Below are 126,517 nucleotides of genomic sequence, written 5' to 3' on the forward strand. Positions count from 1 at the left end.
TTCAGACAATCCCCTGTAAAAAGATTATGATTTCCGGGGTATGTACGACCCGAGGATTTTGTCACAGCCTAACTTGTTCATAAAATAAAAGCAGACGGCTGAATTCATTAAAAACTTTTGTTTCCGATTATTTTTAAATATAGTCAGAACATTTAAGGTATGCATTACAAATTATTCTGTCTAAATCACCCAGCCCTAAGAATTATTTTTGAATCGTTGCGAGCTCAGGATATTCGAATGAAACATAGAATAGCTACCTAAAACTTTAATTTTGAGGTGGGGGCGATTCGTAAAAGAATCGTTAAGAGGTTGGGGCATGTTCTTTTACATATGTTTAATGTTCCCTGTGTTAGAACTTCTTCTCGAGATTTCACTTTTTGTATTGCACAATTAATCTTAAAAATTTAAAAATTGCCATATTTCCGATGTGTTTTAATTAACTAAATTGGTCTATGTTTAAAAGTAGTAAAATAAGACTGGGAATACTTCCACACTTTTGATCTTATGTAAGAAGTGACACAAAAACTGTCAACACGTCATCCGTTTTTTATCGACAGCTAATCAATTTGCTTCATCTTAATTGCGCTAATTAAAATTTATGTAATAAAAATCAAAAAATTGATTTTAAATTCTCCTTCTCAAATAATAAAAAGAGATTTTGTTTAAAAACACCAACAATTATAACATGAAAGCACGAATAGGATTTTAAATTTAAAAATGTTTGCGCGGGTAATCAGTTGATTGCTGTTCCAACAAGATTTGAAACATTTCGCTTATTTTAAATGCAGATATAACATCCACATCAAGTTAACCAATTTCGCAATGACCAATGTTTCTGCTTTGTATTGTCTAATTTTGGCGTATAACAAGGATTTCAACTTTGGAAAATGTACAAACCAAAAAAACGGTAAATAGTTCTCCTGATACAGATAGCCATCCTCGTTCCCAAGGTTTCTTGCCTAAGTCAAAGCAGCTAGCGCTTACTTGACGGCTAAACAAGAACAAGCTTTTTCGCCGCCGGCCTCGATGCTTAAAAGGCAGAAGCCCCTGGGGACGAGGATGTCAGATTATTCGCCTGATATAATGCGTAAACCGGGTTCTTGAACAGCTGTGTAACCTACATGGATTTTCACTATTTGCTGTCAGTGAAAATTAAAATCAATATAATGGGGTTGAAAATCCTAAATAACCATAGAATCGTTTCCATAATGGATGATATTAGATCTGTAATAGCTATCTCGTTACGAGGCCTTTTTGTCTCTTTATTCCTACCCGATAGAAATAAAGACACTTGGGGACCAAATTGAGTCGTTAGGTGAATATATTGTTTTTTATTAATTACTTATTATTTTCAGGTTTGCGTTCGCAACGAGATGTCATTGAAACCGCGTTCGATAGTATCGAAAATAGGTTGTACAACGATGTTGGAGAACCACCAACAACAGAGGAGGAATGGAAACGCTTTCTCGATGCCGGCATTTTAATCGAAAAAGCTGTGGAATTACTAAGGTGAATTTTAAACTTTCTCATTTTTTTAAACAATGTTGTTAAAACGCATATTATGCTATTACAACTTTTTGCTTCCCCACGTTGTTTCATTGTCTGTTTTAAGTTAAATTAAATTTAAAAACGTAATTCCAAAGATGTTGGATTGTTTCGCGTTGACAGTAAATTGTCTTATTTTAGAAATCGTTATAAGCACCCAAAACCAGTATTTGAATACTCTCCGGAGGATCGCTCACCATACTCATACGATGTTTCTCCATCCACTGTACTTGTTCCAAATCCGCACTCACCCACAGATGCTGAAGGAAATCGAATTCGTGACATCGGGAGTGAACTCCGTCCATTAACGATTCCTTCTCTAGCAAATAACATGAAAAACGGAATATCAAAACGAGGGCATAACAAGATTGAAAAACCCTTATCGCCTTTATCGGAAGAAATTATTGAACCGACAGAAACTGAACTCGTTGTTCGAAGGTGGGAAAAAAAAGAAAAAAATGACGACAAATCAAACGAAAAAAATGCAAACGAATTCCGTTCCTCAAGTTTGTTTAAGGACGAAACTAAAGTGAGTAATTTTAAATTTGAAAATGCCGACACAGCCATAAAAGATGTCATTCCTGGCAACGCACGACGTCCGTCGTTCTTAAAAACCTTACGAAATGCCGCCAACAAGAAAAAAACGCGACCTTTAACGATGTACGAGACATCAAGCGCTGAATTTACAGAAAATGAGATAAACAAAGAGATGAACAGAAGAAGGAGAGAAAAAGAAAAAATAGAAACGGAAAGTGAATTCTACGAACGAACGAATTCTATGCAATCCAATTTGGACGACGTAGCTAAGAGTATAACATCGTCATTTCAATCTAGCGCAAGCTCCAGTCTAAGCACTAGCCTGAATCTATGTCGAGACGACGACTCACCAATCTCGACATTTAAAAAACGTAGTAGTAGCAGCAGTTTTCATGAATACAATCCAGGAAATAGAATACCGCTAAAAGAAAGACTAAGACGAAAGCAAGAGGCCGAAGAAAAGGCTAACGAGAATAAGTCCGCCGAAACAAAAGTTACGAGAATTTCTTCTTCACCGCAAAAAACATCCAAGCTAGTTAAAAACAAAAGTAAAGACGAAAATAAGGACGAAAACAATAGCAGCTTTACGTCGCGTTTTTTAAGGCGCTTCCGCTCGAGTAAAAACAACATTTCGTATGAATCAGAAGAAACGACAACGCGCCGACGTCGTACACGAAAAAGAAGCGAGGAGGAGGAAAATCCGCCGAGTGTTAGCGAGTCTGAATTAACGACAATGCTACAACGGCGTCGGAAAAGCGAATCAGAGGACATAAAACGTAAAAACAGTGAAACTAGTGAAGAAAAGAAATCGAGCGATAAGCTAATAAATAAAGAGAAAGAATCATTTCTGCATAATTCAAGTGACCTGCTCAATGTGCAGAAAGAAGATGTTGAATCCCATTGTCCGAAAGAAAGTCGATCTATAGCCAACGACTTCAACGACGAATTTTTAAACTCCACACCGACGAAAACGCCTCCTGATATCACGTGTAGTGTTAGACCCATTACAAGTACTCCGAATAATATATTTGGAAAAGATGAAAATAATAATAAAAATGATAAAGTTAATCTCGCACGGCGTCAGGGAGAAGTACGACACGCAAGTAACGATAAAAACGAAACCATAACTAAAGCCATAGACCTTTTAAACGTTGAAAAATTGAACGTTGTTAAAAATAAGGTTTCCACCGACGTAACGGAAACAGCACGTACTGACGTGGTACGTCGGCGACGAGTACAAGAAGACCCGACAGATGACGTTATGTTGAAAAATTTAAATCGAGAATCGGTTTTGATTTTTGAAGAAAACATTGTGCCTAAAGTTAAGACAAGAGAAGAAAAAATATTACTTTTTCAAACACCTAAAGTATCGATAGAAGAGGTATGCGAAGAAGAAATTCAAGTTGCTGACATCAGCAAAGAAGGATACTTTTCGGTAGATGTATTTGAAATACTTAAGACCTCACAACACCCAGTATCTGAAGAAGAAGTTCCTTTGGTGACTCTACCAACTAAATGTACGGTAGACGAAGAAGCGCTTGAAAGAGTTTATCAAATAACACCGCCTGAGAAAACAGGGAGATTTTTTGCAGATGTTCACATACCTAGGAAACAAAATGATGAAGAGAGGCAAAAACTCCATCGCAGTAGTTCAAACAGCTGCGAAGAATCGTTAACAGGGAAAATGCATCAGGAGATAATTGACACAAAAACAGCTGTGGAGGAGAAAGATATTGTTAACTCGCCCTTAGAAAAAAACTCTTTCGCGTACAAATCGGAAAATGAGTTTGATTGGATTAACGGTGAACATTATCTAGAATCAACGGATTTAACAGGAGAAAACACGGTTACAGAAGACAACAAATCGAAAGTAAAAGAACAAACTATGAAAATTATATTCACAAGGGAAGACGTGACTGAAAGCAGAAGCGTTACCAAACAAAGAAACGATATAGGAATTGATGGCGATAGTAGTTATAATTTGCAATGGAATGAAGAAGGTTGTGAATCAGATTCGAAATATATTACCCAGAATAGCATGATTTCAAAGATATCAGCTGATAAAAATTCGACTAAGTTGGAAGAAGCGCTACACAATCTAAACATCGACGAGTTGTCTACGAATGACTTGAACGGTGGCGATTTAAAACTTGCTGATGTAAGCATAAGAAAAGAACTTGTAGGACAGACAGGAGAAGGTCTTGATTCTGCAGTATGTAAAACACGCATTGGCAATATGTCGTTTACTTGCGACAGCATTGAACGAATTGCGGACAGTAATTTAAATGTTACCGAGCAAGTAAAAACCAGGTCAGAAACAACAGAATATAGCGACATGGTTTCTACGCTTGATTGTCACAACTTTGTCTTGGGTGACAATGAAAACTTTACAGAAATTAATTTAAAATCAGAGGATATGGCAACAACCACAGGAGTGCAAGCAGGCTCAGAAACCAGCCTCTGGTATACGGAGCAAAGACCATTCACCGAAAAAATGGTGCAACATAACCGTAACAATTGTTCCGAGATAAAAACCGATAATAAACCAGGTGGAGAGAATAATCAAATTTTGAATAACGAAGATCTAGAGGCTCGACCACTAACACCGCAATTGAGTGAGGTAGGCCGTAGTAGTTTGATGGGGTCGTCTAAGAAGCGACTGAGTTATCGAGAACAACGTGGGGCCCACATGAAGCTTTTGTTGGGTTCAACCGACTTGAACGGGAGTGTAACGTCGCTACTAGAAAAAATTGATAATGACGTAACTGATGAACAAATTGACGATATTCCATCACTAAATACAACACCGCAACGTATACAAGCAGGAAATACGATGCCATATCGCGACTGTACCGGTTCAATGAGCTCATTTATCCCGGCGACGAATAGTGATACGACAGAAATTAAATGTACAAACAATGAAAACAACAAACCATCTTCACCCGACATCGACTCTGACGTAAAGCAAGCTTCACTATTCGACGTAGAGAAGGCGCCATTATCCGACATAAAGCAGGCATCACTATCCGACACAATGGAGGCGTCACTACTAGACGAAAGACAATGCACTGGACAAGCAATAGCACCACAAAAAAACAATGAACTTGTCTCATCACTTGTAAAAGACAAAACGACGACACGTCAAGCTATTTCAGCTCCGATAAGTCCAACAAATGATACCGTGTTCACATCCCTTGGCAATAGAGGCTCCGAAATTACAGGAAACAAGAAAAGCGTTGTTAAACCGAGGTCGGCATCGGAACCGTCAGTTCGACCATTGTTGGAAAAACAAATGAGTATAAAAGAGTACCGACGTCGTAAATTAGAAAGCCAGGAGACGTCGTCATCATGTAGTGACGAAAGTATATTTGAAAAATCTGATGTGGATAAATCTACGATGTCATCATTAGCTGACGAAAGCGATGTCAGTAACGGTAACCAATATCGTAACAAGCGATACAGCCATAGTAAGAAAGATTTGCGAGATACCGAAAGAACTTCAAGTAGTTCAGAAAGTGACGCTTATCCTCCAAATGACGTAAAGAATGAAAATAAAATGTTTCACCGCCATTACGCGTATAACGGAATGCAAAGCGATACTAGCGAATACAGATATGGCGAAAATAAAAGAAAACATCACGACGAGGCTGTATCGAGAACAGATCATCGAAAAAATTACTCACAGTTGTCACATAGGTCACTGGATTCATGAATACTTATTTTAATCTTAGTAAAATTAGTTATAATTTTCAAGACATTTTCTATCAAAATTTCGATTTTTCACACGAAGTATTCCAAAAATTTATTTAACATAAGGAGGGTTCGTTTTTCGTAGGATAACAAGTCTCGTTAGTTGGGGAAGCTTCTTCTTTTGAAATTGTCATTGAAGGAGTCTGCATACTAAGTTGCATTTTACTTTTACCATTACCCCAAATAAATAAATTTACTGTAAGTTTATATGTTAAAATACCGACTATTTTACCTATTAAATTGTTTTGGCTCTTCCCCAGTAATTTTTTTAAACCTGGTTTCAAAATATTCCTCTATTAAGCGCCCTCCTTCTAATGATCTCCTCCCATCAAAAAAGATTCTTTTTAACAGAAATTGGGGTCGAACAACGAGCCCGAGATGGACCCTTTGACATCTCAATGCCAATTCCACCGAAAGAATATATGGAATATAGTGTTTTTTAGCGGTAAAAAGTTAACTGCACGATTGCTGTTTTCATTAACATTTTAATTAATGCCCTCTTAATAAGCGCCCTTATCTAGTAAGCGCCCCATTAAAATCATTGTTGAAGGAAATACGGTTACTACGAAGAAACACGATGTCATCTTTGGTCCCGGAAAAGAAGAATCACCTAAGTTTTTTTTCGATTTCAAACAAAATATATTTCTTCCTTAAATTTTAACATTCAAAATGTCAAAAAAAAACGCTCTGCAAAAATTGAACGCCTTCTTTTAACGCCCTATTTAATAGTTAATAAGTTACTAAACACCCCGGCGAAAAGCTTCAGGATGAAAATATGGCTAACGAAACAAGTTTCCGGTAAATACAAGCGTTTTTAAGAAAAGGAATATAATTTCTGAGAATGTCAACATGGGAATACAGATTAAAAACAATAGGTTCATTGTTTAAAACAATAGTGAAGTAAGAATAATGACAAAGCTGGTTGTAAATTTTGCTAAGCATTACAGATAAGTTTGCTTCAAGTAGTGTTCTGTTTTGCAGACTAAGAAGCACTGAATCAACTTCGTCCCCAGGGATTCCTTAGTCACGACAATGTTAGATACCTCGTTATCGAAAGAAAATGAAAGCTCTCAGAACACGATTGGGACTGCGCTTGAGGTTGATTTACTTCTTAGAAGTGAGCTATCAAACTATAGCCATGTTTTCCTATTTCGACGTAAAGCAAAACCAATATCCAAAATAAACAAAATAATATTTTGACCCTAAAAACATTTTCTACATACAATACCTATTTTCTCGTTGTCTTTATTTAACGTTTAATAAATAAAACGTAAACAGAATGGCTAATCGAGTCCATTTTTTTTTCTTCGTTCTCGATTGAACCTACTAAGGCTTCCCATCCCTCATTGGATGAGCACATCTTCCTGTTCTAAAAATATCACTTTTCTTTGTCGTTACGGGATAACAAGGAAAATAAATTCGCTACTACCAAACAGGCGAAGCTTATCCAGCCGGTTACCATAGAATAACCATATACATAACGAGCTGATCCGAACGTTTCGTATTTATCGACAAACACGGATAATCCTGACGTCAGCAAAATATCTAAAAAATAATTTTATGTGTTACTTTAATGTTTTTCCACCGTGATACAATGTCTTCTCCAGGGTTTATTAAGTTTCTTTATGCTCCATCCCACAAAAAAATAACAAGCCCTGGAGACGAGTTTGTGTTATAACCACTCCACGGTGCACATTTCTTTCGCGTTTTGTGTGTTTGGGTGGCCTGCAACTTCGTTTCTAGGGATTTTTTTCTCCCGCTGTTAATATTACAATAACGCATGCGCACTAAGATCTTGAAATAATAGTAACAAATCTTATCCCCAGTTCGTCTGCGGCTCATAGTTCTGGGGACCGTGGATCGAATCCCGCTCTCTGTCAGGCAGTATGTTAGTGATGAACAAAGTAGTTCTTCTACATTATGACTTACACGCGTTATACTCGCCCGTCATGATCAGAGGTCTGATCGGGGTGAAGCATTTTCTGTTGAGAATGAAATACGGATGTGCTATGATAAATATTCATCTATGTTATCCCCAGAGCACGGCACAAACAGAAAGCGAAAAAGAGGGGAGGAGATAATAAATCAATGAACTTTCTTTTCGAACAGAATTAATATAGATTCTATAAAATTTCGTGTAAGTGGTAAACTTGATTTGTGATGAGAATTTTCAAGAAACTTTAAAAAATGCTGCTTCACGTAAGTTGTACAGTTGAATAAATATTGACACGAATAGAAGCAAATAGAAGTATAATTTAGCTACTACCTCTGGTTAACTCGCAAGCTGAATTCCCACTCAACGGCAAAACAGAACAGAACGGAACAAGAGGAATACTTAATGTTGATTGGCTATCTGCTAATTGTTCTTTTGTTTTTATATTTGTTTTTTGTTCCTGTCCGCAAAAAAGTTGAAATGATTTTAACTTTCAATTTGGAACGGAACGGATCCGAACGGAAAAGTTCATCAACCAATCAGATTTTCTGTTCTGATTCATTTCATTTTACTATTGAATGGAAATTCAGATTTAATAAGATACCCTTATGATGGAATTTGAATTTTATGCAACCTCATTTCCAGGGCTTTTTCATCTCTTGCCGATACAAGAGCATAAAGAGCCAAATGAGCAAAAAATATTTTATACTTACTAGATATTAAAATCATTACAGATAAAACATCCATCATAAGTTTTCTTTTGAATATTTTCATTAGTATTGCTACCACATTAACCAAACAATTTATAACGAGACTTGTTGAAAGTAATATTCTTGCCGCTTTAATTGTACCTGAAACAATTGAAAATGTAGATTTCACAGCAACAACCAATCATCCACCTTTAATTAACGGACACTGCAAGAAGCTGACACCTCTAATTAACAGATATTCCAAAAGGGGATATCTCTAATTACCAGATATTCCAAAGGGGGATATCTCTAATAAACGGACACTCCAAAAGGGGATATCTCTAATTAACGGACACTTCAAAAAGTGATATCTCTAATTAACGGATATTCCAAAAGAGGATATTTGTAATTAACGGACACAGTTCAAAAGAAGATATCTTTAATTAACAGACACTCCAAAAAATAGGGAACTTTATTGAACAGGCAAATAAAAAAACGGACTAATTAATGGAAAAGCAATTAAACTGTAGCAAAACCAATGATTAAATCTTTACAGGTACTTCTTTCTAAGTAGTAGGACAGGAAAGAAAATTGAAATCTTTTACTCAAAAATTTATTTTTCACGTGACTTGTTGCAAGAACATCGCACTTTACAATTTTTTCAGTACTTTTTGGTGTCCCTAAAAATATATTTTAAAAATATTTCCAATCCATTTCCTGCTTTTTTTTCATCCCTAAAGTCTAGTGAATCGACAATGGTTTCTTGATTGTGAATTAACACTTCTAGAAACCCGTTTTCTATCGATTTGAAGCGGGAAATAAAAACCTCCAAAGAAGGGATACCTCTAATTAGCAGACAAAAACATGATTGCTAATCAGAGTCCACAGTATAGTTTATAGGAAAGATTTTCGCGATTAAGAATTAGATAAATTAATCGCAAAAATTAATCTTCGTAAAAAATTAGGAATAGACAATAGCAGACTTTTTATAGTCGCTAATTGTACCTCTAAAACGAAAAGAAAAGTAGATAGACCCCCGGTGTTAAAATGATATTTAAGAGGATTGCAGTAAAAGAGGAGGATGGATGACATATAAAATATTAAGAATATACAAACAAAAATATATGGTTATTTTTCGCAAAATGTTGGTGTAGATATGTTTTCCCAAATGGTGCCCGTTTTCATTTTTGAACTTTTTTGCGACAAAGCCACAATGTCGCTAAATGTGGCAAAATTAAAATAGCGAATAACCAATCCACTAGACTAAAATGAGAAACAATTTATTAAATCCAACCACGATGTATTAAGACGGGGGTCTATCCCTAACTTTTGACTCTACCATCTTATTAACAGTAGCATCTAGAAGGAAAGATATAGAGTTTGTTTGCTCTCAAAAATAAATTATTTTTACCTGTGATTTCATCTTCATTTAGCTTTCGACACAACATAACCCTCGTAAAATTCTGATTTGTACGTTCAGAGCAAATCCTCCACAGTCCATTCCATCTCCAAACGTTGAGAGAAATGTTTCTTTCTTGAAACCATCGGTCCGTGAAAATTGTAATAGCCGTTAAAATTACAGAAAAGGTGACGAAAAGAAGAGTCAAGAAACGAAAAATTGCTCGTCGTTCAAACTTTGTTGAAATCGAAAACATCGCTGATAAACAAACACAAAAGCCAGCTGAAATATATAGATTTTTACTGTTTATTGCACACTAGTTTTTTTTGTTTAGAAATACTTTTATCCTTTTTTTTCATATAAGTTAGTAAAGAATTTAATTATCACCGATGTGAAAGAAGCCCAATTTCGTTCTCAGACCTTCTTTTTGTATCTCTCTATATAGACAAAAAAGGATACAATCTTTGTTGTCCTGTTTTGCCACACTAGCGCTTAAAAAGTTTCTTCTTTCATAAAAGAGAAAGAAGGATAATACTTTATTCAACAGAGAAGAAAAAAGACACCATTCTTACGATTTTTACTTTCTTTTGCTAATAGAAAGAAAGGTGGGCGTTATTCTAAGTTGATAAGTTTTCCTTTATTGAATAAGGGCGCTAATTCCAGGGTGGGAAGTCCATTGTTTATATTCTCACAAATTTTGCAATGGGTCGAGTGTACTTATAAATTGTGTAATGCGAGTTTTTTATGATTTCAGGACGGTGAAACACGATTAGTTTAAAATAAGCTTTTTATATAGCACAGTTCACTGGTGACCTTATCTCTTAAAAACTGATCGTCAATCTGCGGAAAAATACAACGATATTGATTGCCACTACTCGCAGCTACCATATTTGAATCACAGACGTAAACTTATGTAAATGTTAGGCTTGTGTCTATCTAATATATATCGCATTTACTATTTGCTATTTCGTGTATCCGTGACACAGTTATAAAATTGACACAGACAAACAATGTGCACACTAGTCGTTAGCCTGTGAAAAATTCGTCCGCCGTACATCTAGACGCAGCTACCATTTTTAAATCAGAGACGTAAAATGGGATATTATAATATGGACTAGTTGGTAGTCCGGGGAATAATTCACGGTGTCTCCCCTACTTCATAAATCGTTTATTTCGTATTTCCGTAACACGACGTTTTTCTTGCGACAAAATGTATATAGAGACTAAGTATTAGGTTGTATGTCTATTACATATCGCATTCACTGTTTGATATTTCGTGTGTCTGTAACACGGCTATAAAATCGTGTCAACAAACAACGGGTATTAGTAATGTTCACACTAGTCGTTAGTCCGTTGAAAATTCACAGGAATTCGACTGTTGTAGACACTTCCCGCATTGCTCAACGCTCTTCCACAACTTAGGACTTTGGAGTAATATTCTTATGTAGGTTCAGCAGCCTTAATTATGCACGCGTAAGAATTTTTGAGTTTTTACAGATATGATTTTTTTCTACTACTACTTTCTACTACATAAGTGTTAATGTCTAGTAAAATGTTTCGTCACACCTTTTATTTCAAGCTCCATACTAACTCTCAATTTTGCCTTAGTTTATCTCGACAGCCGTTTGAAATGATTTGCTGTTTTATTTTGTAGCACAAAAACGCATGCATTCTTTATTGGGGAAGGTAGGGAGCTAAAACCAATACGAAAAGATTGAAAATGAGTTTTAACTAGCTACATCTGTGACGGACACTACTATAAGATAGCCAGTTTGATTTGTACCAGGTGAATTCTTTAAGTAACTCTCACATTGCGGACACTTTTCCGTTCCACGTGTACTGTCTGGCTAAAATTGACTGCCATGAAGTTACTATTAGCAAATATTGACAACACAATCTGTTTTCATTTCTGACCATTCAAAGATGTACCTATGATCATATCAGTAGTAGTTCTAAGAAATATGTGCATTTTGTAATCTTTCTTTGGGGAACAGCTTAGTTTTAAAAAGTTCATAAAAAGAGGACAAAGACATTTGTGTTTTAAGTGTTTATTTAAGGAAGATCTTTTGCACTTCATGCACTGTACTTTTTCTTTAATGATATTTTTTTGTGATTGCTAAAATGTGGACAGAAAATGTCAAAAAAAGATAAATACTGGAAGAAAGGATAAAACTGTAATAATATATGCATTCGCAAACATCAGCGGACACCATTTTAAAATGGACCGTTTTTGAGGAATTCTTTAAGTAACTCTTACGGTGCAACTTCACCAAAGTGCACACTCAATGGTTCACAGTATTTCAAATCGTCATTGTACTTTATTTATTGGTATATGGCAAGGGTCTTTTTAAAACAGTTTTGGTTCTTGTCCTTGTATGGTTTTGCACCAACAACAGTTAGCTACAACTTATTTGCTCCCATCATTTCGTTGCACCTTGTCAAAAAGATACAAGATACTCTGCGGTCGAGACTGTGCTTAAAAGGGACCCTACTGACAACAAAGTAAAAACTATCATGACACGGATGTAAACAATTATAACCAACATGTATTTTTTACGCGCCATGTTGTAGCATGATCTATATTATAATACCCGTATAAGTCTGTCTGCTATGCAAAATGATAACCGCAGTAGCGAGACACACGAAATGCGGTAAATAAAGGACAGTGAACCCGTGGATTTATCTACGGGTCACCGGCTAGTGTTTAAGAATTTCCAGCTGCACCAACACATGTGTTGTTATCACGCGAGGCTGTAAAGTGGATGTGAGAAAAATAGTTTGTAATCTGAGACGTATATTGAGTTTAAGATTGAAATGAATACATGCGTGGGATGGAAAACTATTTTGATACGTAACACAGATCTTGAAGATAATCTTATTGTTTCAGCCCACCTAGTAACAAATCATACAGAGAAATAGCAACAAACCTATAAACTGTGGCTTTTATCCTATCAAAACTTCCTGTTTTGAGTAAAAAGGTCTACGCTTTGCTTTCCCAGCTTCGTTTCCAGACTCTTTAATCTAGAGCTAACAAAATACTCTAGGAGTAAAACATTCCTGAGGTTAAAAGATGCGAATGTATTGTTCGACAGTGTGCATGATTGGTTAATATCTAAGGTTGCCTTTAGGACTGTGACCTATTCTTTCTTATCACAAGATAATAGAAACAAAAAAAATTCCTGGGAACGAGATTGTTAATGGTGTTAAAACGGCAAAAGTAAACAAACAAAATTCCTCGTAGGAGTTATTTGCATAACGGATTTTTTTCGACTTTGCGAATGCGTGGAAAGAAATATGAACTGTTGATAAACGCCCTATTTTGTAGGAGGAATAACACAAGGAACATATTTATGATATTTCTGGTAAAAAATATTTTCAAACAAACCACTCCTATTATTAATTTAAAGTTCTGACTTTTTTTGGCGCCATGACACTACAGTGAGGAGGGATTGGTAAGATCTCATACTTCACGTGTACTCTTGTTCTGAGGGACATTTGTGCAGCTTACTACTCACCTAAAATTTAACAAAGTTTTGAAAAACGTAAAGTTTTTAGTAAAAGAAGAATAAAGACAGGAGATTTGAAACGTTTGCTTTGTAAAGGGACATAAGCAGAAACATAACATTGTACACTTAACAATTTTAACCTCGTGATTAGAAACCTCAGTTTACTGAACAAATAAAAAAGTCATGTGACAAGTCACTTGACAAAATAACAAATTCATTCCCAGCCCGTTCTTCGCTTCCACTTGATTTAACCTTGCCTTTTGCTTTAAAAAAGCATGGGACGAAATTGTTCGTGTGTTTTCAAGGAACACTATTATTGTCAAATTTATTAATAAAAATCACAAGTGTTAAAAATCTCTCACAGGACAGAAGAGAAGATAGATAGATTGACAAAAAGACAAAAAGTCGCAAGCACATCATGAAGTCCTTACATGTGTTTTTGTGGCTGCAACAAGTTGTAAGGACATTCGATTTCGAAAATGCGGAGGTAAGGTGAATTTGTAACATACCAATATAAAATATAGAAAAGAAGAATAAAAGCATAGAAAGAATAGGCAAAGAACAAAATGCGGTACACTCATTCGAATAAAAATATGTGGGGTATCTTGCCCAGTGTTTTTTATTGTAAAAATCAGCTCTGCATATTATAAAAATTAATGAATAATGTAGTTTATATAAAAACCTACTCTGGTGCGCTTTCCCCATAGTGGACCCTCCTTTATTACGTAAAAATCACTTGCAACTTTTTTTACTGTATCGACAATAGACGAGAAAATTATAAAAATGTGGAAAGATGGGTTATATTATGTTAGCCTTGAAAAGTGTTTTTCAATTCATATATCTTAAAGTTGAAGGATCGGTGAAAGAAATAATCTATATTATAATACCCGTGTACGTCTGTCCGTCTGTCTGTCACGCAAAATGGTAGCTTAGCTGCGCAAGTAGCAAGACGCACACAATGCGGTATAAAAAGCACGGGCGAGCCTGTGGATTTTTCTACGGGCAAACAACTAGTAATATACATTGCTGCTCCATTTCTCATAAAAATAGTGGCTTATTATTTCTCTATATTTCTAAACAACGCCCCCCCCCTCCCCCCGCCTAACAGAAATAATCTCTAGCCACGCCCTTCTTAAACATGTCTTCTTATCACAATTTGACGTCCGGGTCTATTTGTAACTAATTAAAACAATCGGCAACCGAATAAATAGTATTTGCATTTCTAAATTATAAGCAATATTTCCCAACCCAAGGATTGTTAGGTTTTTTATATTGGGATGGATTTTTTCATAGTTTCTTATTTCCTATCACGTGCAAGCGACGGTTGTGAAAGTAATGTGGCATAGCCAGAGACTCGAGCCTTGCGTGTTTGTATATCTTTTCAAAATAGTAGCATACGCTTCTGTTTTTTTCAATAAACCATATTTCTTCTCGTAAACACATTAGTTCATATTATTACTTGTTTTGCATTTTAGGATCCGCAGATATTTCAAGTGTATCTATTGAACCTTGTGAAAAGGAACCCTGTATTTTACACAAGGAAAATTCAACCAAAATAACAATCAAGTTCACACCAAAACAGAAAATTACATCTTTAACAACATCTATACATGGTTACCTTTGGTTCGTTCCAGTACCGTTTCATCTGGATAAACCTTACCCATGCAAGGGAGTCATGAAATGTCCACTGGAAGCTAAAAAAGAACAAACGTACTCTTTATCGCTTCCAATAAAACGTAATTACCCCAGCGTAAGTATCTCAATTATACACACGTATTATTTTATAAGAAATTAAGAGAAAGGCCTATGAATCTACAACCTCTGACCTAGTATTTGTCTTATAACCTTATAGGTAAAGACAATGTAGACAAAATGCGCTAGCTGCACTTTCCAAAATTTTCTAAAATTAACAACCTTTTACATTTTTCATCTAACTTAATTAATAAAAAAACGACAAAAAAAACTTAGTTGGCAGAAAATAAGGTTGATAAAAACAGGTTAACCGTACAAAGGTGATACAACAAACTAGTTATTAAGCCAAATTTGGGGCGCAAGTCTAACTGAGCAAGCAAAAATGTGATATTATTCTTCCCAAGTAGATATTGAACAGCCAAAAAGTAAGCATAGTTTCTTTTAAAGTTTTAGGTTTTGTTGTGCTCGTCCCCGGGGGCTTTTTCCTTTTTGACATCGCGGTACCGTCAAGTAAGCGTTAGCGGCATTGAAATAGGCAACAAACCCTGGAGACAAAGATGTTGTGTTGGTTATAAAAAAAGCTGATGTAATTATATATCGTTTTAGATGGGCATAGTTGTGAGGTGGAGGTTTACAGACCAAGACAGCAACACCGTTTTGTGCATAAAGATACCAACAAAACTGCAATAATTAATTTCCAATCCGGTAAATGATCCGGTAATCTTCTAGTTGATCCGGTGAAATTTCCGGTAACTTTCTAGTTCACCCGGTGATTTATTCGATAGTTTTTTAGTTAATCTGGTGAATCATCCGGTAATTTTCTAGTTGATCCGGTGAATTATCCGGTAATTTTCTAGTTGATCCGGTGAATTGTCCGGTAGTTTTTTAGTTAATCCGGAGAATTATCCGGTTTATATTTTATTTTTATACATAACTTGTAATTTTATCAATCTGTTCTTTCTCTAAATAATTGTGCAGATTGCATATGGATGATAATTGTTGTGCTAAATCTGAAAATGAATTCGCCACAAAGCTTGCAACTAGTATTTCCAACCTCAATCCCAGGACCTGTTGTCTCTTTTTACATATCGGGACATTGACCTATCAAGAAGCGCAGAGCTGAGAGACAAAAAGCCCTTGGAACGAGATTGTAGTAATTCATTTATATACGAAGTATTCCTACAATAATAACCGTATTTTGCGTGGTAAAAATAAGCGACTCCGTGGATTTTTTTTGATATTTTGTGAGAGTTTATCGTGGTGTCAAATATCTTGTTAAAGTAAATATTTGCGACACTTCTCGTTACGACGTGTTATTTTATTTATACGATGAATCATAGCGCAGCGGAAACTCCCTAAAACGGGGATTTGCGGGACAAAATCATTGTCCTCTTTAGAAAACAAGAGGTGAGGTGTTAGCAATTGGTAAGTTTGATATAGATCTGTCGTGTCTCTCTCAATGTCAAGCAGAAGAAGTCTTTCTTGGCAGTTTTAAGATAAGGTATGAATATACAGGTTTGCGGTGAAAAGTTGGAGAGAAGCAAATAAAAATTTATCTGCTTTAGGAAGTTTAATTTCTCTCGAAATTTTTACCTGCGACCAAATAATTTGTCCGTATGATAGAGGTATCCGCTTCAAAAAGTTCGCTATAGGAAGGCAGCAATATCGTTTTCCCAACTCAGAAATCCCAAGTTTGTAAGTTCCGTTTATCGTCATGCGAAAAAAAGAACGACATGCCTAAGTTATGTATTACATCACAACTCTCTGAAATTAATTTAAATGGTACGCCACCGCATTCCATGTAGAGCTGCACTATACAAAACTGTGTTGTAAATCAGACTTACAACATTTTTTTATATATGGCAACTATTACTGAAAAAATATTGCTTTTTTAACAAGCAGCAGGTGTTGTAGTAACTCTGACACCGACGCTGTGAAAACCTTGTTACAGCAGCGTATATGCCAGCCATTCGAGACTTAAATTTGCAGCGAAAACAAGTTCAAGTCCATTCCTGGTTAAATGAAACATTTTAAATACATTCCGTTTAACCCTATACTGACCACCGAAGAAGAGTCCGCGGACTCTTTGACTAGGCATAACTTTGGATACAGCTGTGAATAAGTGCTAAAACTTTGTGACTATTCCTAACTTTTAATAAGGCTTCTGACAAGCCGTCGACATTCAAGTAAGAATGTCATAAGATGTTGTATTGGGTATATAAATATTTATTACATGTATGTTGGTTATTAAGTGGTAACCAAGGTGTTGCTGGTAACCAAGGTGTTACTAGGGACAAAAAACAGACCAGATTTGCAGGAAATATTGATCCAGCAAACTGACGTCATTAATTGTTTTCCTTGCCTCGATTATCTTTAAATGCCCTGTTCTACCTATATGCCAAGTTTAATGACATGAGCATCAATATTTCTGGTAGAACGGGTCTTTTTAACTTCATTGTTCAAATAAGAAATTTTCTTGCCGAAATGACGTCAATAAAATTACTTTTTTTCATGTGAAACACATATTTTGGTATTCGTTCCACAAATCCACCAAGAATCATTAGTAACACGCGAGAAATTAAACGTACTGAAAAATTGGAAAAATGACCATTTTTCACATGTGTGACGTCAATTATAATCCCTATGACGTCATCAAATTACTTTTTTTACATTGATTGAGTTTGTATTAAGACATTCTCCAACTGAGCCAAGTTTCATCACTTAAGCACAAGTGGTTCAGGATTTATGCCGCGGGCACTTTGTGCCCCCTCTAGGGTTACAAGGGTCAAAAAAGCTCAGGTAATAGGGTTAAAGTCCGCATTTTCAAACAGCCTCTAAATAAACGGCTTATAAAATTATTGCAGTTTTTTTTATCTTTTTTTGTTTTCTTACAATTAACTCACTTTGTTGCTTTTATACTGTTTCGTTTGTTGAAGGGGTTTTTTGAAACTTTACCAATATTCCATTTTTTAAATTTTATACATTGATGTTGTCTGCAATAAGATAAATAAAAAAATCACCAAAAAAATAAGAACAATGTTCCGTTAATATTGGATGTGTCCGGTCTACCGAATTGCGGGAAGTTGTCGACTATTTCGGATTTTATTTAATTTCTTCGTTGTAATATTAGTTTAATTAACTTAAAGATATTGTTCGCTTCCACTGTTTATGACTTTTAATGAATATTTTACGATGCAGTAGTAGATATAAAACAACGAACAAAGTTAGAGTAGAAAAATAGAATAAAGAAACTTAATAATTATACAAAAAATAGCTGACCGTTTAGTAATCAACATCGTGACATCACGCGCTCTTGAAAGATGAAGAAATGCGTTATCAGCATTGTATTTTTTATATTCATCCTGTTGCCTGAAAATATAACTTCCAGCGTAAGTTGCTTTCAATTTGTACTTTGTTTATAAACAATCCACTATTTCTCACTTCATTTACAAACCGAATTTCCTCTGTTGTTGTTTCTTGAATCTTTGACGAACCTTTCTTTCAAACTGGAACTTCGCGACTCAAACAAAAGTTGAGCTAATGGCGGAAAAAAATTTTAGAACGGGAAGATAAATACAGAATCTTGAATAAACTTAAGCAAAGCAGAGCTCTTTTTTTATGTAACAGAGAATTATTATGTATTACGAATATTAGATTTTGGTACCATAGGAAATGAATAGAGGAGGTCTTAAGATTCGGAAAACAACGTAACAAGGGTTGGTGTGGCTTAGTGAATAGTACTAGATTCGTTACGATGCGTTACAAAGGCTGGTAGGAGGGGGGGAAATAGCGAACTTGGGTGTTACGTTATTATTGAATTGCCCCTTGGTAAACTTACACATTAGCTCTCCAAACCCAATACCCAAGATCATCCGCTTGCTAGGCGATTGCTCTAATGTCTGCGCAATCGATGGGTATATAAAAATATAAATGACTTGTCGGTGGCCCTGGATAAATCCACGGTTCGCCCGTCCTTTATTTGAAACATTTCGTTAGTCTCACAACAGCAGTTACAATTTTGCGTGACAGGCAGGTGTATACCGGTAATATAAGATAGATAATTACAACGGTGTGATTGTATTGGAAGAGTAAGTGTCGCTTACCATTGAGGCCTTCAAGACCACAATTCCCGGCCTAAAGTAAAAAGGGGAATGCGCCATAGAATTATTTTCTGGTTCAGCGCAAATATTTTTGACAGTTTTAGATGTTACACAGAGCTTACTTACAAAAGTTTTTAGATGCTACAATATTTGATGTAATAAAACATTAAGCTTATTAAGCTGAAAACTGCGGGAATGATGGACATTGTGAGTGGTAAAGAAACCTTACGTATAGGAGAAAGACAAAAATTTAAAATCGTTTTTCTTCTTTTTGGTAAAACTGAAATCACTCTCTCATAAGCGCCTCTTTGGTATCTTATCACACTTTCATTGAGTATTTTGTTTTCGTCGAATTTCGACCAGTTATTATGACCGTGTGACGGCTAGGAGTCATTGTAATCCAGGAGAGCAGGCTAAGGGAGAAAATTTTGCTGACAACAAAGTTGTTTGCTTGTAACGAGAGGAAAGGATTTTAAATAAACAATTAAATAAATAAAGCAGTATGTTATTAACATTCAGAATTAATACTATCAAGTTATTTTCATTTCTTTAAGTGTCCGCCAAAATGTGAAGGAGATTTGTGCTGGAGTGATATGGATTGTGGGAAAGGATCTGGATGTCAAGATGATAAAGGCTATTGCGTCAAGCACATGTGTACTAAACAGGGGTGTGCACCAATGACTCCCCTTGCTGCTCCTTCGGGCGGTGACGCTTAAATAATAAAACTATTTGATTATTGTAATTTGAACCTTTAGATTTTACAGAATCAGCACTACCAACATGCAGCGTGGCAAGAAATTTCCGGAACCAAATAAAAAATATATCTAGCTAGATAATTTCATTTGAAACTTTGAACACGCGCTATGGCACTTGTATTGTACTAACAAAATTCATTTCTTTTTCTTGGTTTCAAAATATTAAATTGTGCTAAAATGTGGGGAAAATACATGCTCCTTCCGTTCCCGCGCTTTTGTTGGTGCTGTGAATATGGATTATTTATTACTAACTACATTATTTATATTTCATTTATTTTATTATGTATATATGATGTCTTCCGTGGTGATTATATATACGAACAAATATATTCACTTCACTTAGAATGAACCTCTACAGTAAATTCAATAACAAATATAGTTACAAATAGAATATATATCTGGTTACGCCTTATGGAATAATTAATTCCAATCATATATCAGTGATGAAGTGTTTCTGCATCACCATTCTCCTCCATAAGTGTCTGTGTCTTTGTTGACTAAGGAGGTCTTGCAAAAAACACAACTTTTCGATTTGCCTCACTGTACCTGAAACTTATCCATTTTTAAGGAGAGTGTGCTTCCCCTGACTGTCTGTAACTTTTGATTGCCTCAAAAAATTCACTTTACATGTAGTGTTTCCAGCCCATTTGGTGCCATCTACTGACTGCTAACTGGCTTGTGTGACAAAAAAGAAATGTAGTTACAGTCAAAGGGGAGAAAAAGACAGCCATTAGGATGGAATCCCCAAAGAAATTAAAACATCCCGTTACTTACTTTAAACTTGTAGTAGCTGAAATCTACGGGATGTTAACTAATGGAAAAAGATAAATTAAAATGTAAGGTGATAAAATTGAAAAACCTAGAATTTCTATTTCTTTTTGCTACGATGGTCAAAATTATAGTCATGTCGTCACAAAATTATCCTTATATATTATTCCTTTTAATTTGAGCCCTCTTCATAGAATCTTTACGCCCATGTAACATTACCCCATGAGGGCGTACGTTTATTGTTTGAGCTTGTGTTGGGATACATATTGTGAAAAACATTTTTGTTTTAAATCCAATTTTGATGTAACAAAGCGACAAACTTAAGCAGAAATTAGTTTATTTCGGCGCCCTATTATACCTCTAAATGGCATCAAAACAAGTCAAAGTCTTATATTCTGATTATATTTTGTCTATGGAGTATATGGTAGTTTGGTCGGAGAAGTCGTATTAATTAAAGGTCCAAATGTGCCAAAAATGCGATGGAAAAAGCGAAAGTAATAAATGTTATTAAGAACAAGGTTGTATTAATAAGAAGAGTTAAAAGTAGAAATTTTCATCCAAACTCTGGTACATGCGTAGTTATTGATCGCCCGTTAGCAACACGATAAAGAGTATGCATCTCCACCACGTCGACGAAGAGAATCGCAGAGAATGCAAACGCTATAAGAAAGTTATTAGAACAGTGACAACGACTGTCACGGGGGGGAGTGCGGAGAACAGTGTATATGAAACAATAGGGTTGTTATTCTTATTTACCGCAATTTAATTGGTTAGCCAATTAGGCGTGTATGTTTTTGAACATGTGCTCACAGTTGAAAAAACATACCTTGAAGGAACTCGCACGTTTTCTTATAAGGGTATACTTACTTTATTTGCTTACTGCGTAGCGTACAATGAAAGTAGAAATTTTTTTCTTGTTTGACCAACTGCTTTACTCCATTATGTCTCGGTACGTTTATCATTATGTCTCTTCCAAAAGAACAATTTAGGTTTTTGTTTACGGTGTTTGACATGCTTTATAACGAGCACTGTGATGGAGAGTGATTGGAATCGGATTGGATATAATACATCAGTAATTATATAAGAAACCGGGCGACAGGTACAGCTTCACTGCAGTTTTTCGCAAATCGTTTTCAATTTGTTTGATAACAGAACTAACAAAATTGTAGGCCTGTCTACGCATTTAAAGTATATGCGTCAACATCGCTTACTGGAGCATACACAAAAGATTTCTCTTGTCACAATGGCTGTATATTTGTTGGTGGTTTTAAAAGTTGGGACGAGTCAACAATCAATCGCTTGTAAACTGAAAAACACCCACAATGAATATGAAATATATCGAATTAGAATCATGAAATTCAAAAAAAACTGATTGGACTGGTGGCAAAAACTTAGCCAAAAAGGTTTCAATTAAAAAAGTTTTGAGCAATATCTTATAAGTGGTGACGCTATCAACAAACTTTTTGAAAAAATGTTAATCATACAAATAATAATAATATACAAGTTTCATAACAACAGAGGAGGTATTTCAAAAGACATTAAAACTTTAATTTGTAGCGAACCATCCCCCTACCTCTCCCCTATAAGCGGTCCTAATGAATCGATAAAGCACCATCTTTTTTTAACGCCTGCACATGTAAACGAAATAAATCTCTTATTTATATCGTACCAACCGTGTTTTGGTGTGCCAGCGATCCTTTAATTAACGACTCCTCTTTTTAACACCCTCTTCTACTAAACGCCCCCTAACATAATCCTGTTTTAATGGCATATCGGAAAAGTGGGATGCAGGATGTGAGATGTTGACCAGGACACGGGATGCAGGAAGCAAAAAAATTTCGAAATAAAATAGTGACATTTTTTTCTCGCCATGGATTCAACGCACGAAAAACTCGATAGTGAATAAATACCTTTTTGTTTATTTTTAACAGATTTAACAAAGTATAACGAAAAATAACAGAACTTTAACAAATTTAAAAAAAATATGAATTATGAAAAACACGAAGGATAAGAAAAGGCGACTTTGTTTACTTTTTGCTGGTCAATTAGTACAAATAATAACCAAAGATTAATTTCCATCCTTCTAAAAGCATTTGTAAACTTCAAGAAATATCGCAAAAACCTAATTTCGCGACAAATTTAATTCTCACGAAAATTATTTTCTATATTTCCTTTTGTTTACTTGGTTGTTTGATGGGAAGTCAACCAATAACACCAATGGAAATCCGTACTAACCAATATTAACGAAACAAAAATTAATTTTCTTGATCATTTCGATCGGTAGTTTGTAATTTGTAGCGTGGATAGTTGTGTTTAGATACGAGAAAACGAGACAGAGTTGCGTCTACTCTTTCTATGCTTTAACCTTTGAAAACCTGGTTTCTACTCCTGTTTTTTATTAAAAAGAAAAAGGGCAATTCGTATTAAACACTCACACGTAGACTGGTTTCTGCAATATCAACTATTTCAATCTCTCTTCAGAGTGTTATTTTATTTATTCATTCCTTCTTTAAAGTCGATATACAATATACAAAACATGCTAGATACATTAAAAAAATAAAAATATATAGTTTAAATTTGTTAGCCTTGGGCTAATTAAATTCGACTGTCCTAAAACAAAGTTTTAAAAAAAATAAGAGATTCATATTATAAAAATAAGAAGCTAATTCATATATCCCACGTTACAAATATATGTGGCACAGACACGACAACTGCACTAAATAAACGGAATAATGTTTAGCTCGTGATGGAATAAGGACAATGAAGGGGCATTTCGGACAGAGTTTGGAAGCTTCTCCCATAATTTAGACACTTAATACACCATGCTTTGTGGTGCGAATTCTCGAAAGCACTACTTTTTAGATCGGCATTTACATTTGTTGCTTGATATCTCAACCTCGCTAAAGAATACATAGAAGTTCAATGTCAAGCAAATCATTTCGTATCACATTAATTTCACAAGCGAAAAAAAAATCAAGTCACACATTTCTAACTGTTGTATTCTTTTTAGAAAAATGCCGGCGTAGTTTATTTTAATGTCTACGCGATGTTCGGTAACGGCATGGTCAGTATTTTATTTCGATGATTATTTTGCATCCCGCATCCCGCGTCCCGCATCCCGCATCCCGATTGGGCATCCCGATAGGTCATCCCGCATCCCAATTTTCCGATATGCCGTTTTAATTATACATAGCGACTCTTCATCTTTTATGTTTTTGTAAACTAAAATCTTCACCGTAGAGGTTTTTTATTAGTATGTTAACTAGGAAAAGCATTCTTTTGTGCCGTTGTGAATTGGTATTTATTAGATATAAATCGATATTAAAATGATTCTTTACTCGTGGCAATTATCTGTTTTTTTACCTAAACATAATCAAAATAAGTTACACAACATTTCCTAGATGACGAATTATTGAACTCTTAACGATGAGACGGACAAAGTGAAATTTGACTTTGATTTTGGAAATTATGAAGTGTGTTGGTATATTCCTGTTGTTAACAAGCTATTTGGTGGTAGCGACAGCAGGTATGTGAAGAGATGTAATATCAGTGGTGCAAATATTGAGAAGTCTGTCTAGGCAAAAAAGATTGATTTCAGTACATTTTGGGAGCTTAAACTTTTTTATGCAAGCCACTATCTCATGTACATTTAACCTACCAAAAAAAAAATATATATATGTTAAAATGGGCCTTTTCAACCTTGGTTTTCGACTTTAGTGACTTACACGAAAATCGAGCTAATGGCGGTGAAAAAGTTTATGATCACAAAAAAGCCATTTAAGTATTAAAATACTTAAAAGATATCATTTGTGCTTTCATATATAACAGAAAATGGCAGAAAAGTAGCTATGTCCTTCGAAATTTTACATGGAAACATATAAGTATATTGTATTTTGAGGTATTAATTACCATCTTAAAGCTAGTAACATTTTCACAAATACAGCTCCCCGTGTTGTTTCTGTTCCTTCGTCAAACCTTCTTTCGATTTTCTGATATATTTCACAGACCGTGGCTTATTTTACCGCCAATAAAATTACTAAAGAAAAATGATTCTTTTTTTCGTCTTCACGTCTATGTGGTTCTAAAGTGTGTATAATTTCTTGCACCTTGACCTTGGTCCGTTTATAACACGCTATTCTTCGGAAATTGAGGGGATCGAGCTTACTGAATCGTTTCCTAGCCCCTTTGAACAGTGTTTATCTGAGCCCAGGTTTTTTTTTCACTTGTCTTTTTTTATACTTAAAAATAAATGCTTTGAATAATTATTTGTATGCAAGTTTTTTTTTATAAAAACTTCAAATTTTAGTCTGAATGTCCTTTTTCCAAAGAATAGGAAAATCTATGTTTAAATATACGGCTGAAATATTATTGTAAATAATGAGTGATAATTCAACAGTTCGTGATTCTAGAATTACTATTTTTTGTTATTAATATTATCATGTTATATATATCTAAAAGAATATAGGTTGAGTATTTTCCTAATGTGTCTTTAATTTTTAAGGAGGTATATTTTAGGCCATGGAGGTGTATCTTAGGCTAAACGTTCTTATATACTAGCTAGCCTTCTATAAATGACAATGTATGCTGTTTTATAAAAATCAACCTTTATTGATGTAAAATAAATAAATAAATAATAAAATAGTTTTATTTAAAGTAGAAGATTTTATTTTAATTGAGAAAAACAAAACAAAAAAAAGCACAAAAACACAACGGCCATCATCTGACACAATGAAGGACATCAGCAAACTCATTACATTGAGATGACCAGACTTCGATGAATGTTATTGAAGGCTATTAACCGTATTGTAAAAAGATTTTGCTCAAACGAATTACTTTACTTCTGTTTTAATAGATTTTTAATACCGTCTTTAGTTTTTATAAACCTCTACCACCCACTAATATCAATATAGTATTATGACATGTCCCTTCAGGTTATCAACGGTTTCTTTTGAAGCATAGCTATACATATTTTCCCACACATATTTTCACAAGCTACACGGTTTACAAAGCGTCCAATGAAAAAAAATGAAAAAACGTGAGCTTCTTTCGTATTATCAAAAACATTTTAAAAGTATTTTGAGGACTTTAAGGAAAGGCTAAGCGTCTAAGATCGGTTAAGTGAGTCGTTCTTGCAAGAAAATGTAAATGTTAATTCTAACCTTCTCCCTAGGTTCTTTACCCCGGTTTTTCTCCAATATTTGAAAACAGGTCTAATGTAAACACTTAAAAAGAGCATGGGATGATGAAGTAAAGAAACAAAAATTTACAAATTTATTACCCGATGCTTTATTGAAACGTCTATATAAGTCTATTTTGTACTAAGCTGTTTAATTTTTTGATAATTTTTATTCTGGAAGATGTGTAGGATAAAAAATTATGGCTTTTATTTATTTTTCCATTACGAGAAGATGTGAAAAGTTTTAATTCCGTAACTAAAAAAGTAAAAAAGTTATCGCCTTGGACCTAGTTGTTGTAAATTATTTTCTTTCATTTCAATACAATTCCAAGTTTTATAATCATACCATTTGCCTTTTTTAGAGTTCTATGAAAGTGATAAAATTTCTCCCTCCTTCCCGCAAATCTACATAGACGTCTAGACAACCTTACCTTAGACAAGCTTACAAATAATTATTTTTATAATGAATTTGCTACTTTTTTATATTCATTCTCTAAAACATGAAAAAATTTCTTTAATTTTTTTTTTGCGGTAAAATAAGCTCCTGTGTGTAAAATATACTAAATATCTGTAAATCAAAAGTTTGTTTGGGCGACGGAACGAAGACAACACGTATTTGTTAAAAAAACATATGTTCATAGCTAGGTAATTAATGCCTCTAATAAGATTTTAAAACCATTGTTGTTGCTTCGACTGATTTTATACAATAAACTTTGTGTTTCTATGCAAAATTTCGAAGGTTATAGCTAGCTAGCTAGTTCCAAAAATTTAAAGTTTATCTTATTAGAAAACTTGAGTTAAAAGCAAGGTGAATGTTTAATCAAATAAATTATGGTTATCATGTCATTTGCAGTTATATTTGCATACCCAATATTATATTTCAGTTGATTTGAGATGTTATTTTGTCCGCAGTGATCATAAACTTTTCACTGCCATTAGCTCGACTTTCGTGTAAGTCGCTAAAGTCAAAACCCAACAGCCGTTTCGTAACCCCTTAAGGATAGCTAGATACGTTGTTACTAGCTATATACGAAATAAATGCAAGATATCTGCATAATTTGTGTTGCGTCCTAAATGGAGTTATTTAACCTTTCAGATGCTCACTGTATTGGAAAAAATAGAAATAAATGAAGATAACATTTAAACTACATATAAAAATTTATTTTACCAGTTTGAAAACTGGGGCAGGATTAGGATGGAAAATTACCCTTGCTAAAATATGCCTTGTATCAATGTTTCAGTACTACTTGCAAAAAGAAAACTACATGGAAACTTTCTTTTAGACCAATGCGTACAGCCATGCTTGTTTTTTATCAATGACACAGACATTGTTCGTCAAAGCAACATATTTAAGCCTGAAGTTTCATCCTTCACAAGCTTTCCCCTACCATTTAATCTATCAAGGAATATAAAAGCTTTTGATTTCCACGCTAAATCGAAAAGATTGTTTTGGTCTGACACAAAACAAATCTACTCATCCGGCTACGAAAAGGATAGCGATCTATTCTCATTTGATTTACAAGTCGGCGAAATAGCAGGACTAGCAGTTGATTGGATCTTTGATCTTGTTTTCTGGGCAGACATGGTATATCGATCTGTTGGTGTTTCAGATTTGTACGGTCGATATCAATCGATACTTTATGTAACTTCCACGGTTGGAATATGGCCGACTCAAATTGCGGCAACTGGAAAGAAAGGGTAGGTGGAAAAATAACGATATTTTTACTTGGCTTTTTTTGGGCAGCTTCACTTGAATTTTTTTCGCACAAATGTCTCAAAAGAAAACAATTCTGTTATTCTGAAGCAAACTTTGCACCGATGAAGGTGCGGGTATAAAAAATGGCTGAAAGTGCATTCCTAAAGTTGAATTAATACAACTTGTATTGTGAGTTAAATTTGGATTTCAGAATTACGCCCTAAAATTGTTTAAATAGATCTGTGACAAAGGATAGAAAGGATGATGAAGAAAAAAAGGATTTGACATAAATTTAGCTCTTTTCTCCTGACTTCGATTTTAGTTTAATCTTTACTGTCTGGCGTGGCAAGAATGTTGGATACCATGTCCGAAGTACAAATGTAGTTGAAGGATTAACGGAGACGAAATATACAGGATACACAGATCACGTGTTAAGCTTAGCTGTTGACACGAAAAATGAAAGAGTATACGTTGCAACAAGTGGAGGTTCGTTCACATGTTTTTAATTTCCATGGGGAATTACTTAGAGGCAGAGACCTGTTTTTTTGGCAATTCTATGACACTATAGTGTTTTCGTAGCTTGTTTGTGAGACACATGTGTTAGTTGCGAGTATCTAATAATCGCAGCTTAGAATGATTGCCATTTAAAGGTAAATAAACATTAGCAAAAATTCAACAGAAACACGAGGGAACAACTGAATACGACGGACGAAAACCTGGAGAACCTTTGGATTTTCCACGGACTCTCATTATTATTAATTTCCGTTGTCATCTGTCTGTCACATGGACCACTTTTGCGTTAAGAGTGCACAAAATAATTTTTGCCAAAACCGTAAATAATGCAACATATTTCTAATGATTCCCGTGGATTTGCCTTAGGGTTAAGAACTAGTCTATATTGCAATACCCGCCATTTGTCTATGAGTCAGTATGAAAACCGAGGGGCTTTTGTACTTAAAACGCCATGCGTTAAAATCGGTCAAAAATACCTGGTATTGCACTCGTCCGCTACGTAAAATCTTTGCAATTCCAAAACAAGCAGGTGATGCAAGAAGACTGTGATAATTCATCGTTTGCTCTTCCGTGTCCAATTTATGTAATCATGAAACATATGAAATTTTGCTATTCTTTTAGATACAAAGCAAATCGTCATTGACATTATTATAATTTTTAGGTCAACTTCGCAGTTTTAGCTACTTTGGTTCCAATGTAAAGGTCCAAAGCTTTCCTGGTATTAAAGGTGTAGCAGTTGGTTACAACAAATTGTTCCAACCTTATATTTACATCCTCAAATCTGATAAAAAGATATACAATGTGACGAGAACTGCAGAGAGAGTTTTAACAATGAATGTTCAAGCAATTGGTGACGCAGATATCCTGATGATATATCAAGATGCAATTCAACCAGTAACTACAGGTAGGGATTGTATTTCTATAAACTTCAGGGTTCACCAGCTTTACGTTGTAAAACACTTATTATTAACAATCTTATAGCCTTCATTAGTGACCTAGAGTTCAAGCTAGCAGGCTTTACTGTAAAGAAAATAACATTATACTTTTTGGTTAACTTGCAGTACCCTGCTGGTTATAAAAAAAAAGTTAATTAGCTACAATCCAAGCTTTAATGGTATGGAGGAATATTTTTGAATAACCATGGCGTATTACAGGCTTTCTCAGGACAAAACCATTCTGCTTATTTGTTCTGCAGTTGCAGATTCAAGTGCCAAAAAAAGCAAAGCAAGTACTTACTGAAAAATTTATATTTATTTACATTTACTAGACAACAAATGCTCAACTGCAGGCTGCTCACATTTATGCTTGCATGCTGCTTCATATACATCATTTGTTTGTGCGTGCCCAATTGGGTACAAATTAAATCCAGATAAACGAACATGCAGAACTGTAAAAGCAACTGGATCATTGGTAACTAAAACTGGAGATAATTTAGAGATTACAGAGTTTTATTCAAGTATTGGAGAATACAATAAAACGAAACTGCTTGCCTCCAAAAGCATGAATGAGTTTAACGTAACAGTAGATGAAATGGTTGCAACAAATGCAGATGTTTATTTTTTTAACAAGGAACGCAGTTGGGTAGGTGACTGATTAAAGCACTTTATTTAATACTGCCTTACCTTAAAGATGTTCTTCTTATCACGTGCGCAAGAAAAAGAAAAATAAGTGGTTGTCAATTATGCTTTAAAAAAAATTTTAGTCGAAGTTTAAAATTGCATTGTTAAGCAAGCATACACGATGTTAATTTTGCGCAGCAAATTCAAATGCTTTTATCTTTACCGCGCTTAGCAAGCAAAGACTTCTCTAAATTAAAGCTTTCTGGATGACTGAACACAAAACAAGAGAAGCATAAGTAAAAAAAGACATATTTGCGTAATATTTTAATCTCAAAGGCACAGTATTTGCAGAGCTGCTCTTTTTTAAGGAAATATAATACTGCAAATTACACCACTGATTTTTAGCTAGAAAAAGAGAAATGTGCGCATTCTCTCAGAAAAATGGATTTGTGTTTTATATTAGCTAAATTTATGCTTATCTACATATGCTATATTTAATTATAGCTATGTCAAATCAACTTAAAAACAGGAAGATTGCACCTTTTAAATCGAAATTTTGAGCACACAGCAGGAAAGCATCTGCAGTACGAATTTACTTCAAAGCTATTATATTTTGTGTGCTGCAGTAATAAAAAGATAATGGCGTCAATGTTAACTGGAGAAACAAAAACGATCTTAACCGCGGTAGATTTTGTCATATTGGACATGACAATTTCATCTAAAGACGGGTTAGCAATTACTTAACTTTTTATTGATGCACGTATTCTGAATGTTAGTGCACGAGAATAAAGGCGTGCTATAAAATCACGAAATTTATCCAAGGGCTACCGACTAGTCTTTTATAATAAATAGCAGTTGTCTGTTTTCGCGGTAGCTTTACGTCGAATTCTGGCAGGGTAATTTTATTATTTTGTGCTATTAAGGGGGATTTTCACAAAGCGAATTTAACGGCGAATTCGACGGCGAATTCGATGGCGAATTCGCTTTTTAATTTTTACGACAAAATAAATAAGGCGCCAAATTCATTGTTTACATTAGTTAACCGCGTTCTGATTGGTCAAAAACTAGCAGAGAAACCTTTAGCCGCTAAAAATTAGGAAATTCTACGTTGTAGCTAAAATATAAACATGTAATGTTAACACTTTATGATATATAACTCAGATAATAATACATATAATAACTGTTTTTTTATGGCAATACCTTCGAATATTGACCTCCGCCACGTATTTTTGACGTCGGTCAATATTCTTCGATATTGCCCTTTTAACAGTTATTATATGGTTATTAACAGACGGACCAAAATGCACGAAACATCGATGCGTCTGAAACGTTTGATGAGCGAGAAGACTCCAACCCGTGGATTATTTTCCTCACAAACGCCTTATGTTTAAGACTCAATATTTTCTTTTTTCATGTCGCATTTTAGTTTTATCGCCACAATAGAGAAGAGACAAACAATATATCGTTGTAGTTTCTACAAATTTGATGGTGGTAAAATAAAAACCTACTCGGTCGGTGCAAATCCTATATCTCATATTTCTTATGAAGAGAAATCTAAGAGGATATTTTGGTATGATAGTCACGCAAAAACAATTACCTCTTATATTCGATCTACAAACGTGAACAATGTTTATGTTAATAACGTGAACAGTGTTACAATGATGGCTATCAATGCAGGAACACTTTTCTGGATGACAAAATATAGAGACGTGTTCTCTGTTAGCCTTACCAATGCAAACCCCAATCGTCTGGAAGCGTTTGTGATGTTTTACAACAAACCAATAGAATTGGCAACTTCTCCTTTTATCCCAGAACCAGGTTTGTTTATTTTAACTTTTATTACAATCAAATATGGTAAATAAATACGTTTTAACTTATTTGAGCCCTTTCGATTTATTAAAAAGAATAAGAACAGAACATAACTACCAATGGATTGATCAAATCTCTAGGCAACAAACTTCCATCACTTGGTTTGTAATGGTGGCCAGTTCCAAATTTTGATAAGGATTTCCTGCGGTGTTGCAACTTTAAACCTCAACCATGTTAGCCCTTACTGGAGAAAAACTCGGTGTATTTTTGCACAAAAATATCATTTTCAGCAACATATTGCGCATTGTGTTTAGCTTCGAGTCCTTGTAATGTCAGTAACGGTGGCTGCAGTCATATGTGTTTAAGAGGAAGCAACCAAGTTTACAAGTGTTCATGTCCTGATGATATGGATATAGATAGTGTGAATAGCAAACTCTGTGTTTACAAAACTGCCACTAAAACAGGTAGGATGTAATTTTTGATACTAGTGTGAATACATTTACATCATTGACATATTAGGATCAAACTTAGCATATTTTCTCATTGTCAACAGTAACAAGGCACATGTCTCACTTTGTATTGCAGAAACTGTTTGTGAGCATTCCCAGTCGAAGCAACTGACGTGCCAGCCAGGATATTACATTCACATCTCTCATGCTATGTATGGTCGTCTCACTTCAACTATTTGCGCCAAAGTCTCGCGAAATAATTGCATTTCCTCAAAATCTTTATCTGTGACACAAGCAAAATGCCAATATAAACAAACATGCACTGTGACAGCTACAAATAACTGGTATGGGGATCCTTGTACAAACATACAAAAGTATTTACAAGTTCGTTATCAATGTGTTAGAAATATGGGAAAAGGTACTGTTAAGATTTTCACTGCAAATAAACATTCACATAGACAAACACAAACACATACAAACGAACCAATACAGGCACGCATATGCACTCCATTATAGATCCATACACCCCACCTTTTAATACCATGCATTCCTAAAGGTCACCAAATCATTTTAAAAGGGATGATCGTAAAAGTGAATCTAGACAAATCAGAAAATATTTATTTCGTTAACTTTTCAATTTTTGTGAGAACAAATTGTCTTGTTCCTCTGGACAATGGTAAAATAATAGCTGGTATTAGTGATTACTGCTATAGGAATTATTCTTCTTTTTTATTACCTTTATAGCTTCCATTTGTCGTCCACCTTGTTTGTACTACTCGCAAGAAACAAAAATCAGCAGAGTTCCTTTAAGTGAAGATGGAACGAAACGCAATAGTGAACCTGTCGTTATATTTGACATTGGTCGTAAAATCAATTCATTCGCTGTTCACCACAAGAAAAATATTCTCTTCTGGTCAGGGCAAAATAAAATATATCGCTCGAAATCTAACGGCCAAGATATGCAAATTCTAAATGACAAAGGTGCGTCACATCGAATAGTAAATATGTACTATATATAGACAAACTTCTAGAAAAGACTAGAGTTAGTGAAAATTTTGACTTGCATATGGTCTTGATTATTGTCTTAAATGAAATTTCTCTTCCTGCAATGTCATCAGTAATAAGTATTATCATTTGAAACGGTGTTCTAAAAATTTAAGTCTTTTGCCATTTCAACAGTCAGGATAGATTTGAATTATGTAAATATATTGGTCGCAGATGTATCTCAACTGATCATACTGTACACAACTGCTAACAAAAAATACATAGTTAAGTATTATTTTTGCAGATGTGTTTAATCCAAGTGGTATTGTTGTTGACGATGTCAATGATGTGATCTATTGGACAGACAGTGTGCAGCATACAATATCGGTAATGTCATTAGATGGATTGCACTCCACAAGATTGATAACCGACAAAATGAATGTAGTTAATTCACCAACATCCATTGTGATAGAACTTGCTTACTCTGGAGGGTACGTGTGCAGTTTCATGTTGTGATTAACTAAAGTTGAATTGTTTTTTTTGTTCTTTTAACCTACTTTTGCCACAAATTCGTCAATGTGAAGTAGCTGAATCGAAACACTGCACAATACCCTTCTCCACCCTTTTTAACCTTAATCTAAAAGGTAGCATTATGCCCGTATATTATTTAAGCTAAATAATTTTTTTGCGGTAACGTTGCGTAACAATGCCAATTCAGTACGCATATTTTAGTCACTTTTAACTTGCAAGTGGGTGAAACTGTGAAGTGTCTTTTTATTTTTTAAGTGTCGAATTTTTGCAGATAATAAAGAATAATTGACTTCTCCCGTACGTTATCAGGTTGAATGAAAAATACATCGTGGTTCAATATTTTATATACGAGTGGGTAATCCCGATTAAACTTCTAATTTTAATCAATAAAAAATCATATTAGCTATATTAAAAGTTACATTTAATTGTATTGATTTTTCTAGAAAAAGTTACCTTGCGTGCAATATTGAAAGGAAACTTCTTTCTAATTTTATTGTTCCACGTGCTAACTATTCGCGCAACCTGTCTCATGGCGATGAAGTTTTTTTGGATATTTGCGTAAAAACTGTACTGCAGAACCATTTGAAGACTTCAACGCTGATAAAAAATTACAATTACATGATGTAAGTTTTTGCTTACTTAGGTTACTTTTCTGGATTAACAACAAAACACCGACACCTTCGATTGGTTCATCGACGCTGACAGGAGCAAATATTAAAGTATATAAAATTGCCACCTCGTCACAACCAAGAGATTTGAACATCGACACTACACAGAGGATGCTCTACTGGCTGAGCAACAAAGGAGTGGAACGCATGTCCTATTTTGGAACATCTAAAAAAACCTTTGTTAATCCAACAGGAATGTCTTTTGCAAATAGTCTCACAGTTTCAGCCACTAAGGGTATGTTATGATCCCATACGCAGTTATAAACGTGTTTTAGATTTTTTCAGCCGGGGATTTTAAGAAGCTTCAGAATGTCCATTGATAATTAACACTTCGTATTGCCTCAAAATAAGCACAAATACTTTTTAGCACATTGGAGGATAACTTGGATAAAATAATTGGATCATGACCTTCAGATTAAAGAGGCTAAACAGGTGTAACAAACTCAGGAGTAATTCTTAAAAACGTAAAATTACTTCATGAGTACAAAAAGGCTAAAATATTACTTTGAAATAGTTGCTGAAGGTATCTGCAGAAAAAAAGCTGTCTATTTTTTTTTTTTTTGCTCATTAATTTTTTTTCAAACATAAGATCCTTATATTTTAGAGATAAAAACGGAACTGAAATTAGAAACTTCAATTACCTAAGGGGTCCGAGTAAAAAACTTGTACAGACGACAAAGAATTACTTCTCTGTATAACATAAAATACTTTACTTTCTTTAGGAAAGTTTTATTAACGCTCTGTTACGCCATAATAAATTATCACCCACTTCTTCATCATTTGTTTCACAAACACATTAAAAAACTTTAGCTTTGAAATATCTACAATTTGGAGAAACATCAGCTTTTGTTCGACTATGTTTTTTTCTATACAAACGTTCAAGCTGCAGGCATGTTATTACAGTAATAGCGTTGTTATTTTCTCTGCAGGATTATTCTACCGTGCAAGAAGAAATGGTTTAGCAATAGAGAGATTTAAACCAAGTTTTGCCAAGCTGAATGATACTACAGTTCCTGGAATGACTGCTGGAACAAGGATAAGACTAATCGTCAATACACCAACGCGTATGTTAACTAGCCTTATCCATTTGTTTTGAGTGTCATGTTTATTTCGCATGCCTTAAATTTATGATAGAAGGGAAATCATAAAGAATTGGAATTGTTTATGTTAAAACGCCAAATTCAAAACATTCGCTGTTTTTTTTTCTAACTTTTTGGCAAATTTATTAAATACTCTTTTTCTAAACATTCTCTGCTCAGCATGCTAACTGAGATAATACTTTCACTGTTCATTTAAGTAGATCGTACTTGATAACACTTACACAGGTTTTAGATAAAATATACTGTGTAGGAATGTTGGAAATGAAATTAAAGAAAAAGTTAAAAACATTAAAAAAATATACTCATCTTGAAGTTTTGCTGGAATGGATTCATTTCTTTGTTAACTCATATAAATTTCTATTCTATCATGTAAAATGTCTTTTCTCAGATTTTATTTAAAGAGTATATTTTTAGGATGTTTTAACTTTTTTTCTAATTTCATATTGAATATTCTTATACAGTATATTCTATAAGATATATTATAATAAGGTATATTATAATAGGTAATATTTTTAGTTCTAGCTGTCTCTTTGTCAGGTAAATTAGGCTGCTTGACAACAGCATCTTGGGGGTGATTTTTTTGAGATTGTGCAAAGAATATATCAGATGATTTTTACCCAAACGTTAAAAATAATCATGGTTAAACGAAAAAACACGTGTAAGTGATTCAAATTAAAAACAGCTGATCAGGAAGCCAGGGAAGAAATCTGATGAAGTGAATGTTCGTTGACATTCTTAACATTCATGAATTTATTAAGCTGCAACGACGCAGTATAATCTAATTATAATCTGATCAAGTATTACCTTTAGTTCCTTCATATTGCTCGTCATCAAAATGTCCAAATGGAGTATGTCTTAATGGAGGGGCATGCAAATGCGATATTGGCTTTCAATTGGTTAACCGCGTATGTAAGCCATCTGTAGCTACCAATGAAGCACTTATTCTTAAAGGAGAGAGGTTCTATCACCATATATATTTCCAGAACGGTATAAAAAGAAAGACATTGCTAAATAATGGTTTTCTTGGAAAGTTTAATCCTAAAACATTTGACGTGGATTGGAGAAATGACAGGATATATTGGTATGATGGAAATGCTCATGCTGTAAGACTTACTGTTCTTCTAGCAGCTTTCTTATTTTGACTGTTTCGTGCTTTCTTCTGCTTTCTTCCTGATACCACGCAAGTCATAGAGCAAGTTTTATTTATATTTTGCAGTGAATATTTTTTTCTTCCTTTATATAAATGCTATAGATAATTTGTTTTCAATCTGATTTTTTTGGATTAGTAGTGTTTTAAAACAAAGTGTAAACACGGATACACTAGAGTATTAAATGCTACCCCCATTTTTCATTTTTGTTTTTCTCTCAATCCTTGCCGTGTTTATTTACCCCCTCCATTTCTAGCGATATAGGGTCGAGCAAAGTATTTAGTTCTTCCGGAACGTTTAGAATATTCACTTTTGCCTGTAACCAAACTGAAACAGCATATTAGTGAAAAGTTCTGAAGACCTCGCATTTCTATCCAAGATTTTATACTTCAGTACAACTTTCACCCTATTTGTTTGGCACTCTGGAGCACGGAGATTTTTTACAAAAATTTTGAGCAATAACTTTTTTATTCTCTTTTGTAGCATGCAAAAAATCATTTGTTTGTTTATTCTTTTCCTTTTTTTTTCTATTTACTCACTTCAAGGTAATATTTCCTTCAAGTTGCTTTGTTTTAGAAGGATTTTTCGCCTCATGCTGCTCAAAATGAAAAGCGTGTAGCTTGTTGTCGCTTTGAAGTAGCAGGTTAAAAAGCAGAACCTGGGTATGAGTTTTGGAAATTCAATTCTTTTTTCTAGATCATGACAATGTTTTTTAATGCTAGCAATACAAAAGTACTTATAAAAGTTCCCAGCTACATACATAACATCAACAGCGTTCAGTATGAGTATAAAAGGAATGAGATATACTGGATAGAAGATGGTGCAATCTATAAATGTTTGGCAAATAATGGATCAAACATAATTGCATTATATTCTTCAGTGAACATAAATCAATTACGCCTGGCTTCTAAAAAAAGGTGAGAATTCTTTGATTAGAGTTTGTAAACAATTCTTTTAAACCCTTAGACTTCCAACTCCTTACAACAAGGCCGAAGTACCAACATGCCGTCTAATAGCTATAATTCGTAGTCACCTCACTTTGAAATATCAAATAAGGGGGTACAGGAAAGACAATTTATTTCCCATACGATAGTGCTGAATTTCACGAACGTTGAAGTAGTAGGTGGCCAGAAAGCGGGTTCAGAAAATCAAGAGTGTTTTTAAAAAATACTGCAGTGTGTAAGGCTCACGAATAAAAGGTATTCCTCTATATTGCTTTGAGCAGGCCACGCCTGATACGCATTTTAATTTACCTTGCATTTAGCAGACAGATAAGATGATGTATTAGCTAGAAAGCCTTCACTGTAATAGCAATTTGTCGACGCTAATCTTTTTACTTAGATATGTATTCTATGTGCACGTAAACAAAACGACCAACGCGAACTCAATATATCGTGGGACATTCACACAGGCTATAGAAATTGTTATCCATAAATCCGAAGCGTCAATTAAAGAATTAACAGTGGATGAATACGGTGAACGTTTGTATTGGTTATCGAGCGACAAGTTGAAATCTTCTAACTACGATGGTTCAGACACCATTATAATTTTGTCTCAAACTCGATATATATCTGCTTCTAAGCAGTTCGTAAAGAACGGAAACTTATTGGATGAGGCTTTTGGGTTGCAAGTCGTCAAGCATGATATTTATTGGTACGCTAGAAATGAGAAAAGAATGTACAAAACAAATAAACAGATAGCTAATATTTTCTCTGTTGTCGATGGCATCTCTGCTGATGATACTGAGAGATTTGAAATGGTAATGAAGAAACCGGATGTTATAAATGCAAACAGTGAGTCTCTATAGTAATAGCTGTATTCTGTGCGTTCAAAATGGCTGCCCGCAACTACATTCCAAGTTACCTGTCGAGCAAATAAAATGCTGACGGGCGACCCTTAAGATTTATCACAGGTTTTACTAAAGTAAAGTAAAGATTACGGAACACTTTCTGCTTTTAGGGGGCTCCCTTGCACAGCTTTATCCGGACAAAATCCTAAGCCTTTTGTGAATGTAAGCTCGCATGTCCCTTGTGCTTATGTTTTTTCTTGTCCATGGTAGTGTCTATTATTAACATTGCATAGTGAGGAAGAACACAACCTATATGAAAAAACTACCTATATTAAAACACACCCTATATGAAAACACAACCCATATGAAAACACTACCTATATGAAAACACAACCTATATGAAAACACATCCTATATAAAAAGCACTACCTATGTGAGAACACTACCTATATAAAACGCACTACCTATGTGAGAACACTACCTATATAAAAAGCACTACCTATGTGAGAACACTACCTATATAAAAAGCACTACCTATGTGAGAAAACTACCTATATAAAAAGCACTACCTATGTGAGAACACTACCTATATAAAAAGCACTACCTATGTGAGAACACTACCTGTATAAAAAGCACTACCTATATGAGAACACTACCTATATGAAAATACTACCTATATGAAAACACAACCTATATGAAAACTCTACTTTTTTCCGTAAAAACGCAAGAGACGTTTTTACGGAAAGTTGTCATTTAATGTTAGTCATTTGTGAACGTTATAAAGTTTTACACGTTACGAAAACTATTCAAACTATTTTTTTTTAACGCCATTGCGATGATGCTGCCCGAGGGTAACACGGAACCCCTTTTGAACTGTTTTGATGCCAATGTGACGTCAGTCAACGGTTTCGTCTCTCATCAAATTTGGGCTGCCGGATATATTTAATTGAAAATATATTTTAGTAGAATATTAACTTTAAAGTGTTTTTTCATTGATTTTATAGTTAACTTCATTAAATACACCTATTCGTACGCCTCCCCAACTTCAACGAATCGTTGTTCTACCTCAAATACTTGCAACTATGGAAGATCGCCACCCTCACCACCACCTTGTGCCCCCGGTTACGTTTCACAACAGCGAACAGGTAGAATAGTATGTTCCAGTCATTGTAAAAGACATAGTTTTGTCAAGTGAACACAAAATATCAAAATAAACGTTTTAAGGCCACTACAGGTGGCTTAAAACTGATCTGTTATACTTCGCGATTGGACTTAAAATGTCTTTTCAAGATCATGATGTCGGTCATTTTTCAAAAAAAATAATATTATTTTAAAACAAAACGTGAAAGATCTGTAGGTGTATTAGCGCCCTCATTATATGAGAAATTAGGTGATTAACAAATGGGATACTTGAGCAAAATAATAAGAGGTAGCTATATTGTAAAACATGTTTTTTATTACTTTAGAGGTGTGTGCCAAATGTGACATCCCTTTGGGTGAATCCTTTGTATGTCAATGCGAAAACTGGGCATCATGTAATCACCGGTGGTCATCTGATGTCACATGTCCTTATGGTACACCATTTTTAAGAATGAAGTCAAGAGAATGTTCAACAAGTAAGTCAACTCCATATACAGTGGCTCCATTTTTAATATCATATATAAGCAAGTTATCATAAAAAATTAACCTTCCTTAACGTTGTCAAAATTTCAGCGCAAATTCTTTTAGTTAAGCGAGATACAAAGCCATCATTGTCTATTTCGGTACAGTAACGAGCAATTGGGATCAATTATTTCAACATTGAGGGTTTGCCTAACGAATAATGAAGTACGATATCGTGATTGCCTACGAAATTTCGGAATGGCCCTTTGTCTACAGTCGTTATTAGAAATGCAGTATATTTATTTTAACCTTGTAGGAGTTTTTTAAGGAAAGGTTAGCCGTGACTTTTATAAATGGGTAGCTTGGACAACAGATTTCTTCAGTTCTGTATCTTTTACAACCTATGAGTAATTTAAAGTAACGCGTGGCGCGTGGCCTAGAGGTTATGGAGTTTGATAATCCCAATGTCTGTGGTTCAGTCCACAGCGCGGGCAAGTTTAGCAAGTGCCTTTACTACAGCTAGGTTAACCCATGCCATCTGGGGTAAAATGGGTAGGCAACGTCGGTGTATGCTTAATATATACATTCAGAACACGCGACCCACGTTGACAACGTGTTTCCAACACTGAAATGGCTATATCCTTTCGCAATAATAATAATTGGCATTCTATTTTTTAGTTTTGAATATTTTTCTTCTCATTTTATAGCAATACGGTCTGGCTATTGTCCCGCTTACGACTGTGGCTTGGACTTGTATGACGATAACTGTGTTCTGGATAATGATTGTGCTATGACGTCGCACAAATGCTGTCCAACAAAGTGCGGAAGAAAATGTTTGAAAAAGACAAGTATTGGTATGCAAATATACTTCTAAACGGTTTTATTGAAAATCTAGATCCAATGTTTTATAACATTTGACATTCTAAATTAAAAAAGGTTGATCCATGCTCTCTCTGTAGCCTTTTATGCCGACGGGGTGTCATATTATAAATGTGTACCTGTTTTCAATGATCTTGTGAGTATTAATGCTTTAGACTTTACAAAAATCTTCAAATGGTGACGTGTGTTCTATAATAAAGGATATCTTAAAAACAATTGCGGCAAAAAAAATTATAAATTGGATTAATGTTTTATTCCTGTTAGATAAATCACCCTGTAATGTAAACAACGGAGGCTGCAGCCACACCTGTGTCACGACGGAGTACAATACCGGTATGTGTCAGTGCCCATATGACATGTATCTGAACCAAGATGGATTGACATGTCGATATGAGACAGGTAGGTCATGGCAACTCCACAACAACTTTGTTTGGAATGTTATTAGTTGTTTGCCAACAAGCCTTGTTTGATCTTTCATTGATCCTTATAAATTAACGCTTGGGATGTTATTTTAATGGGGATATACCTGTAGTTGGTCTTCAATCAACAGTTACATGACAAACATGAACCTCTTGGGTACATAAAAATTATAGGAATTAAGTTACTGAAAAGACGATCAGTTCCTCGTTTGAAAAAAATTATTTTGTAAAAATTTCGTTTATTTAGGTTACTGCGACAACAATCCGTGTTTTAGTTCGACATGTGTAGATCATGTTGATCACTACAGCTGCATATGCAACAATACCTTCAATGAAGATCATTGTCAATATGGTTTCTGTAACAGCAACCCTTGTCAAAACGGTGGGAGTTGTGAAGAGCTTCTCGAAGGAGGTGGATATAATTGTTATTGCTTTCCTCCTTATCAAGGCAAAAATTGTGAAAGTGAAGATGTTTGCTACAGTAACGTGTGTGTTGGCAATTCAACATGTCTTCCTAAATCTAACGGAGTTGACTCTTACACATGTCAATGTGAGTCATTTCGTACGGGTACATACTGTGAGAAAGTAGCGTACTGTGGTAATTCTCCTTGTTTAAACGGAGGTAGTTGCTCGGAAGATACCAATGGTTTTAATTGTCAGTGCGCAAGAGATTTTGTTGGGAAAACATGCTCGGATCTGCATCCATGTTTCAAATCTCCTTGTTTAAATGGTGGTAAATGCGCTTTTAAAGGGGAAAGTTACCAATGTTTATGTGAAGGTTATTATGCTGGTGAAAATTGTCAAGTTTATTATGGTAAGTACGCACTAACGTATAAAAGACAATTTTCTTTGAGGACTACAATTTTGTAAAAACCATGCTTCCTTCGTTAAGCTAGGCAATATATTTACATTGTTAAACCAAATGAAGTTCTTTTATCTCGTAATGGCAATTGTGTTTCCTACTAAAAAAGCTACAAGTTCATAAAAAATAATGGATTAAAATGTATGCGTGTGTTTTAACTAATCGTGTTGCTAAGGATTGGGGCTAAGATTTGATTAAAAACCTAAAAAATTGGTAACAACCGGTCAAAGTAAAGATTTAGAAAGTTAAGCAATGAAAGGCGTAAATCTAGATAATCTAAGTCTTCGAGTACGCAATAACACTAAATGCAAAAAACAGAATAATCTTTAAAACCTAAATATTATGTATAGCAACTTTTATAGCAACGAGACTTAACTCAAGGTTTGCCTTATCAACCGAGACTGAAAAGCAGTTTAATTATGAAAACATTCTGTCTATACCAAAGCAGTAACTAGGTTGATGGTCTTCTTATGACAATCTGAAAACAGATGGTGGTATATGCGGAACGAAACGTACATACCAATGCAGAAAGAAAATTAATTTCTAAAAACCTTTCTTATTTAGGAGATAACATTGCTGCAACTACAATGAAAGAAAAATCAGGAAAACAGGTAACAGGAAGATTTTTTATCAACAAAATATATGAAACGAGCTGTGAATTTGTAGCCGAAAAATGGTAGCGAATCGGTTCGCAGAAAATACTCTTATCAAAAGATTTAAATACTTTTTGTCAACCTATTTTTTAGCTCGTGGAGTTATTGTTCTGTTTACAAAATAAAAATTCTAACACATCTGAACTTTAGGTTTTTGCATTTTGCGTCAGTTGAGTCTTATGCACAGACTACGTTCTTTCTCTTACGTAAGACTTACCGCAGTATTTTTTGCAGCCGCTTATTTATTTTGCTTTTTATTTATAATGACTGCAAAATGTTTTACAAATGAAGAAGCTATCGATATATTATTTTATATTTGCAGATTACTGCAAGGAGTTTTAAAGAAACAATGGCGGAGTCTTATACGCAATATTGCTCGACCAACGACTGTGCTACTGGCGCAGTTCTGCCATCAGCAAGGTAAATGTTTGAAATTATAAAGTATCAAATCAACTAACGGCTCTCACTAAACTGTCACGCTATTTATGTACAGACCAAAGCTATACAATAATAATAATATAAATAATAAGCAGTTGAGTAAAAAATATTGTAAATACAGTCTGAATGGCAAGGATATTTTTGTCTTTGATGTAAAAGCCCTAAAGAAACTTAGATTAGCCAAGCCACTATCTATCAACACAAATAGCAGTATACGTTGTTTTTATAGGAAACTATTCTTATATCAAATTAATAGCTAGCTCTTAAAGTTTCTTTAATCTTTGGACTAGTTAGCATTTTTCTTTTCAAAGTCTTTCCCTAGGGATGATTATAACATCTTCCTCAACTAATTGTAAGAATTAGTTAGAAACAAGTTTCCTATTTCAGAAATAGACATAGAATGTAGTAGTAAAAGTTTCTTAATTTTAAAGATTCTACATGTAGGTTTCTTATAAACATGTTTCTTATTAAAAAAAACATGTAAATTACAACTTCAACTTCAACCTTTCTATCTTTTAGAAAACGGCGAGCTACTGAGAATTTAGTATTTAAACCAAAACACATTATTGTAGTGGTAGGCTACCCAAAGGTTGTTGGTCAAGGAGAAGTTCAAATCCTGTATTCAGTTCTAATGCCGGTTGAAGAAGCGTTAGAATCTAAACTAATCAACGTTGAGGATTTAGTAAAGGGTATGGATTCATCAAGTTCCATTGTGCAATCCAGATTAGGAGCTGACGTTGTTAAAACATCGAAGTACATCCAACCAACTGCTAAACCAGATTCTGATAACAACCAGGTGGTCATTATTGGTGCTGCTGTGGGAGGTGGAGTTGTGACCTTAGTGGTGTTGATTATAACCATTGGTTGTTGCGTTGTTAAGAGGTAAAAAATTTACAATAGAGAATTCCTCAATGAATTTATGATTGTAGTATGAATAACAGTGAGAGCATGTCATTATCTTCTTTTATTTTGAAGACGGGAATGAGAGGAACTAAATAAATTGAGGATAATGATTGCCTACGTCTTTCCAATATCTTTTGGGGTTGGGAGTTTTTAACAAAAGATACGTGACTACAAACCTTGCAGATTTTTTCCCACTTTAGTATTCGTAAAAGTTTTGTCCCACTGCTATTAATCGATTAGTGTCTAAAATGCACCTTTAAGAATTAACTGCTGGATAGATAAGAATTATCGAATTGGAAGTATCCTTTTTTATAGAGATTTAAAAGAATAAAATATTAAATGATAAATTTTCCTTTTCCGAATTTATTAAAACTGTATTATCTAAAATACTGAATAATCGTCTCCTTGTTAACAATTGGCAACCCCTCTCCCCTTCTCATAAGTAGTTTTTAATCTAGTTTCCACACCTTTATCTTCAGATTTACTTTACTTGCTTCCTTTTAGGATGCCAAAATTGATAGTTCATGTAAGAATTTCCCAACATGAGTTAGCTCTGATCAAATTATGTTTCTTTATGCTTTATGTTTATCGTAAAATTATTGTAATAACTTTAAACAAGGAATTTAGATCTGATATGTATTCTATGCCTGTAAAAATGTATCGTGGTTTAACATAATTAACATATATTTTTAGAAGACAGAGTACGAACAAGGATGTTCATATCACGATGACGAACCCACTGGGTGGCACCTCTGTGTATCACGGAAAACTACACAGCAAACAACGAACATCAATAGACTCCCGATACACGCAGTCAACACATTTTGGGTTTCCATCGGCTACTAGATCCACAATAGGTGCCGCACCACCGCCACCAGATTATCCCAGAGGAGCAGGAGCTACCGGAGAGGTTCTTTATGAAGGCATAGATAACTATAACGCGAAATATAACGAAGTTTTTTACTTGGAATCTCAAGATTTCAAAGCTGCAAGTGAGAGTAACAACAACAGCAATCCGTACGCAGGGCTGGCACAAAAAAGGGAAGGAAATTATGCAGGTTTAAATTCAACAGAGGAGAGCTATATGGGATTACAGCCAACTTATATCACACCGAACTTAAATGAACGCGATGGGAACGGTAGATTAAAGGAAGATTTTTTAGCAGCTGAAAGAGAGAAGTCCCGCAAATCAAGTACTAATTATACCACTGAGGATTACACTACATTTGAAGAACAATGTGGAACAGATAATTACATGACATTAGAGAATAGCTAAATAACCTCCAGCGTCTCTTTCACTTATAAACTTTAGACTTAAGCATTGCCCAAGCGCACTACACCCCAATCCAAGGGTTAATTGTAAGAAGTTTTGAACGGATTGAGCGCACATAGTGGCATTTCAGTTCATGTAATTTTGTAAATAACTTTACCTTATGTTATGCTTTACTTTTAAATTTGTGTACTTTCTTCCCAGTACTAAAATCGCTCTTTGCTTATTTTGCGGGCGAAAGCTCTCGCAGTTAATTAACGGAGGGTGTTCTTTACGGAAGAAACTTCTACAGATATCAAGGTTAAATTACAGCTGAGATATTTTTTACGCGAACGTTTTTGGGGAAGCTTCTCCCGCTTCATTAGTTCACGGCAATATGCCATACAACTAACGGAATGAATTTGTTATCATGCAAACGAAAAGAAGAATTTTTGAAATTTGAAATCTAACTACTGAGAGCACGTTTATTCAGAATGTAAAATTCAGAATGCGCGTGCGCAAAGTATTTTGTAATTTTAACAAGATAGTAGACAACGTCGCATGCCTGACAAATATTGTTTTACAAATTGTATGCTCTACTGATTTTGAACAAAGGCTGACTGAATTTCCCGCGTACAGGCGGAACTGAATAACCGTGAGAGGTAACAGAGTATTATGAGGAACATTCGAACATCTACAAAAAGAAAATTCACAAATTTTGCAATTATTTGAAAAATTTCCGCAAGAATAGTTTTCTCTTTTCATCCGCGAAATTTAATTAAAAAAAAAAAACGATGAAGAGACTTATTTATTTACTTATTTGAACGCCGGGAATGATCATCCTATAGTTTTTGATTTGCGAAATGCTTCACCACCATTCTTTATTTCTAGATTTATTTATGCGTAATAAGTTTCAATATTACAATGTGCAAAAGTTATGAAAACATAAATTAAATTCGTCATGAAACAACCGCCAATAAATCAACTCGTGATATAAGGGGGAGCCAATCAAATTCAAACTTTCGCATAGTACCAGAGCTACTTCTTTCGCGGAAGCACGTATATATCGGAAAGCAAAAAAAAGAAATTTGCGCCGGAGAACATTAATTTGTGCCGAGTTACAGGCAATTAAACAGGGTGTCCAAATATAAAGACCTAACAAGCCCTGGGGACGAGGTTGAAGCAATTTGTTGTGAATAGGTGTTTTTCGTGCTAAGCGTTATACTTTGTAACAACAAAACAAAGATGGCAGCAAGAATGCACATGTTTTAAAAATTAAATCTGCTCAGGAAGGAAAGAGGTTCGTTATTTTGTTGTTGTTATTATTATTAGTTTTGTGCATTACTGTTCAACTTTAGCTACAGATAAAAATGTGGGTTGCTGAGCGGTGAAAGTCCCCTATCCTATGTTCGCAAGCCAGAAATTATAGCCTAGCCAGCTAGCTTGACGTTTTGTAATCAATAAAAGGGAATTTTTATTATAGCTAGCTAGCGGTTTACAGGTCTCCAGAGTTTATTTTCAGAATATATGAATAATTAAAAAAATCGTGAATCTATTATAAGAACATTTGGCAAGTGAAAATTTAAAGAAAAGTTTGTTCACCTTTAAAAATATGTAGCTATAGTTAGGGGCCGTCAACAAACAGTTTTCGTCTCCGTCTAAAACTAGCAGCTAAACCTTTAGCCGCGAAAAAGTAGGAACGGTTTCTACTTTTCAGTGAAGCGAATATTTCGATGCAAAATCATAACAAACAAAACTGCGCATACTCAGATACAATTCGCCGTCGAATTGTATCTTCAATTCGCTTCGTGAAAATCCCCCTTAATGTTTATAGAATTTTGTTATGTATTTATATCTCAGCAATCACAGTGTGCATAATAGAATGAATGGTGGCAATGAGGACGAGATAGTTGAGTGTGTCTTATCACTTGTACTTTATATTTATTTTTGATATTTTCAGTGGCCACCTGTTGCAAGAAGGTAGCGAAGATAAAAAAAGAAAATTATTATCTGTACTTCAATTTTAACATTTTTCAATATTTTTAACAGGAATTAATAATTAAGTCCTGAGCACTAGGTTGTGAAATACGTGTCAATTAAACCTAAAAATGATACCTGCTATATTGCTCTATTACCAGAAGCAAATCATTTCAATGTGTTCAATGTGATTGCAAAGATATAAATAGATTAGAATTACATTTAACACAAAAGAAAAATGATCTACAGAATTGTGTTTCAGAGAGAACTCGTAATATTAGCACTAGCAAACAATAGAAATTTAAAGCAATTTCATTGTGTGAAAAAAACTAAATCACATAGTTAAAGTAAGATTATATAGATATAAGGTCGCGCATGCAGTTATATTAATGTATACGCATTTTATCCCGTTGGTACTATTTTCTTCATTGAATGTATAAACTTTAAATTTCACAATAAATGACAGAGAATATAAAATTTATCACATAACCGGCACCACATTATAACCCGCACCAACAGTGAAAGTCGTAAAAATCAACTTGTAACCCGCGGGTTATATACCTGAAAATACGGTACATTAACAGTTTCGTTTCTGAAAAAGAACGTCATTTTTAGTGTATGAAGCAATCAATTTTATTTTGATCTATGTGCAAAGATATGGATCCCAAGGTGTTTGTAGTTTAATGTATTTCCTTATAGTTCTGCCGTGAAAAACAAGAAAAAACCCTGAGTTTTACCATAGTTTAATTTATTGTTTCCAAAAATTCATTGATACTCTGACTATTTCATCAATCAAAGCGAGTCAGTCTGGTGACACTATTTAACCATCATATTTTTAGGGTAGCCTTATTAAAAAAAGTTACAAAGAGAGTGCCTAAATTTTACACCTGGATGATTGCTTTTTTAGCTAAGAACAGTTAAACCTCCTTAAAGAAAACTTTCTCTAAAGGAGACATCTGGGACGAACAAATTTTTTTTGTCAAATCGTTTTACCAGTTTTAAATTGATTTGTTGAATTAAAAATTGATTTCGTAATCTTTTCCAAATTGTTTCGCATTCGTTTCTCACTCATTTAAAAAACTCAAATCAAATCATTTCAACACTTCATTAAATTTGTTCAAATTGTTTCAAAATCAGTTGTAATATACCACATGTTTATTACACATTGCATTGAGAAATTTATCTATCAAATTAATGTAAATAGCTGCAATCTCTGTCATACAAATTACAAAAGGTAATTGTAGAAAGTGAAAAGATCACCATGGATCGTTTACAAACAGTCAAAATTAGATCATAGAAAGTGAGCAGATTGTCTTAGGTGTCGTAAAAAGTGAAAAAATTACTGTAGATCATTTAAAAACAGTCAAAACAGGATTGTAGAAAGCAAAAATTTTATGAAAACTGGTTTGTAGAAAGTGAAGAGATTGTTTTTAGAAACCATCAAAATAGGTTTATGGAAAGCGAAAATATTGCAATAGATCGCTTAAAAACATTCAAAACAAAATCATAAAAAGGTATATTATTGCCGCAGATTGTTTATATCTAAAGTATAAATACTCAATCAACGATACTATCCTTGCATAAATTTTTATGGCATCTGTTGAAGTGTGAATGGAATGTCTAAAAATAGTTTTACTTAATAAATTTATTAAGTTTTTAATTGTTTCTTAATAGCTTTGAAAAAAGAATTTGTTTCAGAACTTGTTTTGTAATTGGTTTCAAAATTTTGTTTCTATAGATTCGTTTTAAATTAGTTTTGAAATTTTTTCACTTCCACTTCTCATCATTTTTGAGCTTAAAAACAAAATAAATTACAATTGTTTCAAATCGCTTCACATTCGTTTCATGAAACTATGATACGATCTTGAAACGATCATGATCGTTTTAATTTGTAAAATGCAAATGGTTGTGGAGACGGTCCCTTATCAGTCAGGAGCGACTTGTACAACTGACAGCTAAATGAATGTACACTTTATCAAAATTATCAACGATTACAAAATTAACTCAAATTAACCAGCTGCTACATGGAATTGCACTTTTCTGCATTTTGCAACGCAACAAACCATGTTCGTCCCAGTCTTGTTTTACACAATTAGGGGTCAGGATTTCTATTTGAAGCGACGAAGTTCGTTTTTATGCCACTTCAAAGTCATATGAAACAGTAAGACTACCTGAATTTGTTTTCCTATGGGTAGTAGTAACAATATATCAAAAAATATTTTTTGTGTTTAGTTCTCCTTGTAAATAAAATCATTATTTGGGTTTGTTTATTTAAAGACTTGAACTAAAACAATTGAAATTATAACTGCATCCGATTTCTTTAGTATTTGTTTATATCCTCAAGAAAATCAATGGACCTTAAATTACTGGAAAAAAAACATGTTTGAACAATTGTGAAGGTAACTTGATAATGTAAATCTACTTTATACACTCGCTGAGCGCTGTCGATGGAGTTCAGAACAGGTTGTCCATGGGAGTTATTGTATGCAGATGATTTGGTTCTCATAGCAGAGTTGATGGAAGAATTAATTGAAAAGTTTGAGAAGTGGAAGAAAGGACTAGAAGAGAAAGGGCTAAAGGTAAACACAGCAAGTTTAAAGTCATGATTAGTAGCATGGCAGCCAAGTGTGACCTTGTAGTTGGGAAGTGGCCTTGTGGAGTTTGCAGGAAAGGGGTTGGTAGTAACTCAATTTTTTGTGAGACTTGCAAGCATTGGGTACATAAGAAGTGCAGTAGTATTAGTGGAAGGTTTAGAGCTGTCATTCAGTTTGTATGCAAGCGTTGCAAAGGTGAGATTATAGAGAATGAAGTATTTCCAGCTTTAATGATGTACAACAGTGGCTCGTTAGAGATAGTTGAGAACTTCTGTTACTTAGGTGATATGTTGGGCAGTGAAGGGGGTGTTGGAAGAAGTGTTACTTGCAGGATAGGTTCTGCTTGGAAAAAGTTCAGAGAGTTACTTCCTTTGTTGACTAACACAGTCCTGTCAATTGAGGTAAAAGGTAGGTTGTAGGCCTGTGTAAGAAGTGTTATGTTGTACGGTAGTGAGACATGGGCAGTGAAGCCGGAAGATCTTGACCGCTTAGAAATGAATGATATGAGAATGGTTAGGTGGATGTGTAACGCCAGTTTGAGAGACAGAAAGAGTTCAGATGAGCTAAGAAGCAGGCTAAGTCTCCGTAGAATTAAAGATGTTATCCAGATGAGAAGATTGAATTGGCTGGGGCACTTGGAAAGAATGGAGGAGGATAATTGGGTAAGAAAGTGTAGAGACTTGATAGTTCCTGGGGCAAAGCCCAGAGGCAGACCGAGAAAGACTTGGCAGGAGGTTATAAGGACAGACTTGATACAGAGGAAGTTGAGTTTAGATCTAACACAGTCTAGATCAGATTGGAAGAGGGTCATTAATATACCAACTCATGCTAGCATGGAAAACAGACGTTAAGCCGAGTATGATGATGATGATGACACTCCTTTTTTATAAGAGCTGGTTAATGGATCCTGAAACTTCAAATGAAAATCTCCTTTAAAAGCGATGATTGTATATTCTTTAACAGAAGAAGAAGAAGAAGAAGAAGTATTTATTCTACAGTAATAGCATACATAAGGTGAAAGTCAAATAAGTATCAAATATCTACGGCTATCACAAGATGCTGGCCACCCTTAATATACAAAAAACAAAACAACAAAACAAACAAACAAAAACATATGCAAAACACAGTAACATATTAAAAGAAAAACAAATGATGACAAACTCAGCAGTACTATGAGAAAAAGAACTGGATCAGAGAAGAAGTTAGTTTAGGACAAAAATAGTTGTTCAATTTCATGTATAAAAGGAGAATTGAGGTCAAAATGAACTTTTTTGTTTCTTTGTTATAATTTCATTCATACCATAAAAATAAAAATGTTCCCAAAAAATTATATAATTTTATCAATTTTTGAGGGAGATATGAGGTTACAAAGTCATTCGGTGATGACGTCACAAGTGTGAGAGTAGCTGAAGTGCACAAAACACAAAGATGTATGTTTATATTGAAAGAGTGCAGGCCGACAGAAGGATGTCTGAAACGCAGATATATTGTTATACTTAGTGTGTTTGCTTAGATTTGTCTTTCACCTAACATTTTTATTTTTTTTTGTACATTTTTAACACATCTTCTGAATCAAGGCAGAATATTGCTGCTAGTGAAATACCAGAAACTTCTACAGTTACAAAGAAACAATTACACGTTTTTATGATAAGAAACCGATAAAAACATGCATGTACATCATTTGTACATCATTTTTTTACTTTGGTAAATTTGTTTTCATATCTACGGTGTTTGATAAAAGAAGTTTCCAGAACGGATATATTGAGGCATAATGTGTCAAAGTTGCGATGTTTTGTTATGCATCCAGAATCAAGTTTATCACCAAGTAAAGTTTCATATTCATATTCTATCGGCATAATCGTACAAACTGTACATTTGCATCAATGCAGATTTTCTGTCCTACTAGAGTTAAACTCGTCTTCATCGTCGCTATCATCACTGCTAAAAGAAAACTTTCTTTTCTTCAGTTCTTCTTTGCTATATTCATGCTCTCCAACATATCCACACAAATAATCATTATTACTAGCAACGGAACTATCAGAGCTATCTTTGCAAATATCATTAAAAGAGCATAAAGAAACTATGTCGCTGTTAAACTATCTCGCATAACGTCACATTTGTAATCACGTGACCTTGAAAAACTGCTAATTTTAAGATTGATTTTTGGCCTTTAAAACAAAAACATTTAAACATTTTTTATTTTGATAAGACAATGCAATTAACCTTTTACAGTCGTTAAAAACCTTCATTATACCTTTACTGCGTCTGGAAACATCTTTTATTTCAAATAATTTTCAAGGTCGCGAGGACTAGGTCCTAATAAATGAGCATACGTCACATTGTGGAGAAAGTTCGTAAGCTTGGTAGCTCGCCTTCTTAAAGTTTTGTTTAGTTACTGTTTGCATTGTTCGTTGATAAGATGTCCGGTTATACTGCGAAGATTATAACTTAGAAAGCTTAGAATCGGATAATTCCCTTCGTGAAAAAGACTTTACAAAGCTACAGCCATACGAGTTCGAACCTCTTGCGTCTTACGAGGGAGAAATTAATAACGATGTAGAAAGTGACGAGGTGTCTTTTACTGACGCAAAGCTATGTTTTTAGTGAAAGTTTTTCCTTTCTGAAAAATAAGAAATATATTTATTCACTTTTTTTATTTTTTCGTCAAAAACTTTGTCATTTGCTTCAGTAAAAAATCTTTCTTATATACTTTACAAGCCAATTTATTTTTATTTCACAGTTCAGCAATATCTTTCCTCCTGTTAGGGTTGATAAAAATGACTATGGTTTGTAACGTGAATATATGTTCAAACGGATGGCCACATGCTTACTTGAGAGTGTGCATGAACCAAACTAAGTGGTATTTGAAGTTAAACTTTTATTTGACACCTTGAAAATTAGTCGAAAGAAACTTTGAATTCTCTCATATGTCTTACATGACTTGAACAACAACTGAATGCAAAAATGTAGAAAAACCGTGAATAAATACACATTTGAAAGTTAGATAATTACACTTTTGAAAAAAATTTTTGTTTTTTTGTTTTTATATATTATACAATAAATAAATGATTATAATTAAATAAGTGGGTTTTACCCTACACCTCCGCACACACTTTTTTACACAAACATGCAAACAAATTTTATATAATGTTGAAATATTCTCCATGATGGAGAACCATTGAAAAGTGTGATTGAAAGATCAAATAATGTTTGTGTCGTGATGTCGTGATTATTAGGAGAAAAAAAATTGAATATGCGAAGGCAAGTACAACAATTTAAAAAAAGAAAAACAAGTAAAGCAAGCAGTTTTTTATTTCTTATGCTTTTTCAAGTACATATAACAGAAATAAGGAAAGAAGTTATTTTCACTGGAGTTCCCCTTTAAAGTAAAAACACGAAAATGCAGTTTCTTCTTTTGTAAAGACGTTTTGTAGCTAATCTTCGCCTCTATTTTTTCTTTAGTATTGGTTACTCTGTTGTGGGATTGTTTGTTATTATGCTGCAGTCCCTCCAACTATGTTCCTACCATAAGCTTTTACTTTATGTAACTTTCTGAAGGCATGATGTGGTAGCTTTTTTGACTAACTCGTGCCCTACTTTTAAATCAGGATAATCTATTCTAAATTATGCTTAAACAAAAAGACTCGAGTAGGCCTTGATCACATTTGTATATGACAGTAAAGTATACATATTTTTACATCACTATTCTCTTTGTTAAACTAAACATCAACTATAACAAAAATTTGTACCTTCATCATTGCTGTGAACAAATCAACATATTCAAAGCATTCTTCAAAGCATTCTTCTTTACATCAACATTATGCTGATCTAAAGCATCAGATAGTGCAAAAGTTGATGAGTGACTACAAATTATTGAATCTGCAATACATTTATCAGGATATTTGCTTTTAAATTAAATTTTTCCCATTTAAAGAAATTTTAAAATTTCCTCGATTTCCATCCTTTCAGCTACATTCGATAATGTCTGAAATCCATTTATCCCAGCATCAGAAAGATCATCTAGACTAGCCAATGCTTTTCTCTGTGTTGGCTTGATTCCATAAAGAATTCTCCACAAAGAGGAATCAGACATGTGTGTAGCACGTTCCGACACAAATTATCTTTGTAAAAAGCAATTGGCTTGTTATATTTCATGATTAAAATTACATCAGCAACATTTTGTTCATCACTATTTTTAAATGTTATTTTTTTAACATCATCAGCCAAATCTTGCAGCAGTTCTCTTGAAAATATCCAAAAAAATATCTGAACGCTACCTTCCTGCAGTTTTAAATTACTATTTAGTTTGTCCACTATGTATGTTACACACTTTAGCCCTTGCCTCCTCTGCTCAAAAATAAGACAAGCTATGCATACAACTGTAAGAAAACTTGTAAACTCTCCTAATAATTATCTTAAAAGAGAACACTAGTAACACAAGGCAAAGATCAGATGGTCTTTATTTTGATCAATTTAGCCATGATAACTCACTACTTACCGAAATTAACCAATACACTACCCCAAAGCCGTAAACAACCAAAAATGATAAAAAAAGAAGAAAATTTTTTTGATAACACCAACATACACAAAACAAATATGCTTTGTCTCCTTTTTTGTGTTTGTTTATTTTTACATGTCTTTTAGGAAAAAGTGCCTTCTTCTTGTATGCTTCCTATTTATTCTTGCTGATTGCCTGCTGACTTAGCTAGCTTATGAAATATATTTTTGTCAGAATTTAATTTCACAATTTTGCGAAGAAAAAAAATTTTTTCTTTATATATTTTTACAAATGGAAAATTTTGCATGTTTAACATTTTTTTTTCAACGAATAGAATTGATGACATTGATTGTTCCATTATAACAGTCACCATTTAAAATTTTGAACAAAGTTTAAGCCATTTCCTTTTTTTTTCTCTATGTACTTTTTATTCCCACATTTATAAGCACAATTTATAGTGAAAGGTGCATGCCGAATAAAAGGAGAAAACATTTAAAGCAGTTAAAACGGTGAATTAAAGTATGTTTTATTGTCTGTAATTTTTTAGTGTATTTGATTTAAGAAAATAAAAATATGGCAGATTTGAAATGTAAACAAAGTTGCAGCAGTTGTATAATTTAAAACCTTTCTTTTACCATGCTTTAGATTGTTCAAGCAGAAACGATTCCAAAACCTTTCAAATAAGTTTAAAAACAATGCAATTAATAAATAATTTAAAACAAAATGATATTTAGCCTTGGCAGCCAAGCAAAACCAGGTATCTTGAAATAATTTATGTAATTCTTAGCTAATCAGAATGCACGGATTGTACCTTAAGTTTTTTCTCAGATACTTGTTTTTTTTCTGGTATTACCCAAATTTGTTAAAATTAGTACCAGTAAAACCCACTTCCCTCGAGAAACAAAAGGGGAAATATAATGTAAAATAAAAACTATTAATGACTAGCAAAGTACAATTTTTGGTACTTTGTATGGACTTAAAAGGACATTGTCCATAAGATTTGTAGTATCAGAATATTTGAAACAGGAGGTGACTTGGCAAAATTAAACACTATTAATTTTAAATAATCATGAAGAATTTAGAAATTTCCTATCATTTGTACTTTTCTATCTTAATGTTTGAAATTTAAATATTTATTTTTTCATTGGTTAGCTTTCTGACAAAAATAGAGAAAAAATGTTAGTATTATTATCAAGGAAAGATTCGGTAAAAACACTACCTTTAATTAAACTTAAAAATTAGCAACAAGAGAAAAAAAACAATCCCTAAAAAAAGTACCGGATTGTAAGAACAATTCTAATAATCAATTTTGGGTTGGACCAGAGTGGTCTATATACTATTTTAAAAAGAATTTTTTGAAAATTAAACTTTCCCATGATTTTAGCGTTTTTGTTTCAATGTTGTATTAAATGTGAATACATAATCAACTTTGTTTTTCACGATTGATCTCTTAGCAGTATTCATGTACACATTTTATTTATTTATTATCATAATACATTTTTTCACTATACAGTTTTATTTTCTCATAGTTTTTTCATGAAGTTCAGAAAAATTATATTCATATTTGTATAGAGTTTTCCATTTTGAATTGAGTATTTAAATTTTGGAGGTCAAAAAATAGAATTTTAAATGTACATTGTACAAAACATTTGTATCTTAACTTTTGAATTAATAATTTCTTCTTTGTAAATATTTCCGTTTGGTAAGGAATTTGAAAGATGTGGAAGTGTTTTAACCTGCCGAAGATGAAGAGTTCTCGGTGAGCATGATTATCTTTAACGTGTGTACTCATCATCATCATCATCATTCTCGGCTTAACGTCCGTTTTCCATGCTAGCATGGGTTGGAAGTTGGTATATTAATGACCCTCTTCCAATCTGATCCAGACTGTGTTAGATCTAAACTCACCTTCCTCTGTATCAAGTCTGTCCTTATAACCTTCTGTATTGTCGACAAATTAAAAAAACATAACAAATAAAATAAATTTGATTTGAGAAAACAATCTATAATACACATTCAGATTGTCTTTGCTCACATTGACACTTGAAAATTAATAAGTTTTATGTCAATGTGCTTCAAAAACACATCAGCTAACCCTTGCTAATATGGCTAGTTTTTTAAGCGTTTGCAAATTTATAAAATCTATAATATTGGTTGTAGTTTCTGATTAGACTATTTCATTCCTTTTCCATTCCATCTCCCGCAAATTTAAGTTCCTGAGTCATGTGTTAACATTGCATTGGTGACATTAAACAAAGAGCAACCCTACGTTCCTGCTCGAACCATTTTAAAATAAATTATTGCCATCTGAAAGTAGGAAATGCTAACTTTTTTTTGAACACAATTTAACTATCTGTGACGTCCCTAACATGATCAACCGAACTGTGTTTTTAATTGTTGTACCAAAGAATGTTTCAAGCCTTTTGGTTTAGTCATTTAAACCCTTTAAGCAAATCTTAGTGCACAAAATAAACTTCTAGTTTCAATATTTTATAAAATTTATCATTGCTTAATTTTTTTGAAATCTTAATTTTTTTATTCATTTAAAAGTAAATAACACCATTGTCCTAAAGAACAAGTCTCTCTCACCCTTCCTCATTTTTACCCTTTCCTCTCTCCAACTGTTTTGTTTTTTATCATTTTGTTCTTTATGGTGATCAACTTCTTTAAATCCTTTCAATCTATATTTAATTATTTAGTTCATTAATTTACAGAAACAAAGATTAAATGCTCAAGATTGCTAATTATTAAAGCTATGCTACAAAAAATCTTTACGTACATGTGACATGCTTATTGGGAAGTACGTAAAGTTGCCTAAGCGTTTACAAAGATTTTCTTACAAACAAAAATTTTTTTCATAAAAAACTGTTTGTATGTCAGAAGAAAGATAGAAGAAGGAAAAATTGCGTAATAGCTTACGATTCTATTTTCAAAAGTGCACAATTTAAAAAATGTCAATCAAAACCAATACAAACTATAATGAATATATTTTTGTATATCAAGAAAGAGCTTTGTTTTGCATAAAGTAAAGTTGAGATGAAAGCACCACTGTGAGATCTATCAAGATTTTTAGGTTTAGCCTACAAAACAATTAATAAAGCAGGGGGCAAACATGTCTGAACCACAAATCAAGAAACGAGAAGTAAATTTACGTGATTTTGGTAAGAGAGTTACGTGAACAAAACTATGTAACATGAACAAAACCTCCTGTAAGGAGCGTTTTTTACATAACCTTTTTGTAGGACCTTACGTTTAAATTTGATTTAATTATTAAATTTCAGTCAGGGGTTTATTTTTTCAAATTGTTTAGTAATCCATGGATAAAGTCAGGTTTTATAAAGGCCTGGTTGTGTTGTTATAACATATTCTTAGTCCATGCAGCCAAGTCATTCAAAAAGATACAGCAAAGCAAAGACTGTGAATAACTATTTAGTTTTGTGGTGAACTTTTTGCAACTACTGTGCATATAAATAAAGTTAAATATTTTTCCAGGTCATGGATGATTTCAAAGATGACACACTACTTCATCTTTTTAACTTGGCTTCAGGTGCGTTGGTATTTTACATTTTTTAGCACATTAGTACATTTTAGAGGATTATTTATGGATTATGATTTTAGCTGTATAATTTGTTCTAAATTTTCAGTACTAGTATGTTTGTTTTAAATTTCTAGATTGTAGCAGGATCAGATTTATCACCTTCAAACAGTGGCTCTCAGCGAACTGAATGTAAGCTTGAACCATTTTTTTCCTTAGTAAAATACTTTGGTTTGCTTTAGCTACAACAGTTTAATATTTTTATGCTGGGTTATGATTTTTTTTTGGATGATAATGATTGTCATAATTAAAAATACAGTGGACTTCTGGTAAATTAATTTTCAAGTGAGCTATCTATTAATTTGAAGAACTAATGAAATAACCAGCATTTGTAATTTAATCGTTTAAAAATAAGAGTAGTTTCCACTGCTATAATATATCGTATACAATTGTATATATGTGCAAGATATTGTACAGATGTAACCACACTGCACAAGTCTGAAACAGTTTTTCCCAGTTGAAATAATCCTATTATGCTTGTATACAAATTCAACATGTTTCTTTTAGTAAATTGCAGCAAAACGTTGCCACAATGGATAGGTTTTGATGACTCAAATTACACTCAAGGTGAATTGTTGGAGAACAATGGAATGATGGTTTATCCATTTGATGCATTTGGTAAATCTTATTTACCCTTCCTTAAGCCATGAGAGTTTATCATTATTTTGGGGCTTCAAAGAAGATGTGGTGGATACATATTTCCTACCTAATTTTACCTCAGTTTTACTGTTTGTTAAACTTTTATTGCTTGTGACAAGCATTTGAATTAATATCCTTTTGTTATTATTTTTTTCTAGTTGCAAACTTATTATCTTTATTTATGACCAAACAGGGCAAAATAGTGAATCAAATTTTTTATCAAGAGGGATTTTAATTGTTTCTAAATGCAGCAATAAGAAAATACTGAGCATTTTTAAAATTATTACTGCTGTTATTGGGTGATTGAAATGAAAGAAACATTGGTGAGTAAAAATCCAAAGTGTTAAACTAACAGCGTAGTTAAAAATATTATGTTGGCTAATCAAAAATAATTGTGTCATGATCATTTTCACGATCATATAAAATAGTAAAGTCGTGTTCGTCAAGATGCAATTGTTTCACTCGAGTACTATATAATTTTTAAAGTATTCTCTTTTAAAAATTATGCGCTAGTCAGTTTATATTTGCTTTGCTTATTTTAAAAGGGTCCAAAGCTAACTCAATTAAGTTTGGTGTTCACATATTGTTGATAAAAATGTATTCCACGCTATTAAAGATTCAGTTTTTTTTTAAACTGAAATCTACACGTAGCTATGCTGCTTTAAACATCAAAGTCATTCTTTTGAAATTTAATATACCATAATTCATGGGGTGTGGCAATGGCGGCCCAAACTTTTTTGCTAAAAAATGATGATGGAATATTTTTTTAAGTTTGTGGAGTTCCCTATAGCTAATGAGATTGTGGAAGAAAGTTTATACAGAAAAACTTGTAAATTTTTCTTTAGAGTTAAACAAACAACTAAACTAAACAATGTTGTATTTACATGTATTTACATTTACACAAATTTCAATTTTTTATGAAATAATTGCTTTTTTATTTTATTTTTTCAGATGCACTTTTACAAGAGCACAACTCACATTCGGTTTTACTTTCGTATAATGTATAATCTATTAAAATAAGCTCTCCATATGCAGAGGATAACAGCATGCATACGAAAATGATTTATCTTTTAAAAAAAACACCTGTGCAGAGTGTTATTTAGAATGATTAAAGAAATTTATAGCATGTAGAAAATTTGACGACCTTGTACACATTTTAAAAATCTCAATCAAAATAAATTTTATAAAGATCAAATTAATCTGAGAACTCTCTTAGAAAAAAAGTTTGTTTGTGTCAAGGAAAAAAAAGTTGTACATGTTATGTTAAAGAAACTATTTTTATGATAAAAATTTACAAGGCTTTAAAAACTATCTTGATTTGCCTTCATTGCCTCCCTGTATTTTATTCACGTTTCTTCTTCCTCCCTAGAACTCATAGTGTTATCGACTACATCTTCTATGCTACTTGTCACATTTTTGCTAGAAGTTTTTCCAATAAAACGTCAGCTTCGTTTTTAGTTTTCTTGGCCTTGCAAAATAATTTATCTTGTTCCTTCATTAAACATTTTTCAATCTTGTTGATTCATATGTGCACCCACTCAAACTGAAGGATTTGTTTTCCCCAAGTAATTAATGTTAATGTTTTCAAAAATGATTGTTTCCTTATATAACTCACTTTGTCTTGAGAATAGTTTTGAACACGTTTTTTTTTAACTCTTTAGGGTTGTTGTAAATGCAACAAAGCAAAACAACCTTTTGCCTTTCGTGTAAACATTTCCATCCAGATACACTTAATGTACTTAGATTCACGACCAACTCACTTCATGTAGTTTGATTTTTTAGAGATATAAACTGTTACACCTTCTTCTTTGCTTTTAAATTTTAACACAAGTATTCAGAAAACATGCATTTGATATGAAACTCACAAACAAATAATACCGCTGATCTAGTCTTACGAAGTGAACAATATGTTATCAGCAAGACTTCACGCATTAGCCATTAAACTTCTTTGTTCATCACAAGTTGTATGTTAAAGTATCTGCCACTTTTTTGTCTTCAGTGTGTTGCTATGCCTAACAGATTTTGGGTTTCTCAGGCATTGAACAACGTATCATTTATTAACCTTGTACGTATCAGATGCAGGTAGTTATGTGCCAAGAAGCTTTGTCTGCACAAGAATTCATTGTGAGCCATGTACAATGTTACGAAATTTTTTTAAATCTTTAACATGGTTCTAATATTCATAATTTATTAAAGGGAACATGAAATAGATGAAGAATTTATTTTTGATGTAAAAATTTTCTTTGTAGGATGCAGTGGAAGAGTTATGTCGCTTCAGAGTACTGAAAATTTAGATATAATTGACCTTTTTATTGAAAATACTAAAGGTGAACAAACAGAGGTATGGTGCTATTTAAGTCAAATGCATAAATTAAAATATTGAAGTGTAAATCTATACATGAAATTAAAAAAAAATTTTTTGTACTGTAATTAAAAATTATTTTCAGGTTCAGGTTTAATTGATTTTGCATCTAATCTATCATTTAAGAAAGCCAATTCTTTTTTGCAAAGTAAAATTGTCCTGTCTTTGTAAACAGAAGTATTTTCCCAAATCTTTTAGAAATTCTAGTTAAGCTTAACAGACGGTACAGACCCTCAAAATATTATATTTGAACACCAGAACACCCTGTTAACCTTATTTGGTAGTGGGCTTCTTCAGGCTTTGAAAGTATTGGGGTATAAAGTTCTCGCTGTCCATAAATTTTAAGACTGCATTTATACTTATTACATATGCTAACTACAAATGTAGAATGAGGCAGAATAATTGAATGACTGTAATTATTTCAGCATTTCTTGTGTGAAAATTTAAATTTTTGAAAATACCATTGCCTTTTGAAATTGTAATTGAGAAGGTTTTGGGCAATAATTTTCCATTCTATTTTGATTTTCTCTTAGTGATATATAATTTATGACATATGTTCTGCTAAATTCTAATCCAATATCATCAGATTAGAATTTGCAGCATTTTCTATTATATAGAGATTCACTTTTGTTTTGAGCAATGTAGGAGGGCAAGGTATAAGCTTTTTTGGATTGGTAATAGTGATGGATATGGAGGAGTTGGCATATTCGTTTCAGAGAAGTGGGTAGAAAAAGTAATAGATGTTATGCGTTTTAATAGTCGTATTATAGTGATAAAGTTTTTGATAGGTAATAGGATTGTCACTTTTCTGTCAGTTTATGCTCCACAGTGTGGACTCAGTGAGGAAGATAAAGATAAGTTTTATGATGAGTTAATAGCAGTCACATCAAAGTTTGGAGACAATGAAGTTGTCATGGTGGGCGGCGACTTTAATGGCCATGTTGGGAAGTCATCTGAAGGTTATAGAGGTGTGCATGGAGGCTATGGATTTGGGAGCAGAAATAAGGAAGGGGAGAGAGTGCTTGGGTTTGGAATGGCAACGGACATGGTGGTTTGCAACACATCATTCAATAAAAGACAGAGTAGGCTGATAACATATGAGTCAGGTGGTTGTAAGACACAGATAGATTACTTCCTGGTTAGAAAGTCAGACAAGAAAGTGGTGAAGGATGTGAAAGTTATATCGGGGGAAGAGTGTGTTTCCCAGCAGAGGTTGCTGGTTTGTGATATTATCTTGAAGAGTGTTAAAGAAGCCAAGGGAAAGTACAGGCCCCGTCAAAAAGTCTGGAAGATGAAGGAAGAGATTGTAGCAAGACAATTTAGTGCAAAAGTTCAGCAGTTAGCCCACAATGGTCAATGTGATAGTGACAATGTTGAAAGTACTTGGACTACTTTGAAGAATTGTCTTCTAGAAGCTTCTGATGATACCTGTGGGTGGACGAAAGGACCAGCTAGACATAGACTGACTTGGTGGTGGAATAATGAGGTTGACCAGTGTATAAAGGAAAAGAGGAAACTTTGGAAAGAGTGGAAGTCAGGTGGTAGTAAAAATATTTACTTAGAAGCTAAGCGTCGTGCTCGTACAGCAGTACAGCAATAAGGCAAAATCAGAAGCAGAGAGAAACAGATTTGCAGATGTGTTAAGAAGGGAAGACCAGCGCAATGAGGTATTCAAGATAGCAAAGCAAATGAAGAAGATTAATCAAGATGTTGTAGGTGAGAATTGTATACGTAATGATGAAGGTGTTTTGGCTAGCACTGAGGAGGAGAAAAGGGTAGCTTGGAAGAATTATTATCAGAGGTTGCTTAACACCGAGTTTGATTGGGACGAGGATAATTTGTCTGATGATGATGTTGTTGAAGGGCCAGCTATGCAGATCAAGACAGAATAGGTAGTGGAGGCTATTAGAAAATTGAAGATTAACAAGGCTGCAGGAGTATCAGGTTTTGTTGCAGAGATGGTAAAAGCATTTAGATATATTGGAGTTGAGCTTATTACAAGTCTTGCTAACCAGATTATAAGGATGGTGCTATTCCGAGGGAGTGGCAGTCGAGTGTAATAGTGAATTGTTTCAAGGGCAAGGGTGATACATTAGAAAGGGGTAACTATAGAGGTTTGAAGTTGGTTGATCAAGTAATGAAATTATTGAAAGAGTGATTGATAAGTTACTTAGAGAAAGAAAGATGCAATTTGGTTTTGTTCCAGGGCGTGGCACTACAGATGCAATATTTTTACTCATACAGCTTCAGGAAAAGTATTTAGGAAAGAGAAAGAATCTCTATTTTGCCTTTGTAGATTTAGAGAAAGCTTTTGATAGAGTGCCACGTAAAGTTATTTGGTGGGCTATGAGAAAATTAGGTGTGAATGAGTGGCTAGTTACGTTGGTACAGTCTATGTACAGCAATGCTAGAAGTCGTGTCAGGATTAACGATTCACTTAGTGATGAATTTAGTGTAAATGTTGGTGTACATCAGGGTTCTGTACTTAGCCTTTTGTTGTTTGTTCTAGTCTTAGAAGCGCTGTCGATGGAGTTCAGAACAGGTTGTCCATGGGAGTTATTGTATGCAGATGATTTGGTTCTCATAGCAGAGGCGATGGAAGAATTAGTTGAAAAGTTTGAGAAGTGGAAGAAAGGACTAGAAGAGAAAGGGCTAAAGGTAAACACAGCAAAGTCTAAATTCTTGATTAGTAGCATTGCAGCCAAGTGTGACCTTGTAGTTGTGAAGTGGCCTTGTGGAGTTTACAGGAAAGGGGTTGGTAGTAACTCAATTTTTTGTGAGACTTGCAAGCATTGGGTACATAAGAAGTGCAGTAGTATTAGTGGAAGGTTAAGAGCTGACATTCAGTTTGTATGCAAGCGTTGCAAAGGTGAGATTATAGAGAATGAAGTATTTCCAGCTTTAATGATGTACAACAGTGGCTCGTTAGAGATAGTTGAGAACTTCTGTTACTTAGGTGATATGTTGGGCAGTGAAGGGGGTGTTGGAAGAAGTGTTACTTGCAGGATAGGTTCTGCTTGGAAAAAGTTCAGAGAGTTACTTCCTATGTTGACTAGCAGAGTCCTGTCAATTGGGAAAAGGTAGGTTATATGAGGCCTGTGTAAGAAGTGTTATGTTGTACGGTAGTGAGACATAGGCAGTAAAGCAGGAAGATCTTGACCGTTTAGAAAGGAATGATATGAGAATGGTTAGGTGAATGTGTAACGCCAGTGTGAGAGACAGAAAGAGTTCAGATGAGCTAAGAAGCAGGCTAAGTCTCTGTAGAATTAAAGATGTTATCCAAATAAGAAGATTGAATTGGCTGGGGCACTTGGAAAGAATTGAGGAGGATAATTGGGTAAGAAAGTGTAGAGACTTGATAGTTCCTGGGGCAAAGCCCAGAGGCAGACCGAGAATGACTTGGCAGGAGGTTATAAGGACAGACTTGATAGAGAGGAAGTTGAGTTTAGATCTAACACAGTCTAGATCAGATTGGAAGAGGGTCATTAATATACCCCGTCCAACCCATGCTAGCATGGAAAATGGACGATAATCCGAGAATGATGATGAGTCATGACATCATCAAAATGTGAAGTCAAAATTTTCAAATTATTTTAGAGCATATTAAAATTAGAAATCCCTGTGGGTACCACCACCCCCTTGTAACAAATTGCGTTAATAACTCTTGGAAAAAAGAATTTTAAGCATTTTCCCTGACCAGAGTAATTCCATGTACTTCCCCCCTATACAGCTATATTATTTCGGGTTTAAAAGTAGTACAGCGGTATGCATTTCCACTGAGTTATCATTCATTTTATTTAGGTAATGTTTCACAACACAAGACTTAATGGATTTCACTTCTATAACTTTGAACCTTCCGAAGCTGATTTACCAAAGACTGTTTTTGAAGCTGGTTACAAAGCTGGGATAGTAACTCGTAATTTTTTCACGTTAAACACACCAGGCCAATATTTTTATTTTAAAACGTCCCAAGGAGAAACCGTTATGACAGACAAATCTGTGAAACTTAATATGCAAATTGGCTCAGGTAAGTTTGCTGTTTTTAAATATTGATTATGCCTTTCCTTTCTTCTATTGGCACTTTTTTATCATTTTAAGGAATCCTTTAGAAATCCTTGAAAACTTGAACAGGCCTGACTTTGATTAATCACATTTAAATTGTTTTGAGACATGTTGTTTAGTATGATATTTTCTTGACATTAAACTCTAGTATGTTGTGGTTTCGTAATGTTATCTTGGCGATAAAAAGAACGCAAAACCTAGTTAAAATTAAATACTATATGCACTAAAAAGTATAATTTATGAGTGATACTTTTGATTAGAAAATGAGGTTTTAAGGGAGACGTAGTCTGTAAAAATAAATTGAAGCAAAATATGTTGTGAATACTCATTAGAACTGATTCTGGTGTTAGGGTGTTCAAATCAAAACAAGTAAAATATTTGAAGTAATATTAAAGCAATATTTAACACGTCCATAAACATATTACGACACTGTTGAATTTTTTATATCATGTTACTGTAGCGGACTCTAATTCGAAAATTGGATAGAATTTTTTAAAAGAATGGAAAACGCTTTTATTTTGCTTTTATGAAGAACATGAATGACAACCCTTTTCAAATTTGCATGTAAATCACAAAAGGGTACACAACTTTTGTATTGTTATTAGTACTAGTTGACTGAAGTCTAAGGGATATTCATGAGAAAAAATATGTTTAACAACCAGATTAATTATTTGTACAAAATTTACAGGTAAAAATTTCTATTTTCCCATTATCGTTACTGTACATGGGTATCTTAGGGCTTAAAATCAACTCCTTATCCTTTACCCTCAACTAAACATTTGTCATCTTAGCAAAAGAACATTAAAAGGGGAATGCAAGTAAATGTTGTTTAACAAGATTTTTTTTCTGTATTAATGCTGCCCATAAGAATAGTGGTAACATTGTCAGCTCTGTGTGTGATCACTATCCAAAAAATCTTAGGCGAGGTCTGAAGTTTGGGATTTAACACTGATACTAAAAACAAAAGGATGGAACAAGGTACATTGGTGATAGATTTATGTTGGTAGCTCCAAACTTTATATGGTTAATGTGAATTACATTTATAGGTCTAATTTGTTATGTTACTGCCGGCAATGTTAAAGCCTGACTGCAGTATTTATGTGAAAACAAAATTTGGATTCTACCAAATTAAATGTTTAGGAATAATAACATAAGCAATCTCAAGAAAGGTTAGTGAGAGTGAAAAATTGAAATGATTTAAAATACTGGTTTATGCAGCATTCTTTGCTGTTTTTAGTGTTGTTTATATATTATTACTGAAACTTTTTATGTCAAAATTTGATTCTGTAAAATAATACATTGCAAAGTTGCACACAACGTTGACAAATGTAATCTGAAAATAAACGTTTTCTTTTCTTTTTAGAGCATTTTGCATAAAAAAGGCAAGCAAAAAAAACTTTGTCCACAAAGAATAAATGTCTAAAAAAGTTGGTGAAATATTTTAGTCACTATAAAATATTCTCTGAGCCCAAGATTCGGTCAATTTTTACCGATTTATTTTACCGATATGGTTCGCTCTCCTTATAGGCATTCCTTTGAATAAACACAGCTTTTTTTCTGTTTTGATTAAGAAACATAAATGTATTAAATATTGTATAAATATTCCAATAGATACTTTTCTTTTTACTTAATTAGCATAAATAAATTCCTTCAATATAATAGTAAACTATCACTTGTGTCTCAAGCCCTCTGTAACAATTAGATTTATCAGTAACAATCTTTCATTATATTCTACCACCATTTGGAATACCCGCAGCTAACAGTTCTTTAACTATACCTAATTTCCAGCTAGTTAGAAGATTGCAAGTACTGATGATCTTCTATTTTTCTTGTGGAAGTATTTTTTCATCAGTTTACATTTACTTGATTAGATTAGAGGTGAAGATTTTAGTTTGATTACTCTACGTTTCTTTAACCATGCAACTGTCTTCGTTTGTGCTGTTATGACAATCAGGGTTTTTTGTTTTAATTCTAAACATAGTAACACAAATTATAAATTTATATCCAATGAGTTTAAGCTCTAAGTAACTAGAAATAATGTACATGATGCGTTAAATAATTTTGCAACCAACCAATATTTTTACTATTGTTATATCTTGCGTGCTATGATCTACTGACAAGGGATATCATGTGGGTGTTCTCAGGACAACTATTTAGAAAATGCTTTCACAGAAAGCAAATTTGAATTTGAAAATTCAAGAAAAATTGTTAAACATTTGACTTTATTTTATCATAATTAAAAAAGGTTAGAGGCATATGTTTCACCATTATATAAATAAGTACAGCATACCCTGGAACCTAGCATGCCATATTTATCAGTGTAGCGTAAAGTCGTGCTGTAAATATCGCTTTGGCTTTTGTGTCAGATGTCAATAGAGTTTAGTAACTACAGCAAGGAATAGACTTTCAATAACAAAATTCCAGAGAATTCTATATTTACCTACTTTGGGCTACACATTTTCAACTTATGAAAAGCACAATGCAACACAGATTTAACTTGAAAAAATGATTTACTTTTATTTAAAGCTCTTGTTAGAGAGGTTAATTCAGGTTTTTAACGATTTATTTCAATTTTTAATGAAAAAAGAAAGGTTTTTTCTTTTTTATTGCATGATATGACATATAGGCTTATGTCTCTGATTTATCTGTCTGTCTGTCTGTCTGTCCTTCTCACAAATCACAAAGTTCACTAGTTTTCAGCCTTTTTTTAAGAAATTAATATATACAATTTTTATTTAATCAAAGTTTATAACAAGTTTAAATTTTATTTTACATATTTTATCTTATAGAAGAAAATATTTTAGACTGTATAATGAGGTTGGTATACACTGAAAACATAGGCACTTTTCGTTGTACATACACACATTTTTAAAAACACAAGCCTCGGCGAAGTATTAACAGATCTGCCATAAATAAGAACAATCCAGGGGGTGTAATTGCTTTTCCTGTGGTCGTTTTTTACCTTACCTAATAATACGGCTGCAAAATAATATGCATGCTGGATTATGCAGCTCCATTAGCAACATATGCCTAACATACCCCCAAAAATCCCTGACTTTGGGGAAGTGACCCTAAAAACCCTGGAATTAACATTATTTTATTTTAAAAACCTTGAAGATTTTGTAATCATCAGTTTGCAAAAACTATTAGCCTTTCCTGTTGATATGTTCAGAATATAAAGAATAAAAGCAATTCCAAATATATCTGCATATCCTCTTTAAACTAAAAGTAAAATAGAAGGAACAGTAGACATATAAATAAAAGCCGTTTTATACAATGTCAAAAACTATTAGTATTAGCCATTTGTACTTTAAAAAAAAATGCCACTTTTTATTACAGGTTTCAGTTGATATATTTTGTAAATAATTCTTAGTTGTGATGGCAGTTTCATTATTATGTTAAGAATTTTTTAGAGTGAAGTCTTTATTTAAGACCCTTGTAAATAAAACAATAACCCTGACTAGTCATGATATTACTTAGTAAATGACCCTTAATAACCCCGAATTCAACCAATCAATCCGTTAGACACCCTGAGAATCAATTATTTGAATACAAGGCTTAAGAGTTCAGTGTATTGCTTGTAATTTAAATGATATACAAATAATGAGGTGGTTGCTTTAAACCTTAACAACGAAGGCTAATGGGTTATTACAATGAAAGAAATGTCATAGGAATATATAAATTATTTAATGTTATAATGAAAGATATACTCACTCATATTTCTTTTACAGAATATGGTTTAAAAGGATGGTCAAACTTGAGTGATTGTGATCCAACAAATGATGTTTATGGTGCGGGTACCAACCAAAAGCATCAACTTTGCACGCTTATTAAAAATGGTGAAGTGGTCAATGAAACATTGTGCACTGAGGAAATACATTTTGTTAGAAAATGCAATTTTACTCCAGGTATTATTATCTTTTTTGGCTTAGTTGCTATGCGGGTTTAGAAAAATATGATAACCTTGGACTTATTTTATAAGTATACATTTTTGTACATTCTATATTTGGTTTTTCGAAAAATATTTTATTTGAGTGTATAAATTGAATCCTTTGAGACATACTAGTGTCCCAAAACTAAATTTTGTTTTCTTATTATAGAATGGGTTTCATGGGCTATGTGGTCTATGTGTGATACACCTGATTTTTGTGGTAATGGGTCCCGACGGAGATTTAGAACACAATGTAATGACACTTCCAGTGGGAATATTGTGGATTCAGAAAAGTGTGGTAATAAGTCAGTGGAGACGGAACACTGTTATGAATATTGTCCATGTAAGAACTGGTTATTTAGATTGAAAAAAGCTAGATTTTTATCTAGCACTGCTATTTAATTATACCATCACATACTGAAGTAAATAACATCCTGGCTAGATATTAATCTACCAGTCTCAGTCTAATCTAATATCTATATTTGCACACTGTTATTTATACATGCAAATCATTATCTCAATGAAAATGACATGACGACAACAATGTTTACTTTTTGGTGCACAGTGACACACAGTCTATAGGTTTTATATGCCAACAGAAGTCATGTTTTTTTTAACAACAGGCTTATTATAATTAATATAGACAAAAAGTTAAGTTCTATGCGCCACACCAAGTGTGTTAATAAAATACCGTATTTCCTCTAAAGAACGCCGCCCTCTAAAGAACGCCGCCCTCCAAAGAACGCCGCACTACTATATGAAAATTTGTAATAAACGCCGCCCTCTAAAGAACGCCGCCCTCCAAAGAACGCCGCACCTTAGATGCGGCGTTTATTAGAAAAAAACCATTTTAATAGGGAAAGTAAAAAAAGTTGGTATTTATATGAATTTGATCTGTTTTCTTTCACAAAATTCTTCTACATCTAATGACAAATACGAATATTTAGTTTTACGCTTTAACAGTTCACCGTGAAGAATTTTAGCATAACTTTTGCTAGATGTAAAACAAATGAACTTTGCAGGTACACTCAAACCAATCTCTCGTTTTTGTTTCCCAGTAACTGTCGCATTTACATGATTATCTCCAATTTCAATAAAAAACGATATCAGCTTTGACAACTCTATTGGCAAATGTCCCACTAAGGTTTCGTTGCCGTCCATGAGTTTGTACGTTCCAATTGCATTCTTGTCCAGTTCTTGAGCCTCTACTTTCTTGTCTTCTTTGCAAACCAAAGATTCTCCTATAATGAGTGTCCATATATTTTTATAAACATGATGTCCGCGAATATTTGTAGAGAATTTAATGATAAAATACATTTCAAATGTTTTAGGAATCACTCGAGCCATGTTCTTCTCAAATCTCTGACTTCCACGTGTAGCTATCATATATTTTGTATGAGCGTGCAATCAACGATTGATAAAAATAGAACTTTTTCTTATAGAGAAAAAATTCTATTCAAAATCATTTTCCGCGCTTTTGATCTCGTCGAAAATAACACTCCCTTGGATTGTTAATAGTGTTTAAAGAAAAAGTTGACACCAGTAAACAATACTACAAGATAATTGCTCCCAATCTGTATATATCAACCTTACACACTTTTATGTTTGTAAGTGAAAGTTCATTAGAAAAATGTCGCACAACGAGGAGAAGCAGTTAATATCCCATAAAGGGGAAAAAAGAAGAAGCTTTACCTTTGAATTTAAGACAACAGTTGTTGATCACGCAATTAGTACATCAAATCGCGAAGCAGGAAGAAAGTACGGTGTCGATGAAAAAAGAGTAAGAGAATGGAGAGCTAATGTGGAGAAGTTGAAACAAGGAGCAGCGAAAAGATTCAAACTAGAAGGAGGAGGTTGCAAAATCAAGAATCTTGATTTAGAAGAAGATCTGCTCGAATGGATACATGATAGGAGAGCTAATTCTTTGCGTGTTTCGAGAAAACTGATAATGAGAAAAGCAAAAGCAATGCACGATGAAAAAGCTGGAGAGGACACTGTTGCAAAAAATAGTTTCCAGGCTAGTCGAGGTTGGTTGGAAAAGTTCATGAAACGAAATTGTCTTTCATTACGTCGTAGAACGACAACAGTTCAAAAGGATCCAGCGTATCTTGTGGACAGGTTGGTGCAGTATGTAGTACATGTCCGCCGAATGTCAAAGAAATACCAATTCAACGCCGGTTCGATTCTTGCAATGGACGAGACTGCTGTTTGGGCGGATATGACAGCACCTACAACGGTGTCACAGCGTGGCGAACGAGAAATTATGCTTAAATCGACTGGTCATGAAAAGGTCAGAATTTCTGTATGCTTGACAGCAAAGGCAGACGGAAGTAAATTTAAACCATTTATTGTTTTTGGTGGTGCAAAACGCGAATGCAAAGAACTAAATACTGAATTCAAAAATAAATGCGTAGTTGTGTCCTCAAAAAATGCGCATGGATGAACGAGGAACTCACCTTACACTATGTGCAAACAGTTTTAGGAAAGTTTTCCTTTAATCGACGCTTGTTAGCTTGGGATTCATTTGAATGCCACATGATGGATTCCGTGAAACAAGAATTGTCAAAAGGCAGAATTGAGAATGTCATAATTCCCGGTGGCTGCACTAAATATATACAGGCACCAGATGTCTCATGGAATAAACCATTTAAGAGTCGGATGATCGATCTTTATAACGAATGGATGGTTGAAGGTGTTCAACAGTTCACAAAAGGAGGAAACCAGAAACCTCCATCGCGACGAAAGCTAGTGCAATGGGTTTTAGACGCATGGAATGGCTTGAGCACGGAAATGATTATCAAATCTTTCAAGTCGTGTGGTTTAAATTTAGCTCTTGATGGATCAGAGGATGGACAAATCCATTGTTTTAAAGAAGGATCGTCCTGTTCATCTGGTGCTACCTTAATGAAAAAAGCAACTGAGGCATTGGAAGAAGACCAATCTTCTGACAACCCATTTGAAATTTACGATTGTGATGTAAATGAAAGCTATGAGTCCTTTCATGTTATCGACGAAGACTCGGACGGAGATAGCGACATTGACATTGACATTGTTTAATAGACTTTTCATAGTTTAATTCTTTTGTTATCTATATTTAATCTTAAAGAAAATACTTAACGTCAACTTCTGCTTTTTGTCTCACTCATGGTTTTGTAATAAACGCCGCCCTCCAAAGAACGCCGCCCTCTAAAGAACGCCGCACCTAAAAATTGCATTTTGTAAAGAACGCCGCGGTGTTATTTAGAGGAAATACGGTAAGGACATTGGTACTAGTTGTTTGCCTATGAAAAAATACATGCGGAATCACCTGCCAGTGCTCATGGCTATTATGTGCCCACAGTGAGTATCATATAAGGAAATATCAAAGAAATCTGCTTGTTGTATTTACTTTCAACATCTGTATTTTCGTGTGCCTCAAAGTAATGAAGATACTCTGGGAGGTTTGAGATAAAGCAGCGTTTAATCAGATAAATCAGATTTTAAACAGATAAAATTTGACTATTATTATAAAGTTGTTAGCCCAAGGCAAAATCCAAGCCTAATAATTTTTGACACCAATGCTTGCATGTTTATAAAGCACACATGAAAATAATATATCACCTCAGAATTTTATGTTGAAATAAAAAATTTGAACTAGGACTGGCTAAAATCCACAGGTTCAACTAAATATTCCAGTCAATACCTGTCATTAATATCCAAGGAATCGCTATTTTGTCCATTCTTAACACAAAATAGAGATTTAGCCGCCATTTTGCAAAAGATGCAACTATTATTATAACTCATTGGAATATCCACAGGGTCACCCCTTTTTAAATTGCATGCTTTTTCGTGTGCTCATTGCACGTCCCCTTTTTTCAGGGACAGACAGACAAAATATGGCTATTATTTAGGAGATAATAGCTGTATTTATGATAGCTAAATATGTATCTCTATATAGACGTACATATTTTCATTTCTCTCTGCTATGTTTTTATGGAAATCCTTTTCTGGAATAAGATTAAAGCAAGAGTGTAGAAAGTTTTATGGCATAAGAATGTATGTTATCTAGCATCAACCTTAAAAACTAATAATAATACATTTACTTATGCTTATAAAATATTCTTAATGAACAATTTTAAGAAGTTATGAGCGTCTCACAACTCTATAATGGGTGCTAAGTGATTATGCCATTTGGCACTGAATATTTGATGCCATAAATCATCAATGCTTAATGCAGTGTTTGTTCTAGTGCTTGTGTTTTTATCTACTGACAGCAATTGAATATAATTTTTAAATTTTAACATTTAGGACAGAAAATAAAGTTGTTAAAACACATAGTTAAAGTTTAGAGAACACTTCGATTTTTGATGCATCAAATTCCCTGAAATAGGTTTTATTCTGACAAACAAATCGTGTGTTATCAATTATTATATTATTTTTGAAGGAAAATTTGAATGTAAGAATGTTAAGAGCGGAAACTAATCTCATGAGTCAATTGTAATGTTATAAGTAAGCTAGATTACTGTATTTTTTCTAATAAAGCGTATTTTTTCTAATAAGGCAACCCTGAAATACTAGACCCACTTTTTAAAAGACTCCCTGGCATACTAGCTCTCCTCTAATTGTAGACCCCTCTCAAATTGGACCATATAAAAGTAGACTTGTCTTATATTAGAAACAGTATAATTAAGGACGTTGATTTGCAGCGTAGTTGTAAGGGTAGGAAAATTCATTCTGTGTACAATACAATTAATTAAGTAAATTTGTTCTTGCCATAAATTTATTTTTTGACCATTAATGTGCTATATTTTTTTATAAAATTTAATAGATGACACTTTCCTCTATTTTCTCTCACTACTCAGACTTCTGAAATTTTTTCGTGGTATGAGATATGGTATTTACGACTCTCCTTTTAGCCAATCAAGTTATAGATAGTTTTCATGCAAATAATAAGAATTTAATATAGAGACCCTTTTTTATTTTAGCTGATTACTACTGGAACAACACATATATGGTTTTGAAGAAGAACTGTACAGCATACCTTCCGCATGAACAAGAGTCCATCGCTGGTTGTGGAAATGGCTTTGAATTATATATAGCAACATGTTATGTTGATGTGCAAGACCCGCAAATAGTTGAAGATGAAAGAAAATGTGGCGTAACTGCTCCACATCAATTGATCAGTTGTTACATTCCGTGCGCAGGTTTGGTATTTTCTTTGTGAGCTTTCTTGACTATTCTAAATTTGGTAGGAGGTAGTAGGTGCTTAACAGTGTTTCTTCGTAAAAAAACTTTTAACTATCAATTCGGTACCTGATATAAAATCTGACACTTTCTGTTATTATAGCACTACAGCTATGAAGAAATACAACTTTTGTAATTATTCTGCTAGTTTGGTATTTGCTAGTACAATTTTTCTTTTAGGCGCAGAGTCACAAGACACAAGATCATATCAATTGGCAGATATTTTCCATGACAGCATAGAAAAAAGTACTGTTGATTCATTTACACCGGCCCAACTATCTGCAGAAGCTGATTTAACTATACATGGAAATTTTGATTTTGGTGATGCATCATGCCCTGGTCAACTATTTGCATTTAAACCAAATAGTCCTGTCGATCCATATATATTTGAGGTAATGGTTATAACCGTCAAGTATTTATCAAGAACATGTAGAGTCCACTAATATAAAGCAGTTTTATACTCAAATCAGCATAATAATAAGCAAGGGTGAGGCTCAGGTCAGTTGATATCTTCATTCGCAGGATTTAAAAGTCATTTGAGAAGCTTAGTTTTATAAAAATAAGCAATTTTCTTTTTCAGAAGACGCTATTAATAAAAGGTTTTCAACTTTATTGGCAAACTGTTGCTTTAGAAAAATTGATTTATAAAATAAGCATAGCAGGCATATTTTTAAGATTAAAAGTAACAGTTTTATACCCATATAAGCTATCTACCAAAAACTTCAAACAAAAATAGATTAAAAAGCAATAGTCTACAAATGAACTATAAAAGTTAGTAGCCTTTGAATATTACATTATCAATTTAATACATATCGATACTTCCTTAAAAAGGCATCAAAGAATCTCTATAGAGACTAAAATAAAAAAAGTATTTAACAACTGAAACATTATTTTAGCTATTTTAAAGGGGAAATGAGCACCCCTATTCTACTTGCCACTAGCAGATGGACAGAGTGAGGGTGTTATTTTAAGAAATTATGTTTGGCTATTATATTTTTTAGGTGCAGTTTAATAAACTTGTCTACCTTACTCAGTTCAGATTTGTGGTTTCCAATGATGGCACAAGTAGTTATAGTATAACATTTACAGACGTTAACTACAAGCAAATTTTGATAGAGAATGATTTGATAGTAAGTAACATTCTGTTAATCTCATGTGTTTAGCTAAACATATCCCTGACTATTTTACACGCCTTTTTGTGGAATATTTTTTATTATTCAAACATGACATTGTTTAGTCAATATTTGCGCCTGTCCCAAATTCGTTTAGAATCTCTTTTGAGTTGTCAATATATTCACCAATCTGCTTCTGCTTCTCTTACTTTTGGCACTAAGGTACAGGAAAATTCCATGTAACAAAAACTTTATAACAAACGTGAAGTAACATAAACATAAAAAGTCCACTAATATAAAGCGGTATTATCCTCCTCTGGCATGAAACTGTAACCTGTACATAAAACACTAGGTGCCCAGGTGATGACTGAATTGTACCAATACTTTTAATCTCAAACAGGAAAGGGGATAATTACATCGGGATGGAAGATATTATTGGTAACAGGACAACTACCCATAACAATAAAAATAATATCAAAGATAACCCTTTTCAGTTATCTTTTTTGAGCATTTTAGACAGAAAAATAACAGGGTGACCACCCCTCCTTAATTTCTTTAATAACCTAGTTCTTATACTTAAATATACTTAAAAAATTGAAATTTTAGCCATTCTGCTTAATTTTCATATTTCTTATTTTTCTGATCGCAGCTTTTTTCATGGATTGTTCATCACCAGTAAAATAAGACATAATTCTCTGTCACTTGAAATCTGATATTTTCTATATTTCAGGGCATAATTCATATGTATATTTGTACAATATGTATAATTTTCTTATCATAGAACATAGTATGTAACATTAAAGACAGAGAACTAAAATATATATAGTATCCTTACTTTTGTTCTTATTTTATTAGTGGTCACTCTGAATAAGATGTTCGTGCGATGACTTTTTCATTATTCTTTTTTATTATTTTCATTTAAACCTGTAAAAAAGTGTCTACCTTTTTAAGAATTTGCGTTAATTAAATACCATCTGAAAATTTGAAATTTGTTGGTCCGTGTTAATTTCAACACACTTTGAAATTCAATTTCGAAATTTGATTGCATTAATAATGGGCCCCTTAATTACTTGCTTTGTGTTTTTCCTGTAATAGGTACGTCCTCAGAATGGCTTTTTATTATGACCTCTAGACTACCATATTACCATGGGAATAGTAAGTGTAAAAGTGATAATACACAAAATCTGACATTTGATAGTAAATAAGAAGTATCATGTAACTTGTATTGTCTTTTAACTGTAACCTTCAGTTTTCAAAATTGTTTTTACAGACACCACAGTTTTTGCAGTGGAGCTTTTGGCCACACATGGTACTGCTCAAAAGAGACTGTCTGTCAGGGTTTCTTATGAATGAAACTGAACATTGAACATTACTTTAAAAATTACATTACATTACATTAAAAAAACACAAAGAAAAACTTTGTCAATTTCAATTAAAATGTGTATGCGTAAGATCTTGTAACTTTTTTTGGTAATACTCTTACTGTCAATTTTTATGATGATGCTATAATTACATTTTAGCTTCGCGAAACAACTGGATTTACTATTTTATCCCTTAATAACATTTTGGTATCTGGCAGTAGACTTCATTTGGAACAAAATTTACAAGAGTGTATATCCATTAGAATTGAGGGATTCCGTAAGTTTTCAAGTTTTCCTACATAAGCTATGAGACAATGTTAGTTACTCTATGTTTATCTTTGTTAGTTTATCCTTTATGCACAATTCTAAGATATCAGCACTGATCTTAATTAAAGACTAGCCGCTTGGTCTATTTTTAGAGTCATGTAATGTTCCACTGTATGCTTCAGGATTCAACAGAAAAATATATTTATATGAGATGGCAGATTTTTGCTGTTTGTCTGTTCTTGTGTTGTGGCTATTTTTAATTTACAATAGTTTCTAATTTTATCAAATAAGTCTTCTCAAATACAGTAATTTTTCTCATACATTTATATAGAGCTTGTGTGTATATGTCTCACATATCATAAACTGTTACAATTGTCATCAATACATACATATTCCTTTACATACAACCATACATGGTATAAACACAGCTATCATCAATGAATAATAAAGAAAAAATAAATATATATGCATCACTCTCAAATTTCAATCAAATGTCTGGCATCGTTATAAAGCTTAAGCCACAAAAACACTTCTAGAATACATCGGTGTGTTTTATCTATTTCAAAGTGTCCTGAGAACCACCTTGCACAACACATCGATTTTCTTACACAGCGCCTCTGAAGAATTTTTTGTTGTAACTTAAGGGCTTGCACATGCGAGATGATTTCCCTCTATTTTTGACTCTAGTAACTCCAATAAATGTCTGATGATTTATTGCTCATTAACTATCTTCACCTCTCCTTTTAAATCACTGTCAAGTTACGAGATATGGTGATTTATGGCGAATGCTTCCAGAGGTTCTCCATCAAGGGCAGTGTTTTTACTGTAGTTTTTACCGCTTATCTTATTTCTCAAATGTGTAGTAAATGATTAATCTCCATACCCTTCCTAAATTTATTTATATATTAGTTTTGATTGTTCTACAGTACTTTTCGGCAGTAAATGTCTTTCTTAGAACATGTTTCAAGTTATCGTACAAAAATTTCAGCACTGATTGCTTTTATATAAACAGCAGCTTCCAAACAACATAGTAAAGTCTGTACTTTCTTGTCATCAGTGATACTGAGGGCTGTAGTTTGGGCTTCATACCTAGCTATCCATAAAGTAAATTTTATTGAGTTATTCCCCTTAAATTTATGAACCTATAGAATCTTTGGCATCTTTTCCACAATATAGAACAACCTTTAATCCTGTACAATAAAAATATTTTTGTAGAACCTCCCTAATATTATGTCTTGTGGGACCGCGAGATAAAGAACTACATATGTGTTATGTTTGTGTTGCTTATTCATGGTCTTTGGTTATCTTCCTTTAGACGTGTATCGATATACATATACTAAAAGGCAAACTAGGCAAATCTTGCTTTTCCATACAACAAAGTCATAGGGCGCGTTTTTGGAGACATAACTGCCCGGCAAACAAGACGCCTCAATTGGCTGAGATCCAACCATAGTGATATTCTTCTAGTGAAAATTGTTTTGCCTTTATATGTCAGTTACTAACAGCTTGGCTGACCAATTGATTTCTTTCTAAATGTTCTCTTTCTGAAGTGCAAGGTAACCATATTTCTGGAAGTTAATAGTCTATGCTATTTGTGCTTTCTTTCAGCTTTCTCGCTGTCCAATTGGACTCTCGGTTAATAAGTTTTATATTATCTCAGTTTACAAAGTTGGATGCAAAAGTATAACGCGCAGCCTGTTTTAAAGTTGAAATGCTGCCTTTATTTTATGATCTTAATTACCTAGGAAGTATTACTTGTCTCTGCCATAAATACAAATCAGTAGCTATTGGTTTGTCTTCTGCATCCTCCACGTTATCGTTTTTTTCAGATCTGATTTTTCTTTCCACTTTTTTAATTGTTTGCCTCAAGTACCCGTTTGCAGCCATGGTGTTTTTTATGTGAGATAAATCTTTCTTGCAGTCACTACTACCCTAAAAAGTGGTTACCTATCAGTGTCAGTTTGCCACAAACCAAAAAAAGTGTAGTGATTTTATTACTGGACAGAGCAGTCAAGTAACCAGTGAAGAAATAAAGTGATATGACAGTTTGATCACGTCAGCAATGATTCGTACGCATACCACAAAAATTCGGAAGTTTTTTAACCTATTTACTCTATCTCAAAACTCTGATTAAAATAATGCATAGGATTGTGCGATTTTGACAAATGGCTGCCACGATATTAGATTATTATTGTTATTATTATTTACGAATATTTCTTGAGGATAATCATTCAAAAATTAGTACAATATTTACAAATATATATACAAATTTCTGTTTTCCAATGGGTCAAATCTCATCAACCCATTGGTTTGGAAACAGGTGGGTTAACCGAACTTCAGGAAATTGGTCCTATTTAGTTCCAGGTTGCTTAACTATTGTAAATTATGCCATCTCGACCATCTTTTTACAGCACCAACAACTACAAAATTTGTCTTCCTTCTTAAATTACAACCCAAGCTATATTGCAACAAATTTTTTTCATTCTGCAAAATGTGCATAAAGTCACATGTCAGCATACTTGCAACATCATAACAGTGCCTTTGACAGGCTGTTTACTTCACATCTCAAACAAAATGCACTTTACTTGTACAGGAATATTGAAATGTTAAGGTTACATACCATGACAAGTTGAAGTGATTTTTTTCCTGAAGTATTTATAATCAATCTTGAAAAGTACATCATTAGCTTCTTAAGCACGTACAGAAATATGAAATCACCAGTCAAAAAAACGTGTCAATGTAAAATTCTTTTTTACATTTTTCAACAAAAACGTTTTAGCAACCAAATGTTAAGAAAATGAAGTGATAGGCAATGTTGGCGAATTCTTGTTTATTACGGGCGGTTATTATTCACAAGTTTTATCTATAGCGGCCACCTGCCTTAAATGTTTAATTATACAGCCACTGTAGGGATTCATAATTATAATATATATATCCTGGCTTTTATAGACAGGTTTGGCAGTAATTTACAGCTATTGTTTTTAAATTTTGTTTTAGTTGCTGGAGAATGGGGCTCCTGGGGAAATTGGTCATCTTGTGATGGTGATTGTCGTAACAAGAGGGTTTGGAATCGTACACGGGATTGTTTTAAAACTGGCGATTTGCAAGACAGAATTGATCGTAAATATTGTGTTGGTTCATTTATAGAGTACGACCAATGTAAATGTGAAGGTATGATTACTTGTTTTAGTTACTAAAATGTTCTTTGTAACAAAAATTTATGTAGTTGCTTGTGGTAACATTATCTTTATATGTACTTTTAAGTATAGACAACATTAGTATTGCCATAAATTGACTATTGGCAATCTTTGAGCAGCTTTGCCAGATCGCTGTCAAAAACAAACATGAAAAATGCACATAAGTTCTATGGACACGACTCGTTTTGATGTTTAGCCTTGGTTTTTAATGCGTTTTTTCTTACTAAAACATTTATCTGAGAATCTGAACCCTTTTAGGCTGCAAATGTTTTGCATTATAATAATCATAAAGACCCTTAATAAAAGCAAGATTAGTTAAAGGTTACCTCTCAACTCAAAAAATTTTTTGCTCATATCGTAGATAAACCACAGCATAATTTTATGATTATTTTGCATAATTTGTTAATATAACTTGGAAATACTAAATTCTTTTTTGCCATTTCAAAAAATGTGCTACCTTCGGTAGTAATGGTTACCTTCCTCTTCGAAACGATCTAGTTCAGCAGCTGCGAGAAAACGTAAACAAATAACGTCTACACAGCAGCTGCGAGAAAACGTAAACAAATGACGTCTACCCAGCAGCTGCGAGAAAACGTAAACAAATGACGTCTACCCAGCAGCTGCGAGAAAACGTAAACAAATGACGTCTACCCAGCAGCTGCGAGAAAACGTAAACAAATGACGTCTACCCAGTTATGAAGCAAAAGTGATCGTTCTTTGCGCTTTTGCAGAATTAATTGAACCCATTGTTTTGTGAAGAATCAAGCGTGCAACTTTCTATTATTTTCAAATGTTTAGATCAAAAGTGAAATTTACCAATATTTCCCTGCACTGACATACACCACATAGAGCGAAGCTGAACTTTTAGAAATTTAAAAATTGTTGCTTGCCACTGCTGTAGGTTGTCCGATTTCTACTTTGTTCCCAGAGCCTGTTTTCTTTTTTTCATATCTTAACATCGAGATAAACTTTACAAAAGTATCCCAATTTGCTGTGAGGACTCCAGAGTACTGCGCGTTGATTAAGGACATTGCATGGGCTGAGATTAACCAAGAAAACATTATCGTTATGAGACTGAGGAAATTAATCATGTAATGTCATCTGCTTCTTCTAAAAAAAGAAATGTAATTAAAAAGAAGCCCAGAGGAAATTACGATTCATAAAACAACAGGGCTCTACACTTGTCTATTTTTATAAGAATCCCAACCTAGAATCATTGGTTATAAATTTAGAACAACACAAGTCAAAGTTCTGTCAAGAAAAAAAGATCAAAGGATCCCAGGATATGAATTCTTCTGCAATTCTCTCTAAAGCAAACGTTATTATTTTTTAACTTAGGTCTTTTCTTATCTATACGACTGTACGCCTTTAAAGCCCTTTTTATATACTTGTTCTTCTTTTTCACGTTTTATTTTGTGACGATGTTTGTTCTCTTGCGCGCCGTCTTAATATCAAAAAGTTGAAGAAAACCTTGGGGACGAGGTTGACAAGCCGTTTCTTAAAATTTATAGGTATCCTTCACTCCAATAGTTCGCAATTTTCCTTAAGAATAACATTTTTACTTGACGCTACAAGATGCAAACTCAAATCTCGACTGATGAGGAATTCAGAGCTGAAACACTGCTACACTAAGCTCGTAGAGGTGAAGATCATTAGTGTAGAATATTGTGAAATAAAATGATGTGCAGAGTAAAAATAAATAAAAACAAAAAAGAATGGTTCTGATGTTGCTTCTGAAATACGATGGTAGAAATAATAATTTGTCGTTAGGGTTAGGGTTGTACTCATCCCTTGCATTTCTTATGTACCAAGTGCTAGTATGTCATTACTTTCAATAAATTTCAATTAGCTGCAAAGAAAGCAATGTGGTTCTCAATAATTAGTATTATCACTTCTCTGTTACTTTTTCGAGGACATTAACATTAAATATTAAATATATTTCGTAACGCAATGTTACAAAATTTCAATTTCTTTTAAAAGCTGAAAACATTACAGTGATTTTCTCCGCATTTGTTTGCCATATTTTTCGTCTGAGTAAATTGTAATTTGCATCACGTAAGCAGATTTGCCATTATGAATGCAGCGTTTTCAAAACAGCGTTGGCATATGATAAGAAAAGGCAAATTTTAATAAAATATTTTGGCTCTTTTTGGAGATACCTTTGGAGAGCTGGAAGGTTGCCTTTTAAAATTATTTGTTTCGGTATTCTTGATCCCAACAAAAATTGAAAAATAGGCTTAACCTGAATAAATCAGAAAATATAAGGGTAGGGCATTTAAAAAAGAAGTAATCACGAGTAAAATTGCTGCAGACACAATAGAAGTAAGGGATAGAAGGAGATGACAATACGTGACATTACAGGAGACTGGGGGAAACGAATATGAGAGATTAGGTAAAGTACTAAAAAAGAGCTAATAAAAGAATAAATTTTAAATAATAAAAGCTACTTGTCTTGAATAATTCTAGAAAGTGCTTTATCAAAATAATATGCTCTTGAATCGATGCAGAATTTAATAAAATCCTTTTTTTTCGAGGTTTTGACTGCTAAAAACTAAAACGTGTCCTTCTCTGCTGTAGCTAGGTCATGTTGCTTTTGTTCAGTTGTTCACGTTTGTCTTCTTGACCGGTGTCGAGCCTGTTTTAGGTAACCAGGGGTGTGTTGTCGTTAATACGTTTATAAACGAGGTTGGCTGTTGAGAGTTCAAAACGTTCTTTAATTACTTTCTTTTTGGGGACCCATGCTTTTTTACAGAACATTTATTTGAATATACAAGCCGATGGAACATGCCTGTTGTATGAACATCAAATTAATCTTGTGTGTTTGGTATAACGTCTACTTTTTATGGGCAAACAATATCGTTATGTTATGATATGCAAATTAACAAAGTAAATATTTTATCTTAGGATGACATTAGTCTTAGGGTAGCTCACATGAAAAAACGTTTTATTTTGTCATAGGATGACATTTTTATTCCTTCCACTTACGTGCAAAATTGGTCTTAGAAATGAGGTTAATTGCGATGCTGGCATAATTTGATCATGTGTTTAAAATCATTTTGTTACTTATTTTTGTTAATTATGTTTTACACCCCGTCTAAATATTATTATTGAACTGTTGTTAATATTATTTTATTTGTAGAATTGTTCCATTGGAACTTGCAAATTAGCTGGGGAAACTGTACATTAAACAACAGTAAAACATGTGGAAACGGTTTTAAATATAAAGTGCCAGATGAATGCATGTATAATACAACAGAGTTAACTAATCATGAAGAAGAGAAATGGCGATGTGGTGAAGTACCTATTCACGTCAGAAGCTGTTACGTACCTTGCGCTGGTGAGTTTGTATTTTTGTTGCTGAAGATCATTTTATATCTAGGTGATAAGTTCATGTGCCGAAGAGTATTTTAACCAACACCTTTTTGAGTTGGTTCGAAAAAAGTGGGAAAATTTCTAGGAATACTGTGCTATTTTAGCTTTTCTCAGATATTTTTATTTACCAAACTACACACTGTTTTAATGAAACGGTCAGAATAAATCAGAAAACTCATGAAATACTCCTAGAAGTCACTTTTCAAAATTGAATAGATATGTTTGCTTTAAAGGGGTGTCTGCTTTAGATATTTTTGCTATTTGTTTCGATGTGTTATTGCTTAGAATGTCCCACAGCTTCTATGGGTGCTCACCTCATTGGTTGATGATACTTTATTAAATGCAGAGTACATTGTGGCTAGCATTAAAATGGTTTATAACTATATTATCGCCTCGTCTCTCTCGGATAACTATTGCCAAAAGTTTGTTACCGTCACGATGAAATAATTAATATTAGGCTATATGCTATTATTTTTAAAGAAAATGAACATTTAGCTTAAAGGCCATCTATTTCGTGTACCTGCAAGTGAATCCAGCTGCTACCTCTTCCCCATTTGAAATTAATAAGATTTCTAAAAAATTGTTAAATTGTGAGCACTGTCCTTTACACTTAAACCTGAAAAAGGTCTACATAAAGGCATTTTTGCGCTTACTCTGTGTATGCAGTAAAAAAACATACATAAAAAACCATCTGTAATGAACTAAACCGATAAAGAGTAGCTTCAATAAAGGTTAAAACCTGCCAGTTGCTTGGCAGGTGAAAATTAAAGGAAAAACTAAAGTATAATAATGTCGTCCTAAATATGGCCATATAGTAGTAAAAACTTGTAGAAATATTAAAATATTGCCATACCGAACGTGTGTTTTATTATAGATACGTGCGACCTTGTCCATTCCCCCAGATCTTACCGTTGTGAAAGTGTGCATCTTGTGGATCCCGAGTATTCGACTGTCATAGATGCGTATTTATCAACAACGATCTCATTAAATCAAACCAAGGATGAATTCACATTATTAATGAAGGTTGACTTTTTTGTTGTATTTTTCATGTATATGGTTAAATATAAATTTGATGATTGCAGCTAAATAAAGTAGTTTTATGAATGTATTTTTACTAAGCTATACTGCGGACATGTTTTTCCAGGTAAATAAGGTGATTGTGTAGTAAAAAGCATTTATTTAGCTATGCTTTCAGGGATGTTAAATCAGTCAGCCGTTCACAAATTTAGCATTTCCAATGCGTTGTCAATACTTTGTGGGTGTGCAAGATAGTCTGTATGTAATAATTTTGTTTAGTGTGAAAGCCAGTCTTCAGAAGGATACATTCAACCAAATGTTATTATAAACAGCATAATATATAGCTCATCAATTTCATTATCTGTGTTGACCAATGACGGATTTAATTCTGAAGTTCAGGTAACAATTCAAACGCCACTGCCCTTTGTTTAAATTTTGCTGATGTAGTTATAATCACGCAATGTTGTTTGTTCAATGTTGAGATCTAAAATTCTATGTGGTTTATAATGCCGGAACTTAGCAGGATATTTTTTGTAAACAGATCTAGTTCCCAAACCCAACTCTTTGTTTACATTGTTTGCGAAAGTGACAGGGCAGTTCTGTGAAGTAAAACGAACGAACATTTTCTTAAAAGTATAGCTATGCTTTATCAAAACACAAATAATTGGTCACAACACTCATGCAGGATTTGTTGCATACGACAGCGGAGATGAACAACAACAACTAGCTACACATGTTGCCGTCGGTAACCACGAACCACCTCCACAAAAATGAAGTCTCAATTTTTTTTATCTTAAACCTTTATTTCTTTCGATGATACACGCCCAAAAAAAATTTAACTTCAGCTTTTTTCCAGAGCGCTACACTGCTTCTACTTTTAACTTCTGAAATTGCACCGTTAACATTACCAAAAATTCCAATACCATACAACAGCAAGTTTCGTCCAAGTCAGTGACCAAAAACGAATTATTTATCCAAGTAAATCTTCTCAAGAACAGTAAAAATGTTAAATTAAAGTCGCAAACGTTCTTCACACAGTTGTTGCTTCAAAATGAGTTTGTAAAACGATCTAAAAAGTAGTTTCTTTAAAAAAGTTAATCAGCCATGACAAAATCGAATGTTTTCTTCTTCATCAGGGACTTTCGAATCTTGAACATCTCTCCCAAGTGCAGGTTAATTTGAGGAGTCGGGGCAGTGTTAAAAAGGGAAGATAAAAGTTTTGATATTTTTCATGCTAATCATAAACTAATTATCGCACAAAACTCGTGCAATTTGACGTACATTAGAACCGAAAATTTTCGGACGGGAAAACTTTCGGATTTTTTTTGTTCGAAAATTTTTCCGTCCGAAAATTGTGTGTGCCAAAAAATTTTTTGTCCGAAAATATCGGTTTTTCAAAATTTTTTTAAATAGGACCAGTGCATAGAAATTATATATAGGGTAATCAGAAAATCAATAAAAACTCCAGTTTTTGAACTTTTATTTTTGTTATTTTCACATTTGTCTGAGTCTTTATCTATAAAGTTGAATCCTAAAGACTCTATATAAGACACTATAAATGCTTCTAGCCTTCTTTTTGTGTCATTTCGTTAAAATTCGTTCAAAGGAATTACCTATACGTTGACTGGATAAATCTTGTCCGAAAATTTTTCCGCTGAAATAAAAAATTGTGTCCGTAAGTTGCGTTTTCACACAGTTGTGGAGCTTGTTTATACTTTGGCCTCATTTTGACTTGACCTGAAAAAAAGGATTCCAGTGTTTGTTTTATTGCTAGTATATAAATGAAATTTATGTTAACATGATTTTTCTTTGAAATTCTCTAAATTCAAAAATTCAAAAGGTTTAAACGGTTTGAAAAAACAAAATTATAAGATATACGTAGAGTTCTATCGGCATACAATGTCATCAAGAAACATGCAATGGATAAGAAATGTATGTCTACCTTAAATTTCTCTCGTTTGATTTTTGTAATTCTGATATCTCTCTTTTTTACTCACAATGTTTTGTAAATTGTTTTTTACTAGCTAACACCTTCATTAATTGCCACTACATTCATTTTCCTTCCCCACGGATGGATGACCATATTTGGTTCAAGTGCAATTTCAAATGTTCAAATTTATTTCGCATCAATTTCTGGATGCGGTAAGAATTGATGTTTTTCTTTACCTTCATATCGATATATTTTAAAAGTTCTTGGTATATGCGTGTGTCCTCACTATCTTAGTGAACAAGATATCATTCTGGGTAAAGTTGTAGGTGTTGTGTTACCTTTTCACTTCTTTCCTTAAGAAGTAAGTCTAGGTTAATAAACTGGCACTGGATTGTTTACTTTTTGTTAGAATATGAATTTGCGTCCAACATGTCTTAAAAATACTCATAGCGTGTCATGTGATGTAAAAGCAACCATTGAGATGTTCCTGTCGCTTTGCTACTAAAGAGGGGAGGGTGTACCACAAAGAGACTTTAATGATCCGCAAGGAACATGGTCAGCAAAAATTTTGTTTAGGCTTACTCCATCACCAATAATTTTTTTAAAAATTTTTTTTTAATTTGACTGTCATGGTGGCTATTATTAAAGAGATTTTTTAAAAACACAGTTCCACATAATTACGTACAACTCTACACGGTTTAAAATTAACACTGCTGTAACAACAGCAACAACAACATAAATCCAGCATTTTGTCTGTTGTATAGTAACAGTCTTTGATAGTCGTCTTGTACTGAGTAGTTTCATAGAATTATGGATATTTTCGTTACAGCAAGAATAACAAAAATAATATTGTATTTTAGACTTGCCTCAATGGAAGCATGTGCCAGGAATTTGCAATGCAACATGTGAATTTGGTGCAAAAATTAATGGCACAAGGAATGTGACAGTTGAGTGTCGTGGTGGAGGGTCAAATAATGATGACCAGCTCTTTTCAAATGAATATTGTCTTGGCCAAATAACAGAGAAGTTTTACCTTGAAGATTGTGCGGGTGATCTTGTTTGCTTTAGTGAGTAATTTCCATTTTCACATTTTTGTTGTTGCTACTTACTGTATTACTCTTATAGCCTGTGTATTTTGCCTAATACCATCTTCTCAATGTCCATGTTAGATCTAGTAAAACTACTTGTTAGATTTAGATTTATATTGTTAAATGTTATAATCCTTAAGTCGAATTGACACATAACTATGTCGTGTTCATGCTTTTTGCTGTTAGTAAGTTCCTATTAATCAAATAGTTATTTATAAAAATTAAAAAATCCTCTTAGATTACACAACCTGGAGTGAATTTGGTGAATGCGGGGGAGACTGTGGAATAAACGGAACTAAAAATCGTACACGTGATTGTTTCGGCAATGGAATCTCGTATCCTCTTGGAAATTGTTCACACCTCGGGGAACATATCCAAATTGAGTCTTGTTATAACGATGGTACGCCATGCTTTGGTAAGCTTTAAATTACTTTTTTTCTAAATTTTGTTGGTAAAGTTATTATTTGCAATTTTTGTTATAAAATATAGAATACTTTTGCAGAAATTTTCTAAACAATTATCATATCTAATTTATTGCTCAGCCCCATGCAAAAAGAACGACCGAAGAAGATAGCAAAGTTAGCAACTAAGGAGTGACCATACCTGAAAAATTTGAATTTGTTGGGACTAAAATGTTTGAAAATTACTTGTTTAGCAAGCAGTGTTTTTTGCAAAAAAAAAAAAAAAAGTGGAAGTAGAGAATGCAATCTTTAGCTATGTTCAGTTATTAGTTTTTATTTTGTTCCTCCAGGATTTATTAATATGGTATTTGAATACCTTGTAGAATGTTATTAAAATTTATTTACAATACTTTCGAAAATTCAGGAAGTTTATGATGGAGTAATAGTAAACAATAAATGTAATTGAACATGCTCCATCACGAATTTTTCGAAGCTTTGTAGAATTTATTTTAATAACATTCTATAAGGTAATCAAATATTAATAACATAAGATATTTTTACACCTTAATGGAAAAAAAAGTTTTTAAGTAATAAATAACAAATATTTTTTAGTGAGAAATATGACATTTATTAAAGAATATTTCTTAAGAATATTTAGCTAAAATGTGTAACCTGTATTTATAATAACCTTCATACTTGCTACAATGTTAGGGAGACACGATTTGACGGATATTGGCAGGTAATATCGAGAGTTAATAAAAAAACAAATTGCAATAAACTAATACTGTAGCCTATGATTGTATTACCTTTAATTTCTTTTTTTCAAACGTGATTACTAACGTCAACACGGTTAAATTAAGTTCTCTTTTTATGATACATAGAACCCCATTTCATCCACAATGCATTTCTCGAATATTTTCCAACTTCGCTTTAAGAAAAATTTTAAAATAACTGTTAATATATATAAATTAAACCTATTGTGAGTCCTATTTCAAAATTCATCCAAATGATTATATTTCCTACTTGCAGAATGGGCTACTTGGGAGAATTGGTCGAAAGCATGTAACAACACAACTTCATACAGAAAGAGAGCTTGTCTAAGAGACAGTGAAAGTGGAGATTACCTACCAGCATCTCCTTATAATTGTACAAACATATTCCATGAATCTTTTAAGCAGACGAAAATAGTTCACAACAACGTTTCGTGTTTTGGTAAGATTTTTTTTACTGCATTCTTAATACATTTTAGGCGCTGTTATTAAATATAATGTTAGAACATGGTTGCTGGCTATACTTAAATGATGTTGTTCCTTGTATAATCATCAACACTATGTTTTGGGTTATACCCAAATCCCCTCCCCTATAAGGGTATACTTCCCCATTCCCATCGTTTTTTAGTTTTTTTTTTTTTTTTGCGAAAAAGATATTGTCAGAAGTTTTGTTGTAAATACTAAATCAGAAGTTGAATTTGTGAACTTCTGTACAATTTGTTTGAGCTGATTGGAAACAATCTAGATTGTGTACTCATAATACTGTTTTAATGCAGGTGAGCTGGCCCGGTTGCCAAGATGTCATGATAGGTTAGAAAACCTTCTATAAAACCATTTGTTTATATGAGAAGTGGCGATCTCGTTTGTTTCTACAAAACCCTCGGCAAGGTGGAATGGAATTTCTTAATACCAACACTCAATCCCGGCTGACCTGTGTTTTATTTTTGTGCATGGAATGCCAAAAAAATATTGTAGAATAAACATTTTTGTCAGTTTAAAACATGCATATGAAAAATATATGCATATTAAAAGATAAATTAATAAACTTCCCCCCCTTCCTATAAACAATGGCGTCAAATTATATTGTGATGTTTTGAGCCTTATTTTGACAAAATAAGCATTATTTGGTAGTACTTTCTGAGATTATATTTTAATGAAAAATCTTTTAAATTTATAATTACATGAGGGCGCCCTTTAAAAATATCGTCTTGCCAAGCCAACTCAGCCTGTTTAACAAGGCAAGCTCCCCTCATATAGATTGAATATAAATTGAAATAATAAATTTCCATACAATATGACAGAAAAATTTTGTGAAAAGAAATAATGACGTCAGGAAAAAAATAATGATGGCTGCTATTTTGATAAGTTACTTTGGTTAGTTTGTGATTTTATTATAGCATTGCTTAATTGTTTAAGATTGTTAAAGTTACACCCAAACCCTGCCTTCTCCCTCCGCTAAAACCGAGGACCCCTTAAAACAGATTTTATGCTCAACTAATATTTTTTATTTTATCGTTGCACAGTCATTTAACCTTTTTAATCAATAATTTGATAATTAAGTTGAAATTCATCAATTTTGTTTTTTTAATTCAAATAATATTGAAATTCTTGATGTGGAAAGATAAATTAAGAACAGCTAAAGACGTATTACTATTTTAATCTTAAGGGTATATATTTTTAAAAAGAATTCACTCATATTTCTCATGATCTTTTCTAGAATGGGGTAATTGGACCAGTATTGGATGCAGCAATGACTGTGGAACAGGCGTTGAGACATTTAAAAGAGAATGTTATCATTGGAAATTAGGACTTTTACTGGATTCGTCACCTTGTCTTAAACTTGGGGAAAAATACAATACTTCAGTATGCCAACTTGCACCGTGCAGTGGTATGTTTGTGTACTTTTTACGTAAACATCTTTTAAGGCTACTACAATGAATTAAATAATTGTCTCGTTTTAACCAGGGCTTATCTGTTTTTGCCTGCATATGGCAGTGGAGGACAATGTAAACAAAAAACTCGTTGGACGCAGATTTTTTTCTTTAAATTGAAACGGACGGTTTAACGATTCCGTCACGCCTTTATATTCGACCTTAATTAAAAAGAAGTTGTGGGAAAATTTTTGCTAATAAAATTTAGAACGTAATTCGTAGGATATTCAAGATCAGATGCATTACAGAACGTTGAATAAAATTCCTGGCTTAGTTTAAACGAAATATAGCACTTTTGTTTGAAAATATAAAATGTATATTAATTTGGTTTTTTTTATTCCAAATTGTGACGAAAGCGGACCATTTATTTTTTTCCGACCAATTTTGGTCTGAATGGTGCACAGGTCACAAAAATTCAAAATTTTGACCCATTTCACGTCAAGGTGCGATTTATTACCCAAAAAGTTGCGTGAAGAAAATTTGTTTGGTTAAATATTTAAATATTTAAAAGTCTGATGGTATTGTATGTTTATTCCTGTGTACAAGAATTAAATAAAAAATTTTTGCAAATTCTAGAAATTATAAATATGCGAAACTTAATAATAAACAGGGTTATGTGAAAGTTAAAAAATCCGATTTAAGGCTCTGATAAATGTAAGCTTAAATGTGACCAACCTTCTCTTAGACAAAAAACATGAATAAGTCAATCTGTAGGAATATAGCTTCGGTATTTTTGCTCATACTTTCAGGATACAGCAATTGGACAGAATGGAGTGAAAATTGCACCAAACCATGTGGTGTAGGAAAGCAATATCGAAACAGAACTTGTTATTACAATAATCCATCATTTTGTACTTTAAATGATGTCGAAGAAAAGGATTGTAACGTGCACGATTGTCCAGGTAGGGTTTTTTTGCCTTATAACATGGTTACTAAGTTTAAAAACGTGCATGAATATGCCCACCAACAAACTTTTATAAATTGCGCTAGTTGTGTGTATTCTCCCTAGTTTCTAGCTCGCATGAAAATGCAAGGTATAATCAGTAAGTCATGTAAGGATTTCCAATAGTAAAATGTTAATAATGAAGACAGTGAATAATATCCATTCTGTTACTTATTACAAATTGTTCCATTTATTACGTTTGCATCATTGATGTTATATTGCCATTGGTGTAATAGCTATGAAGTATGTCTGCATAGTAATTGATTTAATTTTTTTCTCGTATTTTCTCTTTTTCGTTGTTATCGTAAAAAATGATTTTTTTTCACATAGTTGATGGCGAATTGATACCATGGACTTCTTGGTCATTATGCAATGTGAGTTGTGGTAGTGGTTTTAATGAGAGATACCGGTATTGCATGCCACCAAGACACGGAGGTTTACCTTGCGACAGTGTAAATGGTTCTTCTGTTGAACATGAACACAAGCCTTGCTATACTTCAGTGAGCTGCCCTGGTAAGCTTGTTCCACTTTTCAAAGGAAAAGTTTGATGTTGAAATTTACTATAATCTTTCTACAAATACTTTACTGTCTCTTCGGACGTAAAAAAGATAATGGTTCCATAATAATACAAATTTGATAGATGTTACTCGTATTTTACTTTTTCTTGAGTATTAAAAGTCCGTAACGGGTTTGTTGTAGTGGAGTACAAAAATTTGATTTGACTTTAAGGCCGTCCTTAACGTAGTGACAAGCTTTTTATTTTCCGGTTTACCATTCTATGCTTTCTTTCGCGAAAGAGAATACGGATACAGAAAATAAACAATTTGTTGTAGCAGCTTGGAAAATTTGCTCTGCATTTCAGCAATTATTAACTTTATGTGAAAATTTTTAATCTGTTATTTACTTTCGAGAGTGGTCTTAGAATACTCTGTTAAAAACTATATATTTAATATATAAAAATTGTTTTTAATTGTTTTTCACGTCTACATAAAAAATCAACTGAAAAATAACATAACCAAGAACTTATGAACATAAATTACAAAATTCCCTCTGGATGACGAATATTTTGTTCTACAATTTTGACCTCGTCGTCTATACAGTGAAACTTCGTTTATAGCAGAAACTTCCTACAACGGACACTCTCAGAAACGAATGAAATGACACTCTTATAATAAAATCTCACTTTTGTGACCATTGCAATGATTTATTTACCGACCTGTTTAGGAATTGCTGAAACAAGTCCTGGTGAAAGCTGCACAGATTTCTGCGCGTCAAAAGGTCTAATTTGCTATAACAATTTTAATTCGACGAATATGACCCATTTGCTTATAAATTCTGGTATAAAGTGCGGAATGAACTCACGACCGCAGTATTCGGAGGATTATGATCCAAGTGTAAGGATGGGTGATTGTGCGGGTTTTGAAAATGTGGAAAATTATGATTGCGATGCTGTACCTCTTGATAAAGTAACAAGTCGCATTTGCAACTGCTTAAGTGCAGGTACTATATATTTTTATTTTTGCAAGTAGTATAGGGCAATGTGATCTGTTTTGAAATCTATTTTCTGTCTGTCTGTCTGTCTGTCTGTCTGTCTGTCAATCTATTTTCTGTCTATCTGATTGATCTTCGAGTGGTTTGTCCATAAACATGCATCTGGGTCGCGTAGAGGACTGGAAGAATTAAAAGTGACTTTTAAAGAGAAGTGAAAGTTCATTAATTATGGACCTTTTGTAAGCGGGTTAGAAAGAGAGGGAAATTATTTTCTCATGAGTGATCTTTTTTCTCACACCGCAATTTTAGCTCCATAATTATGTTTGTTATAATGTTCTATTCATCCCTATAGGCAGAAAAACCTTTTTTACCTAAACAACTTGCAGTCCCAAAAGACTAAAACAAATCAGTACAAGTTAGAAAGAAAACTACTGGGCTAGCTTTCAACAAACATTTTCTTTAAAAGCATTTTCATAGCGGGCGTAGTATTCAGTTTTTTATGGATGCTTAAATACAAAAATTTCAATCGCGAAAATTAGTTTTACCGCAATTTTATTTTGTTAGGGAACATTAGTGTGGCGATGTATGTTGCTTTTTATTTTGAAATAAGGGTTATACCTAATATTGATTTCTTGTAAGACCACAAATTCACATCGGCATTTGACCGATCTCAATGTGAATATCAACGTCTTTCTCCATGTAAGTCAAATTTCTCGTCGTATTTTGTCGTGTTGAAAATTCAGACAACCAATATTTTTTCAATTTAATAACTAGACAAGTCGCCGATGTTCTTCAAAGACCTAGAATTCCAATTAAATATAAGAAGGTCATATTGGTGATTTTTTTCTTTGAACGTGTATTAGAAAGTTTTCTTTTACGATACAGATGATATTCAGTATGGTCCATGGCAGCAATGGGGTCAATGCGATAGTCGTTGCAGTTATGGGGTGAAAGAAAGATACCGACAATTGAGTGATGACATTGTTGATAAGACGCCATGTAAAACGCGGATATGTGAAGGTAGTAGGATTTGTCGTTGTTTTTACATATTATCTATTGGAATTCTTTTTTGATTTCAATGTCAAATGATTAAAAGAAAATTCTGCTCTATCAGCGTAATTGTATTGATTATCTACCCAATCAACTATCCCTCAATTGTCTATATTGTTGCTTGTATTAATTGATAGATTTTATTGCAATATTAGGGCGGTTTTTATTTTTATTATCCATTTCAAAGTATCTCTTATTTTTAAATTTCTTGACATTTTTAGTGATTTTCTTTATTAGAGATCTTTAATTGAGGTCGCTACTTTGTAACGAACTTAACACATTACGCCCCTTTCTACAAAAACTGTGTTTTCTTGAAGTTACACTCATTTATGGGCTACGAAATATTTTGTTTTTTAAATTTTTTTGTGTTTGGCGCCCTGTGATTTTATCTATCTTGACCTAAAAGTATCTTTCGGACCAAAAAATGTGCAAAATAAACAAATAAATTTTTTGAACTTTTTGTCCTATTGGCGGCTTAATAAAATTGATGGATTATGGCTAAACAATCAAAATCCCACTTGAAGCTTCAAAATAATTTCATTCGAAAAGTTTATGCAAATATTGCCAAAAATGTATGGTATGCATCTTTGGAAACTAGAATTTTGACAAAAGTCAAAACTTACAGCCCAACACAAGGGAACTTATTTGCGGTAGGGCATTTTGGCTCTGCGCTATCACATATACCCCGGCATTAAGAGGGTTCATCTTAAATAAAGCAGTAAATACATTAGTACCAAACGAAACTTGAAAGTTGAACGTGTTACAGTCTCTAGTAACACGTTCCACTAACTAACATATCTCTAGATCTGTTCATCAAATGTATTCACATTTCCTTTTTCGACCTGTTTGGGCCGCTTTAACGAAAAGTCGTGTAATTCAAAATCTTCCCTTTACGTGTAAGTGATTACACTTTTTTATTTTGTTCTCTATGTTTTAGTGGATGGCAAATGGAGCGCTTGGAACGAGTTTTCTTCGTGTTCAGTTACATGTGGAGCTGGGACAAAATTTCGAACACGTTCGTGCATTGATCCTTTATTTGGAGGGCGGCAGTGTTACGGCATGGACACGGAATATGTAGACTGTGGAGCACCTGCTATATGCCCAGGTGAGAATGCATTTTTAACATACTTCTGCTAATAATGCTTTTGTTATAAATAGAGATTAAAGTATGGACATGGAACCTATAGGATAATTTTGTTATCAACGTTCTATCCAGCTATCCAATTAAATTACATTCTTTAGATCATAATTTTACTCATCTTCTTTTATTTTTTACCTTCTTAAAAAAGCATTTGATTAAAACATTTGATTGCAGTTTTGTGGAACTTATTCTTTTCCAAAAGGGCTTCACAAGTCCCAAAACTTTCTTTCATGAAGTTATTTCCGAGCAAAATGCTTTAACTTTCACTTTCAACTTTCTGTACCTTTAACTTTAGTAAATGGTGGTTGGTCTAACTGGACAAAATATGAAGAATGCGATCGACCCTGTGGCGGAGGGAGACGAATACGTCATCGTAAATGTAACAGCCCTACTCCAGAATTTGATGGTGCACCTTGTCCCGGTAATAGAGTTGAATGGAAACCGTGTGCTAATCATTCGTGCAGTTGTAAGTAATTTCCTTTGTAGCAACGTCAAGTGACAGTGTCCTTGCATGTTACCCATTCTTAGGGGATGTTTACACGAGGCGAGCTGGCTCAGTGATGCGGGATTAAGTCATGATAGTTTGTTGATATATTACAGATCGATCTAAAGTGGCTTTAATTACAAAGATTCTTCTAAATATGCTTATTTTGTCAAAACAACACTAAAAACATTACAGAATGTAATGATTTTTTTTAAATATAGTTTTTTTTGTTTTGCATGCATCTATATAATAATACACCAGTTCCGTGTGTCTGTAACAGGCAAAGTGGATGTGTTGTTTTTTCTAAACAACAGCCGTGGTAACATGTCACTTTTGCTAAACTTTTATTTTTGTTCTGTCTTTTGTGTGCTCTTTCAAATTGATTTTGTTTTAAAAAAGTCACGGTTAATTTATTTTATTGTTCTCATAAAAACCTTTGTGTAAATCACGGGTAATTAATTTTTATTATTCCCTTAAGCACGTGTCTATTGTCTACTGTTATATTGTTCTACTGTTATATGAAAATTTATTGGTTTCGTTTATTCCCGCTTGAATGGAATTAACAACAAAACGTTTTGACGAAAAGAACAATGAATTTCGCTGTTTGGCTAAAACAAATCATGTGATAAAATTTTATTGCACGCGAATTTAAATGTACTGTGACGGGAGCTTTGTTATAAATTGTTATACGAGTAAAGTCACAGGCAATTAACGTTTTTATTATAGTTGTCAATTTTGTTCAAAAGTTTTAATTGTTTGCGTCTTTAGAAACTGACAACAAATGATTTTTTGATAAGAAAAACGTTTCTTTTTCAGCCTTCTTAATAAAATTATCAACAAACCTTTTTGTGATAAGAAGCACAATAAATTTAAGTGGATTATTCCACGAGTTTAAATACTATTTTAATCACACGATGACCTATTTTTCTTTGTTTGGCACTTCTTCTACAGTGCAAATTATATCGTAATTGCATTCTGCGCAGTGCAATTATTTCTTAATTGCACTCTAAAATCTTATCTGAACTCTTTAAGAAGCGCCAATAATTTAAATATTTTCTCGCATTTTATGATAAGTCAAAAAAAGTGATCTTAACAATGAATCGAACTAATTATAAATCAGGTAATAAAAAAAAATCAAAACATTGAAATTGACATCCTGTGCTACTCTTACAAAAATAGTTTGTGTGATTAGCTCGTAATCAAACGTTTACACTTGCTATTGGAAATAATCTAACTCGTAATTTTTTTGCTTTTTCAATTTATCCTCGTCCTAACGGACTCGAAAAATTAAAAGCAAAAAATACTCATTCGATAAAGTTGCATAATTTGTTGGTAAAAAAACTTTAATTTGTTGGCATGTCTCGACAAAATAAAATTTGTGAAATTAAAACAACTATTTTGCCACCGAGAAAGGATCTCGATCAACAAAGCTCCCCTAATTTGCTGCGCTCTGCTTCTCTGTATAAAACCCCCCTTTAGGTACTTATTTTGCACAGAAAGAAGGTAGTTCGCAGGTAGCATGAGTCAGCTTACTATTTTGTGGTTTTAGCACTTCTTGGTTTATTTATTGGTTGTAGTTTTGTGGTTGTAGTTTTATGGTTGTAGTTGTACTAACAACCCCTTTGTCCTAAACACATAGTGTTAACATGTCCAAGTTAATTTGGCCAAAACTCTTACAAATGTCCGGGGGTAATATATTTGACATTCCTTAATATAAAAAAGGATTTCCCACGAATCAGACAGGTTTGCTCAAGATCCTAAAGGACTTTTTTACATAATTTTGTGAAGTGTCGCGTTTTTATGAGTCTGGGTATTAATCTAATTAACATGTCCAGGGTATATTTTTTAAAGAAAATCTAGTGTAATGGGTTTACACTAATGCAAGAAAAGAAAATAAACAAGAATAAACTCAGTGGCTTTCCATATGTTATTCTGGAATATTGTATTGCTATATGGATTTGTCTTTTGATTGTAGCTGTGAGAGTCGATCTCCTATTGGAATTTGTAGATGAACCATTTTACGAAGAAATAGTTAGAATGACATCGACAACTTCATACGATTTCAAGGAAAAAATTAAACGCTCAGTAAGTTTTCTTTGTCATTTTTTTTTTTTTTTTGCGTGGGCATCTAATTTGACAATTTGTCCCTGTCGAAATTTAACCTGTGTGCCGCAACTACACTGACTTTTTCATTTCAAATTAATTCTTCGTGCATTGTTCCCGTCTGTTAGTTTAATTTAAAGCTTAATCGATGTCTGTCTGTCTGTCTGTCTGTCTGTCTGTCTGTCTGTCTGTCTGTCTGTCTGTCTGTCTGTCTCTCTCTCTGTCTCTCTCTCTGTCTCTCTGTCTCTCTGTCTGTCTCTCTGTCTGTCTCTCTGTCTGTCTGTTGCTGTTTCAGATGGACTGGCTCATTATTTCATCTTGTTAACGTTGGTTTTTTAGGTCAGAAACTTGTACGATGATCATCCTTTCGACGAAGTAAATGATTTGCGACTGTTTATTTTTCATTCGTTCAGGTAGGGTGTCTAATCAGAAATTAAAAAATAATATTTGTTATAAACTTACGCTTGGTGACGTTTAAAAAATTATTGCACGACCAGTGTAACCACTGATAGTTGCATCTCTCGAATCGACGCCGATCATAGGCTTTTGAGTAAATGATAATATTTTCAACTGACGCTAGGCAAATGATCGCCTACCTTTGAAATATTTACATAAAGAGCTATCGGAATTTGGGTTTAATTTGGAAATATGGGTTTCTAAAGTAATGGTTGGGACAAATATACAATACAGTCTCTTTATTCAGAGATTTTTTATTGCGGAAACATCTGCTGAAAATCATATCACTTTTTTTCTGACAAAATAGAAATAGTACATTAGTTTTACGATTTTAATGATCATTTTATTTTTTATTATTATTATAGTGAAGGTACTGGAGAAGGAATCAACAAAAAGATAAAAACATGAACATTTTAATAGCAACCGTTGCAATCTCAAGAACGCATTTTATATAGAATTTTTACATCACATTTAGCATGGTGTCAGCCCTGTACAATCATAGAATGTCCTGCTCCCCGATCGTAGAAAGTTTTGGAAAGTCTTAAATTACGATTTTAGAGTATCCTGAAAAAGTAGTGTGTCTAAATATGACGTTATAAAGTGGAAACTTTTACTCAATAAAACTAGCCCTAAAATTTAGTACAGTTTTGAAAATCATAGCATTAAAACGTCATTCGTCCTGGAAAATGTCTCTGATGTTTTGTTCTCTAGAGAATTTATAGTAATATCTTAATTTAAAGTTAAAACTTACTGGGCACCATGTTTTAACCCCCCCCCCCCCCCCCCCCACAAACACACACACACAAGGATTTTTAGCATTGATAATGAAGAGAAACATTATTTCGTGGATACAGATATGTTAAAATAATACACGTGTAAATTTATTTAATAAATATTTATTTGCATTTAATGCAAACTTTTTGAATTTATTATTTATTTAGTGTGCTGTAATTTTCAACCTCGTATAATTTGATAACATCAATTCGCCTTAAAGTTGCTCTAACATTATAAAAAGTTGCGACCGGCCTGCTATTCATTAGAAGGCTAATTTTGAAAACTTTGTCTGAGCTATTTTCTTTAGCATGTATATAATGAAATGGGAACGACAGTTTATATCCATTGCCTATTTACTTATTTATTTTGTAACTAGTGGTAGCTTGTAGATAAATCAACGGGTTCGCATTTTGTGTTTCCTTAGCACAACATTTTTCTAACGCACAAACAAACACGAAAAAGTATGCAATGTTGTAAATTAAACTGAAAGGGTCAACAAAGAAAGAAAATTGCGTATATTTAAATATGAGGTTTATATTTTAACTTCGAAGCATCCCTTTCTTGACAACTCCATGCATAGCTTGTAATTGAGAAACCATGTTATTTTCTAATTAGATTTTAATTTTCACTTCACTGGTTTTTAAAATAAACACCGCCTTCCAGCAAACGCCACACTCATACGTTTCAGAATAAAAAAAAAGTTCTTTCCTCTTTAAATAAATTAATTAGGTTTATTGCACACATTTGTATATATTTATCTTGCAGTATATTTCCATTGTTGATATTTGACATTATGATGTTTCAAAAAAAGTATTTTCAACATAGCATAATGTGAAAAGCATGTTGTAAATAAGGTTTGACCTAACAGAACACAGTTCCTCCAACGTTTTTCCGTTTTAGCTTGTTACATTGATACAGCGCGAAGGTCCAAAGCCCTATGTGCAAAGTTGTTACTCTTTAAACTCAACAGTTTTTAACCTTAGTTGCTTTCTTAAGGTTGTGTTGGTTTCCATGTACATGATGTCACTCTCTGAACAGTCAGTAATTGTCAGAAATTTCCAATATATCAGAAAAATGTCTGGGTACAATGAGGATTATCAAAAAAAAAGGAATATCAGTAATTTCTTTAATATGCCAGGAAATTGTCAGGACTGTTTCAGAACTGTTCTCAAAGAACTGTGAATGAATTTTTTATAGTTTTTATCAATGTAATTACATTTAATTTTTTTAGGACAATCCAAGGTGGAAACAGTGGATAAGTCTAGTTTTGGCTGTTGACTGAAAACATCTACTACACCAGGAAATTGCCAGAAATTTTCGTCAAAACGTCAAAAAGATAAAGAGTTAATAGTGAGTAAAAGACACATTTTATTAACTAATTTTTGTTTACGTATATCAATTACGTATTCCGATCTCGAAAATATAAATACATTGGCCTGGAAGATTCGGCATTTCTTTTTCCTGAAATCTAACGGAGGTTTAAATATTTTGGCTTCGTTAATTTTCCATTTTTTGAATATTTTATGTCCTCTTGTTTTCAAAACAGGAAATCGTGAAACATGTTCTCTGATTGTATTCCGTTTTCTAAATAACGCTGTGAAATTCATTACTAATATCTATGATCTAAATTTCTGTGTTTAGCGCAAATAGCATATGAAAGTGAGAAATCACATTTTTTAGGAGTTGAAAAAAGTTACCGCTCTTTCAATTCTTACCTAGAGCTTTCTTTCTTCTGTCCTTCGAATGGAACTTTTGACACTGCAATGCAACGTTATCATAACAATGACAAGCCAAAATATGACATCAATTGTTGTATTAAACGTCAACAATAGAATGAATCAATTAAGCTTTCTGATAGATTATGCACCAAAATATTAAAAAATAAATTCCCAAAATACAAAATAAATTTTTCAAAAATTATTTTTCATGGCGTCCGTTTAATAAAGATTTTTTTTAAACCCGGCAGAAAGCGGTATAAGAAACAAGTCCTGTGCGTCTGATGAAGCCCTTGTGTCTTAGGTCATCCCTTTACCCACACAACATCCTTTTTCTGCATACGATACTTCGAATCCTCCACTGGAGAGTAGTGACACCCAATCGGAAAACATGTCTGACGTTGTTGATAGATTTTCCTCACCCAAAAACTACTTTTTTAATTTTCAATTTATAAATACTGTTTTATTTTACATACGATCTTTTTGAACAGCTTCCAAACAAGAAACAATACAAATCCAATAACAGGCGTACTATAAAACTCCACAATATTTAGAACGCTTGATATTAAAATAATATTTTCATGGTTTTTATGGCTGTACATGTATAAAAACGCACGAAATTGGTTTACTCCAACAAGAAAACAAAGGCTGACTAAAGATGTTGTTTCCATCCAGTTGATGAATTTTCATTTATATGGTTTCACACGCAAATGAACTACCAGTAGTAAAAGCATGATTGGAAGGATGAACCACAATCTTTCCCAAAAAGCAATATCCAATAGATAGCGGTGGTATAAATATGCAGCAAAAGAATTCCACGACAGTGATTTTGTGATTTTCTAGAAGTCGAACACTTACACATAATGTTAGTGGGAATGGTAAAATCCATAAAACGAAATATACAATGTTTACCTTTTGCCAAAGGGTATAACATGTAATTTCTCCATTTACGTGAAGAATGTATTCTCCGTTCACCTTTCTGCAATTAATAAATTGCAAAGAAAATTTGGCCCAGATTGTGTAACCAAGAATGACAACATGTAAACAGTAAATGGATGCACGAAGTAGAAATCTGCGGTATCTCCAGTAATATATCGTATTTTTGCGCACAACGCAATACAATCCTGCAATCAATAAAAATATAAATGCTGAAAGAAGCATACAACAAACAAACAAAAATTCTTTGATAATCATTCTTTCGACAACCGTCATTTCCTTTTTCGGGCAAAATTTAAAAAACTCTTTCGGCATATTAAGGTTGAATAAATCGAATGCCAGTGTATTTAGAACATTTGATCTTTCATCAGTTTGTACATCTACTTTAACATGAATTAATGATTTAATCTGATAAAAGGCAACTAACACTTTCAATATGCCAGGTATTCTGCTGTTTTCTTTATAGTATTTGTGATTCGATGACATCACTTCGTCTATTGGCGGTGAGCCGTGTATGACAACAAAACCATCATCGTCAATCAAGGTATATTCGGGATGATTAATAGAAATGCCTCTAGTTTTGTTCAATGATTTCAATTCACTTTTTTCCTCTTGTTTTGAACGATTTTTAAACTTCAAAACCTTTTTTAAAGCTAGCACAAAAAAGTATTTTGCAAAGAAACTTATCTCTTTTAAGTACGCTAGTAGCATCGCGTATGTCAATCCAAAGATTAGAAATATTATCCAAAACGGTCCCTGGCCGGTGCATGAAGTTGAAGAAACACAACGATTATCAAAATAGTTGACCTGATAGCCTGTTTTACATATTCCACAGAGTTTCCCAGTTCTGTGTCTAGCGCAACTTTTAATAGATGTGCATATTCTGTCCTCTTGGGAACAGCAGTACTGTTCTGGGCAAGGGATAAACTTAAGATGGTTTTGATTTACGAATCCCCAAAATCGGTCTTTACTTTTGATATGGCCATCACAGTCTCCACCTGGAGGGCACGGGAAGCATTGAATTTGTTTGTTAAGGGGCTTAATTATATTGCCTGGCACAATGTGAATTTTCTGGCTTGAAGTTTGGAGTCTATATGTGCTTCTAGAACAAAGTTTGCATGACAACTTGTATACGATACGTATTACTTCTCTCTCGCATTTTGAATAAAGTGCATTGTAGTTTATGGGGCATGTGTAGTCCAAGGATATATTAGTTTGCCTTGAAAGGTAATTGGATGGAATAAGTTTCCTTTCTTTACTGCGAGATAATATTACGTTGACGTTGTATATTGTGGAATGAGTTGCAAATGGTAAGTTAATGTAAAGGGCAGCGGGCACAGGATATGTTCTTGTTTCAGCGACTTTTATTGTGACGTTAATTATTCTTAACCAAGGGAACATTATATGGCCTTGAATAAAAAGCAGTTCGATCGCGGTTTTTAGAGCGAAATTTTTGTCAAAATTTACGTTAGCTATTGCGACATTACTTCTTTCACAACGCATACCTCCAACTTCATTTGCGGTGTTACCTTTAATTATTGATGAATACATATGAATTTCTGAGTCCTTAGCATAAATACCACCTCCATCTCTTTTTGCTTTGTTGAATTTAATATTTGTGTTTACTGAAGAAACATTACCGAATAAAATTTTAATACCTCCTCCACTTCTTGCGGTATTGTTAGTTACATTTGTGTTTACTAAAGACACTTTGCTTCTGCCTCCATAAGTTGCGGTATTGTAAGTTTTATTTGTGTTTAGTAAGGACACCTTGCTTATGTATAGTTGAATACCTCCTCCATGCATCGCAGTATTGTTAGTTACTTTGGTGTTTGCTAATATTCACGGTTGAGTAATTCGAAATTTCAATAGCACTACCTGTTGGCAAAGAGGTGTTATTTAAGAAGTTCGAGTTGTTCATCAACACTTTGCTTCTTTTTATGATCAATATTCCGGCACGAACTCTGTTATTAATGAATTTTGACATAATTTTTCCAGTTGTTTTGTAAGCGTAAACTACTGAATTTGGGACATGACTCATTCGGGCTCCTTTAACATTATTTCAAAAGTAAGAATTAATTATACTCATTTGACCATCAAAAAATAATAAAAAAGGGCTGCCGCTTTTCGTTCTATTGAAGATGGAATTTGCGATCAATGTTCTTCCTTGTTTGGCATGAAGAAAACAGTTGGTTTTTGTACCCGAAATTATCGAATTCCGTACTGTTATATCTGTGTTATAGGTTTTAACGTATCCATAACCATAAAGTTGACACTGTACAAATGTTACAGAAGTTACGTTGATAAGAAGAGAACAAAATGTGTTTTTACAAATGTTGAGTTTGTGAATATCATATGAACATTTCCAGTTATGTTATGGTAAGATTGTCCTTCTGTTCCTCCTCCAACAAACGTAACGTTATCAAACATCATCACGGAAGTTTTTTTACCCCTTAAAGCTGCACTGCAAATGCGCGAAATGTGAAAAAATAAACAATTTTTCACAGTAATTTTAAGCGTAGATTTTGTATTGCTTTCACTTAGAAGAAAAGAAGAAACGTTTTGAAATATGCAGTCATAAATATCAATATATATTGAGATGTTTTCTTTTGCGAAGATATTTAGGAAACTGGAATTTTCAGAAAACTGCATATCGCAAAACTCTATTCCATGTAGTGATAAGTATGTGTCGTTAAATCTTGTATATAAAATATGTCAATGTAGTAAGTCTTTTCTCTCTTAATTAACGGTCTAAAATAACTGCTATTTTTCTTTTTAATGCGAAGTGATTCATGCGGATTCATAGTTTCGGTAACGAAATAAACCATGCGGTTTGTTGCACCTCCATTAAGTATGATAGTGTCTCTTGTATTTCTTTTGTTTGTTGTATAATGAATCGTCCTGCATGGATTTGATTCATGCCCACATGACGGATTATCAATGCCATTGTTAGAAGCATGAATGTCCACGCATACAACAACTAGAGAAAGCAAATATAAAGTAAATGTATTGCAAAAAATTGATTTTGTGTGTTTATTATATTATTCTTACCAATCACACAGATTTTAAGGATGGCTAGCACCAGCTGAATGACAGTTCTAAAATACAATAGGTGAAGTTAGTGGTAATTTGCAAAAAGTATGGTTGATCATGAATATGTTAACGGTAAAAACAGCACTGGCAAGTCAGTCTGACGCATTGACCTTTTCGCAAAATAAAGGACATTCTGACGCTAAATACAGTTGTATATTTAAACACACTAACTTTGAAGGTGATTGCTTTTCAATTAATTTTTTTAACCGAAAAAATAGTATTTTAAAAATTTTTTTACTTTTAGTTGTTCTTGTACGTTAGAAGTTTAGAATTGGAAAAATTTAGAAAACATGACAAAAAGGTACAAATTTTTATTTTGTTATTGTTTAATTCGTGATAAAAAGCAAAGAGAAAGTCAATCTTTTGGATTTCTTCGACATTTACCGCCGCATACAAAATGCAATATTAAATTAGGAGATGTAGCTCATCAACATTTGTTTTATGCAAATATAATATTGTGATTGATAATAACAAACGTTGGCGAATACGGAAGGTGAATTTCCAAGGTTTGTACTGTAGAATTGAAAAGTAAGTAAAAGTTCCACTCGTTTCTCGGTAGAAAACAAAAATATAGCATATATTTTGTGTAGATTAGCCAATCACAGTGCGAGAAAAACTTTAACCATTTGATAATAAAATGATATTTGTCACATTATTTACATTTTGCTATGTTGATGTTCATTCAACTTTTTCTTGCTTAATGACCATTACAATAAGGAGAAACATTTTCAATTGTTTTTTTTAGTTTAGCTACTCGTTCAGGACTCACAAATTATTTTTTGGCGTTTTATAGAACAAAAGTCAACAACTTTAACAGGTGAAAATTAAATTTTCGTTTCAAAAATTTCGATCAAAATCTTGACCCCTTTAAAAGTAAAGAAAGATGCTAAATCGAGTCTGACGTAAATGAGTTCCGAAAGTTGTTCCTGCGAAGAAAAAACTTCAAGGTGCAATGTCAATAAATACAAATTCTAGGCTTTTCCCGCACATCAGTAAGCAATTTCGTGGAACTAAAAGATCCCAGTAGCCGGGATACCATTAACTTTAAAGCATCCAGGCTGTCTATAAATCATCAGGCGGTATAAAAGATTCCTCTCTCACGTGGCGGAAATCAAATAATTAATTTTATCTTAAATTTTCAGCCATTAGGACTTTAATATTTAATTAAATTAGATATTAGCTCAAGCTTTTAAGTTCTTGTTAATATTTTTGGTCACCAGAATAAGGCATTCAGTCAAAGGCCTTTTAATAGACACAATTTGAGACTTGAAATTTTGAATGTTGTAGAATTTGTTCCTATATATGTTTCAGCTAACTAGCTGGGTAATAAAAATATAATCTTTAAAAAACTTATTTAGGTGAAACTAGAACAACCAGAATTGGAAAACTTGGAAAGACTAGAGAATTCTGGTTATTTTTAAGCAGCGAAGAAACATAGGAATCTCATGCGTGCAATCAAAACCGACACCCAAGTGTCATCACTTTTAATGTTCCAGCAGAACAAAGTTTTGTAATTTATATATTTAGCCATTTTTAACAGATTTTACTCAAAAAAAGTAGTTAAATGACTCGCGCAACAGAAAATGACATTCAGTTTGTTTTCCTTCTCTATTTCTATCCTCCTAGCTTATAGCATTTAAAACTGGGCAAGATACTTTCAAAAAATAATAAACCAAACAGCCGAAGCTTTCTTAGTCTATGCTTTTCGACTTCACTCGATCTTTACATTTTTGCTTTTGGAAACCCTTTCAAGTCATTATTGTTTGGTCCCAGACCATCGGTGTATAACGCGTTTTGTAAAAAAAAACAATTCGTTGAGGCTGAACAAAAACTAGTTTACGATGGAGACCTAACATTCTGGAACTTTTATTTTTCTTGATTTTGTGTTCTAATAATAATTTTTGTGCTTCCTCTTTTTTATATTAAACTGTTTGCATTACTTTCTTGGTTGCTGCTAATTACAAAAGTGATGATGCTTGTAAACAAAGGTTTAAATCAATAAATAAATCATTAAATAAAAATAAATAAAGCAAAATAATTACGTTATTATTTACCTCTTCATGTGTTTGTTTGCTTACTTCTACAACAATCTCTCGATATGACTCTGCAGTGATTACGTCGGGAGTATAAACACAAATGAGCTACGCTAATTTCCTGCGTCCATTATAGCACATTTTATAGTTAACCTTTTGACCCGATTTAATTATTTTTTTTCGCTTGTTATGGTGCCATTTAAAACATCTTCCAATAATGTTGCATATTTTGGATACTATGGTACATTTTTGTGATACCTCTACATAAGAATTTGCTAATTATAGAAAGATAGAGTTGCATCGATAGTTAAGATGGTAAGTAAATAAGAAGTCTTCGGTCCAAATTCAATTTGATCCGTCATGATCTTAACACTTGGAAAGCGAGATTTCAGTTTAGAAGTATTACAATTCAAACATACGCATGATTTGTTCTAAAGGCAGAAACAAACAAGTCAGTAGCCGAGCGTAGACAAATGAACGTAAAAGAATTTGAATTGTAAAATCAATAAGCAACTTAAGATGCGTGTACACAAACCAAAATTAGAAAAATCAAAATCCTTGAGAAATATTTACCCAGATATGCAACTTATTAAAATGTTTACGTAGGCGGGAAAAGGAAAGGGAAAGGTTATTTTTAAGTCGCCATGATAATGAAAAATAAGGATCTTGTAGTGCAAACTATTTGTGTTCCATACGAAATAGTTGAGATACTTAGATATTTGAGATACTTAGCTTGGCCTTCGAAATCCCCAAACTGCAATGTGACACTTTATTGAGAATGATTCACTGAAGGTAAATAAGTGTATAAATTTTCAGTATTCGGTAGAATTTGTTATCAATTTCTATCCCCTGCGATTATTTAAGTACATGTCTAACGTGCTGCCGGACGACATGCGAAGGATACTCCGGAACGTCGCCCACTAAACTATCATGTTCAGGAAATGATAAACCTTTAACCATGTAAATACTAAACAGACAAACTGAAGCAATATCTTCCATGTGATTTATCAAGTTTACAGGTTATCAGCTCTCAAATTTATGAAACGGAGTAATAATTTAGTAGAAGATTTACAAAAAGACCCAACACAAGCAAACTGTTTTTTTTTTAACAATAAGAAATTTAAAAAAAAGCACAAAAATAACAATTTACGTTCCTATTCGCTTGTTTGCATTTATCATGGACTCGTACAATAAGCATAAAACATGTGGTTAAGTGACATAGCCATAAGTCTAAATCTTATCTTAAAACTCACACTTAATAATCATGCGGAAAACTTTTAACTTTCGACGACGCGGCGGCGGTCTTCAGGAAAGTTTTATCACATTGGATTCGAGTCATTGTTATTGCTCATTTCACTGGATAAAAAAATTCTCTACTATTTTCTCACGTAAACGGAAAGCTGATGATAAAGTTAAGGAACAAGACCTTTATCTTGTAGCTGTTTTTATTGAAGCATGGCTGTTAGTTGAAATGAAGAAAGAAGCTGTTGTTGCTGGCATTTTTCAAGCAAAAATGATGTAAAGTAAAAAATAATTTTAAAATCAATTATTTTGGGATGATTTGAAAGGACGCATGTTTTAAAGTGTTTTATGTTACAATACGTAATATTTCTTATAGTTTGTATAGTTCCTCATAGCTAGCCAGAATTTAGAGACTTTATGCTGGGAAATTTTTTCTTTCTTTTTTTTCAGCGAAACAAAAGAACAACCAAGCAAGCAAACATGCAAACAAACAAACCAATTTTCATTATGTGTATTGTAGCTAAGAATTTGTGTCGTATAATTTATTGTGTTTTATCTGGACAACTTTGTATTAACATTAACTTCTTAAAAAATATAAAGTTTATGTTTTTATTTAATTTTTTCACTCATATTTGGTTTTGCTTTCTTTCTGCATATTCTTTTGAAATAAGTTCTCATGCGCAGAGGAAAACCTTGCATGCAAAAAGCTTTTGTTTGAAGTGATCGGAATGTTTGATAAGTGTTCAAGCATGCGGAAAGTTTGACGACCTTTTAAAAATCCTAATCTTTAAATGTCAAAGGCTGGGTTTATTTTTGGCTAGTTTTTCTTCCTCTTTTGACACCCCATGTTCTAATTAGTTTTATAACCAATTTGGTTTGGATTTTATACCATCCTCCTAAAATACAAAATTTGCAAACAAGCAAGTGTATGTTTAGTCCTGTCCAAACTTTTTAGTATGGATTACTGCGCAAGTTGTAAAATGGTAAGATTCCTGTTATGGCTTTGTTAAATTTCCCACAATATACTGCAAACTAATTTGCCCGAAAACATAGTATTGTTTGCAAGCCTTGTAGTTATTTAACGATAATGGCGATTGCATTACAAGTATGTTCCTAAAAATGTTGAAAACGAATTATTATCAAAGCTAAGGAAGCTGATATACGAACTTTCTTCAAACGAACAATAATATTATGAACTCTTGATTGCGTTTATATTGATTTTTTCTAGGGAAGAAATCGTTTTAACTAAAACTATTATCTCATTTTTTTCTGAGTTTAATTAACATTAGCCTCATTGAACTCGCACACGTATTAAATGAACTATTTTCCTCAATCCTTAGGTGAGAACTTTCACTCAACATACAAGAAAACATCATCCAAATTACGATTATTGGAAGCATTGAAGCCCTGTTAACGAAAAGAGCGGTACACGAAATTTATCACGGATTACTTTTACCAATCTTATTGTTTAATTGTGTTGTCGAATTGAACTTTTCCAGAACACAACTCAATCTACTGAGTTCGATCGATCGAAGAGTATCAGTCATTTTGAATGAGGAGCAGACGTTATTGATGAAATACATAAGCACGCAGAAGGACTGTAAAGAAATGTTTAGATTGTAATATCTGTAAAGATCTAGAAAGTTATTTTGTATTTAATATCCATTGTCAAAATACTCTACAATGTTATCTATTCCTAAAGTGAAACTCGAGCTCGCAAAATCTGGCTTCTTCTTTATGGGTGTAAAAATTATCAATACACTGCCAATAGAGATACGGCGCAAATAGTCATTCGCAGATTTTAGAAATAGAGTCATCAGTCATTTTAATTGCAAATAATTTTTATAATTCGATGATAATTATACTACTTTAATGGGATAAATTTTCGCGAGGATTTAATTTCGCGGTTGAGCTCATCCGCGAAATTTTAGCATTTCGCGGAGACTTATTTTCGCGGATGAGGGATGTTCTAATTTTTCGCGGGGACTTAATTTCGCGGATGAATATTTGAAAAAGGTAAAGTAAGTTGTCAAAAGGGTTCGGGGCCGAATGTCACTGTCTCATCGACCCTCGTTACACCGATCTTTTCTACACCGACCGAGACAAAGTGTAATTTTGCATTTTAGTTCAAACCTCTTTTAACACAACTATAACGTTAGGTAAAATAAACACAACTAGATACAAAATGAAATGAATCTTAATCGTTAATCAAAAGCGTCAAACGCGGTACGAGAGAAGTCAACATTTCCATCTCCAGAGATCGGTTCATAGTCTGATTCTTTATCCGATTCATCCACTACTATTTCACTTCGTGGGGTGAAAGCAACTTTCAATTGTTCATCCGTAAGGCTGGGAAGACAACTCAAATTCAGTTGATCATCTGCATTAGAAGCTAGGAACAAAGGATCGATATCCTGGAAAGGATCGAGTGATTCGAGACCTTCTACAACAGCTTCAAACGCTTCAGTGATACCGGCTGCTTTCCAAGCGTTTTTAATAACATTTTTGCCACCTTCTTTCGTCATATCGTTGTATAAATCCACCATCCATTGAGCTTTAAGCAGGTAAGTTCCAATGGGACGGTGATGTCATGCAGCGATTTACCTTCATCTGGTTGCAGACCAATCTGAGCAGTACGCTAATCGTTAAACGTTTCACGTGTATGCTTCTTTGCGTAACCATTTACGATCAAATCCAGAGGTTGGAGTAAGTGTGTCATATTAGCAGGAATGCAGACGATTTCGATATTTTCTTTCTCATACAGATCCAATACTTCTTTCGTCATTTGTCAAGTAAAGACATCCGTATTGACTAAGGTTTTTTGATCAAGTGGTATATTTAATAATTTTTCTTGTTCTTTAATAAATTTTTCTATGTACGGATTGAGATTTCTTTGATCATTTTGCCAGCTTTATCTGCGTTACCGTAGTGAGTTTTGTTGAAACTCAAAGATTCTTGGGTCATTTTTGATTAAATCTTGCGATGCGGGTTCCTTGCCAAATGCGAAAAAAAAGGAAAAGAGTAAAGATTCGTCTGCTGTTCCATCCAAGAAACCGCGACAAGATAGTGACATCAGAACGATGTTTTTAAACGGTGCTGCCAGAACTGGACCTACGCGGGAAAACAGTCGAAAAAACAAGCGATACCAGCTGAAATTAAATCTATTGTACTTCATTAAGTAGTTTTTTAACTCGCTTTATTTCTAGAATCATTAGAAAATATAACACCTGCTAAAACTAGCTACTTAAAACAAATTTCTTGTCATTTTTGTCTTTTCATCTTAGGCCTACAAAAAGAAAGTCTCAGACTTTGAAAACAAAGATAAACAAAAATTTAAAATTTCGTGGATAGAGCATTTTTTTCCAAATTTTTGCGGGAACAAATTTTCGCGGATGGCCTGTTTCCAAATTTTTGAAGGGACATATGTTCTCGGACAGTACCCAATCCGCGAAATCCGCGAAATTTATTTCCTGCCAAAATTTATCGCATTAAAGCTGTATGTTTGTCCATTGAGTCGTCTTGAATACTCCAATATTTAAGTCTTTCAAGAGTGGTGTTTAATTTTTTTGTTTTCTATGTTATTTGTTAAGTCGGAATGTATGTTTTACATGACTTTTTACATAATGTTTTTATTATATATATTTGGTTTTATTATCAGGAAACCCAATCATAGCAGCAATTTAACACTGAAGTGTACATCCTGTGTAAATATTCATGATAAATAAATAAATAAATTGTAGGTTCTATTTTCCAGGGATTGTATCTCGTTTTTTTACCATACGTTTTGCTAAGTTTCTCCGTACCTTGCACGTAGTCCATTCCACTTTGACACCAAACTGGATTTCCACAGTTTAGTTCTGCAAAGTAGTTGTTTTAAAAGTGTGCCAATGATGTTTTAAAGAAACAGAGGTCATGATTTTCTTTCTTCCTTCCTTTCCTTCCTGCTTCCCTGATGGCCTGGATTGGATTGCTTGTAATCAATATTTGTTTCGGTGGGTAAAGGTTTTAAATGGTTTACATTAGGCCTGCATCTTTCACGTTCTTTTCCTGTTTCTTTCTGCTATCTATGTTAGACACACCTAAATAACATAAGAAAATGTAAATCGGTTCCGTCACCACACTCCTCATGTAGCGGTGCTCTCTAGTTATCGTATATTGTAGAAAACATCTCGAAATCCATACATTTTATTGTCGCTTACCAATTTTGCATGTGTGTGTAATAGAATAACTTCGAAAGAGCGCCAAGCAGACTTTTAGAATTAGCACAAAATTTTAATAACTTCAAGGTAATAATAATGCTGTTTTAGTTATATTCTAATATAAAAAAGATGCTTGTGTCAATAAGCGTTCGCCCTATTTGGTATGAGGTTAGAGAAAGATGGGGACATACCGTGCTCTTGGCAAATTTCAATTTTGTTATGAGGTCGATAAGGAATGACTAAATTTAGTCGGAAAACAATGAATAAATATCGCGTTGTGGAATAATATCTTTACCCGCTAAAAATTTTACCAACTTTTGTTTATATCGACTTCTTTACCCATAAATAATCAGTGATATACGCGTAATATAGAAGGGCGAATATTGCACAAAATACTAAAGCTTTGACTAGCTTTATGTAAAGGTATCACTTGTTCTTCCTCCCATAACTTACACTAAATTTCAGGAGTCACAAGTGAAAACTTGAAACAATTATGTACCTCTCTTAACTATTACACTAAATTTCAGGAGTCACAAGTGAAAACTTGAAACAATTATGTACCTCTCTTAACTATTACACTAAATTTCAGGAGTCACAAGTGAAAACTTGAAACAATTATGTTCTCTTAAATAAAAAAATAGGTGAATTAATGTAAATCCGCGTCAACTCACTCCTAATGGAAACCAGCCATTCTAAACACTTTGAAGTTAACAAATGTAGCATAATAACTCCCTTGAGAAATGCTGAATTGTAAAATGTTGTGTTTTGAAAAAATATAACAGGATAAAAAAATATGAGAGATGCGAGTGGACGCATAAAAATATTTTTTTCATCCGAGGTATTTATTTGGAACTTTCCAGGTATGTGATTTGTTTATTTTTGTTGTTTATAAAATAAACAAGCATACTGATATTTATTTTGTATGATCTTTATTGTTTTAATCGGTATTGGTGTTGTTTATTATTTGTGGTTAAAAACATCACCCATTACCAAGACGCTGCACGTGATAAGAAAGCTAAATTTTATTTCAAGTGGGTCTTGCTTTTATTGGTTACTCTTCGTTTAACCCTGTTTATGTTGTATGAGGGGGAGGGGGCGTGGCTATTGGATTTACACTGCCTACTTACTTTTCTATAACCCTTAAAATTATTATTGATTGTGTCAACGATTAGAAAAATTAAACATTGATGTTCGACATTCTACTTATATCTTACAATATTGCTTTAACAGGGATAAGATATAGTTACAACATGGTTGCCGGCAACCGTGTTACTATATGAGATGTCAAAAAAAATTTTTTGAGCATAACTTTTTACTTCTTTCTGTTTTGTCCTTAAGGTGGCAGTAACCCATTTTAGTCGTTCAAATTTATGGCTTTTTCAGTCAGTGTATTATCAATACGAATTTTCTTTATTATTTCCTGAAAATATTGGCCTTTAAGCACATAGAAACAGTTTTGTTTATATTTTTAATTTGCTGAGTCAGCAGATATACTTATTTTTATATATGCAATAAAAAAGAAAATAAGTAGCTTTCACGAGCTCTATATTTTTACAGATATGATTTTGCATTGACTTGGGCTGTGTTTTTTTTTTAATTTTTTTCGCATTAACCTTTTGTTTGTTTCGAGAGAAATCTCATTACCATATCATGCTGCATCTGTGTCAAAAGAAAAATATTTTTACATTTCTCTTTAATAATTACGTCATTTCTTTCTGCACAATTTCGCAAGCACGTAGACCAAAGCTACATTCGGCAGAACTAATTAATTATTTATTAATTTTAATTTAAAAAGTAATTGTTAAGACTGAATATTTTAGATGAAAAATAATAGTATTAAAACTTGACAAGTGTGTTATAACAAAAAATATGGATATATAGTCTGAAAATAACCTTTCGTAACTAATTATGTAAAAAAACAAAATATCGTTTTTAAAAGGTTACAGCCACCTATGGTAATACTTTAACCGCTAATAGCATAGCAAACATCTAGCAAACAAAATTCAATTGCCAATAAAATAAATCGATTTATTTTGTTCAGCTTCGAAACCAAGAAAATTGTTATTCCAAATAATTATTTCTTTACTATTATTTTTGTCAAGGTTCATAAATATCCCTTCGGCAATTTAAAAATTATTCCAGGTGGTTAAATCCAACCCTGCTCCTCCCAAGGGTGTTCAATACCAAGAAATCCTAGTCTATTAATGGTTAGCTAATCGTGTTACCTTGACAACAAGTTACGAATTCTTTCAAATGCTGTTTTATATTTTTCTACCCTTTTCCTATGTATTATACATTTTAGATTTTCTTTTTGACTTTTCATTTGATTTTTTTTTCTTTTTTTTTTTAGATGTCGACATGACGCTGGCTATCAAACCAAACGACTATTTATTGTTATCTACGAAAGTTATATGTGCATTTTTTATGGAGAAGCAAGTTCTCGAGTAATTATTTAATTAAGACTTCTACGTTCAGATTTTTAACAATAGTCCAGCGTCGGTTTAAACAAGCATTTCTTTTTGCTTATCTGTTATGTATGACAAAGAAGTTTTTGCTTTCATTTTTGCAACTCGAGAACTTGCTTTTAAAGGTATGTGGTTATGAGTACTTGTGGAATGCATAGGTTTGCGAGCGCGTCAGGTAGCGTCACCTTTGATCATGCTTTGGGATATATTTCGAGTTAAGATGATATGACTAAGGTGTTGGGGCCTTGCTTTATGCACTAGCTGGGGAGAATAAGATAAACTATTTTCTGGGATATACAGATTTGAAGGTAAAGGTAGGCTAGGTAGGTTTGATGAGTGGAAGGTTTTCAATAAATTTGACATGGTGACATTCGTTTAGATTTCAGTGAAGAATTGTTTGCTCCGCTACAATAAAAAAAATGAAAATAAAAGCGATTAAACCAAAATAATTTTTTATATTTTTCTCATAAAAGTAACGACCTTAATTAATCACTGCATTTCATTCGAACAGGGAGAGCAATTTGCTGGGAGGTTTGCTTTTTCTCGCCTATCTTTTTTCCTTTTTTCAGTCCATTTTCAGTGCATCAATGTATAAGTACATCAATTAATTTTACATTTTGTTAAAAGGAAAGAAAAGGAAAAAGTTTTTTGATGCCACTGCATTTGTCATGTCATTTTATTGTCATAATTGCTTCGTTTTATTTAGAGAAAATATGCTAAATTAATAATCAAAGTTGTACCGTAGGTCGTCATTTTCAACGTTCACTTGGTCACATCGTTGCTTTCTTTAAGAGCATCCTCAATTTTATGACTATAGAGTTTTATTTGTGGTTACTGGCCGTAACATATGCTGGTTTTATTTGATTTATTTCCGTCTATGTTTACATCAACACACAACGTCATCAAGAAAGCTGAAAAAACATTGCCAATAAAAAATTTTAGTCGGCAAAAATATTTGTCACAAAATTTAGTTATTTAATCGAAACATCTTTTTAAGAGAAGTACCACCGAAAAATAACAATTAAACATTAAATTCTTTTGGTACGAAATTCAGCGAAATTTTTTTCATATATTTCTTCTATATAATTTACGATTTGTTTCCAATATTATTAATAGCTACATTTTTAACTACAAATTACCGCAAATTTCAAAAAATGTCGTTTTAAATAATTACGGCAATAAATACTTTGTTCGACCATCGGCTCGTTGTCTTCGACTTTCTAGATCTTAGCTATTATGTCGATGATTTTTAACTATGCGTTTTAAATTCGCTGAACGTGATGGCTACTGACCTTTCAGTCAAAAATATCCCACTAATGGCGGAATAAAAATTTGACTTCACTTCGACATTTTCCTCTCTATTAAAACCACTAACAAATAAAACTGTGCAAAAAACACAAAGCTAGAAAATTTTTCAGCATTTTTATATATATGTATGCATGAGAAAGAAGACTTTTCACATTACTTTTTTAAGTGTGTTCTTGACATATCTCGGTTTCTTAGCTTGGCTAGTTTCTTATACTTTTCCTTTTTATATTTTTTTATTTTCAAATATTCTTCAGCAAAGAATTATGGAAAAAATAAAAATTCTTAAATTTTGCTAAGGCGCCATGTACAATTGGAAATTTAATAGTGCAAGTATGGTGGGAAGCAGAACGACTAATTGTTAAAAAAAAATAGCCGTCACACTCAGCGCTTTCTTAATTTGCCTAATTAAACAATATTTTTTCACTCTGTCCAAAACATATTGAGAAAAGCTCAAAGGTTAAAAAATGATCGGTACAGGCTTCTAATATATTCACCTTCTTTTTACGGCCAGGTTAAGCAACGTTTTTTTTCCTTTTCTTTCCGGGTGTTCTGTTTTTTGTCTGTCTTGAAAAGAAAGGCATTAAAATTCTCGAAAGGAATTTAATGAATGTGGCTGAATATATATTCGTATCCTACCGATGTATCTCAGAAGTTCATCCCTTGTTCTGAAAATATCTTCGTGTTTTTTATGTTCTTTACTACAGCTAAAAGCAACAGCTTCAACTTTTCTTGTTGTGGGGCAATTTAATTGAAAGTTGTGCAGTGAAACTTTAAGTGTCCAATGTAATAGAATACAAAGCCGTTAAACATAATTTTTAATTACACTTTTAAAAGAATGAAAATTTCTTATCGCTAATCGCTTTTGTTGTCTTTTTATCATAGTATCAATACGAATGTCACAAAAAATATCTCCCCATTCAATTGATATTTACTTCTTACAGAAGGAGCATTTGTTTTAAGACAAAAAGTTCAGTCAGTTTTTGTTTTAAATTTACTATCTAATGCAAAACTTACAAATTTTGTTTTAGCTTCACGGTTTTTCCCTCCTAACTTATTGTAAGGGAGGTTTTTTTAACCCAGTTGCGGAAACAATTTTGTAAGCTTTGCTCATTTATTTTAATTTTAAAAAAAGATTAAATTTCAAAGGCTGTAATAAGTATCAGGTTTGACAGGAAGCAGGATGTTAAGGTAAAAAACTCCCTCAAAATGGGTTACTTAATTTTATACCAAATAATTTTTAGCTTTTTCTGTGAAAGTCAGGATTTTTGTTTTAATAGAGGGAGCGTTACAAATGGGGCGGCAGTTTAGGAGGCTAGTGTGTAAGTGTTGCGGGTCACAACTTAATTTCCTTCAGTCGCCTTCACTTAATTTGAATTTTCCACGGTATGATCTTCTCTGGCGCTAAATTTTTGTAAAGCAAATCACAATATAAGCAGAATGTGGATAGGGCTTAAGCACTTCGCGCGTAATAATATTCCACATGTGCACAAACCACATGCCTTCCTTCAATGCACAGTGTAACTTGACGTGTGAGACATTGGGTGAAAAGAATATGTCTTAACCGGATGAGAGGAATTACTTCAATTTATTCACAATGAAGCGGGCAAATCTTGTCTTATTGTGAATATATTTAAGTAGTTCTAATCATTCTGTTGAGACATATTCTTTTCATTAAATGTTTCGCACGTTAATTTACACTGTGCATTGAAGGATTTTTTTAGTTTTTTTAATAAAAAATATTCAACAGATAGCAATATAAAATGATGCAAGACCCCCGTCTTTTTTCATTTTCTTTTCGCCAATCTGCCGTTGCATTCAGGTTTGATTTCGCATTATCCATCCAGTGTTGTTTGTGTCACGCAGAGGAACTATTCAACTTCTATTTCTTATGATTGAGACTGAGAGACCGAACCTTCATGTCAGACACTGAGACTTATTTAGAGATTATTGACATTGGTTAGAGACTAGTTTGATAGATGCGACGACTCGTTATGTATGTATATATCTTGACTTTCACTGAGACTAATTTGTAGATATGACTAGTTTGATAGATACGAAGACTTGTTATAGATGCGAACTATTTAGCTTCCACCGAGACTAATTTGTAGAATTGATATTGTTGCGAAGACTTATTACAACCATTTTCTTACCTGCGGTGGGTTTGAACCACCGAATCAGTGAATCACTCGTTCAGAGTGCAACGCGCTAACCCACTGCGCCACTGATCCATGAGTGCTAGAGTGAAAGAATTCATGCCTTCGAAGAATTGCCGCTTCCTTACGCAATATTTTTGTTTCGATATAATCCATCGTCGGGTTTGAACCAGTGCAGTGGGATTCAGATGTTGCATTGTAATAACGCGCTAGCCAACTGCGCCATCCGTACACAGTGATGTAAAGTAAAAACTGAACATACATTAAGAGTATTTAATTTAATTTTGCGTGAATTAATTTTTTAAGTTGAAAGAAATTGTACTTTGCTAGTACTTATAATTTCTTTATAGTCAAGTTTTTAAATATTTCAAGTCTAGCAATTTGTAGGACATTCAAGTATAATTATTTTAGTTTACAAAAGCAAAATATCAAATATATGAACTTCAAGATTAATTTTTAGGTGTGTTTTCTTTAAAGAAACGAATAAAAATATTGTTTAGGGTTTTAAATTGCAATGTTGCAAAATGTGAACCAGGCAGGATTCGAACCCACATCGGAGATTTGTCCTGCTCTACCAATTGAGCTACTGGTTTTGCTTTACGATGTCAACAGCTATCAAGTTAACCACGAAAAAAAAACTAACTATTCTCTGTGATTAAAAAAGAACTTCACCAATGTATGAGCATTTATGCATGCAGTCCAGTTATTCTCCATTTTCTCTTAATTAAGATAATCAGCCTTTACATACAGACCACAAAGATCAGCAAAAAATGACAAACTGTTATCAGAAACAAGGTAGCGTAAAGGCAAGAAGACTGGGTACCGATTAATGGTCACACGTCACATGGAAGTCTGAGATTTCATAACTTGCAATCTAAAATTCTCGATAAGTTTTTCCAAGTGAGGATAAGAGATCTATAGCAATATTTCCGAATAATATACAATTTTATTTAACTTCATCTTTTTATTTAAATAAATATTTCATCGCTTTCTTGTTAGCTACCGCAATTCCACGCATAATACAAACAAACCTTATGTAATACGAATTAATCCTCCTTGGCAGAGATCCATTAAAATACGTAATCGAGAGATCGGATGATTGTCGAAATGATAAGTCAGCAGAAACGGGCGTGAAAATATTGTATAATTATAAATCAAGTGGTTTTCTTAACACAAGCTGTTTTAGAAACTGCGTTATCTACATTGTACGACCTAAGAGAGGACACATTACAATTAAAAAATGAAAAAGACTTTTGTCAACCTAGTTTTCCCAAGGCGTTCATTTATTGCCCTTCTCACAATGCGTCTAAGCAATGAGAGGGAAAAACTTACTAATATTACCTCCTGTATAGATCTTAGAAAAAAAAGTAAAGCCGTAACATGCTCCTTATTTCGACAATTCAGGTGTATGTGTTCCCGGAATACAACATAGCAACAAAAAGTAACAAGTTCCCTGCAGTCCTTCAGTTTGCTATCTAAAAACAGGTTTATTTGGAGAAATACTATTAACAATATAAGAGTTCCAGGATATACAACTCCATTAATGGACGCGTTTTGTAACAGCGTGAAACAAAATTTCAATAGACAAGACCAGAATGCGAGAAATTGCGCGTCTGTTTTAGGACCTAGGTTACATTAAATAGGGTCAAAATGCCCTTCTCGGCTGGTGTTTTCATCATAACTGTCGTCGAGGTGAATTTTTTGTGGCGGTAAGTATAAAGAATCGTTGGAAAAATATTCATCGCCACTGGTGATCACTTCCCACATTTTCATTCAACAAAAAAGTCGCGTTGGCTTGCGATGGAAAGGATAAATCAGTATTAATAGTGTAAATTTTACTTTCAAAATATATTGTGGTGATTGCATCTTGACATTTTTACGATGAATCACCTCTAAGAGATCCCATTGTGTTTTGACAAATTTCGTAAAAATGTTTAGTCCAACTGATTCCTCCACTGATTCCACAATTGCAGCAACGATTTGTTCCTTAACCAACGGAATTATTTCTCCTCCAGCGTGTACTTCAAGTTCAACATCATCGTCAACAATCAAAGCCTCGTCAACACACTGAAAAAAAGATAATTGCTATAATACAATGCACAAGTAACATTTTGTCAATGACATAATTTTAATAAAAACGCACATGCTTCTTGGGAAAAGTTTCCCATCTTTGTGATGTTATCACTCTTGATTTAGCAGGCTTGTTGAAACACCATCCTCGGTCAGCTGTCTCTTTCTTTTGATACCAGTAAGTTTAGCCTAAACAGTATATCATAAAATTCAAATTTATTATTTACATTAAATGATAAACAATTTGGTTAAAAAACTGTACTTTTGAGAAATAATGAATGTACTGACTTTGTGTCTTAACTATTACAGCAAGGGTGAAGATGGCGAAAGGATATTAGAGGAGGCGCTTAGAAGAGAGGGAAGGACGTTATGAAAAGAAAATACGCTATGAACCTTGGAAGAAACAATTATCAAACTCGTCTCAATCTGATAGAACTTTATGTTGTACTTCTGAAAATAAATACATCTACGTAATCAGCAATAAAGGTCGGGGGTTCGTATTTAAAATAGCGAATTTTAATAGTGTTGTCTTTTTTTGATGTTGCCTGTTTATAATAAAATAAAAATTAATACTTCACGCACCAAGCGGAACACTAATATTAAAACACTAGAGAGATAGATGTGCATATTTTACATGGCTAGCCTCACAAATATCGAGGGATATACCCTGTCTATTATTTCCAGGAGGGGCCATGGCGTAGATGGAGAGTCCTAGAGTATTTAATGCTCATTTTAAGCTACGCAGACCCAATTAGAGCCCGCGCTCTACTAGACAACTCCCGGCAACATCCAACGGCCCACACAGTGTGCCATCTTCCCAATTTCCCTCACATGGCTTGGGTTAACCCGGGGCTATGGTAACATTCACTCGCCCATGTTGAATCGCCGTCAAGAGGAACTAGTATTAAAAAGTACATGTTGGTTGACAGTTAGCTACAGAGTCATTAACTTTTCTTTCTTATGTCTTTCTTACAATAGATTGAGCATTTAAAGAGAGCACACGTGTTTTTTGACGTTAACGAACATTTTTAATTTTAATAACAATTTTAACAAAAATTTTAGCAAAAACCTTAAATATTTCTATTAATTAAAATAAACTCTATTATAACATAAACATTACAAATTATGGCTGTCACAAAGGAAGAAATGCGCCTAATAAATGAAGAGATGATGGTGAAATTTGAAAAATCCATGATAGATTTTATTACTGGATCAACAAAATTACAAAATGAAAAAATGGACAGGATAGAAAGTCGCCTACAGTCTCTAGGCGATAAAATCAAAGGCATGGAACAGAAGTATGAAGGTCTCCACCCAAAAGTAGAAGAGCTAAAAAAGAGTTTGGAGTTCACACATGACAATTTGATAGACCAGAAAATAAATAACATTGCAAAGGAAATAAATGAAAATATAAAGGTTCTTAATGACGAATTTAAAGAAAGTTTTGCCACCTATGAAGTTGTATTGGCCGAACAAATGCAAGAAATAATTGTGTTAAAGGAGAAGCTACGTGTTTTGGAGGACAGAAACCGAAGGAATAACTTACGTGTAGATGGTCTAAAAGAAAATGAAAATGAAACTTGGGAAGAAACTGAAGAAAAAGTGCAGAGCTTGCTTAGGGATAAACTTCATTTACAAGATTCAATTGTGATAAAACGTGCACATCGTATGGGGAAAAAAAGCAAGAAAGAAGAAGGAGAAAATGGTGGAAAAACAAGAACAATTATATTTAAACTTTTAAATTACAAGGACAAAGGACATATTTTAGGAAATTCAAATAAGTTAAAAGACACTGGCATTTATATAAACGAAGATTTTTCCGACGAAACAAACGAGGAATAAAGATGAAAGAAAACAGGAAAGCTGGAAAATTTTCAAAAATAGTTTATGACGGATTTATTACAGCAGAATTCAAAACCAAGAAACAAAGTAGACAAATCCATTCCGACATTTCTCTTTCTTAAGCAAAAAATTATTTAGCTAACTCTAATCCTCTAAATTTCTTTATTTTGAAGGTTAATATTCGAAGTATCGAAAAAAACTTTGAAGATTTTAAATCGTTATTTCCTACTTTAAATTTTAATTTTAAGGTCATCTGCTTTACTGAAACCTGGTGTAAGGAAAGGGATATAGAGCGAGACTCTAACTTTCAAATTTCAGGATATACTTCAGTACATCACAGGGGCGGATGCATACCACGTCAAAGACGTCAAGTGACGAAGGTAAATTGTCTACCTGTATAACGGACGATGTCAATCGAGAGGGGCATAGTAGTGCGTAAAGTTCTTTTTATGTAAACAACGTGCGCCGACGAGCGGGAGTTGATATAAAATAGGGGACCAACAGCTCAGGGTGCCGCAGAGCCACGTCTGTGCGTTGTATCTGTTTTAATTTGCATGGTGCGTGATTGTTTTGACGAATATAGTCTGTGGTCCGTTAAGCGGTAGTGTTTCTTACGGCGGTAAAAGTCATACAAATCTACAGAGTTGAGCAAACCTGTAACAGGCACGTGCTGGTAAAAATCATAGTGGAGGTTTATGTGTTTTTATTCATAACTCACTAAACTATAAAGCAATTGAAAACTTGAGTATTAACAATGGCGATTGTGAGTCATTAAGCATTGAGATAATGAGCAAAGAAAAAAACATATTTGTTACCACAATGTATAGACCACCAGCTGGCACATTTAAACAGTTCAAAGATCATTTAATAACACACTTAACACAGACTAACGTACAGGTAAACACGTTTACATGATTTAAATTTAAACATTCTGCATTATAATTCTAACACATGCGTCAAAGAATTTGTGGATACTATTCTTCAATATAATATAATACCAACAATTAATAAACCAACCAGAGTTACAAAAAATTAAGCTACAATAATTGATAATATTTTAACTTTGGAGGAAAGAATACGGAAGGAGAAACAACTTCATTTCTGAACGCTTTAAATGTATTGAATTTTCTATTGTTTTTAATTTCAAAAGAATCAGTGTGTGAGGTGCTCGACCGAGTCTTTTTCACAAAAAAAATGATCAAATTCCATATTCTCCTTTAATGGCTAACTTTTTTCTATTGAAATCTGACTGTAACACGCTGCAGGCACGTGATTATTGTATGGAAAGTGTGCCTAATATAAGTCGGTAAACATTGCAGTTAAAAACTTCAACAATACGTTTGGAAATAAGCGTTTAACCATGATATTAACCTATTTTTGCAGGCTTGAGTATACCACTTTGATCATGAAAAACAATATAGATAGATATGCGCCGGACGAGTGCCGACAAAATGTGTGCTGGATTAATGTTTATTCTAACTAAAGAAATAACTTCTTATAACAGAACGTCGTTTTAAAACGAGATATAAACTTTTTCTTTTTGTTTACAAAAGTGTTGAGCATGTGCTTCTTCGCTAATTATGTTAACATAAAAACAAAAGAAATTTTACCAATTTCAATATGGCTTCTTGTTTTGATAATATTATCAAATTCATCATCAAATTATCTAATTGTTTTTATAACCAATCATAGTTGCGAATTGTTATTCACGAGTAATTTAGTCACACAACCGCCAAAATTTCAAATTAAGTTTCTATACAGACACCTGCTAGAACCTCACGCAGTGTTTCAATAGAATTAAAAGAGTTGTTCCTCCTTCCGTATTCTTTCCTCCAAGTTTTAACAAATAATTTCAGCAATAATAAACTAGATACTGGCATAATAAGAACTGATTTGACTGACCAATTTTTAACTTTTTTACGAACTGACAGTTCGCCAAGTACAACTAAAACCCCAACAAATTCTTTTTTTTATAAAAGAACATTCAATGAACACTCTATGATTCAATTTCGGAACTTACTTTCAAAATTAGACTGGGAGTTAGTCATGCAAAGCGAAGATGCTAATAGCGCGTATCAGTTATTTTTAAAATATTTTTACACGCAGTACGAAAAAGCATTTCCGAAAAGACGTGTAACTGTCAAAACCAAAAGCCTGTTGAGCCCGTGGATGACAAAAGGACTCATTATGTCCTCAAGAAGAAGCAAAGATTATATGAAAAGTTTTAAAAACTTATTTGAAAAACTAAAAAAAGTTTCTAAATTTTACTCAAAAAGTTTAGAAATGACACTAAAACAACTTGGAATATTATTAAGTAAATTATTGGTAAATCTAAAAATGTCAGCAATGATCTACCTAAATGTTTGTCGCTTGATGGGAAAATGATAAAAGACACAGCATCTATAGCAAATGGGTTGAACGATTTTTTTGTAAACATTGGTTTAAGCCTCTCGGAAAAAATCCCATCAAGCAGCAAGCATTTTGTCTCTTAAAAAGGTATGACAGTAGGATGGAAGAATATAATTTAACAATGGCCGAATTGAATACTACTTTTAAAAGCTTGCAAAGCAACAAAAGTGCTGGTATTGATGAAATAAGTGTCAACGTCGTAAAAAAATGTGTTTGATCTGATTAAGCTTCCCCTTTTTTATGTATTTAATCTATCTTTAACACAGGGAATTGTACCCGAAAAATTAAAAATTGCTCGAATAACACCAATATTTAAATCAGGAGATCGCACCAATCTTACTAATTATAGACCCATCTCAGTACTACCTTGTTTTTCCAAAATTTTAAACGCATTATGCACAATAGAATTTACGAATATTTTGTTGATAATGATATGTTGTACATAACGCAATTTGGGTTTCAAAAAGGACATTCTACAGATCACGCAGTAAGCGAACTGGTAAATAAGATTTCAGAAAGTTTTGATAAAAATATGTTTACACTTGGGGTGTTCATTGATCTTTCAAAAGCATTTGATACCGTAAATCACAAAATTTTACTATCAAAGTTGCAGTATGACGGAGTACAGGAATCAACCTCACTTTGGTTTAAAGACTATCTTACAGACAGAAAGCAATGTATTCCTCACGTTAATCATACGACTGAAGTCAAAAATGTGAAATGTGGAGTTCCACAGGGCTCGATACTTGAGCGCTCCTTTCTTTAATCTATGTTAATGATTTGCCTTATTCATCGATACTTATAAACTTTATTCTTTTTGCAGATGATACTAACTTATTCTACGCTCACAAAGATATCAAAACACTCTTTACTACAGTAAACAAAGAACTGAGTAGTATTAATGAATGGTAGTATTAAAGCAAACAAACTATCCCTAAATGTAAATAAAACAAAATATACGCTATTCTGCAAGAAGTCTAAATCAGACCACTTGCCATTAAAACTTCCAGATCTATGTATAAATGAAATTAGCATAAAAAGGGAAAGCTCTTTAAATTTTTTAGGTGTTCTTATTGACGAAAACCTGTCTTGGAAAAGCCATATACAAACAGTAGAGAATAAGATTTCTCATGCATTTCAACAACAATTTTTGCTTGATAAACCGACTAATATTTTTTATAAACGACTTTTATTTCAAGTAAGCCTAAAAATTTATGATGGAAATCCCAAAGGCTTATTGCCCTGTATTTAATCACAACATCAACAAATATCCAATTTTTAGACCATAATATTCGCAGTAACATTAATCGTAAAAAGATCAAAAAAAGAAAACGTCGCGATTTCTGGCCTTTGTCGCAAAAGTTTCCCCTGCGAAACGTTTGAACAAGTTCGCCCACTAAGAGTTTAAAGAAGAATTTCGTTCTACCTTGTAACTCGGAAATTTTGCAATGTTTGTCTTGCGAAACTAAAGTTTAGGATATCGTCAGAATATCTCTCGCAAGTATTTCTCCGATTGAAGTAATCTGGGATAATTATACATGCCTACTTTTACCAACCATCGAATATCGCTGTAACAGGAAAATGTTCAACGAAAAAACAAAATTAATTCTTCAAAGAAAAAACATATTTCTCTCATAAAAATCGGAGAATAAAAATATTTGTTAAATTAAGACATGTTATGGTGTTTAATGTGTAGTGAACTCTCAAAGGAGTTGTGTTTTATTGTTAAAATTTTCTTGTCTCTCGGGACAAATATCTTGAAAATACATTGATAACGTCAAAGCGAGACTTTTTTTATGTGATTTATATGGACATTTTGAGTAAAAAAACTTTGAAATGGTAATTACAAACAATTCAAAAACACCGGTGTAATTCTTTAATGATGTAAAGAAAAAGTATCAACAGGGGAGATTGGAATTTCTTCTATTATAGCACAAGTCTGTTTTGACCAGGATGAAGCTCCCTGGTTTGACATTATTTCATCAATATATAGGCGTGCTTAAAAATTCGTTAATTATATCGAAATGAGAATGGAGGGATAAAAATAAAATAAGAAAACATTTAGTTTTATTTATCTCACTGTCTTCTTTCCTAATGGTCACATGCTTTTAGGGCTAATGTAAGTTTAACCACCCAGTCGGGCGCAGATGAACCATAGCTAGCTAGCTAAAATGTTTATTTT

General features: G+C 33.3%; 7 protein-coding genes across 12 annotated transcripts in view; 6 read left to right on the forward strand and 1 right to left on the reverse strand.

Moving 5' to 3' along the window:
* The window catches only part of LOC130629052 (uncharacterized), a 6,826-nt gene extending 741 nt beyond the window's left edge, over positions 1–6,085 (forward strand). Inside the window, exons 2-3 of the mRNA XM_057442148.1 lie at positions 1,356–1,509; positions 1,687–6,085. Coding sequence (XP_057298131.1) covers positions 1,356–1,509; positions 1,687–5,794 — 4,262 coding nt within the window. The 3' untranslated portion in view covers positions 5,795–6,085. The remainder of the gene's footprint in view (positions 1–1,355; positions 1,510–1,686) is intronic.
* A 920-nt stretch (positions 6,086–7,005) lies between these two features.
* LOC130629065 (epithelial membrane protein 2-like) lies at positions 7,006–10,189 on the reverse strand. The gene is made up of 3 exons (XM_057442163.1): positions 9,866–10,189; positions 8,479–8,616; positions 7,006–7,377 (listed from the first exon to the last, which is right to left on the reverse strand). Exons 1-3 carry the CDS (start codon positions 10,107–10,109, stop codon positions 7,211–7,213), a joined length of 549 nt encoding a protein of 182 aa, XP_057298146.1. The 5' UTR covers positions 10,110–10,189; the 3' UTR covers positions 7,006–7,210.
* A 3,500-nt stretch (positions 10,190–13,689) lies between these two features.
* Positions 13,690–16,086, forward strand: LOC130629207 (NPC intracellular cholesterol transporter 2 homolog a-like). Its single transcript, XM_057442343.1, has 3 exons — positions 13,690–13,846; positions 14,835–15,109; positions 15,658–16,086. The coding sequence occupies exons 2-3, from the start codon at positions 15,035–15,037 to the stop codon at positions 15,739–15,741; spliced, it is 159 nt and encodes a 52-aa protein (XP_057298326.1). The 5' UTR covers positions 13,690–13,846; positions 14,835–15,034; the 3' UTR covers positions 15,742–16,086.
* A 7,856-nt stretch (positions 16,087–23,942) lies between these two features.
* Positions 23,943–45,306, forward strand: LOC130629049 (low-density lipoprotein receptor-related protein 1B-like). Of its 2 annotated transcripts, XM_057442145.1 has the most exons (25): positions 23,943–24,200; positions 27,134–27,548; positions 27,869–28,032; positions 28,721–28,963; positions 29,327–29,640; positions 30,123–30,346; positions 31,045–31,436; positions 31,742–31,891; positions 32,013–32,294; positions 32,621–32,857; positions 33,165–33,351; positions 34,035–34,294; positions 34,989–35,123; positions 35,970–36,262; positions 37,004–37,224; positions 37,649–38,100; positions 39,101–39,241; positions 39,563–39,712; positions 40,406–40,552; positions 40,842–40,976; positions 41,244–41,810; positions 42,423–42,469; positions 42,834–42,931; positions 43,469–43,831; positions 44,546–45,306. In XM_057442145.1, the coding sequence occupies exons 1-25, from the start codon at positions 24,143–24,145 to the stop codon at positions 45,126–45,128; spliced, it is 6,258 nt and encodes a 2,085-aa protein (XP_057298128.1). In that variant the 5' UTR covers positions 23,943–24,142; the 3' UTR covers positions 45,129–45,306. The 2 variants fall into 2 exon arrangements, with proteins under 2 accessions (XP_057298128.1, XP_057298129.1); XM_057442146.1 differs by lacking the exon at positions 32,013–32,294 and having other exon boundaries at positions 23,945–24,200.
* Positions 45,307–45,923: 617 nt separating this feature from the next.
* Positions 45,924–98,854, forward strand: LOC130629053 (uncharacterized). Of its 2 annotated transcripts, none has more exons than XM_057442150.1 (30): positions 45,924–46,401; positions 57,663–57,717; positions 57,843–57,897; positions 58,273–58,383; positions 60,654–60,745; positions 64,568–64,793; positions 68,560–68,736; positions 68,929–69,102; positions 73,724–73,942; positions 74,163–74,374; positions 74,984–75,112; positions 76,615–76,732; positions 79,720–79,893; positions 83,059–83,256; positions 84,166–84,314; positions 84,588–84,707; positions 86,333–86,450; positions 87,099–87,305; positions 87,565–87,741; positions 88,757–88,939; positions 90,215–90,385; positions 91,178–91,330; positions 91,702–91,884; positions 92,596–92,871; positions 93,748–93,882; positions 94,850–95,017; positions 95,349–95,519; positions 97,513–97,622; positions 97,980–98,053; positions 98,462–98,853. In XM_057442150.1, the coding sequence occupies exons 2-30, from the start codon at positions 57,670–57,672 to the stop codon at positions 98,502–98,504; spliced, it is 4,371 nt and encodes a 1,456-aa protein (XP_057298133.1). In that variant the 5' UTR covers positions 45,924–46,401; positions 57,663–57,669; the 3' UTR covers positions 98,505–98,853. The 2 variants fall into 2 exon arrangements, with proteins under 2 accessions (XP_057298133.1, XP_057298132.1); XM_057442149.1 differs by lacking the exon at positions 45,924–46,401 and adding an exon at positions 55,846–55,929 and having other exon boundaries at positions 98,462–98,854.
* A 21-nt stretch (positions 98,855–98,875) lies between these two features.
* On the forward strand, positions 98,876–109,565 carry LOC130629066 (uncharacterized). 4 transcript variants are annotated; one of them, XR_008981896.1, is made up of 4 exons: positions 98,876–100,220; positions 101,988–102,065; positions 104,859–104,915; positions 109,230–109,565. XR_008981896.1 is itself a non-coding variant. In XM_057442164.1 (4 exons), the coding sequence occupies exons 2-4, from the start codon at positions 102,036–102,038 to the stop codon at positions 108,610–108,612; spliced, it is 360 nt and encodes a 119-aa protein (XP_057298147.1). In that variant the 5' UTR covers positions 98,876–100,220; positions 101,988–102,035; the 3' UTR covers positions 108,613–109,161. The 4 variants fall into 4 exon arrangements, 1 of the variants encoding a protein (XP_057298147.1); XM_057442164.1 differs by lacking the exon at positions 109,230–109,565 and adding an exon at positions 108,340–109,161; XR_008981895.1 differs by lacking the exon at positions 104,859–104,915.
* A 14,359-nt stretch (positions 109,566–123,924) lies between these two features.
* Positions 123,925–125,101, forward strand: LOC130629208 (uncharacterized). Its single transcript, XM_057442345.1, has 3 exons — positions 123,925–124,251; positions 124,373–124,534; positions 124,685–125,101. Exons 1-3 carry the CDS (start codon positions 123,925–123,927, stop codon positions 125,099–125,101), a joined length of 906 nt encoding a protein of 301 aa, XP_057298328.1.
* Positions 125,102–126,517: the final 1,416 nt, after the last annotated feature.

This window comes from Hydractinia symbiolongicarpus, chromosome 15, assembly GCF_029227915.1.
Source record: "Hydractinia symbiolongicarpus strain clone_291-10 chromosome 15, HSymV2.1, whole genome shotgun sequence".
NCBI classification, from domain to species: Eukaryota; Metazoa; Cnidaria; class Hydrozoa; order Anthoathecata; family Hydractiniidae; genus Hydractinia; species Hydractinia symbiolongicarpus.

Coding starts and splice junctions, on each gene's coding strand:
- LOC130629049 (XM_057442145.1), top strand. CDS start 24,143: ATGAAGTGTGTTGGTATATTCCTGTTGTTAACAAGCTATTTGGTGGTA. Junction 24,201..27,133: donor TTTGGTGGTAGCGACAGCAG/GTATGTGAAGAG, acceptor ACTTTCTTTTAG/ACCAATGCGTACAGCCATGC. Junction 35,124..35,969: donor AATCGTCAATACACCAACGC/GTATGTTAACTA, acceptor TATTACCTTTAG/TTCCTTCATATTGCTCGTCA.
- LOC130629053 (XM_057442149.1), top strand. CDS start 55,889: ATGTGGAAGTGTTTTAACCTGCCGAAGATGAAGAGTTCTCG. Junction 57,718..57,842: donor TCTTTTTAACTTGGCTTCAG/GTGCGTTGGTAT, acceptor TTAAATTTCTAG/ATTGTAGCAGGATCAGATTT. Junction 57,898..58,272: donor TGGCTCTCAGCGAACTGAAT/GTAAGCTTGAAC, acceptor TGTTTCTTTTAG/TAAATTGCAGCAAAACGTTG.
- LOC130629208 (XM_057442345.1), top strand. CDS start 123,925: ATGATTCAATTTCGGAACTTACTTTCAAAATTAGACTGGGAGTTAGTC. Junction 124,252..124,372: donor TATTATTAAGTAAATTATTG/GTAAATCTAAAA, acceptor CATTGGTTTAAG/CCTCTCGGAAAAAATCCCAT. Junction 124,535..124,684: donor ATGAAATAAGTGTCAACGTC/GTAAAAAAATGT, acceptor TACTAATTATAG/ACCCATCTCAGTACTACCTT.
- LOC130629207 (XM_057442343.1), top strand. CDS start 15,035: ATGAAATGTCCACTGGAAGCTAAAAAAGAACAAACGTACTCTTTATCG. Junction 15,110..15,657: donor TAAAACGTAATTACCCCAGC/GTAAGTATCTCA, acceptor ATATCGTTTTAG/ATGGGCATAGTTGTGAGGTG.
- LOC130629066 (XM_057442164.1), top strand. CDS start 102,036: ATGACAACAAAACCATCATCGTCAATCAAG. Junction 102,066..104,858: donor AACCATCATCGTCAATCAAG/GTATATTCGGGA, acceptor TTTTACTTTTAG/TTGTTCTTGTACGTTAGAAG. Junction 104,916..108,339: donor TTAGAAAACATGACAAAAAG/GTACAAATTTTT, acceptor CTTTTTTTTCAG/CGAAACAAAAGAACAACCAA.
- LOC130629065 (XM_057442163.1), bottom strand. CDS start 10,109: ATGTTTTCGATTTCAACAAAGTTTGAACGACGAGCAATTTTTCGTTTC. Junction 8,617..9,865: donor AAATGAAGATGAAATCACAG/GTAAAAATAATT, acceptor CAATTGTTTCAG/GTACAATTAAAGCGGCAAGA. Junction 7,378..8,478: donor TGTAATGATTTTAATATCTA/GTAAGTATAAAA, acceptor ATTATTTTTTAG/ATATTTTGCTGACGTCAGGA.